General features: G+C 44.4%; 1 protein-coding gene across 1 annotated transcript; it reads left to right on the forward strand.

The window, feature by feature from the left end:
• Positions 1 to 5,285: 5,285 nt before the first annotated feature.
• On the forward strand, positions 5,286 to 113,093 carry LOC146081254 (ATP-dependent translocase ABCB1-like). Its single transcript, XM_083189375.1, has 27 exons — positions 5,286 to 5,654; positions 23,666 to 23,750; positions 26,545 to 26,689; positions 26,944 to 26,992; positions 39,422 to 39,613; positions 49,463 to 49,634; positions 49,728 to 49,852; positions 51,031 to 51,202; positions 56,753 to 56,866; positions 60,789 to 60,899; positions 63,110 to 63,235; positions 63,400 to 63,603; positions 72,997 to 73,167; positions 74,018 to 74,179; positions 74,455 to 74,640; positions 76,560 to 76,706; positions 77,140 to 77,241; positions 79,057 to 79,134; positions 79,395 to 79,478; positions 84,885 to 85,088; positions 85,868 to 85,968; positions 95,645 to 95,785; positions 96,874 to 97,030; positions 97,262 to 97,459; positions 99,000 to 99,206; positions 100,673 to 100,819; positions 112,123 to 113,093. Exons 1-27 carry the CDS (start codon positions 5,566 to 5,568, stop codon positions 112,321 to 112,323), a joined length of 3,870 nt encoding a protein of 1,289 aa, XP_083045501.1. The 5' UTR covers positions 5,286 to 5,565; the 3' UTR covers positions 112,324 to 113,093.
• The last annotated feature ends 31,086 nt before the right edge of the window (positions 113,094 to 144,179 follow it).

Genomic DNA, 144,179 nt, shown 5'->3' on the forward strand with positions numbered 1-144,179 from the left:
ATGTGCCACATGGATCAGCACAGTCTCCTAGCGCACCCTAGTCATGTTGTGTCGAGACTTAGGTGCATTTTCGTTAAAAAACAAAAAAAGATTCATGATGCTAAGGGCGTATCCAGAAGAACATGACAGCGGAGGCACCGTGATAGGGGAGGGATTTTGGCTTTACTGCAAAGGACGTCGACTCACAGCGAAAGAGAGAGGAGGAGAGCGAAGAAAGAATGAGAGTGGAAAACGATAATTAATAGAAGGAGAGCAAGAGAAGGGGCGCAAGAGAGCGTGAGGAGAGAGAGAGAGGTAGAGCAGAGGGAGAAAGCGAGACGGAAAAGGAGAGCAAAGAGAGCGGAGAGAGTGAGCTGAGAGAGAGAAAGAAGGAGAGAGACAAGGAGAGTAGAGAGAGAAGAAGAGTGGAGTGAGAGGAGGAGTGCAGAGAGCAAGAGAAGGAGAACGGAGGAAGAGAGAGAGGAGGGGGAGAGAGAGGAGAGCTGAGGGAGGGACACAGAGGCATGTACTCTCCAGAAAAGGCTAGTTGAGGAAGGATCCATCTGTATGTGGTGAGCCTCTGTGTGCTGCTTGGTACATCCCGCCCCCTGAGAGGAGAGGGTTGGGATAGGCATCACACACATATATGTCTTGATAAAGGGCTCAGCCCGAAACGTTGACACACTCGCTGGTGTTTGACTGTATTTATTCTTGAATCTGCCGCTGTGCAGTGTTATGAAATCTTGGGAGTGCCTTCCAGCCGTGTTTGTTATATTCTTCCCTCCTGGGAAAGGAACGGCAACCCAGGTCGTTGTTTCTACAAGTAAGAGTGCCAGGACCCCCTTCGCCATATATATATATATATATATATATATATATATATATATATATATATATATGAAGAAAAGAAGAGTTTCAGAGGGTGCTTCAAATGGTAAATCAATTTGATGGTTAATTTGATGGTTAATATTTAATAAAATGTACAAAAAAAACTGTAATCAGGTATCATACAAATACATGTGGTGAATATTCTTGACAGTAAATACAGCTCTGATTAGGTGTATAGTTCGATCGATGACAAGGGTCCAACGCGTTTCGTCATGGACATGACTTCATCAGGGGCAAGGGTGCAATCGATAATAACTATGTCCTATACAGTGGATTCACAGACAAATAGTTCAATACAACAGTCAGGGAATAGTTCAATATAACAGTCCGGAAAGATCCCAATCTCTCGGGACAGATAAAATAGTATTTTTCCCAACCTCAGAGGAGTTAATTAGAAGGTTTGCTGGAAGAAATTTCCACAATAGTATGCACAGGAGTAGTAGCATGCAGCTGGAGTTCACCACAGTGATATATATATATATATACAGATGGAGTTGGGCTCTTCTTTGCAGGGGATGGCAATGGCGACGCCATCCGCCATCCCCCGCCACCCGCCATCTGTATTTGCGAGAGGGGACGCGCGCATGAGATGTGCGCGCGTCCCATTTCCACGGCTTCCACCGGGTCCCCGCTGGCTTGTCGGCGGTCACCCGGGGTCCCCACCGCCTCCTCGCACCCCCCCTAACCCTGTCCGTCTCCCTGAAGCGGAGATGGACAGGGTCCCGTCGCCCCGGTGCACGGACACTGAGACGCGCGTCTCAGTCAGATGAGAGCCGGGCTGCTGGCAGATCGCCAGCGGTGACGTTCTGGCGATTCGCCAGCAAGAGGGAGCCCGGCTCCATCTGCATTGGTGATATCTCCTACTTTCTACTTCTAGTCGCTACTGTATCTCTTGAATCAGCTGTCCCTGTAGTTATCTATGAGGATGGCATTTAACAAGATCCACAAAGCAAAGTCTTGCAGAACCTGATGCTTGGGTGAATGCTATCTTCAGATGGCTTTACCCAGTCACATACCTCCCATCCGTCCCGATTTCCACGTCATCCCATTCCCAGACCTTCCCAGCACTGGGCATGCCCCAACAGCGATCGCAAAATGGGAGGGCGTGGCTTGTGAGTGTGGCAATGCCAAGAATCCACTCCCCTTGTCCTGAGGTCATGCCCCTTTTCAGGATCGAGCCCCGATTTCACTATTCAAAAAGTTTGGAGGTATGCAATAGCGCAGCCCTATTGGAGAGGACTCTTCTGCTTCCTGATGACCTGTGCATCCTTTTTTTAAATTGAAAAGCCATGCGTGTGCAGCTATACGCCTGGTGTCTGAAGCCGATAGTCGTGATCATATATTTTCAAAAATGGCAAAAATCAGGGGAAAAATAAACCAAATAGAAAGTTTGTCAGGGGGGACGACAAATCATCTCTTTAAAACCAGAGTTTGGCTAGGAGTTAAGGGGCCTACACACGGGGAGATGTTGCGGAGCAATCTGACCAATGTAGATCGCTCATGTGAGATCTCTAGTGAGATTTCTTAGAAAATGCCATGAAATCGCCCCGTGTGTAGGCCCCATTAGGATCAGTTCGAAAGCAGGAAATGTATAAGCAATGGCAACTTCTTTCAATCACGCAATCCTGAGAAATAACAGAACATACCAGTGACTCTTCAGCACGCTGGTTCTGTTTACAGTATATACTGCGTGTGCAATGTCTGGAGGTTATCCGCTGCTGTCAGAGACATAGGAGTAGTTTTCTTTATAACAGATTGGTAGGAAAAACTCTGTTTATAACAAAACGTATTTGCATCTAGTAATTTCCTCATTCCCAACATGCTGTATTCCTCCTGTCTATAACTTGTGGTAGGGGAAGGCGGGGCTAGTTGTTACAGAGGAATCTTAAACCACGCCCATGTCATGCCACGTGAGACCAGGAACAAGTTTGAACATGTAACTGCCAGTGCTCAGCGAAATGATGTAGGTATGCGGTTGAATGGTCAACAGTGAAAAGGTCGACAGTCATTAAGTCGACAAGCAAAAGGTCAACACAGCAAAAAGGTTGACATGCATTAGATTGACATGTTTAAATGACACAAGCAAGTTGACAAGGAAAAGGTTGACATGGGAAAAGGTTGACATGAGCTTTTAATGTTTTTATTTTTTAAACTGCTTTGATCATAATTGACCAGCCGAGTGGGCATAGAGAGATTATAAGTACCCGAAGCATGGAGAGCGCAGCCACTTATAATGCAGCATGGTCCCCGCTCACCCCTGCCACCATCACCCGCTGGCATCGGCAAGTGTGTATGCACTCGCTGATGCCAGCACCCCGCTGGGTCCCTGTGGCTACCGATGTCGGGGCAGCGGGAATCCTTAGGCGTGTACGTGCCAATAGAGTAACAATACAGTACAGTATACTCCAGTCCTGTACTGTTACTCCATCTTTACTGATGATACTCCAATCCTGTACTGTGACTCCATCTTTACTGATGATACTCAGATCCTGTACTGTTACTCCAATCCTTTACTGTGACTCCATCTTTACTGATCATACTCCAATCCTGTACTGTGACTCCATCTTTACAGATGATACTCCCATCCTGTACTGTTACTCCAATCCTGTACTGTTACTCCATCTTTACTGATGATACTCCCATCATGTACTGTTACTCCAATTGTGTACTGTTACTCCACCTTTACTGATGATACTCCAAATCTTTACTGTTACTCCATCTTTACTGATGATTCTCCATCTTTACTGATGATACCCCAATCCTGTACTGTGACTCCATCTTTACTGATGATACTCCCATCCTGTACTGTTACTCCAATCCTGTACTGTTACTCCATCTTTACTGATGATACTCCAATCCTGTACTGTTACTCCATCTTTACTGATGATACCCTAATCCTGTACTGTTACTCCATATTTACTGATGATACTCCATTCCAGTACTGTGACTCCATCTTTACTGATCATACTCCAATCCTGTACTGTGACTCCATCTTTACTGATGATACTCCAATCCGGTACTGTTACTCCAATCCTCTACTGTGACTCCATCTTTACTGATGATACTCGCATCCTGTACTGTTACTCCATCTTTACTAATGATACTCCAATCCTGTACTGTGACTCCATCTTTACTGATGATACTCCCATCCTGTACTGTTACTCCATCTTTACTGATGATACTCCAATCCTGTACTGTGACTCCATCTTTACTGATCATACTCCAATCCTGTACTGTGACTCCATTATTACTGATGATACTCCATCCCTGTACTGTGACTCCATCTTTACTGATGATACTCCCATCCTGTACTGTTACTCCATCTTTACTGATGGTATTCCAATCCTGTACTGTTACTCCATCTTTACTGATGATACTTCAATCCTGTACTGTGACTCCATCTTTACTGTTGATACTCCAATCCTGTACTGTTATTCCATCTTTACTGATGATACTCCAATGCTGTACTGTTACTCCATCTTTACTGATGATACTTCAATCCAGTACTGTTACTCCAAACCTGTACTGTTACTCCATCTTTACTGATGATACTCCAATCCTGTACTGTTACTCCATCTTTACTGATGACACTCCAATCATGTACTGTTACTCCATCTTTACTGATGATACTCCCATCCTGTACTGTTACTCCATCTTTACTGATGCTACTCCAATCATGTACTGTTACTCCATCTTTACTGATGATACTCCCATCCTGTACTGTTACTCCATCTTTACTGATGCTACTCCAATCCTGTACTGTGACTCCATCTTTACTGATGATACTCCAATCCTGTACTGTTACTCCAATCATGAACTGTTACTCCATCTTTACTGATGATACTCCCATCCTGTACTGTTACTCCATCTTTACCGATGATACTCCCATCCTGTACTGTGACTCCATCTTTACTGATGATACTTCAATCCTGTACAGTTACTCCATCATTACTGATGGTACTCAAATTCTGTACAGTTACTCCATCATTACTGATGGTACTCAAATCCTGTACTGTTACTCCATCTTTACTAATGATACTCCAATCATGTACTGACTCCATCTTTACCGATGATACTCCCATCCTGTACTGTGACTCCATCATTACTGATGATACTCCCATCCTGTACTGTGACTCCATCTTTACTAATGATACTCCAATCCTGTACTGTATCATCTTTACCCGTTAACCTTCAGGAGACCCATCCCTCCCAATGAATGCAATATGCATGATGTCACACCCAGTCAGCAGCATGACAGGAAGCCAGAAGAGCCTGATGTAACTACTTGTACAGTGACTGAGGCGGGGTTACCTCACCCCCACTTACACTGTGCGTGAGAAACACAACATGAACCCTTATCTATATTACACATTAACAGATATATACAGCAGCAGCAGCAGCAGCAGCCTCTGATTCCCGGGACAGTACACCCGCCCATCTGCCAGCAGCAGTGACTATAATAGTATTACAGGGAGGAGGAGCAGGCGCATGTCCTCTCCCCAATCTCTGCCCCCTGCCTCGTCCATCACTCCGGCGCACAGCGGCTCTGCATAAGGCACAACACGCAGTTGCACTCCCGCATAAGTTGCAGCCAGTGCGCTCTATGCGCAACTGCGCTCCCTTCTATCTCCTCCAGCGGCCAAGGCACAGTCCCCATCATCCCAAACTTTCTTCTTGTCCACCCCAGACAGGCTGAACATGGCGAGTGCACAGAATGGAGCAGTGTCCGGCACTGGGAATGGCCCGGGTGATGTGACAGTGACCATCACCGACCCCAAAGGCGACAGGTGACTTTCCCATATACATTACTATTAGCTGCTGCTTTCATTTTATATATTGTATATGTTGGGTGTTATGTTTATTGTAAGAATATGTATAATATGCATTATGTCGGCGGTTATGTCGACATCAAGTTTACATGCACTGTATGTGGACAGAATACATGTTCATCAAGTAGACACATTCAATAGTTGACACACTGGGTGAGATTTAATAGGATGAGATATTCAGAAAGTGAGAGATTTGGTAAGAAATCTCCCAATTTTTTTCTTAAAGCGGCAATCATTTACACTGCAAAACCGGTTTGACTTTGCAGTGTAAATGATTGCCGCTTTAAAAAAACTGGAGATTTCTTGCCAAACATATCACTTTCTGCATCTCTCTTCCTATTAAATCTCACCCATAATGTCCACATTCACAGTAACACTAAATCTATTGGTAATGCTTATGTCAGCATTTTCACTGTCGACATGTCATTTGTAAAGCAGAATGGAGTATGTCGGCACTACAAAGTAAATGCTATGAAATAAATGATAATGTCAATATTTTCCAGATGTTCCCATGTTAGATGTCAGTAATTTAACTCTAAATATCATAAGATCCAACGCGCTTGAAAATGTTGACTTTGTGAATGTGTGTAGCCTAATAGATTATAGCACTGTCTGTGAACTCAGTAAGCTGTTACAGAAAGACTGTAAAGATTTATCACATAAAACCAGAAAGATTCCTTTTATGTTTTAGAAGACAAACACACTCACAGTATGTAAGGAATGTACTGTATAAGAACATAGGCGTGCGCAGCCCATTTTATTAGGGGGTGCACCTTCAAAGGGGTGTGTCTAGCACCACCTATTGGGCGTGTCTAGCATTGCCCATTGGGTGTGTCTAACACTGCCAATCATGCATGTTTACCATCATCTATTGGTACTCGCTAAAATATAAAATGTCTCTCAACCAGAACATAATCTCCGGCCTATTTCAGTTTTAATATTCGTATTACTCTGTATAACAGTACATGCATATAAAGTAAAAAATTATATATGGATGATGCAGGTATGTAGTGATATGACAACGGTCTAGTACAATTAACAATGCAAAACACACAATTGATTGATGGGCACTAATTTTAATGGAATACAGGTCTAAAAAGCAAAATACTTTTTTAAAATGTATTGCTGGTATTGCTAGTGGCAGGGAGTCGTTCATAAGGGTGGGCACAGCAATTGGGGGTGCCTGTGCACCCCTAACACTCAATGTGCGCACACCTATGTATAAGAATAACTCAATATACTGTATAGGCAAGAAGTGCACAGGTACAGTGTAATATCTGCAACAGTCAAGAGTAATGACTGCGTTTCCTTATAATTCACGAGTTTTCCTAATGCATGCTGGAGCTTTGAAAATAGAATGTGAACATTGCGAGCAATAAGATTTCCACTGAAAATAGTTTTTATTGGTAGAACATGGCCCATTACATGATCTAATCGGCTGGTGTGTTTTCAGGGATTTATGGTTGTACGTTGTAAGACACGGAATTGAATGAAAACTTTGGTAAAGGGGGGGGGGGGTTATTCAACTCTTTCCATATTTTTTACATAGTCAAAAAAACTGAACTAATTTGATCTCAGACTATTTAATTGCGTCCATTTTCACCGCCATTTTTCGCCAATGCCTTTTCTTTCTTTTTCAGTGAAAAGGTATAGGCGAATAAAGCCTCAAAAAGCAGCCAAAACAGACACAATTTTACTGCCAAAATGGCAAAAATACATGGATAAATGGTTTATTTGCCGAACCAGGTGTTTTTCACCACTCCTAGGTGAAAAATCGGCCTTCCAATTGAATTGGGCGAAAGTGACAATTTCTTCGCAGTGCCAGTATATTGCATACACACTGAACAATATCGATTAACGATATTGTTCCGTGACGTCACCGGACCCCCGCTATGCTTGAGTCACTGACATATAGTCAGATTGAGGCGCATACAAAGACGATGTGGGCGGGGCTTCCGCAAATGATGCATTGGAGAACGCATTGTTAACGATTTTGAGCACACACTAAAAATAATTTTTCAACGATATTACTCAGATCAGTCCTTTTGAGCAACATCATTTAAAAAAATTGTGTAGTGTGTACGGGGCGGCAGGCATGGAGCAGGCCACCATTAACAAATAACATTGACGTGCTTTCTTAATGGAAAAAAAATATTTTTAGGGTTGTGCCAAAATATTTTGGGTAAATGTTTTCTCTGACCGCATTAACTATTTAATTAGGGATCTTGTACTAAGCCTTGAAAAGAAAGAAAGTAACAGACAGGCAGCTCCTAACTGCCATGTTACAGACTGTGACAAAAATGACAAGATTTGGTTGCTGGTACTTTATCCCTGTCCACTTTATCTCTCTCCAAGCCTAAGTACATCGACCTCTATCATTTAAACTCTGACTGAATTTTGACACTGTTTTCTTAATGGAAATATGATTTTCAGTGTAATGTGAACGCTCAGTTCACTGTTGAACTTCTGACCCTGTTGACCTTTTGACTGTCGACCTTTGGACCCTGTCATCATTTTCATTGTCGACCTTTGGACCCCGTCAAACTTTGACTGTCCACCAATAGTGGTCCACCTTATGACTGTTGACTTAGGTTCAATCTATGATGAGTGCGGATACCGATAGCAGTACTTGTTCTGTACTTTATGTCATGGCAATTTCATTGTATTTATGGTATTCTAATCGTTTTATGAACATGGATTATAAGAATTTGATTTCCATCCATGCTAAATGATATAGCATTAAACTGCTAATTCTGTTGACTGTTTTGTAGATGAAAAAATGATTTTGGAATATTCTGTATTTTATTATTTTCTAGAGCTTATTTGTGGACGTTGTTGAATCTGGACTTTGCCTGTTAGTATAGGTATATTTATCTTGTGTGATTGCTGTGCTTCTGTTATAAATTAAAGCTGATTAGATTTCCATCATGTAGCTGTTTTTGCAGATTTCTATCATTTTAATTGATGTTCACATAATTTGCTGTTTACATGATGTGGGATAGTTCTGTAGAGGTGTAAATGATGTAGGACAGGTAGGTGGAGGTGTAAGTGATGTGGGACAGGTGTGTAGAGGTGTAAATGATGAGGGACAGGTACGTGGAGGTGTAAGTGATGTGGGACAGGTGTGTAGAGGTGTAAATGATGAGGGACAGGTACGTGGAGGTGTAAGTGATATGGGACAGGTGTGTAGAGGTGTAAATGATGTAGGACAGGTATGTGGAGGTAATAAAAAAAGGGTGTGGAGATCCACTCGTGGGCGCTCCCTGTGGTTCAGAAAGTACAAGAGGGGAGAATGGAGAAAATAAAGGGGGAGTAAGGTACTTCCCTTTGTCTTCTTCTCCTGAGTGGCTACTTTCTCCTGTAGATATTCTTGGGTTAGGATGTTCCTGATTCCAAATGTGTCTCGGTGATCATATGGAAAGGGTGAGATAAAAAATCAGAGAAATCCACAATGAGAAGTGTCCCTGGGGTAAAGGGTATGTTATTATGTCACTTCGAGCTACGGTGGCGTACCGAACTCACTTGTGACAACAAGGATACAGGTGTATCAAGGTATCTTTGAGTTGATAAATGAGATGGCGTACCCGTACTCACCAAGTGATGGTTGGGTGAAGTCAAGCCGGATAACATACACCCATTACCATGTTATCCGGCTTGACTTCACCCACCATCACTTGGTAAGGCACCACACCTTCCACTTTACACCTTCTTTCCAATTTTTATTCCATTGATGTTTTAACCTTGTCCAATAAAATTCGTATATTTAAAGAAACCTTGATGCGCTTTGATCTTCGTCCTACCACGTGAGTACGGGTACGCCATCTCATTTATCAACCCAAAGATACCTTGATACACCTGTATCCTTGTTGTCACAAGTGAGTTCGGTACGCCACCGTAGCTCGAAGTGACATAATAACATACCCTTTACCCCAGGGACACTTCTCATTGTGGATTTCTCTGATTTTTTATCTCACCCTTTCCATATGATCACCGAGACACATTTGGAATCAGGAACATCCTAACCCAAGAATATCTACAGGAGAAAGTAGCCACTCAGGAGAAGAAGACAAAGGGAAGTACCTTACTCCCCCTTTATTTTCTCCATTCTCCCCTCTTGTACTTTCCGAACCACAGGGAGCGCCCACGAGTGGATCTCCACACCCTTTTTTTATTGTCTTTACCTTGAGGTGAAATTGGGATACACCTCGAGAGATCCATCAGGCAGATCCCTAGATAGCGCCACGTCACCCCGCTCACTCCCTTCATTACTCAGGTATGTGGAGGTGTAAGTGATGTGGGACAGGTATGTGGAGGTGTAAGTGATGTGGGACAGGTATGTGGAGGTGTAAATGATGTGGGACAGGTATGTGGAGGTGTAAATGATGTGGGACAGGTATGTGGAGGTGTAAATGATGTGGGACAGGTATGTGGAGGTGTAAATGATGTGGGACAGGTATGTGGAGGTGTAAATGATGTGGGACAGTTCTGTAGAGGTGTAAATGATGTGGGATAGGTACAGTATGTGGAGGTGTAAATGATGTGGGACAGGTATGTGGAGGTGTAAATGATGTGGGACAGCTACATGATGATATAAATGATGTGGGACAGGTATGTGGAGGTGTAAATGATGTGGGACAGGTATGTGGAGGTGTAAATGGTGTTGGACAGGTATGTGGAGGTGTAAATGATGTGGGACAGGTGTGTGAAGGTGTAAGTGATGTGGGACAGGTGTGTAGAGGTGTAAATGATGTGGGACAGGTATGTGGAGGTGTAAATGATGTGGGACAGCTACATGATGATATAAATGATGTGGGACAGGTATGTAGAGGTGTAAATGATGTGGGACAGGTATGTGGAAGTGTAAGTGATGTGAGACAGGTGTGTAGAGGTGTAAATGATGTAGGACAGGTAGGTGGAGGTGTAAATGATGTGGGACAGGTGTGTAGAGGTGTAAATGATGAGGGACAGGTACGTGGAGGTGTAAGTGATGTGGGACAGGTGTGTAGAGGTGTAAATGATGTGGGACAGTTACATGATGATATAAATGATGTGGAACAGGTATGTAGAGGTGTAAATGATGTGGGACAGGTATGTGGAGGTGTAAATGATGTTGGACAGGTATGTGGAAGTGTAAGTGATGTGGGACAGGTGTGTAGAGGTGAAATTGATGTGGGAAAGGTATGTGGAGGTGTAAATGATGTGGGACAGCTACATGATGATATAAATGATGTGGGACAGGTATGTGGAGGTGTAAATGATGTGGGACAGGTATGTGGAGGTGTAATTGATGTGGGACAGCTACCTGATGATATAAATGATGTGGGACAGGTATGTGGAGGTGTAAATAATGTGGGACAGGTGTGTGGAGATGTGAATAATGTGGGACCAGTATGTATGTTGTATTGAGAGGGGTTTTAGAACTTGCAGATGGGAACTAAAAATGTTTTTATTCTACAACCTTCTTCGAAATGGTATTAAAACACTAAGATATCACTTTACATACATAACATTTTTACACCATTAATAAAAAGTGCAGAATGATCTATATGACACCTTTTGGCAACATCCAGCAGTTTCCTTATGGCCACTACGAGGCTGCTATACCCCTTTCACACAGAAAATGAAATTCCCGGGTGAAGCAGTGCCGCCTGGGAATTTCAAGAAATACACAGGTACTTTTTCTGTGTGAAAGGGTCAATCCGGATCTAAAACTCCGGTTTCCAACCCTGCAAATGACCAGGGTCAGAGACCCGGAGTCTAGGATCCGGAGTGACCCTTTCACACAGGTGAAAACCCAGTGTAATTGAGCAAATTACCGGGCCTAAAGTTTAGACCCGGAGATTTGCTCTTCTTTGTGAAGGGGGGACTGACAGCACGCGGCCAAATAAGCCGGCGCTTTACATTCCGGGTAATTGCTGGGTTATTCGGCCGCGGCTGTCTGAAATTGTTACTATATGCTCAGTTGCCCCTATGTTGACCGTTGAGGATGGTTTCCTCACTTTCTCATGCACTTCTCCCAGGTCTCTTATACCACCGGGCCGAACTGGAGTGGCAATAATCCGGCTCGCGGCTCTGGTGTAAAAGGGGTATTATTGTAGAAAAGTCACATAACCTTGATGCGACTACCGAGAATTGTCATTTGTAATTGGATCTCGCATTTCTCGAGTGCACATATTCACACAATGGGGGGTATTCACTCCCCGCTGCAATTTCCCTCAGGGGAAATAGTGGCAGGCACCTATTCAATGCTGTAGTTCCTGACAGCATTGAAGAGGCAGCCATCAGAATGAATCTGACTTTAACAGCAGTCGGGCCATTTGACGAAAGCGGACATTGATTGTTAAGATCACGGCCGGATCTCGACAATTCACGTCCGTTTTCGCAGACACGCCCCCTCTTTGCCGATCGGTAGGCAGCACATTGAATCCCGCCTGCCGATAAACTGGCAAGCGGGCCGAAAACGAGCCAGGGTCCCGACTGTCAGGACGTACCAACAGTTGGGACCCGGGATTGAATTACCCCGCCCCCCCATAGTATAAGACTTTCATGATACAAACTCTCTTTCACAAACTCGTTTGTTCCATTCACTCATTGCTTATATAGGTCCACTACTTTATGTTATGTAGATGACCAAATGTAATAACTTATTTATAAAACATACTCATTATTTTAGATCAAATGACCTAAATAGGGATCACTCAGAGTAGGGATCAATAGATCACCAAAGAAAATCCATATCCATACTTGGTGCAGCAACTTTGAATGACAAAGTCTAGAGTCCACTTAGCATGTGCAGTAACACGGGTAGTGACTGTAAGGCCCTGTAGCGATTTATGGTTTTATAGGCCTGTCCATACTGCTATTGGCTGTTGACTACTACAGCTTCTTAAGTATTATATTTCTTGCCCACATAAAACCTGCTTATTGTGTATCTTCACTTCACCCACTATAACCACATCCAGTACATGTTCCTGGTTATATTACACCCAATAACTCACAATTTAGAAAGGTCAAAATTCCAGATCCTTAGATAACAACAAACTATTGACACTTATGCAGGTCTAACATAAAAAGTGATAGTATATATAATAGTATGATAATGTTACATTGGTAATGTTTTATTTCTTTTGTGGTTGTATGTAAAACATTGTAAAGCAACAATCCCATGAATAAAGAATCTGGATACTGAACTTACCATTTCTCCTTGATTTGTTTCTTCAACCTGACATTAATAATTGATCAATATACAGTAGAGTGAAATGGACTACCACGGTAACCACAGTCACATGGCATTTGATGATGTGCAGTGTGACATACTTCTGCTTCCGCATGCAGCAATGTGCGAAAAATGAAAAATCACAGCAACTAATGGGATATTTGTGCATTGTGTATTAGAGGCCCGATTCAGAGCTGCTTGCTAGGAAGCGTATATATGCTATTCCCTCCTGACAGATATTGAAACAAGATCCTGCACTACAGATCAGATGCAAGTGGAAGCCCCTAATGTGCAGTAGTTACAGGTTGCATTGCCCCTGTACACTCTTGTCTTAGGGCCTGATTCATAAATGGACAGAAATACAAAGTCGCCTGCAAGCAGCTTTGCATGTCCATCCGCTTATAAGGTGGGGCATGCCGGAAACATCTCAGTAGAAAGACGCCTCTTGCATGTAGATGCGATCCCAGCGATGCGTCCAACGTCACAAGCTGGGATCCAACATTGGGACCCTCAGCCGTGATGTTCCACACCGTGTGCGGGAGCTTACTCTGCTAACCGAAGGAAGAGGAGGCTGCGAGGCCAGGAAGCCTACTTAGGATCTTAGGGACTTAAAATGTCTTAGGGGCCGATTTATTAACATTATTTTTACTAAAATAATGTGAAAACGGGTGTTTTCGCACTCTTTTCACATTATTTTAGTTTCACTGAAATGTACTAATTATGAATTGTAGAGGTTTTCGCAAATTTCTCTTCATAAACCGATTTATCGCATTTTTTTAGAAAGTAGATCGCATTTCACATAAACATAATGGGAAATGTGATCTACTCATATTTATTAAACTTCAATTGTAAAATAAATTCGGAAGGGTCCTGTGTGATAATATCGCCACTTCTTAGTGGCGTTATCCCTGTGTGTGTGTCTACATTTGTGCTATCAGCCTATTATAGCAGCCCCATCTTCCTCTTCTCTCCCCTATGTGTATGTTTATTACATGGGCCCCTCAGTCTCAGGGCAATAGAGACCTTTTATTATTGTAATCTTGTCTGCCTCCGTGCATGCATGCACTGTATTGGGGTTAGAGATTCCTGCAGCTCCATGTCTACCCTGTCTCCCCTGTATCCCCCCTCCCTCTCTCCCTCCCTCCCTCTGGTCGCTGCTGTCAGGGACAGGAATGTTTAGCAGGACTTGGAGCACACATATATTTAAGAGGAGCACAGAACCTTCCTCTGATTTACGAGCAGCTGCCAGCTCCTGCTCGTTACACGCATATGGGCAGGTGATCTCCGTCTCTCCCCCCTGTCTTCCCCCCCCTCTATCCCCCTCCTCACTGCTGCCGGGGACATCACTGTACAGCAGCACTTCCAGCGCAGGCAGCGGAGCCCACTGGTTCTTCAGGAGTACACAGGGACTCTCCTGCCTGAGCTCCTGGCTGCTGTACATTCCCCCATCTACGGCAGCAGCACTGGGGAGGGACGGGGCTGCAAGGATCTCTCCCCCATACTAATAAAAGCAGGAGCGGACGTGGGATACAGAGCTCACCTCTTTACACAGTTTTATTAAAGAACTTTAGTGAAGCACCTAGCCCTCTCCTCCGATCAGCTTCCCCAGCTCCAGTCCTGGCTGCTTGCTTTTCTAGCAAGGAGCTACACAGGACACGCCGGGGGAAAGTGAAAGTAAAAGCCGGCTGGCTTACTTTCTATTAGCTGCGCATGCGCAGTAGGATCCAGGCATCACACAGTGCGATAATAACGGGGGAGTTCAGGGATCTGGATTCGCAGGGACAGGGCTTTTTCGCAAGCCCTGTCCTGCGAGGTGAATAATGATAAATTCATGCGATTTTAAGCAAAATCGCAATGCGAATTTAGTCGTTATTATCACCATTTGATTACCATTTTTTTTACAATTTTGATAAATCGGCCCCTAAGTCTGAACTGATCATTGTCCCACCCTCCTGCGTAAAACCCGACCATCTCTCATCCTAACCTTCTGTTTATGGTCACTGCTTCCCCTTCTGTGTCACCCCTGTCTGTCTAACCCTCCCCTTTAGAATGTAAGCTCTCACGAGCAGGGCCCTCTCTCCTCATGTGCCTTTCTAAGAATATATACATATCTCTGCCACCCTGATGATTGTTTCAGTGTCCTGTCCCCTGATGGAACTATCCTTATTTACCATGTACTTGTCCTAAATTCTCTTGTACTGTTATTCGTTTATTGTTAGGCGCTGCGGAACCCTTGTGGCACCATATAAATAAACGATAATATTAATAATAATAATGTATCAAGCTTCAAAAAGTGATAAAATGGAGAGTGATAAACAGGGAGCCAATCAGCCCCTACCTGCCATGTTACAGGCTGTGTTTGAAAAATGACAAGTAGGAGCTGATTGGCTGGTAATCACTCTCCATTTGATAATTTTTCAAGTTTAGTACATCTGGCCCTAGTAACATACTGACCCTGGACTACCCCTATCAGAAAATGGGGCAACACCTCCCTGTTTCTACAAACGCAGGCCTCCCGCCACCCCCTGAGTACTGCTGATTGTCAATCATGCAGCGGCAGTGGTAAACTGTTTCCAACATGGCAAGGCCCGTTCTGCTTTCTGCAGTGGACCTGCTGCCATTTGTGAATCAGGCCCACGGTTAGGTCACTGGGTAAAGGTATGAAGCTGTGATAAGAGTGGAGAAGTGGAGAAGTTGCCCATGGCAACCAATAAGCATTGCCATTTCATTGCCATCCTATAAAATGATACAGTGCAGCTGATACATCTGCCCCTACATACCTTATAAGCATGTATCTAATTATTTTTTCACTACCTTTTTGGAAATTGCAAATGATGGTTAGCAGACACACACACACACACACACACACACACACACACACACACACACACACACACACACACACACACACACTAACATCTCTCATCAAGATATGTGAAATCAAAGGGGAGATAAGTAGACGACCATACTACAGTACAGAAGAAGAATTGGAGAGATAATCCAAAGCCATTTTTCTCACTCTGTCATGTGCCTGTGGTTGACATGGTAGTCACATACAACACTGCAGAATAAGAAATCATTAATAGGCCTTATTACTGCATTGATGTAATATACCTTTGTATTTTGACAAAATATTGTGAGATTCACTTCTTGTATTTTGTGCATCGAACTATTTGTATTGAATTTACTCTTAAGGCCAACATACATTAGGCCGACTTGTCGGAAGGACAAGTCGAACCTAATCTACTGACAACTCCCCTGGGGGGGTCACATACGATTTGGCACTTGATGTGCCAGGTTTTGCATGTGATAAATCGCATGCGATTTATCACATGCAGTCCCCCCGGGAGCTGCTGTCAGCGGGAGCCGGGAGCTGAGCAGGGCATGGGGGCTGCAAGCAGGCAGCGGACGCAGCCTGCAGTACCTGCGATGGAGGGAGCCAGATGCCGAGCGGGGGACTGCAAGCAGGGAGCCAGGCAGGGGAGGCAGTGGGCGCACTGGTCCAGGCGGTGAACTCCGCGAGGGGACTAGAGAGCAGAGACTGGGTTGCGTAGGGGAAGCCGGGCAGCAGCGGGCGGACATAGAAATGAATTAACAGTCAGTGATTGGCTGAGAGCTCTCTCCGTCAGAGAGCTCTCAGCCAATTACTGGCTGTCCATTCATTTCTATGTGCCCGGCTTCCCCTACGCTACCCGGTCTCTGTCTCTGATCCCCTTGCGGCGTTCACCGCCTGGAAGTATCTATTTGCGGCATTCCCCCCCCGCCCAGGAAAGTGCACCCACTGCCTCTCTAGCCCGGCTCCCTGCTTACAGTCCCCCGCTCGGCTCCCTCCACTGCACGTACTATACGCTGCGTCCCCTGCCCGCCTTGGGCTGCACATAAGATTTAACAAATCTTATGTGCAGCCCGTCCGACCTCCCGAATCCCGGGTCGGATGGGATGTCTGCACATGCGATTTGGCCCGATTTCACGGCCCGATTCCTCCAAATCGGGTCAAATCGGGCCCAAATCGCATAGTGTATGGCGGCCTTTACGCTTCAATAAAATAAAAAAAAATATAAAAAAAGTAATCATTAATAGAAGATATTAGAAACAAACCAAGGAACAACGGTAATTACCAAGAGCTTCCAATATGATTAATGTTAAGGAAACACATCTACATTTTTCATTGGTTTGCTACATGAACCCCTTTAGTGTTATATATGAGGAGGACTCCTCAGCATATAAAACAAAGGGAATGCAGCCAGGATCCACCCAGAAAAAGTTGTACAGGTTAAGTATCCATTATTCGAAATGCTTGGGACCACGAGCATTTTAGATAAGGTTTTTTTAGGGTTTTTGGAATATTTTTTTTTCCATACTTACCTGGTCCCCTGGTGGCGGCTTGATGGCCCCCGACATCCACGGTGTCCCCCAGCGTCCACGGCGGCCTTCAGGATCCTCTTCAGCGGCATCTCTGGTGCATTGCGCGACCGCGCACTCGCGCAATGCAGCTCTGGGACCGGAGATGCCGCTGGAGAGGTTCCCGGAGGCCGCCGTGGATATCAGGGGACAAGGTAAGGGTGTGTGGGGGAGGGGAACAAAAACAAAAAAAACGAAATATTCTGAAAAACCCCGGTTTTCAGAATATTACAGTTTTTGGAATACACAGATAAGGGAGACTAGACCTGTATGAGTACTGCATACACAAAGTAATGATATTGTTGCAGCCGAAATAGGTTCACCAGGGGTTGGGGTGTGTGTGTGTCTTCTGGTTTTACTTATGCAGCGACAGCTTTAAATAACATCCCGTCGCATCCCTGAATATATTATGCTACATTTAATTTTAACAAAGGTTTTGCAGCTCACAATAAACTATAGACAAAAACAAACCTAGAAATGTCTCTGTCACAAATAGTTTTCCTGCTGAATATTATCAGAAATAAAATCTGTATCCTGGACTACGGGGAGCTCGCTGGCTCCGGTAACATTCTCAAAGCAACTGTAAAATTCAGAGAATCTGAAAAACAAACATGATTTATAATTAGCCCAGGGAATTATGGGCAGCTCTTGTTTTTAGTAATACGCAAGCCAAAAAATGAGTGCAGTTGCCCTAATTTGCTATCTTATTTATGAGATTATTGATACATAGCATTAACCTCTTCAGTGGCAATCCCGAGAATTTTCCGGGCTGTGCCTCTGTGCCCAGTCTGGCAAGCCCGGAAAATTCTCGGGATTGCCACTGTTTGGAGTCGGGCAGCGCTGCTGAGTTCACTCTGATCTCAGGCAGCGTCGCGCTGCCCGGCTCCCTCCCCTCTGCGGCGTCGCCTCCTCCTCCCTCCTCCTCCCCCCTCCCCTCCGGGTTTTCAATAGAAGTCCCCGGCGCCGGCTTATGACAAGCCGGCTGCCGGGGACAGTGATGCGGTGGGGGGGGCGCAGGTCCGGGCAGCCGCTGATTGACAGTTCAGCGGCGCTGCCCGGACCCAGGGGGGTAGTGGTGTTTTTTTTTTAAAGGGAGCGCTCCCCATAAAAAACTCGCCCAGTGGGGAGCGCTCCCAAAAAAAACCCCACCACTGAAGTGGTTAGATGTTCAGGTCTTCTGCATAGCGTTCTTCAGGCTGGCCTGGGCCATAAATGGCAAATATTCTAAAATAAAATGAGGTACTTGTGTATTATCATGGCGCCCATTAAGTAGTTAGCGTAGTGTCCCTATCAGAATCAGCATAGTGTTCGCACGGCCAGCATAGTCAGCGTCCCTTTCACTATGATTTTGTAATGTGTGGGCAGCGCAGCGAGCCACCGAGCCCAAAGCATGGCGAGCGGCCACGGATTACTTGACGTGTAATTCGCGTCCACGCGCGGGGCTCGCTGCGCTTGCCACACTTTATAAAATCAAGTCCATGTGGATAGTGGGGGTATGAACAGGTCAGGATGACGCGTTTCAAATGGAGGCATTTGCCAGTATGTAACATGGAGCACTAGCACATGCGTCCTTTATTGTGCATGAGACGCACTTGCGCACCGCACCTCCCCCCCCTTTGTGCAGGAGACGCACGCAATACCGAACCCCGTCTCCCTGAAGCGGACATGCCGCAAGAATTACTGAAACGCACAAGTATATGAGACGCTCGTGCGTCTTAGGCAGATGGAGTGCCCGCATGATCGCCTCTCTTCCGGCGTCCGCCAGCGCAGGGGATCTGGTGGTTACCGGCGTTGTGTGAGAGGCGCTCACTAGGCTTGCCAGGGACGCTGGGGACAGAGCTGCGGCTCGTGGGGACAGTACAGTGACTACGCTGGTTGGCGGGGACACTACGCTGATTACGCTAGGCAGACATTGGGCTACGCTGACAACGTAGCTTAGCCTATGCTGAAAACGTACCGTGATAATACACAAGTACCTAAAATTATTTTATAAAAACAAATTTTGTTTTTCTTAAATGTTAGAGACGGGTGTGAATAATTTGGTTGAACAAAAGTAGGTTGACCCCATATGGTCGACAGACAGTACAGTATGTCGACTGAAACAAAAGGTTGACAGGGTAAATAGGTTGCTCAGCACAGGTTAATATTCTCAGTCACAGGAGGGTATTTAAACTTTGATTCAGACTGTCAGATCATTCCCGACAGTTGAAATCTCGGACATTCCAACGCCACTTCGACCATCGGAATTCAGTGTTCCGACTGTTTCGATTCTCAAAATCGACATGTATTTGGTCAAGATGGCTGCGGATTCGACAACCCAGTGGCTGTTTTCTTTAGAAAGTCGAATCTGCACGTGCTTCAATGTGGTCGACGGCGACTAGGTTGACAACTAAGAATGGTCTCAAAAGTTCGACATGAGATTTTCCTTTTTTCTTTTTGTTTATATCGAATTGGTTCATACTTTACTATCCAAGTGGGCATAGTTAGATTCTTATAGTGTGAGTTAGATTCTTCTAGTGTGCCCGAAGCATGGCGAGCGCAGCGAGTACACCTATACTGTCGCGGTACACCTATATGGTGTCCAACTCGACATATATATATATATATATATATATATATATATATATATATATATAACTGGTCGTAAATAAATAATAATAAATAGACACTGAAAAAGTGAGAAACGCGTGTCTACCTTTTAAGTATCGATTATGTACATGTCGACCTTAACCCTTTGAATGTCAACATCTCTGTGAGCGATGTTCAAAATATCTGCTAAAAATGCCAGCATCGCTCGCATTTGTTATATAAATTCAAATAAAAAATGTTGCGTAAAAAAAGATTATATTTCCTATATAAAGGTAACATTACAGGTCATTATGATGGATAAAAATGTTTTCACACCTATTTTGACAAATTCACTTGGCACTCAAAGGGTTAAGCTTGTGTCAACCTTCTATCACTGTCGACCTAGGGTAAGTCGACCATTCTTAGGTGTCGACCTAGTCACTGTTGCCCTAGACATTGTTGACTCATTATCCCAGAACCTTCCAGAAGCCACAGCCCTCCGCACTGCACCAGGGCCTCCCAATGTTGCTATTTAGGGCACCATACTACTCTGTCCCAGCAGGAGCAGTATGGGAAGAGCATAACAGCGTTTTATAAACAAAACATAATCCTGTGTTCATTCCTATAAAGGGAATGGTATAAACATCTGTCAAACATTTCCTAACATACTGTACAGCTTGTGTCACATACTTTGCATAACAAATGATGTTTTATGCTGTAACATATACTGTACATGAATAGAATGTTCTACACTTTACTGATACTGTCCACAGGGCCAGGTGTACTAAGAGTTGAAAAGTGATAAAGTGGAGAGAGATAAACTAACAGCCAATCAGCTCCAAACTGTCACGTGATTGGCTGTGTTTGAAAAACGACAGTTAGAATCTAGTTGGATGGTAGTTTATCACTCTCTGCTTTATCACTTTTCAAAGCTTACTGCATTGGGTCCTGTTGTGTTTCTTAAACTTTCAACTACAGCTCCATTATTAGATAAAAGCTGACGATTCAATTAGAGATTTTGAACGGCAACTTTTCTGAGGGGAGAAGTCGCAGCAAATCACATACAATATATCGTTTGTGGTTCTTTAGAGCTTGATATGTCTTTTGCATTCTCATTCTCCGCTGCCGGAGTCGGAGGTCAAACACACAGCATGTCCATTCTCCGACTCCAATCCGATGCACATGTGATTGCACATTGGATAGAATGCCAAACACATGCAATTTGACAACTTTTCACCCGATTTATCAGCCTGATCGATCGGAATTGAGTGAAAAGTGTCCATATCTCACTAGTGTATGGCCAGCATTACATTGTGAGCCGCAGCTGGAACACCTTCTGTCAGACACATGACAGTTAGGAGCTGATTGTCTGGAGCACCATTATCATACATAACAAGTTTTAAATAGCTAAATACAATATGCAAGTTATGCTGTGTTTTTGTACAGTGTATTCTTGCCAACTTCAGCAACATCATCTCCAGGAGGTCTGTGGATAAAGAGACCTGGGTGGATGGGGATGTGGCCTAGAATCACAAATCACATGTTTGCTCCACGACCCCTCCCTTCTGGGACTTTTTGTGGAGATTTCTGAAATGATATCGCTTCATAGCATCTCCTGCCTCTCCCTGTTCATCTGAAGAAAGGTGGAATGTGTGAGAGTTGCCCAATTTCAAGGTAGACTCTCGACCAAATTCAGTAGTCTCCTAGAAAGTGGCGGGCAAGTCTAAAGTTCCATACACACTGGGCAATTATAGACAGTGATGATCGCTATCGTCACCGGTCACGCTCATCGCTGGGCCATACACACTGGGCGGCTTTGACCTGAAAGACACTCAAACCTGCTCAAAGTCACCCAGTGTGTATGGGCCTTAAGATAGTTCTCCAAACACACAGAATAGATAAAAATAACAATAAATAAAAGGAAAATGCTTAGAAACCAAGATATTTTGTGAAACCTAGAGACCAATGGCAGTGGTAACTGTACGTATACCTTAAGGTGGCCATACACATGCAGATTTATCTTCAGATCTGGCTGGTTGGAACAAAAACCTGGTTATGGATGAGAGCAAATGACAGTTGACCATTTGCTTGGAAATGCTGGAAAACTGACAAACTGTCACTCATCTATAACCATGTTTTTGTTCCAACCAACCAGATCTGAAGATAAATCTTACTAGTGTATGGGCACCTTTACAGTGATTACAATGATATGCAGCATGCCTATTTTCTGCATAATATATCATTTTGTATGCAGATACAGCTGCAGTCATACGCATACCCTGCTTGTGCTTTCTGTCCACACATTTTAACTAAAAAAATTGCACAAAGCGATGATCTGTAACACAAAGCACTCACACATGGGCTAGATTCTCTAAGCTTCAAAAGTGATAAAATGGAGAGTTATGCTGGGTACACACCAGGACGACTAGGGCCCGATCCCATCAATCTAGATCCAATTCCGACGGAATGGATGTAGATTGTGTGGTGATTGGGCCCTTTTCTGTCCCGGTGTGGACCGATACCGATATGATGCACGGTCCCTGCGGTCTGCTGCAGGTAGCATCTGAAGGACGATCATGCTCCCGGGTGCGGGTCGCCATTGGATCGGACCCGCTCACGGTGCACATCGTGAGCGGGTCGTGCCCCCCGCGTCATCGTGAGCGGGTCGGAAGAAGACACTGATGACCCGCTCACGATGTGCATCGTGAGCGGGTCGTCCTGATGTGTACCCCACAATAAGCACCCAGCAAATCAGCTCCTACCTGCCATGTCACAGACTGTGCTTGAAAAATGTCAGACAGGAGCTGATTGGCTGGCTGTTTATCACTCTCCATTTTATCACTTTTGAAGCTTAGAGAATCTGGCCCATCATGAACAACGCACACTGAGAATAGATGTATGTGGACACATCTGTATATATAAAAAATAAGCTGGAAAAATTTGCTTTAACACAATGATGACTTAAACGTGTACAGTTGCCTAGATATAGGGGGTGGGCCAATTTACCCCTCACTGGCATCTTACCACACTCTCCCCTACTCTACAGCAGTCTTTCCTAAGTCCAGGCTTAACGTTTTAAGAGAATGCTGCTACAGTATATCCCAAATCTGACGGAACTCATAGCAAAAAGCAGGAATACTGTACAGTATGTTAACTTTCTAGAGCAGTTTAGGGTAAAAAAATACATCTGCGTAGTTCTATGATATGTAATTACCATCGTTATCTGTACATCTACAATCCTAGGTAATGTCACTTGTGCTCTTTTACCCCTTTCTTTCCCAGCTTGTATTCTTAGCGCAGAATCGATTGTGTGTTCAGAATATGAAATGAAATGAGAATAAGCTCTAAAGTACTTTTAAAGAGCTTTTCAAAGCTGCAGCATCTTCGGACGCCGGATTTAAAGGGGAAATATCATTAAATACCAAACCAGGAGGCAGATGTATTAAGCTTTAAAAAGAGATAAACGCGAAGGAGATAAAGAGTGATGTATGCCCAGCCAATCCGCTCCTAACTGTCATGCTATAGGATGTGATTATAAATGACAGTTATGAGCTGATTGGCTGGACGCTCATCACTCTTTACCACCCCCGTGTTTTTTTGTTAAGGCTTAATACATCTGAACCCAAGTGTGTTTTGTATTTATTAAACAGAGGGTTGAAACCACTGATGTGGCAGATTTGAAAAGTGCCACTTAGTAAATGTATGCCCTAAATTGTCACCAGTTACTACTTCATGTGTTGTTTACTAACAGTTGTGATGTTTTTTTTTTCTGTGTGTATGACAGCGAGAAGAAAGGATTTTTCTCCAAGTTTACAAAGAAAGAGAAAAAAGAGAAAGAGAAACCAAAACTAGTCAGTCCCTTCACCATGGTGAGACCTAACACTGTAATGTTTGTAATGACTGTTTTGCTGAAGTAAATACTGTATGTAGGGTGGGATGTACTAAAGTGAAAATGCTGCAAAAACTCAGTTTTCTGGGCACTTTTTCCCCTCTGCCGGAGCACCGCTGCGGAGGGAATCACCAGAAAAAGCTGGTGATACCCTATAGAAGCCTATGGGCTTCTCTCTGTGGATCCACCACGGATCCCTCCCAGCATGCCTACGACTGGCGTCGTCACTGTGCATGCACAGAGGGACTCTCGGGTCTCAGACCTGGAAGTCCAGCCCCGGAGTCACTTCGCAAAGGACAGCTCTTGTCGCAAGATCTTTCCTTTGCGTTACTAATCGCATATTTATTTAACAGTTTGTTATATAGCGCGCACATATTCCGCATCGCTTTACAGAAAATATTTTAACACTCACATCAGTCCCTGTCCCAGTGGAGCTTACAATCTATAATCCCTACCATATGTACACGCACACACTGTATATTTTTGGATTGTGGGAGGAAACCGGAGTACCCGGAGGAAACCCACGCAAGTACAGGAAGAATATACAAACTCTGCACAGTTAGAGCCATGGTGGGAATGGAACCCATGACCTCAGCGCTGTGAGGCAGTAATACTAACCATTACCCATCCGTACTGCCCCATCTTAGTGCATATGCAATTATCATGGATGCGGTAAGCGGTGATGTGTGGAGCAACTATTTATTTAAAAATCAGGTCTGCTTCTTTTTGCCATCACCTGACCTGAGTCTCATTAGAAAACTGTGTTTACGTCTGGCAACTTTTGTTGTTTCCTAACTAGAGATTTAGAAAATGGAAATAAATGATGTGTAGGAGGATAGCTAAATGAATGCTTAAACAGTTCTTAATTAGTTTTTCAATGTAAAATAAAAATTGTAGCTAGGAATGGAGGTTATGATGAGGATCCAGTGAACCCTATATCACTGCTACCATGGAGGAAGGGAGTAATGTAACCAGCAATGCATTTCCTATAAACATATTACCACAAGTCATATGTGTCATGTGGGTAATCTCACTGTCAATCCCGACATTTCGGGAAGTCTGGAGACTAGTACAGAGCATTAGTGTCTCATATATTGAGGGTAATTTCCTTTTCTCCTAATGATTTCAGCAGTTTAGATCTATAATGGAAATATTCTGTTTCTTGGCTCATTTATAGAATCCCTAACAAATGACAGTCGCAGAAATTCCTTATTAGGAGCAGTTTGAACAATTGCTCCGATTGATGAAAATAAGAATAGTGTAGGCTCGGTAACCTATGTGTTTAGAAAATTGCTAAATACATTCATTTTCCCCTTAAGGGCCACCATCCAGGTTTAAGAGTATTACATTCTGAATTGTATATAAGGTAAATTTCTGTTTATATAACTCAAAAGTGAAGCTCAACTGTATGAGGGTGTGGTATTCTGGTATTCTGACGGTCCGTATACTCATTGGCATCGAGGGGGGGGGGGGGCTAGTACTTTTTACCCACCCAGGCCTGGGTCTGTGTGAGGGTCCTAGGTCCTGCTACTCCCTCCCCTATTGCAGGGAGCTGGGCAGTGGGGAGAGAGATGACAGGATGCCACCGCAGCACAGCTTCTCTCCCCAGCCCAGCACACACTGTTCAGTGCCATGTGCTGAGCTGGGGAGAGAGACAGCTGCTGCGGCAACCTGTCCTCTCTCTCTCTCCCTCTCATTTATTTCTTTTACGGGGCTCTGGCGCATCCCAATGGCCACGCACCCTCCATTTTACCAGTTGCAGGCCAACTTGTTGGCGCCCCTGCCTGACTGTCAAGCATTTAACAGTCAGGATTCCAAAGTCGGTATAATGACCACCGAAATCCCAACTGGCACCCCTGTATGAATAGCAGTTCCAACTTACACACCCCGGTTATTTGAACCCGAGAGCCAGCGGTCACTTAATTGTACTCATCTTTTGGGTACAACAAATGCATTTGGAGTCATCCATTGCTCTTCTGTAGAGTCCTATAAATGTTATATACAGTACATGATACAAGCTGATACAGTATAATGTAGATCCTTCATTTCAGCTTGCCGTGTATAACAGTACTGCTCACAATAGTTCACATTTATTTGCTGGTGTTCTCTTTATCAGACTTATCATACATTAGTGATATGACCAAGAAAAGGCCCGACTGCTGTGCAAGACTCTCGTAGAGACACCATGGAGTTTATATACTAAGATGGAGTTCTATTGGAGATGTTGCTATAGGCAACCAATTAGATTCTATCAAAGAATCTTCTAGAAGATGCTAAATAAATAAGAATTACTGTAGATTCTGAATGGTTCTATTGGAAACATCCCATCTTCAATACAACTCCCATAAGCACGCTCTTGGCACGCTGTGCGGCGAATGAGGCACGCGTGCGACACTCGTGCACTCCATTCACGGCAATAAACGTGTGAGCGAATGGTGCGCCGAGACGTGTCGGCCAGGCACGCTGGCGGGAAAGATGGCCGTGGCTCCATCTGTATTTAGTATTTGGGATCACACGCAATCGGATCACACGCAATCAAAGCTCATGCGATTTGCGTGCAATGTGATACGCGGACAGATCGCATCGCGATCCACTCGCATGCGATATGAATGCGTTTTGCGTGCGATGTGATGCGATCCGCGGGCAGTGGTGCTGTGAAACTACACAAGTATAAATTTTATTGTTACAGAAAAAAATTTAAATAAAAAACAACAACTGTTTTTGTTACCCTACCCTTACGATAATTTTATGAATCATTTTTTTTCTTGCTACAGTTCCGATACTCGGGAGCTGTAGACAAACTGCTTATGGTTCTTGGAACAATAGCCGCCATGTTACACGGGGCAGGACTACCGCTCATGATGCTGGTGTTTGGCGAAATGACGGACACCTTTGTCAACGCTGGTCAAAATATGACACGTGAGTTTGATGTCATGAAATTTGTTTAATGGAGTCATCAAATAATGTTTCCCTTTAGACAGCCGGCGGCGCATACTGTGCATAACACCCACAGCGCTGTGTGTTAGAGACTACTGGGCTGTATACTGATCAGAGAACTATCTGTGAGGAGTTTATATGTTCTCCAAATATATACCCCCGGGGATAGCGACCTGAAATGCTGGTGAAATACAATTGAATACCGCTCATAATGTTTTTATCTTTTTCGTTGGCAGAAGAAGAAATGATACAGGCAGCCATCGAATTACAGGACAAAATGACAACGTAAGTAAAATGAACTTTTATGTTTATAGGGCCGCTGCACTTTACACCACAATAAATCTACGCAAGGCATTAATAGACTAATAGGTAAATGGGTCAGGTTTGCAAGTGTACAATTGATACAATATTGATACCTTAGATTAAGTACGGTTTATAGCTAATTGTTCCAGACAGATTGCAATTGGATGAGTTGCTAATTGGGGTAATGATAGTGAGACATCAGTGGCGGTTAGGCCTCAAACAGAAAAAAGTTTGAATAATCCCAAGGCGCAGCCAATCCGTGCAGCCAGAAACCAGACGGAGGACCACAGAATCCAGTGATCCCGACTCTAAAGTGGATGAAGATGTGCATATAAAGGTATCTTTAGCACTTTTGGTACTTATATGTTAGTTTGGCGCCCACTCAGCTATTTGCTTAGTTTTCCGCGTCCCCTCACGGGGTTCGCTACGCTCGCCATGCTTCGGGCTCGGTGGCTCGCTGTGCTCACCACACTATATAAAATCAACTCCACGTCGACATGGATAGTGGGGCCTTTTTCTTGAGTGAGTACGGTACGTAAACAAGCGGATTTTGATCTCCTCCAGTATAGAGTGATTTATCACATATCACATGCTAACAAAGTGCTAAGGATACCTTTATATGCACATCTTCATCCACTTTATAGTGAGTTGGGTACGATTTTTCTTAACCAAACTCAACTGAAAACTCACCTATTCATCAAAGCGTACCCTTCCACTATTCCTGCATACACTAGCTGGTTCTTCGACCCCTTGCCTGTTTACTAGCCACCACCCACTTGCTTGCACCTCTCTTAGGGGGAGATTCTCTAAGCTAAAAATGCGGTAAAAACCCAGTTATCGGGGTTTTTACCGCATTTTGGGATGCTGTAAGCTTCCCCCGCCGGGTTACCGCGGCGGGGGGCATCGCCAGAAAAATCTGGCGATGCCCCATAGAAACCAATGGGCTTCTATCGCAACCCTCCGCCGCCCCGCGCCGACCCCCCGCCGCTCCGCATCGCCCCCTCACCTGTGTCCGGGCAGCACAGCGCAGTGCTGCCCGGACCTGTGACCTCCTCCCTGCACTGATCCTCTTCCGGGTGCAGGGAAGAGGAGAGCCCGGCGCAGCAGCAGCAGCGCCGGGTGTGGGAGGGAGGGGGGAGCCGCTGGGACCTGCTGGGACCCGGTGACTCTCACTGCAAAGGACAGCTCTTAACGCAAGAGCTGTCCTTTGCCTTAATTATCGCATATGTTACAGCATATGCGATAATTAAATATGCGATGGGGGGCGGAGATTCTTAGAGAATCTCCCCCAACATCTGTCTGTTTCCCCTTCCAACTAGAGTTTAAACTCCTCCGAGCAGGGCCCTCTTCCCTCCTGTTGTCAAAGCCCTCTTCTCTTCACATTTCACTCACTGCTCTCCTATACTCAATATATGTATAGTAGGTTTATATTATGAATGTGGCAGTACAGTAGGTGGTTATTATGAATGTGACAGAACAGTAGGTGTTTATTATGAATATGGTAGTATAATAGGTGTATATAATGAATGTGGCAGTATAGTAGGTGTATATAATGAATTTGGCAGTATAGTAGGTGTTTATTATGTGTGTGGCAGTACAGTAGGAGTTTATAAAGAATATGACAGTGGAGTAGAAAATTATAATAATGTAAGGAATGGATGATTGCTGAAAGAGTCTAATAGTCTTTATAGTTTGAATTGTACTTTAGCCTTTTAAAACTAAAAGGATTATACTCCTTTTCCCCTGCTGCAATAACCTGCTTTATTGCCATGTCTACCATGGTAGTTAGGTTACTTGATGTGAAAGAGTCCTTGAAAAATAAGGGTATCGATGCAGTATAAACAGCTCATCTTGGGTTTTCTGACCCAGGTTATGCCTAAAAGCTGCTGATTGGTTGTGTACGCAGAGGCCCGCCTCAAGGGAGTGTCTGTGAGGGACATGCAGAGCGATGTGAATGTGACTGATCCAGGAATAACGTGGGTCCAAGGTGCAGTGTATACATGGCCTGACTCAGTTTGGAACCTTGTCCTCAAACCTGGGTCAAAGAGGCCTAAATAAAGTCATGGTGCAAATGGGCTTAGCCACTAGCCCCAAATAGGGAAATGGCTTTTATTGGTGTAAAGTGGGCTAGATCAAAGCTATAATACGATTGTTTGGCAAATCTGCTGTATATATCGTGCTTAGCATGTGACATTATGTTTCTGGCAATCATCACACAAATATATTCAGCATTGAAGACTAACTATAAAAGGATAGTAAATGTTATTTACAAAAGTGTAAAACATTCACCTCTCGCAGTGCACAGGTCACAGAGTACACGCCTGTTTGCACTATCATTGATAACCTTCAGTGCACTGAGCAATGACTGGGACAGCTAATGACGGGCGGTTCATAACAGTTTCTTGGCTTCCTCAGCAGCCTGAGAGACTTCCTCCAGTTGTTCTTCATTGTTTATGCCTAAGACCCTGAAAAAGCAACATTACAGTGTAATCACTGAGAGGTTTACAGTCAGCACAACCCAGGCAGTCCGATTGTTCTACCACTATAGGAAATTCCTAATGAATAGACACAGTAGCTCAAAATAATGTTTCTGCTGTTATACAGGATACACAATAATGCTTGTACAGGGTGTAGAAAGTGACATTAGTATATGAGCAGGGTGCAGAGCATTACATTGGTATATGTGCAGGGTGTAGAACATTACATTAGTATATGTGCAGGGTGTAGAGCATTACATCAGTATATGTGCAGGGTGCAGAGCATTACATTGGTATATGTGCAGGGTGTAGAGCATTACATTGGTATATGTGCAGGGTGTAGAGCATTACATTAGTATATGTGCAGGGTGTAGAGCATTACATCAGTATATGTGCAGGGTGCAGAGCATTACATTAGTATATGTGCAGGGTGCAGAGCATTACATCAGTATATGTGCAGGGTGAAGAGCATTACATTGGTATATGTGCAGGGTGTAGAACATTACATTAGTATATGTGCAGGGTGTAGAGCATTACATCAGTATATGTGCAGGGTGCAGAGCATTACATTGGTATATGTGCAGGGTGTAGAGCATTACATTAGTATATGTGCAGGGTGTAGAGCATTACATCAGTATATGTGCAGGGTGCAGAGCATTACATTAGTATATGTGCAGGGTGCAGAGCATTACATTAGTATATGTGCAGGGTGCAGAGCATTACATTAGTATATGCGCAGGGTGCAGAGCATTACATTAGTATATGCGCAGGGTGTAGAGCAGTACATTAGTATATGTGCAGGGTGTAGAGCATTACATCAGTATATGCGCAGGGTGTAGAGCATTACATTAGTATATGTGCAGGGTGTAGAGCATTACATTAGTATATGTGCAGGGTGTAGAGCATTACATCAGTATATGCGCAGGGTGTAGAGCATTACATTAGTATATGTGCAGGGTGCAGAGCATTACATTGGTATATGTGCAGGGTGTAGAACATTACATTAGTATATGTGCAGGGTGTAGAGCATTACATCAGTATATGTGCAGGGTGCAGAGCATTACATTGGTATATGTGCAGGGTGTAGAGCAGTACATTAGTATATGTGCAGGGTGTAGAGCAGTACATTAGTATATGTGCAGGGTGCAGAGCATTACATCAGTATATGTGCAGGGTGCAGAGCATTACATTAGTATATGTGCAGGGTGTAGAGCATTACATCAGTATATGCGCAGGGTGTAGAGCATTACATTAGTATATGTGCAGGGTGCAGAGCATTACATTGGTATATGTGCAGGGTGTAGAACATTACATTAGTATATGTGCAGGGTGTAGAGCATTACATCAGTATATGTGCAGGGTGCAGAGCATTACATTGGTATATGTGCAGGGTGCAGAGCATTACATTAGTATATGTGCAGGGTGCAGAGCATTACATTGGTATATGTGCAGGGTGTAGAACATTACATTAGTATATGTGCAGGGTGTAGAGCATTACATCAGTATATGTGCAGGGTGCAGAGCATTACATTGGTATATGTGCAGGGTGTAGAGCATTACATTAGTATATGTGCAGGGTGTAGAGCATTACATCAGTATATGTGCAGGGTGCAGAGCATTACATTGGTATATGTGCAGGGTGTAGAGCATTACATTAGTATATGTGCAGGGTGTAGAGCATCACATCAGTATATGTGCAGGGTGTAGAGCATTACATCAGTATAAGTGCAGGGTGCAGAGCATTACATCAGTATATGTGCAGGGTGCAGAGCATTACATTAGTATATGTGCAGGGTGTAGAGCAGGGGTCCTCAAACTTTTTAAATCGGGGGCCAGTTCACTGTCCCTCAGACCGTTGGAGGGCCGGACTATAGTAAAAAAAAATGTAAAATGTGTGTGTATATATATATACTGTGCAGCATGCACTGTACATCCCCCGCCCCTGTCTGTTGTGGTGGCTGCCGTTACTGTGTACAATTGTACACAGTAACGGCAGCCACCACAACAGACAGGGGCGGGGGATGTACAGTATATGCTGCGCAGTGTACATATATATATATATATATAATTTTAAAAATATTGATATATATATATATATATGATGATGTGGGAGATGTGCAGCCATTGTATAGGAGTCCTTGCCAAAATGTGGGGGGATGGCCACATGGTGCTGGCGTAATTGATGTGTTGCCATGTAATATCTCCACATACCCTCAACCAGTCACAGCCTCCTCTCACCCGAAAGATAATATGCACTCCCGACTTCACTGCTCCCTCCCTCGTCCGGCTCCTCTCTCCGGATTCAGCTACCCTCCTCTCAGCCGCAGCGTGTGACGTGATGACGTCACACGCATAGGATAAGCTTAAGCAGGGAGCCAGGTCGGACCAGCAGACACTGCTGCTTCCCCTGACGTCCCAGGCCACGCCTCCGCCCGTCCATTCGCCAGCCAGCCTGCCCGTCCATCCTCCCGGCTCTCGGCAAGTGAGAAAGTGAGAGTGATTGCCGCGCCAGCGCTTGGGCAGCAGCAAGCAAGACGGGCCGCATAAAAGACCTCAGCGGGCCGCATCTGGCCCGCGGGCCGTAGTTTGAGGACCCCTGGTGTAGAGCATTACATCAGTATATGTGCAGGGTGTAGAGCATTACATCAGTATATGTGCAGGGTGTAGAGCATTACATCAGTATATTTGCAGGGTGTAGAGCATTACATTAGTATATGTGCAGGGTGTAGAGCATTACATCAGTATATGTGCAGGGTGCAGAGCATTACATTAGTATATGTGCAGGGTGTAGAGCATTACATCAGTATATGTGCAGGGTGCAGAGCATTCCATTAGTATATGTGCAGGGTGCAGATCATTACATTAGTATATGTGCAGGGTGCAGAGCATTACATTAGTATATGTGCAGGGTGCAGAGCATTACATTAGTATATGTGCAGGGTGTAGAGCAGTACATTAGTATATGTGCAGGATGTAGAGCATTACATCAGTATATGTGCAGGGTGCAGAGCATTACATCAGTATATGTGCAGGGTGCAGAGCATTACATTAGTATATGTGCAGGGTGTAGAGCATTACATTAGTATATGTGCAGGGTGCAGAGCATTACATTAGTATATGTGCAGGGTGCAGAGCATTACATCAGTATATGTGCAGGGTGTAGAGCATTACATTAGTATATGGGAAGGGTGTAGAGCATTACATTAGTATATGTGCAGGGTGTAGAGCATTACATTAGTATATGTGCAGGGTGTAGAGCATTACATTAGTATATGCGCAGGGTGTAGAGCATTACATCAGTATATGGGAAGGGTGCAGATCATTACATCAGTATATGGGAAGGTTTTAGAGAATTACATTAGTATATGTGCAGGGTGTAGAGCATTACATTAGTATATGGGAAGGGTGTAGAGCATTACATTAGTATATGTGCAGGGTGTAGAGCATTACATTAGTATATGGGAAGGGTGTAGAGCATTACATCAGTATATGGGAAGGGTGTAGAGCATTACATTAGTATATGGGCAGAGTGTAGAGCATTACATTAGTATATGGCAGAGGTTCCCAAACGCGGTCCTCAAGGCACCCCAACGGTCCAGGTTTTAGGTCTATCCATGGCTCAGCGCAGATGGTTAAATCAGACTGACTGAGCTACTAATTAAGTCACCTGTGGCCAAGCATGGATAAACTTAATACCTGGACCATTGGGGTGCCTTGAGGACCGCGTTTGGGAAACTCTGGTATATGGGAAGTGTGCAGATCATTACATCAGTATATGTGCAGGGTGTAGAGCATTACATTAGTATATGTGCAGGATGTAGAGCATTACATCAGTATATGTGCAGGGTGCAGAGCATTACATCAGTATATGTGCAGGGTGCAGATCATTACATTAGTATATGGGAAGGATGTAGAGCATTACATCAGTATATGTGCAGGGTGCAGAGCATTACATCAGTATATGTGCAGGGTGTAGAGCATTACATTAGTATATGTGCAGGATGTAGAGCATTACATCAGTATATGGGAAGGGTGTAGAGCATTACATTAGTATATGTGCAGGATGTAGAGCATTACATCAGTATATGGGAAGGGTGTAGAGCATTACATTAGTATATGTGCAGGATGTAGAGCATTACATCAGTATATGGGAAGGGTGTAGAGCATTACATTAGTATATGTGCAGGATGTAGAGCATTACATCAGTATATGGGAAGGATGTAGAGCATTACATCAGTATATGTGCAGGGTGCAGAGCATTACATCAGTATATGTGCAGGGTGCAGATCATTACATTAGTATATGGGAAGGATGTAGAGCATTACATTAGTATATGGGCAGGGTGCAGAGCATTACATTAGTATATGGGCAGGGTGCAGAGCATTACATCAGTATATGGGAAGGGTGTAGAGCATTACATTAGTATATGGGCAGAGTGTAGAGCATTACATTAGTATATGGCAGAGGTTCCCAAACGCGGTCCTCAAGGCACCCCAACGGTCCAGGTTTTAGGTCTATCCATGGCTCAGCGCAGATGGTTAAATCAGACTGACTGAGCTACTAATTAAGTCACCTGTGGCCAAGCATGGATAAACTTAATACCTGGACCATTGGGGTGCCTTGAGGACCGCGTTTGGGAAACTCTGGTATATGGGAAGTGTGCAGATCATTACATTAGTATATGTGCAGGGTGTAGAGCAGTGTTTTTCAACCACTGTGCCATGCCACACTAGGGTGCCTTGAGCTGTTCTCAAGTGTGCCCTCAGATCTAGAGATGCCCAAACTAGTTTACAGCCACCACCAGTTCAACCGTTACTTACTGGTCTCTTCTTTTCATGTAAAGGGACAATGTATTTTATTTGTGTTACCTGTGGGGACCAGTGTGATTGTTTTTTTATGGGGGCAATAGGTATTTTTTTTTCCTGTAGGGGCCAATGTGTTTTGCCCTGTCGGGATCTCATGGTGTGCCTTGGCAATTTTAAAATCTTATTTAGTGTGCCGCAAGGTAAAAAGGTTAAAAATCACTGGTGTAGAGCATGACATTAGTATACGTGCAGGGTGTAGAGCATTAAATTAGTATATGGGCAGGGTGTATAGCATTACATTAGTATATGTGTAGGGTGTTGAACATGACATTAGTATATGCGCATTGTGTAGAGCATTACATTAGTATATGTGTAGGGTGTTGAACATGACATTAGTATATGTGCAGGGTGCAGAGCATTACATTAGTATATGTGCAGGGTGCAGAGCATTACATTAGTATATGTGCAGGGTGCAGAGCATTACATTAGTATATGTGCAGGGTGCAGAGCATTACATTAGTGTATGTGCAGGGTGTAGAGCATTACATTAGTATATGGGCAGAGTGTGGAGCTGGGGTAGCCAACTCCAGTCCTCGAGAGCTAACAACAGTTAATGTTTTCCAGGTCTCCTCACAGATTCGCAAGTGAAGTAATTAGCTCCACCTGTGGATCTTTTAAAATATGTCAGTGAGTAATGAGTGCACCTTTGCAGCAGCTAGGTTGTCTGGAAAATGTGAACTGTTGGTAGTTCTTGAGGACTGGAGTTGGCTACCACTGGTGTAGAGCATTACATTAGTATATGTACAGGGTGTAGAGCATTACATTAGTATATGTACAGGGTGTAGAGCATTACATTAGTATATGTGCAGGGTGTAGAGCATTACATTAGTATATGTACAGGGTGTAGAGCGTTACAGAAGCCAGATAGCATTGGGATGCCCAGCATTTTTCTGGGCGCACACACTGTTTTTGTGGGCACACCCAGGAAATGGTGGGAGCGGAGCCCTTGTTCTGCCTACTGCCCGCCCTGAATTCTGCGTACACCATGGCGGCTGTGATAGTCGACAAAGGAGTTTGCACAGGGGGATGCCCAAGCGCGCAATCACGCATTCACAGTCAACCTACCATTGAAACGGGGCCGAGGTTGCTTAAATGCGAATGAACGTGAATCGCCCCCCTCAGTTTATGGGTGATTAGTCTGCTCACCTTAACACACAGCCAAAGCATTTTATCAGATACAAATAGATCCTGAAATATGTTATTGTTAATAACTAACTGGAAATTCCAATAGTGGTTGAACTTTGTGTCTTGAGGTAATAAACAGACAGTTTTAATGGTATAAGTTTAGGATGTTCACACTAATGCCCCTTTCAGACCGCACTTTTAAAACGGTAAATTGCCGTTTTTTTACCGTTTTAAAACGGTAATGTGTGCGGTCTGAAAGGTCCAGTCCCACTTAACCGGTTAGAAAATGCCGTTTTTTCTAACCGGTTAAAATGCAGGGTCCTACCCGTTTCTGAACCGGTATTTTAGCGCAAAAATCGGCTCAGAAACGGTATTTAGGACCCAGCCAATGAGCTGGGTCCTAAATTCAGCACAGTGAATACTTAATGAGCGCTCATTAAGTATTCACAGCACTGGAGCCCCCCCCGCGCGTGTCGACACCCCCCGCGCGCGTGTCGACGCCCCCCGCGCGTGTCGACGGCCCCCCGCGTGTCGACCCCCCCCGCGCGTGTCGGCGCCCCCCCCGTGTCGACTTACCCCGTGCCGGTATCTCCGTTGTGGTTCCCGGCACTGCAGCTCAGTATGCTCGGAAAGCACTTATGAAAAAAGTGTCTTTCAGAAAATGGCTGCCCCCCATACGGAAGACAGTTTTTTTAAACAGGGTTTCCTATGGGGCAGCCATTTTCTGGAAGACACTTTTTTCATAAGTGCTTTCCGAGCATACTGAGCTGCAGTCCACAACGGAGGTACCGGCACGGGGTAAGTCGACCCAGGGGGGGGGGGGGGGGGGCGACGACACGCGGGGTGGGGTGGGGGGGGCGTCGACACGCGCGGGGGGCGTCGACATGCGCGGGGGGCGTCGACATGCTCTCGGTCGACACGCGAGGGGGGGGGGGGGGAGCTGCACGGAGGGGAGGGCTGAAGGCTGCACTGGCTTTGACCCTGTATTTGGAAAGTTTCCAAAAACGGGTCTGCCAGTGTCAAAAAATCGGCACTTAAACGGTAATATACCGTTTAAGTGCTGCGGTGTGAAAGGGGTTTTATCTGGCAGACCCGTTTTTGGAAACGTTTCCAAATACAGGGTCAAAGCCAGTTATGCGGTCTGAAAGCAGCATAATACCCCTTTCACATTGCACTTTTAAAACGGTATATTGCCGTTTTTTTCCCATTTTAAAACGTTTAAGGCTGCAATGTGAAAGTGCCAAAGTTGATTTACCGGTTAAAGATAACCGGTATTTCAACACGGTTAAAAAGCAGAGTCCTACACGTTTTAAAGCCATTTTTTAGGCAGTGTGAATGGCTCTATTTCAATGGCTTGAAACGTGTCCCTTGGGGTTTAAACGGGTTGAATTTTGAATGGTATTAAATGATTTTTAAAACGGTTTTCACCTGCAATGTGAAAGGTCACAAGGCTCAGACCCGTTTTAAAGTCCCATTTAAGAATACCATGTCATTACCCATTTCTGCAATGTGAAAGCAGTATAAGAGAATATCCATATTGCCAGAATACTGACAGCTTATTTAAGAGTGAAGCTGTGTACACACGGGGGCGATAGGGGCTGAAATCGCACGCGACCATATTGCCAGTGATGGGAGTGTGCCCCTTCGATAAATCGCCGTGTGCGCGCTCCCGTTTTCAGCCCCGTTCTAATGGTTGGTCGCAAGAGCTTGCTCCTGCGACCAGCTGATTACCTCTGCGGCACCGCCGGCAGAGGCTCCCTTTCATCAGCGACCATCTCTGGTCGCTGATGAAAAGGAGAAACTGAGCAATATATCTCCCCTGTGTGTACGGGGCTTTAGGGTTAGGTCATGGATTAGGCCAGTGGTTCCCTAGAGCAACCGAGGGATAGCCATAAAACCTGGAATGTTGCTGTGGCTTAAGGACTGACGGCTTGAGGACCACTGCATAATACAAAACATGACTATGACACACAAGCAGCTCCTGCTGATTAAAATGAAATGCAAAATGCATATACTGTATTTAGGGGGTTATTTTGGTTGTATTCGCTCGGAGGCGAATTCGCACCCTTGCGAGTTAACCACAACCCGCCCTGCGAATGGTGGTCTGACTGTGGATAAACACCCACATCAATCGATGGTCACCAAGCATAGAATAATTTGGAATGTGGACTCATATCTAAGGGAATCTCAGGTTTCTTAGATCTGTGTGCACCCTCTGGCGGAAGTGGGCTGATATTGATAAATTTTCAAAAACAATTTTTTTTTGTAAGTTGTCTATAGATGTAGCAACGCTCATCGGGGGAAATTTACTAAGATGTGTATTCTACTTCACATATGATGTTGCTATGGGCAACCAATCAGATCCTGTCTACTATCTTCTAGAGCAAGGCTGGGCAACACCGGCCCTCCAGATGTTAATGAACTACACATCCCAGGATGCTTTGCATTAGTTTTGCTATGTGGCCATGCTGAAACTGATGCAAGGCATGCTGGGATGTTTAGTTCATCAACATCTGGAGGGCCGGTGTTGCCCAGCCCTGCTCTAGAGGGTGCTAAATAAATAATATGACTGTGCATGTGTGATTGTGCGCTTGTGCATCCCCCCCCCTGTGCGAACCCCTTTGGCGACTATCACATCCGCCGAGAGTGAGAGATTTTGGGAGAGTTTTCCCATGTTTTTAAAGGATTCAGTATTGAATCCCGGCGGTCGGGATCCCGGCGTTCAGAATCCCGACAGCCGAAATGCCGACAAGGCGTGGACACCCACGGAGGAAGAATGTGTCGGCATTTCGGCGGTCGGGATTCCGGCGTCGGGATTCTGAACGCCGGGATCCCGACTGCCGGGATTGTAACTGCACCCCGTTTTTAAAGCGGCAATCATTTACAATGCAAAACCAGGTTGATTTTGGTATGACAATGATTGCCGCTTTAAAAAAAAAAGGGGAAAACTCTCCCAAAATCTCTCACACCGTATTACATTTGGCCCCTTATCTGACATTGGGGCAGATGCCTTAACAAGAGATAAATGCGAGGGTGATAAAGACATATAAACGTCCAGCCAATCAGCCCCTTACTGACTTTTTTTCAAACACAGCCTGTAACATGGCAGTTAGGATGTGATTGGCTGGGAGTGTATCTCTCTGTATCACCCTTGCATTTATCTCTTGTTAAGGCTTAATACATCTGCCCCATTATTGTGAAACACATTAGCGTTGTCCTGAAAGTGATACCTGATGGACGGATGATGTCACTGTAACAGACCCTAGTTTAAGTACGTCCCCTGAGTACTGACAATTATACCCCTTTCACATTGCAGCTGTAACATGGTATATTGCCGTTTTTTTAGTGCTTTAAAACGGTTCCAGCTGCAATGTGAAAGCTACATTGTCAATTTACCGGTTACAGAAAACCGGTATTTTGACACGTGTTAAAAGCAGGATCCTACACGTTTCTGAGCCGTTTCCCTGCAGTCTGAACAGCTCAGAAACGGTATTTGCTACAAATGATAACCACACTTGATCCCCGCCCACAAGCAGGAAAAAAACATTTAAAATTACATTGTATGGCTTTCTATAGGTGAAACGGGTTGAATCTGAAAGGTACAAAACGGTATTTAAACTGCAATATACCTTTACATCATGCAATATGAAAGGGGTTTAACTGGCTTTTGACCAGTTTTAAGACACGTTTAGAAAAACGGGTTGAAAGCAGGTTTTTGCAATGTGAAAGGGGTATTAGTTTTGGAGAGCCCGAGAGAAGTGTGACAAGTTATTTTAGTTGTCTTGCTTGCAAGCCCTGGCTTAGTGAATACACTGTATCCCTTGGTGCACTTAGCTTATGAGTTTCTGTGTTATTTTGGTAGTTTTAGTATTTCAGCAATGGAATTCTGTGAACCGTAAATAATACTGTATACCTTGTAACCCTGTGCTTATCCTCTGCCTCAGGTATGCCTATTATTACACTGGTATAGGGTTTGGAGTGCTACTTGCTGCTTATATCCAGATCACATTCTGGTCATTGGCAGCTGGTCGACAGATAAAGAAGATAAGAACTAATTTCTTCCATGCGGTGCTGAGGCAGGAAATCGGCTGGTTCGATGTAAATGACGCGGGAGAACTGAACACGAGGCTGACGGAGTGAGTACATGTTCCTATTTGCTAGCTGGGTAGATTCATTCATCAGATTGGATGGATTTGCAGGAAAACAGAAATTTTAACAAATCAGAATGTAGCTATAATTTTATAGAATGTACTTGATAAATGATAGCTGGAATCTTATTGGTTGTTATGGGCAACACCTTATTTTGTCCAAAGTTTAATTCATCTTCCCTTAAGTCAATGCTGTTGTAAGGAAAATCAATGCAATTCAGTGCAGCATATGTAATTGTGCAATGGAGGGACCGGCCTGGATTCTGCCAGGGCAATTATCTCATTTGTTGCTATGGAAACAATTGAACAATGTTATTAAGCTTTCATGTGCCTTAAAATAGACTTTAATTGACATTTACCTAGATAAAGAGGATAGCAGGATAGAGAGGACCTGTCATTTATGTTGTTGTGTGTTTTACTCTGGGATACTGTAACGGTGCATACACACTGTACAATTTTTTTTGACCAATTTTGTTGAAAGACATTTCCCTTGAACCCAGTGTCCTGGACAAAAGATGTTGACGAAAGATATTGACGACAGACGAAAGATCTAGCTACAGTTTATAGGCTCTGTTTGAAAGATATCCAAATTGAGCTGCATGCACAGTTGACAAACAATCTTGATGGTACTTGTTTCCTAGCACGGCCACAATCGCGGGCATCGTGTGCCTTAACTTTAAGGCACACGATTTCCCCATAGGCTTCAATGTTAAAATATTTTAACATTGAAGCCTATGCGCGTCCGACGCGATGCCCCCGATTTCTCCATAGGCTTCAATGTTAAAATATTTTAACATTGAAGCCTATGCGATGGACCCGATTTGTCCATAGGCTTCAATGTTAAAATATTTTAGCATTGAAAATGAGTGCATTTAACATAGGAAAAAATGGGAAATGGCGCAGCGAGCCCGCGAGGGGCGGCGGTGCGCGTCCTCTGACCTTTTCATTCCCCTACTATCCACGTCGGCGTGGAGTTGAGAATATAAAGTGTGGCGAGCGTAGCGAGCCACCGAGCCCGAAGCGTGGCGTGCGCAGCGAGCCCCGCGAGGGGCCGCGGATACCTGTCAAGCCCGCGAGGGACGCCCCTCGTGGGCTTGACAGGTATCCGCGGCCCCTCGCGGGGCTCGCTGCGCTCGCCACGCTTCACGCTCGCCACACTATATATTCTTAACTCCATGCCGACGTGGATAGTAGGGGAATGAAAAGGTCGGAGGACGCGCACCGCCGCCCCTCGCGGGCTCGCTGCGCTCACCACGCTTCGGGTTCGCGTCAATCGTGGGGGTGGTGGCCACAATGGGGGGCCATTATTTTTTACACACATGCCGGGGCCATAGCCAATGAGAAATGGCCCATATTGGGCCATTTACCTTTTTTTTCTATGTTAAATGTACTCAGTTTCTATGTTAAAATAATTTAACATTGAAGCCTATGGAGACCCGATTTCTCCATAGGCTTCAATGTTAAATTATTTTAACATTGAAGCCTATGGAGAAATCGGGTACATCGCGTCGGTCGCGTCGTGTGCGTTTTGGTATGCACCCGACGCGACCGACGCAATTTTTTCCGACACGACCACCACGATATAAATCGTGGTGGCCGTGCAAGGAAACAAGTACCATCTTGATGAACAACTGGCGGGTATGCGCATAATCATTCGTCGTTCATTACAAACGCACTGAAAGATATTTTGACCAATTTCGTTTACAATGGGCGAAATGAATGAAATTGGTCAAAAAAATTGGTCAAAAAAAATTGTGCAGTGTGTATGCACCTTAACATCCAAGCTGTCCCAATAACTGTCCCCTGTGGTCCCTGGTGAAACACCAATCTGGGACAAAGCATTTATCAGTGCACAAAATAAATAAAAATATATTTTTTAATAGCAACATGAACAATATAGGGGCAGCCTTCCCTGTCCTTAGCCGAAATACGAGTGTTAAACAATTAGTGAGTGAGGTGTAATATCAGCTCACAACACATTTGCTGCAGTTTTCCTTTATTTGCATTTACAGTATACTGTAGTTGTGTTTTATTCACACATGTCCAGTTCGGCACAGCCTTGAGTTGGTCGCCATCACCATCGGCTCACAACTTTCTCCATTTTATTCTCCGTTCCTTCCAAATTGCCCACATTATACTCACGCTGTGTGGACATGACCCCTTGCCAAGTCTACGTTTCCATTCTGAAACACCTTAGATAAGGTCAGTACAAGCTGTGGCTCTCCAGGTGCCAACCTTTCCACGTGTTGACCATTGACATTTTGCTTGTGTCGACTTTTTCTCTGTGTTGGCCTACTCCAACACAGATAAAACAGGTTATTCTGATTCACTCCTGGCAAATTTCTTCTGAAATGGACAAAACCATGTGCACTGCAGGTGGGGTAGATGTTACTTGTAGATTTAGGTGGGGTTTTACTTCAAACTGATATCTGTATTGCAGTGTAAAAATAAAGCAGTCAGTATTTTCCCTGCACAGAAACAAAATAACTCACCCAAATCTAATTATCTCTCTGCACATGTTACATCTGCCCCCCTGCAGTGCACATGGTTTTGTCCATTTCAGGAGGAATTTGCCAGAAGGAGTGAACCAGAATAAGCCCCAAAATGGCTAATCCAGGAGCTCTGATTCTAATTGTCCTACTAGATTGCTGCCAAGGGCCTGATTCAGACCCATAGGCATGCGCAGCACATTTTATTAGGGGGTGCACCGTCAAAGGGGTGTGTCCAGAAGCACCTATTGGGTGTGTCTACTCGCTACAATATAAAGCGTCTCTCTGCCACACCATAATCTTCTGCCTATCTCAGTTTTAATCTTCTAATTACTCTGTGTAACAGTACTTGCAAATAAAGTAAAAAAAAATATTTCGATGACACAGGTATGTAGTGATACGGGTGACGGGGTCTAGTACAATTATTAGTGCAAAACACACATAATTGATTGATAGATGCTTCTTTTGATGGAATACAGGGGCAGATTTCTTAAACTCGGTGAAGTGATAAAGTGTCTGGTTTTTTATCACTGGCCAATCAGCTCCTAACTGTGAAGTTACAGGCTTGGTTTGAAAAATGACAGGTAGGAGCTGATTGGCCGGTGATAAAAACCAGACACTTTGGGGGAAATTTACCAATATGGATTCGTAAAAAATAGGTGTATTCGTAGGCAGAAATACACCTATTTTTTACAATCCCGAAAATACAACAATTCGTATTCCTAATGATGGGACATTCATATTTGTATTTACAAATCCGAATGTCTACACCATCGATAGAATACGACAGGAATCACCATTCAAAAGAATGGTGGTTCCTGATGTACTAAGCAGCCGTATTGATAATACGGCTGCTAATTGGTGTAAAACAGGCACGCAAATACGACAGGAAAATACACCTTGCTTTCCCTGTCGTATTTGCTTTAAGCCTGCACGGATCAGTCAGATCCGTGCAGGCTTTAGTGTAAAAAAATAGAAAAAATAGCCGCAGAGATGTTTCCTCCTCGGCGTCTGCACTAAGAATGAATTCTGGCCAATCAGGAGCCGACTTTCCTGGCTCCTGATTGGCCGCTAGGCGGCTCCTGATTGGCCAGAATTCATTCTTAGTACAGACGCCGAGGAGGAAGGATCTCTACGGCTCTGACAGTCGGGGAGCTTTGCTGGAGTCGCCGGCAGCTTCAAAAAGAAGCCAGAAGATGGAAGAAGAAGGAAGAACGCCTGGACTACGTCGGACCAAGCCAGAAGAACTTCCATGGAGGACCTGGGTGAGTTGGATTTCCTTCCACAGGTCCACCATGGATTTCTTCGGACCCGGACCTGCAGCCGACATGAAGATCGATGTGGTGAAGAATGACGACATGATCCGGAACCAGGACAAGGCACCGGATCAAGACTCTGGGACCTACCTACGGGATCAAGATAGGTAAGTATCAGTGTGTGTGTAATGTATGTATTAAACTTTTATTTTTCAGGTGTCAGTGTGTATTTATTTAACTATTTTTTTACTGTGGAACTACAAGATCCAGCGGGCCCTTTAATGCCCCGCAGGCTGGGACTTGTGGTTCACCAAGTCCCAGCTTGCAGGGGAGGCTTGCTGGGACTCATAGTTCCACAGTTTAAAACAATAGTTTATTGTTCTATTTTTTACACCAAGATCAGCCCGGTGGCCACCGCACAGGGCCACCGGGGACAGCACCAGGCTTCAGCCTGGTCAGGTAAGTCCTGGAGGGGGGGGACCCCTTTATTGGGGGGGTCCCCACTCCCCCAGGGCCCCTGGCCATGCTGACTGGTCGGTAGGGTTAATGTTTTGGCCGCGGGACCTTATATAATAAGTATCCCCCGGCTGTGGCATTACCCTGCTGGATGGTTGTGCCTGGGGCTGGTTCTAAAAATACGGGGGACCCCTAGTCATTTTGTCCCTTATATTTTGGGACCCAGCCCCGGACCTGGAGCCTGGGGCTGGTTGTTAAAAATCGGGGAACCCCTATTTGTCGGGTTCTCTGATTTTTAATTACCGGCCCAGGCTCTTTCAGCCTGGTGCTGGTTACAGCTGTGGGGGGGACCCCACGCCGTTTTTTTTTTAATATTTATTTTTTTTTCTATTTTTTTTTTACACCTTGCAGCCTGCACGGATCTGACTGATCCGTGCAGACTGCCTGAAAAAATTCGTATTAGCGGCCGTATATATGGCCAGCTAATACGAATGAATACACCATCGGAGGGTTACAAAGCAGTCGTATATGACTGCTTTGTAATTTCCCCTTCGGAACACGACTGTGCATACGACTGAAACAGTCATATGCAGTCTTAGGGAAAATACTAATACGAAAAACTAGGTTTTTCATATTAGTTAATTTCCCCCTTTATCTCATCACCGAGCTTAATAAATCTACCCCACGGTTCTAAAATGCAAAAGTCTTTGGTTAAAGGTATTGCTGGTATTGCTAGCGGCAGGGAGGTGTTCATAAGGATGGGCACAGCATTAGGGGGTGTCTTTGCACCCTTAACCGTCAATGTGTGCCCGCCTATGTTCAGACCTAATCGCTGGGATGCGAATCTTCGGATGCCAGCGATTAGGTAATTGCCGCCACGCCAGAGTCTCCCCCCACCCATGTCAATACGGACCGTTCCTCCGATAATTGCTCGCGCTGTGAATTCACAACCCAGAGAATGAGGCTGAATTAGCCCCTAACTCTCTCTCCTCCCACAGTCATTTTAAGCAGGTGTTGGAGGCTGCAAAAAGAGGGGAACAGAAATTTGACATATCGGAGTAAATGTAATAATGTCCGAGTTCCTGGAGATGCGGGGCTTCTGGCAAGAATGCCGTTATTTTAAAGCTGCAGTCATTTACAAGACGAAACTTACAAAAAACATGGACCCTAGAAACTTTCTCCCTATATTTTATTCAATAGAAATGTCAAATTGTCCAAATTATGGATTCAGAAAAAATAAATCCATTTTTATTGGTTGGAAGATCGACACAAGCATTAGGTCGACAATGGCAAGTTAGACAGTCAAAGGGTCGACCTGAGTTTATCATTGTTTTTTTGAGCCAACATGTCCCGACAGGTGGGATTTCCACTAGGGTGTAGCGGGAGAATAAAATAGTGTGCCGAGTGCAGCGAGTACACACTGACGGTGTCCATGTCGATTAAGTCGACATTCGGGCAAGAAAACCTGTGAAAAACTCATGTCAACCTTTTTTGACTCATGTCAACCTTGCCATTGTCGACCTAATGCTTGTGTCAATCTTCCAACCCTACCGACCTTATCCATGTTGACTTATTTCATGAGTCGACATAAGCTATGTCGACATTCAGTGGTTGACCCAATGCATGTCAGTGTCAACCTTTTTTAGGTGTCGACCTACTAGCTATCGACGATTAGTAGACCATTTATCCCAGAACCCTCCCACATCACTTTCTACTAACCACAGCCATGTTCAGAGTTTGGAAACAAAGATTTCAAGCAGCGCTTGTGCAGAATAAATTGTATATTTATTTTAAAATTTCATAAAAATTGTGTTGTGGCCAGCAACATGGACAAGACATACATACATAAATGACAAACAGTTCCCCTTGGATACTAGTATTTAGCAGGTTAGTTTTATGCATGCACTCATCCAGATGGTTAGTCTTAAGGCTTAATAAGTTGTTATTAGCGTTTGTTAGTATGAGTACAGTCCCCACTTTAAGTGCACATAGTGGTTAGATGCTGCTTTGCAAAACAGAGTTTACTTGCTGTTTGGAATGAGGGGACAGGCTCCTGATCCACAGAGGTGAGCTCCCACCGCTGGTGCAGTCCAAATTTGGTCGCGGTATTTCTGGGGCTTCCCTACTGGTACAGGTCCAATTGCTGCCAAGTCCTTTCCCCGTGGTCCTCTCTACGCGTTTCTCCGCCTTTCAAGATCAGCGGCTTCCTCAGGAGTATTGGATGGTGTCTGTGGCGCTTTTCCGCCTATTTATAGCGGTTGGATTCAGTCTGCGCATGCGCCCGTCGTTATCTGACGTTATGGCGTCTGGTGTATCACTTCCTTATGCGTGTGCGTGTCACGCCTCAGTTGTAATAACGTTTTTGCGTTCCAGCTTTACTACTGGTTTTCTACGTATCAAGATGTTGTTTATGTGCTGTGTGTCAAGCCTCAGTTACGTAGCTGTTTGCGTTCCATTAGCCCGGAACTTTCTGGTCGGGCTATTTTACAGTTCATCCATTTATAGATGCGGGGATACATATAGCATTTAACATTTAACACAATACATATAATATTACATGTTAATAAATTTCATTTTTTATTATTTATTTATTAATTTTTTGTATAGATCGGGATATGAACGACTAAAAAAGTAATAATAACCACAATTATAAATAAACTTTAAAAACTCGAATTTTCAAAAAAACCAGTCATATATAAATATATACAAATGATATGAACCCTTATACATTTCATATGGTTAAGTACACTAGTACATCTCAAACTTATCTGAAATGACATATTATATAGTTATAATTTACTTTTTTATCTATGAATATAGGAAACTGTACAAACGGTGGGAAATTTGTGAATACTTAGAAAATGTCCAGAGGACAGAGCAACAAATTTCTTGGACATATTATTAATGTATAATTAGGACAATGTTTATAGAGCAAAACTTATGATATATCAGTTAGATAATACTTTCTCACAATTACAAATAATGTAGTATATTCATATATAGTGAATTTCAAGTTTATATCAAAGACAAGGGCGGTGTCTAGTTCTTATTTTCATAATTATGTACATAGTTATAACTAGTGAGCCTCCCCCTCCCCCCTCCTCATTACCCTCCCAAAAACCATCCTCCCCCACCTCCCCTCTTCCCCCCCACCAAATGATGATATAATGCATTGATGATTCCCCTTATTCATCTAAACCCACCACTATCCCTGGGCCTACCTAACTTATGACAGCAGATATGTGGACTATACATTGTTCAATTCAATAGTGTCGTTGAGACCGTTAGGTACTAGAGTGCAGAGGCGGAATATCCAGTAGGCTTCCCTACTACAAAGTCTCTTATATCGGTCTCCACCTCTAGCTGTTTCTTTTACCCGTTCGATTGCTTTGACTGTTACATCATTTAATCGAGAGCCCTGGCAAGTTGAAATGTGTTTTGATAATGGGTGATTTTTTACCCCCCCCAGTATATTGCGCCTGTGCTCTAAATATCGTACATTCAGACAGCGAATGGTGCGGCCCACATATTGTAGACCACACCCACACTGTATGACATATATAATGAAAGAAGATTTACAATTAATGAAATCCTTAATTTGAAACATTTCACCTGTAATGTTGGACTTGAATTCTGTAGTTTTTCTTGCCTGTCCCTTACATGTATGGCACTTATCATTTCCACATTTGTGGAAACCCCAAGGTTTCTTCGGGAGCCAATTACCTAAGTGGTTTGTTTCTAATTGTAGGTTGTCTTTATTTGCCACGAAGTGGCTTTTTACTAATTTATTTCTCAATTTTTCCCCTTTCCTAAAGACCACCTTTCCTGTAGGTTCAACTATATCCCTCAAATAGTCATCCTGTAGTAGAAGGGCTGTATTTCTTTTTATTATATGTTTTATTTCATACGCACATTCGTTATACTGAGTAACGAATTGTGTGGATCTGTTCTTTTCTCCTGATTCCCTTTTATTCCTCTTTAGATCCAGTAGATTACTTCTTTCTATTAATTCTACTTCATTAACAGCTTTTTGTATTACCCTTTCTGGATATTTTTGTTCTCTAAATGATACAACTAGTCCTTCTGACTGCCGTTTGTAGGCTTCATCTGTGGAGCAATTTCGTTTGATCCTTATAAGTTGTCCCTTTGGGATATTATCCCTCCATACTTTATCGTGGGCGCTTTTATAATTTAGATACATATTTTTATCCACCTTTTTTACAAAAGTTTCAGTTTCTAATTTCCCATTTTTTACAGAGAGCGCCACATCGAGGAAATTTAAACTCAAATCACTAAACGTGCTTGTGAATTTTAAACCATAATTGTTGATATTTAAACTGTGAGTGAAATCATTAAGACTATTAACATCTCCATTCCAAATAATAAATAAATCATCAATAAATCTGCCATAGAGGACTAGGTTCCCCCCGAACTCACTCCCCCACACATGTTCATCCTCAAAGGCTCCCATGTATAGATTTGCAAAGCTCGGGGCGAACCTGGTCCCCATGGCAGTCCCCCGTGTCTGTAAATAAAATTGTGAATTAAAAAGAAAATAATTGTGATTAAGAATAAATTTAATGGCTTTAGTGATTAGGCCACGCAGGGAATCAGACAGGTTGGCATCTCTTTTTAAATATGTTTCCATTACTTGTACCCCTTGCTCTTGGGGTATATTGGAATATAGTGCCTCCACGTCACAGGTTAGTAATATATATCCTTCCTTCCATTCTACCTCATTGATCAGGTTTAGGAAGTGTTTTGTGTCCTGAATATAGGACCTAAGTTTCCCTACGTGGCCTTGCAGATAGTGATCAACAAAAAATGAAAGATTATTTGTGAGGGACCCAACACCTGATATTATGGGACGACCGGGTGGTTTGTGCAGTGATTTGTGTATTTTTGGCAAAAAATAAAAAGTGGGAGTGATGGGATGTGTACTATATAGAAAATTAAACGTCTCCCTCGATATGGCGCTCTCCTCTACTGCCTGCTCCAACAAAGCCCTCAACTTACTTTGATATTTTGCGGTAGGGTTGCTGCCAAGGACACTGTAGAATTCCGTGTTGTTAAGTTGTCTGTAGGATTCTTCTAAGTAATCCACAGTGTCCATGACAACAACCCCCCCGCCCTTATCTGCTGATTTAATAGTTATTTTCTTATCACTGTAAAGACATTTGAGGGCATTTCTCTCTCTTCTTCTGAGATTATCTTTCCATATTTTGTTTTTATCCTTCTCATTTTTATCACACATGGATCTGAATTGCTCTAGAGTTGATTTGTAAAAGCATTCCACGTATGGACCTTTAAATTGAAGTGGGTAGAACTCTGAGCTATTTTTGAATTTTTTTGCTCTTTTCATATCAAATATTTTTAGAGGTTGTGTATTAAGGGATTCTTCCTCAAGGGATTCCAAGATATTTACCATAATAGTATCATCCTCATCTAATATAATGGGATCTCCATCTTGATCTTTGTTTTTTAATGCCTTGATTGCAAAGAACCTTTTACGGCTCAATGTCCTAACGTAGCGATTAAGATCTACGAATAGTTTAAATAAATTGGGTTTGGATTTTGGGGCAAAATGTTCAGAGTTTCTCTATACTTCATCCTATTCTGTTTGTTTTTTATTTCAGTGATGTCCAAAAAATCAATGAGGGCATTGGTGACAAAATCGCTATGCTGATCCAGTCATTAACTACTTTCCTGACCGGGTTTATTCTTGGGTTCGTTAGAGGCTGGAAGTTGACCTTAGTTATATTGGCGGTTAGCCCTGTCATGGGCCTCTCGGCTGCTATCTGGGCAAAGGTGGGAGAGTTCTGCCTGTTTTCATTTCGTTTCATCAAACCAACAAGTGTCATTGTGTTTTTATGTGTATTGTGTGTCATTGTTTATCTTCAGATATTGTCATCATTCACCAACAAGGAGCTGACCGCTTACGCCAAAGCTGGAGCGGTGGCTGAGGAGGTCCTTGCTGCTATTCGGACTGTCATAGCCTTTGGTGGAGAAAAGAAAGAAATTACCAGGTGAGGTGTATTTGTCTTGTTGCTCTGCTTCCCGCTAAGGAAGAGACACATTTAGGAAGAAAATAAAATAGAATCCATCTGAGAGCTTAAGTCACATCCATAGCTTTACAATATTGAGAATCTAATGTAGGACAAAAAGGTGAAATAACAGAGCATCGCATGTCAGTTTTGCCTGATCCTATCCTTGTATAACTCTACCATAACATAATTGATCCGAGTACCATAACCGAAAAACTACTATGGGGTAAATTTACGAAGATGAGAGTTCTATTGAAGATTTGGCCTCAATTCCCCCAATTTCGATGCAATCGCGACTGATTGTATGTAATTTTTAAACTCAAGACCTTGTGGTTAGCATAAGGCGGCACCTGGTCAGAAAATAAATTGGGGAAAAACTATGTCCTAATAGTAGGCTCCTGTTGCATTTGTGAATTTTTTTGTTTGTTTACATTGTTCAGGTTGATTGTTCAGGTATTAAACTGTGGTGATTTTTACTTATGGGCTGTAGGGATGCAGCCCCCCCAGGTAACATCCGACACTGTGTTCAGCCCTAGTGAAGCCAGATGCAGTCCGTAATTGCCAGTTACTTCCTATTGGAAGTCCGACCTGCCAGTCACCTGCAGAAAAGGTGGTCCCATTGGGAGGTGTTCCCTACTACCGGGACTGCCAGTCCAGTCTGCGATAGGCAGAGAGCTGGCTTCCTGTAGGAAGCTGCTTTCTCCCTCACTGTGAAGCCATAGCCGGCTTCTGTGGGCTGCAGCCGATGCAGACCATAAAAGCCTGGGATATGTGCAGTACCATGGGCGATACTGTGAATGAGCCAGACATGGTGCCTGTCACTGCTTTCTACAGGTGCCAGGTCCCTGGACAGTGGCAGCAGTGGCGGCAGCGGAGAGCGGGAGCCGGCGGTGCGGAGCGGGACCCACCGACACAGCCAGCAGCAGTCCCCCTCCTACAGGAAAGTGGGAGCTGCCTCTAGTATTAACTATTGCAGATTTTTCTTTTATAGCTGCTGTAAGGTTGATCTTATATAATGCATCATACTTGTATTGTCTGCCTGTAGAAACACAAAATATGACTTTTATTTATTTACAGAGAAAGCGTCATGTCCTGAATATAGTACCTTTCCTATAACATGGTGATCATGCTCATATGGCTTCTGCAAATGTATGTTACAGGTATGAAAAGAACTTAGAAGAGGCCAAAAGGATAGGGATCAAAAAGGCCATCACTGCCAACGTGTCCATGGGATTTGCTTTCTTAATGATATACGCATCCTACGCATTGGCCTTCTGGTATGGTACCAGTCTGATTGTAGCTAAGGAGTACACTATCGGAAATGTGCTCACGGTAAGTGAAGGCTACCTATTTTTTAATTAATGGAAAGCGATCTTTGCATTGCCCTTATTCACCTGCCATAGAAAGTGCCTTAAAAGATATTGGGGTACAGTAGATGTATGAAGCAGTGATAAGGGAGGAGAAGGCCCATGGCAACCAATCAGCACTGAAGTAACATCTATAATTTGCATTATATAACATACAGAGCAGCTGATTGGTTGCCATGTGCCACTTCTCCTCTGGCTCACTTCTCCTCCCTTACCACTGCTTCATACACCTATCCCTAAGTGCCTGTTAAATGAATAGTCTGCATTTGTCTGTCTTATTAAATATCTAGTTATCAACAACATGACAATTATTAAATGTACAAGGTTCCACCACCCTCCTTTCTTATTGGACAAGATTCATAGAAGGAGTGGGCAGGAGACTTTCCGATCCCTAGAGCTCCAGTACCTCACACCTCTATCTCACTCCCATCCATGGGTTGTACTTTATCATTGACTTTGGTAGTGACTGGGGCCCCAGTGCTGTAATTTCCCCCAGGCTTAGCAGCAGCGTCCATGCACCAGGTAGACGGGAATGATAAGGGTAACAACTAGATCCACTTACCGGAACGATCTTGTCATGTCACTAGCAGGGCAACATCACCATCTAAAGTGTGGCGATGGAAGCGAGCCTAGGGGTACGTGCACTGTTAGAGGCCAAATAGCAGCAAAGGACATAGACTTGGGACAAAATATAGTAGGTGCTAGGTACCACTGAGCTCCAGTGCTCCATTCTATAGGTCATGGATACTGTGATGCTGGTCTCTAAGTAGGAGTTACACATTCTGGACAGCTTGGCACCTCCTTCCTGACACTTTCCTGCTTTGTACATGTTCCCAGCTGCAGGAAGTATGGGATGTAGCTAATATTGTGGACCTCAGGCTCTCGACGGTCAGAATGCCTGCAATGGCACTCCGATGGTCAGAATACTGGAGGTACTAGGGTTAATGTTTCTATTAGGGTTGGGGCACCAATTGCGAAGGTGGTGAATTGCGAGATGGTGAGGGTAATTGGCCTTCATACATCAGCAATCACAATTAATGGATTTCCAGATCCAGGGATTTTTTGGCCAGATAAATGGTTTCTACAATCTATCTGACTTTGCCCACACATTACAGATTTATTTCAGTGATCGGCAGATTTTTCCATCTAAAGATTGCATCTTCATATCTGGAAATTGCCCAATCGATTGTCATTTCAGCTGATCATAATGTGAATAGATGAAGACGATGCCCACACATATAAAAAAGATCTGCAGTTGTAACTAAATCTATGACAGAGGCTGTTATAACGGTAATACTCAAAAAAGGGAAAGATCCACTAAGGGCAGAATCATACAGGCCAATATCTTTGTTAACAGTGGATGCAAAGATATTTGCAATGGTTCTAGCAAATAGGCTAAATAATGTAATAGACGAAATTATACATCCAGATCAGACTGGATTTAGGAGGGGTAAGTCCACTGCTATAAACTTGCGCAGGGTATTTACCTACCTACAAACTGGGAAGATCACTAGAACTGAGATAGCCGTGGCCTCATTCGATGCAAATAAGGCCTTTGATTCACTGGAATGGCCATATTTGAAAAATACACTAGAAGCATTCGGCTTCGTCCCTCGATACATAAATAGGGTTTTTTCCATGTATCAGAGTCCTGTTGCCAGAGTATCTATCAATGGGTTTGTCTCAGAAGCGTTTCCCTTATATCGGGGCACGAGACAGGGTTGCCCACTCTCCCCTACCCTATTCGCAGTGGCCATTGAGCCACTTGCATGTAACCTCAGGAAAAAACTTTTAGACGCACAAGGGGGGATTGGGGGAGCGATGGGCAACCTTGTCTCTTTGTACGCCGATGACCTTCTGGTGGGCATGTCCAACTATAAGGAAGATCTTCCCCAGGTAATGGCAACCCTTAGAGAATTCGGAGCTTATTCGGGTCTGATAAAAAACCGGGACAAATCCCATTTGATGGTGGATGAAGTGATGGGTAGATTGGAGGATATACCCAACGGAGATGGGAATATCCCTAGGGTAGATAAGTTTAACTATCTGGGTGTTGTGATCTCTAAGGACCCAAAAGAATATGTTACAAGTAACATCGTCCCACTGATTGATGAGATCAAAATAAAATGTAAAAATTGGCTGAAATTGCCTTTGACAGTTATGGGAAGGGTTAACTTAATAAAGATGATAATTTTACCGAAACTTCTCTATGTATTACAACATTCCCCCACATATATTAGTAATACCATATTTAGGAGACTTAATGGGGTGTTAATATCATTTATTTGGAGAAATAAAACCCCTAGGATTAAGCTTGCCACACTTATGTTGCCGAGAGACCAGGGAGGACTCGCTTTTCCAGATTTCAAATCGTATTATATTGCGGCTCAGTTAGCACATTTGCAAGAATGGCTTAAAGAGTCAGGCCAATCAACTGAATTAAAGATAATGATCAATGTGACCATCCCTGGTCTCACGCCATTACAAGCCATCCTTGCAAATAGATGTAGTAAATTCTATCCCCAGATCCTAAATCAGGCCATAAAAATATGGAGATGGCTTAGTAAGGAACAAGATTATAAAGGACTAGATCCAGAAACGACCATTTTCTCACTAACCCCGTTTAAAAAACTAGAAAAACAGCAGGGTAGTTTAACATGGGATGGGGCCGGTATTAAAACAATTGGCCAAATTATGGATCAAAACAAAATGAAATCATTCACTCAACTCCAGGAAGAATACGGGTTGTCAAAATCCATATTCTTCCGGTATCTTCAGATAAGGAGCGCCTTTGAGGATTACGCTAAAAACTCCCCTATTGAAGCGAAGGACAATCCTACAAAAAGCCTTATAAAAAAAATAGGTATAAGTAAAACCACTTCGAAACTGTATAAATATATAATATCCATAACAATGATAGATCAGTTAGAAGGCCTCGCGACAAAATGGGTTGGAGATATCCCGGAACTATCGAAGGGGGATTGGGAGAAGGCGCTCTCCAATATTAAACTATCAACAAACTCTCTAAGAGTCCAACAAATTCAGTACAACATTATTCACCGAATTTATTTAACCCCGGTTAAAATAAGTAGGTTCTCGGGTAAAGCGGCAGATGGATGCCCAAAGTGTGGAGAGGGAGGATGTAATTTTTGGCATGTGTTGATGTTATAAAAAAGAAAATGTCAAATAAAGAGAAATGATATTAAAAAAGATCTGCAGATAATACCAGATTATTAAACATGTTTAAAAATCTGATTAAGCAATCAAGTGGCGATCCCTATTAATTTTTGATTGGGATTGCCAAAAGGGGGAGCCCACACATCTAAAATTAATTGTGGCAATCATCTCCATATCTGAGGATTGTCACAATTAATTGCTGATGTATGGGGCCCATAAGGCTGCGCGAGGGGATGGTTAGACTGGTCACTACTTTTTTATACCTTTTTTATACTGTATATAGCCTCAGCTTATGATCCACTGGGACTTTGAATTTAAGCTTCATCTGCCTCATAATTAGAAAAGATATCATCTGCTTATTCTTCTATGCTGTAGGTCATGCAATGTATATTGTGTTTTATCTGTGATTGGAGTGCACTCATGAACATATTATATACTATACAGTATACATATTTTTTTTATTAAACCATTATGTATTTTTTTTTTTTTATTGTTGTATTTCTTGTATCGGGTACAGCTGCGTCTCTTAAAGGTGGTAAACTTTGGATTGCCACTGTCCCCCTTTTTATATAGTTATGTATGGAGGCTCCCAATTCCTCGGAATAAGAGGCTGCAGTTGCAATCAGGATAGTAAAAAGTCTTGCAACCAATCCTAGGGCCAGCGCAATTAGGGGGTTATCCTGGTTGATTGGAATTTGCAGCCTTGCGAGTCCACCAGGAGCCGAATGCCGGTCCACCCCCCCCCCCTCACACGACGAGTACGGCCCCATGACCTGCGAATGGTGGTTCAACATAAACATCCATTCGCAGGCTATGTGGAAACACCCACATCATTCGATGGTCGCTGACCATCGAATGATGTGGTGAGTGCACGCATATCTAAAGTGACTCTCAGGCCACCTTAGATATGCATGCACATTCGAGAGGAAGTGGGCGGGCAGTTGACATCTGGTAATGTCAGCAACCCACTCCCGGCACCCACGTCACGGGGCCGTTTCCATGGGAACGCCAAGCGCTTGAATGGGAATGCCCTTGAAACGCTGGGCATTCCCGTGGGCGCAACTACCGCCACCGCCCCATGAACCCTGCCCACAGTGTTGGGTGTGAGTGCCTGGCAAACACCCCACACCCTGTGTCTGCACATGCGAAAAAGATCTAGGACAGGAATGCGGAAATGCTGTTTTCCCCTTCTCTGCCCTAGGAATACATGATCCAGGGCAAGGTCTTACAATGCTTGTGATTATTTACTTTTTAGATTGCAAGAAATTCATTTTAATTTAATAAGTAGCCAATTGTGTTAATTTAGTATTCTTTAGTTGGTACTTGTGTATTTTGGCGGCGCCCCCGATGTCCGTCGTACGACGATCAGATCGCATCGCATCGCATGCCATGCACCCGATGGCATACGATGCGATGCGACGCGATTTTGACCCCCATACGACCAAAAATCGTATAAGCACCCTAAAGGGTGCTTTTGAGCACCCAAATGGGTGCTTACAATGTTAAATGCACCCCCACGCCACCCCCCCACTATAAATGTGAACCCGAAGCGTGGCGAGCGCAGCGAGCCCGCGAGGGGCGGCGGTACGCGTCCTGCGACCTTTTCATACCCCCACTATCCACGTCGGCGTGGAGTTGAGAATAGAATAGTGTGGCGAGCGCAGCGAGCCGCCAAGCCCGAAGCGTGGCGAGCGCAGCGAGCCTCGCGAGGGGACGCGGATACCTTCACAGGTAAACGCGTCCCTTCGCGGGCTTCACAGGTATCCGCGTCCCCTCGCGGGGCTCGCTGCGCTCGCCACGCTTCGGGCTCGGTGGCTCGCTGCGCTCGCCACACTATTCTATTCTCAACTCCACGCCGACGTGGATAGTGGGGGTATGAAAAGGTCGTAGGACGCGTACCGCCGCCCCTCGCGGGCTCGCTGCGCTCGCCACGCTTCGGGTTCACGTTTATAGTGGGGGGGGTGGCGTGGGGGTGCATTTAACATTGTAAGCACCCATTTGGGTGCTTAACATTGTATAAGCACCCATTAGGGTGCTTATACAATGTTTAATCGCATCGCATCGCATCGTATGGCATTGTATGCCATGTACAATGGCATACAATTTCAAAATTGTATGCCATCGTGCACTATCGTACGATATCGCGTCGCATCGCATACCATCGTATGCGTTATGGTATGCGATGCGATGGGCGCCGCCAAAATACACAAGTACCCTTTAGTTTATAGACCTTACATGTTACTCAGCGTGTGGTGTGTATCACATACAAGATGTGTGCTTTTATATTAGATATTTTGCAAGCTATTGTACAATTCGTTTTGTTGTAATCTTCTTTTAGGTATTCTTTTCTGTCATCATCGGATCCTTCAGCATAGGACAGACATCGCCCAGTATTGAAGCCTTTTCCAATGCCCGTGGTGCAGCGTATGCCGTATTTAATATTATTGATAATGTAGGTCATATTTTCTTCTTTAAACCTACAGTGCTTTGTGTTTACTTCATACTTGCCTACTTTAGAAAACTAGTTTCAGGGAGATTATAGTTGGTAGTAGAATTTTGCACAGCGCCCCATTGAGGGGGTGTACCATGCTCCTCCCAAAGGGCGTGTCTAGTTCCATATATGGAGAGATTGTGAAAAGAGATTGTGAACGTGGCACCTAGAAGCGTGGGTGTGCACTGCTATATCTGAGAGGAAAATTTTAAAATGACTTATATCAAAATGTAGATCAGCCCCAAAGAGCTACTAAACTTGTTAAAGTGCTGGAAAATGGCGCTAATGATTCAATGTAAATGTATCTATCTCTCATTCATTTCCCCCCCCCAAAAAAAATATGTAACAGTGTAATGTGGGCTAGGTGAAATGAGGGAGATTGCTAGACTAATAAGGGAGAGAGGGAGATTGCTGTTATTTCAGGGAGTCTCCTGCAGAATGCAGGAGGGGAGGTAACTATGGTGTAACAGTGTAATGTGGGCTAGGTGAGATGAAGGAGATTGCTTGACTAATGAGGGAGAGAGGGATATTGCTGCTATGTCAGGGAGTCTCCTGCAGAATGCAGGAGGGGAGGTAACTATGATGTAACAATGTAATGTGGGCTAGGTGACATGAAGGAGATTGCTCAACTAATGAGGGAGAGCGGGAGATTGCTGCTATGTCAGGGAGTCTCCTGCAGAATGCAGGAGGGGAGGTAACTATGGTGTAACAGTGTAATGTGGGCTAGGTGACATGAGGGAGATTTCTAGACTAATGAGGGAGAGAGGGAGATTGCTGCTATGTCAGGGAGTCTCCTGCAGAATGCAGGAGGGGAGGTAACTGATGTAACAGTGTAATGTGGGCTAGGTGACATGAATTAGATTGCTAGACTAATGAGGGAGAGAGGGAGATTGCTTCTATTTCAGGGAGTCTCCTGCAGAATGCAGGAGGGGAGGTAACTGATGTAACAGTGTAATGTGGGCTAGGTGACATGAAGGAGATTGCTCAACTAATGAGGGAGAGCGGGAGATTGCTGCTATGTCAGGGAGTCTCCTGCAGAATGCAGGAGGGGAGGTAACTATGGTGTACAGAGGCGTAACTACTTTTTTTGCGCCCCCCCGCCGGACATTTTGGGGCGCCCCCCCCCCCCGAAATATTAACCCCCTCCTTACCCGTCCCCATTGCCACCGGCGCTTCTGCCTCTAACCCGACACGCAGATCTGTGTCGGGTGACGGGCGGTCCCCGGCTCCGGCTGCAGTGCTAATATAATAACAGACACTCGGAAAATGGCTGCCCCCATACAGCATTATGGGGGCAGCCATTTTCCGAGTGTCTCTTATTATATTAGCACTGCAGCCGGAGCCGGGGACCGCCCGTCACCCGACACAGATCTGCGTGTCGGGTTAGAGGCATCGGCAATGGGGTAAGGAGGGGGAGGGCAGGAGTCGGGAGCCGGGACCAGGTGGTAACTATAGTCCCGCAGACCCCCTAGGCGCCCACACCTGCCTAGCGCCTCCCCGCCACCGCGGGGGCTGCGGGACTATAGTTACGCCACTGATGGTGTAACAGTGTAATGTGGGCTAGGTGACATGAGGGAGATTGCTAGACTAATGAGGGAGAGCAGGAGATTGCTGCTATGTCAGGGAGTCTCCTGCAGAATGCAGGAGGGGAGGTAACTATGGTGTAACAGTGTAATGTTGGCTAGGTGACATGAGGGAGATTGCTAGACTAATGAGGGAGAGAGGGAGATTGCTGCTATGTCAGGGAGTCTCCTGCAGAATGCAGGAGGGGAGGTAACTGATGTAACAGTGTAATGTGGGCTAGGTGACATGAATTAGATTGCTAGACTAATGAGGGAGAGAGGGAGATTGCTTCTATTTCAGGGAGACAGCTATGGTTTACTTCTATGTACTTTACTCATTCAGGACCACTTACTAAGCAGCCATCATTTGCTGTTTAGCAAGTGACTAAACACCGATCCAACGAATGCCGCCCCCCCCCCCAAATACGCGCATGCACTTGCGCAGACCCCTCACCATCAGAACGGAACCAGATTCGGCCCCTTCCGATCCAAGCTGAATCACCCCCTAAATATTTACACAATATTATCAACTTAAGATAAAATAAAAACAAATGATAAGAAAGAGATATCAGTAACATTATACATTGCATTTTTCTGTAGTATTAGATTATTATTTTCAAGGTTAAAAATGAGATATGGCCAAAGAAAATATTTGCACTTGTGATTACAGTTTATCTACATAATTGTTTCCGATTTGAAATAGAATGACGGACAGAACATATATGTATTCTAGTGTAAAGCGTTACCTAGAAGACTGCAATTCAATCACCTTGGATTCAGAGGGGCATCTTTATTAAGCTTGTTGAAGTGATAAAGTGCCTGGTCTTTATCACCGGCCAATCAGCTCCTACCTGTCATTTTTCAAACCAAGCCTGTAACATCACAGTTAGGAGCTGATTGGCCGGTGATAAAGTACCAGCCACATTATCACTTCACCAAGCTTTATAAACCTGCCCCAGAATGTATATGTATTATTGGTACTTGTTTCCTAGCACGGCGCCACTGATTTCAATTGTATGCCATCGGGTCTGAAAAATCGGTCGCATCACATGCGACCAAATCGCATACGATGTGATGCGACGCGACCGACCTGATTACATTGGAACCAATGTTAAATGGTCCCTGAGACCCGATTTTACATTGGACCCAATGTTAAATGCCCCCCAGACCCCATTTTTTATTGTATACCCACCCTGATGGGTAATTACTATGTGAAATGCCCCCCCCCATTGTTAACACCACGCCACGATCAACGTCAACCCGAAGTGTGCGCTCGCCATGCTTCGGACTCGGAGTCTCGCTGCGCTCGCCACACTATATAAAATCAACTCCAAGCCGACGCGGATAGTGGGGGTATGAAAAGGTCGGAGGACACGTACCGCCGCCCCACACTGTACGCGCACTGGTGACACAAAATGAGTAACCGCGCTTGTGCCAAATCCTATATATGGACATGGACAGAGATTGCAAGTGGGGAGAAATGTATAGGACCGGCCTTTGGGGGAGATCAAAGCTGGGAGACATAAAAAGGAGGGCGTTAATGGGGGACCCCTGTTTATGAACGATTCGGATGATAGTTCGACCAGTATTAGGTCGACAGAAGTCAACACCGTGTAGTAGATATCCATTAGGTCAACTGGTAGAAAAGGTCGACAGTGCTTAAGGTCTATAGGTATAAAAGGTCGATAGGTTCAAATAGTTGACATTACACTGGTCAACAAACATATGATCGGCAAGTTTTTCCACCATTTTTTTTAAAAACGTTTTCATCCCTTACCTATCCAGCTTGGACTACGATTGGGAATAGGAACCTTGCCAGAAGCTCAGAACACTGATTGCTGTTCCATGTGGTTTATCATTGTAAATTACACTCAAAAACATAAACGTGTTCACTTGTTTGGTGTCAACCATTTCCATACTGACCTTTTCACTGTATGGTATTGTACATATTGACCTATTGACCCTGATGACCGTTTGTCCCTGTGACCACTTGCATGTCAACTGAAGTCGACCTATTGGCTATCAACCTAGTACTGGATGACCCAATGATCCGCAATCAATCTTTTGCACCTCGGTGCGTAGCTGGTACATATTCCGGTGCCAGCTCCGATGTCTGCGGCTGCAGGTGGAAGAACAGTGGGCAGGACGGCATTCCACATACAAACACATGACAATACAAGGGCAGATGGTCCGAATAGGTAGTCAGTAGACTATAGGTGCGTCCGACGCTGAATCAGACCCATTCTGTTATCCAGCATATTTGCATATTTGCATATTCTGCATATTTTATATAAATGCTAATCTGCTTTGTTTCTTAACAGGAACCCAAGATAGACAGCTTCTCCTCTGCAGGAGTTAAGCCTGACAAGGTGAAGGGTGATATCGTCTTCACTAATGTGAAGTTTACATATCCGTCCAGGACTGACATTCAGGTTAGTAAATGTTTATGGAAAACGGTTTGGTTTTTCTAGACAGACTGAAAAGCCCCAATAAAAGTAAAATTACTATTAGTTAAACTGCCCTCCCCAGTATCAAACTGGTTCCCAGCTTCATATGAGTGAGTGGGCCAAAATCCCAACAGTTGGGATCACACAATCCAACAGACTCCACCGGTAAGTACGGGGGGGTTGGGCAATAGGGAAAGGGTTAGACATTCTGCAGCATGGCCCTTGTCTGTACATACACAGAGGACGGAGGGGGCATTAATGAGCAGCTGGAGCATGCATTATACATGGGGCAGAGCTTACACACTTGGTGATACTGTATAATGAACAAATCGCTCAGGAGGGCCAAAATTAGCGATTACATTCATTGTATGGCCCAGTGTAGGGATGGCAATCCCGGGATTGGCCTCCCTAATAAAAAAACGCTGCCGCTCACAACTAATCCCCCCCACCAATCCTACCCATCCACCCTGCCCTTCACTGTCACTTACACAACATTAAGGCAGCAGCAGTACCATCTCCTGTCTTCACAGCGGTGGGTGTCTGTCAGCGGCACAGAGGGCGAGTGGCCGGGCGACTGGGTACGGCAGAGTAGGTTTACAGTTAGCAGCATGCCGGCGGCTGGGCTGCGCAGCATGACCCCTGACATCACTTCACGCTGCGCTGTGCACAGCCGCACCGCCGGAGGTCAGTACTAGCCATATAAGTGAATTTTGCTTGGCCACAGTAATCCCGGGATTCAAATCCCGCCTATTTTAGGCCAAAATCCTGGGATTCCGCCGATCCCGATCCCGGGATTGGCCTTCCTAGCCCAATGTGTACGCACCTTTACAGAACACTACTTCTACAGTCTTGTTGCCTATCCTTTCTGGACTTCATATCAGTGGATTTTATGGCTATTTAAGAATGTGTTCTATGCCTGATCATAGACCGCAGATTATCTGGTCCGTCATCTGTACATGTCATTTAGACTCCTTATCACTCTTACTGCTCAAATAAAGGATCATCATCCCTATTCCAAAGGTCCTGGCCTAATGCACAACTTCCCCTTTGCAAACACAGCACTGTGTCATTATCTGTCTTCTATATGTAACAGATGCAGGAGACCATAATGATGTGGTTGGTTCACAGTTTACAGGTGACCAGTGTGGCCAATGTTATACTGACCTGTTTAAATCTATCATTAAGGATCACTTTTCTGTTGGGTGAGATCTATGTTCTAGGGGCTGTTGACAAGTTGAACGCAGATCGGATGTAATTGCTTCCATATTGCGTTCACAGGACTAATCATGTAGTTCTCATTCACCCAGTGTGTGTGTCTGGAGGCCATCTGTTGGCAGCGAGTGAAACTACATCTCTTTCTCTCTATCTCTCTCTCTCTCTCTCTCTCACACGCACAAACACAGAGGCAACCACAAGGTAGCAGACTAACTTTTAAAGCATTTGCTTTGAGCGGGTTTACTAGTATGTATATATGTGCTTAGCAATCCCCCCCTTGCACTACATGGTCGGCGCTGCAGCCATGGCTCGTTCCGATATCTCCATCACCCATACACACTGGAGCGATATTATCGAAGGCCGCAACAATCACTTTTCCATCCTTCATGAACATGCATGATGCCGCCAGCGATGTCGCTAGGTTTGTTGTGCACCACATCAAGCGCCCGCAGAAGCACGCATCCCGCACATACACACTCAGAGATATGCCGGCCCGATCAGTCCGGCCAGGCGGCATATTAGCGTGTACCCAGCTTTTAAGCGTTTGGAATTAAATCGCTTGTTCTCATATTTAACCAGATTTTCATTGCAACCAGTCACATCCGGCAGATGATTGAGAAACTTGTAACATAGAGAACTTTGGGGCAGATTTATTAAGCTCAGTGAAGTGATAAAGTGGAAATTGATAACGCAGCAGCCAGACAGCTCCCTACTGTCATTTTTCAAATCTGGCCTGTAGCTTGACCGTTAGGAGCTGATGGCTACTGCGTTATCACTGGCCATTTGATCACCTTACCAGGCTTAAGAAATCTGCCCCTCTATGGCTTTAGCATTACTGGTTCCCAGTAAATTGGTATGATTCATTTTCATGACTACAGGTGTTGCACAAAACATGTCTGAATCCATTGTGTGTAAGCATAATGCATATAATCCTTAAATGCAGCCAGAAGGTCATGTCCGTGCTGTGTTTCTCATTGAAGGTTTTGAAAGGCATAAACCTTACAGTCCCTTCCGGTAAGACGGTAGCCCTAGTAGGGAGCAGCGGTTGCGGCAAGAGTACAACAGTCCAACTCATCCAACGGTTCTATGACCCTGAGGAAGGCGCGGTAAGTGCACACGATGATGGTATACAAAATGTTCTCTTTGTCATTGACAGACTTGAAAGTAAAGAGTAGTTGCCGCTTTCATTTGGCCAATGGAAACACGCTGTTGCAAATCTTCTTGGCCACGTTTTAGTTATGTCACTTAGAACGTTTGTCTTTTCTTGTAGATCACTATTGATGGGCAGGACATCCGGCATCTCAATACCAGGTACTTAAGAGAGATGATTGGGGTGGTGAGCCAAGAGCCCGTTCTGTTTGACACCACGATTGCTGAGAATATCCGATATGGCCGGGAAGATGTCACCATGGAGGAAATTGAACGAGCCACCAAGGAAGCGAATGCCTACCAATTTATCATGAAGCTGCCTGATGTATGTAATGTTTTAGTTTCCGTAATTACCTTGTCATTTGTCAGTCATTACGACGCAGGGCTCATTCTGCTGGGGCTGCAGGATAGGGATACATATGTAGTCGCCAGGTTTTCTGCATACACAGGTGGATTCTGGCATCGGCATAATCTAGATCACTGGTTGGTGCAGCCATACAGAAATGCAGCTGTAGATGCATCCGACCCAGAATCAGCCACACTGAGCCGGATTCATAGAGGGGGCTTGTGCACAGCTGCTGTGTCATTGTATGTAGCTGCTGTGCGATAATATGCTAATGATGCAGCAGGCATCACCTCCTTCCAGCTTCATTTATCTGAGGACATCGGTCATCTGAGGTATCCTAAGGTTACTCGTGATGATTAGGAAACTTAAGCTGCCCATAGACGGTCCGTTCCCGGACTGTCCGTTCTGTACTATGAGATGCGCGCTTCCGCGCATCTCATCGTACGGTACAAAAAGTATGTGATGCACATACTTTTTGTACTAGCTGTTCATAACATCGCATCACATTGCATGCACACTGCATGCACAAGGCATGCGATGCGATGTGTACTATTTAAGTTCCGAACGGATCCATTAAACGGACCATGTATGGGCAGCTTTACACTGCTGAAACCACAAAGATGCACCCATGCACACAGCCTGTCGTTGTCTTCGCTCTACCAAAAACATCTGCAGCCTATAAATCAGGGTGCATCCCCCATGGCACTGCAAGCAATCTCACAGAATGAGCTCTGCCTGTGGCGGCTCCAGAGGTGGGGCTGCAGCACAGTGAAAAATTTGAATAGGGGAGCCACGCCCACTGCCAGCAACTTCTATTCCAAACTGACTCACTGGCAGTGGGTGTGGCACCCCTATTTGAATTTTAAACTGTGCTGCAGCCCCTCCCCGGGAGCCTGCGCAGATCCCACACTATCAGAGATGAGATACACTACTGTACTGTATGTACCTTTGTGTCTTAATCAAGCCATAGACTGACTGGCTCTGACCACTGAGGGGTGAATGTATGAAGTCAGGTGAAGTGATAAATTGAAAGGTGATAAAGTACCAGCCAATCAGCTCATAACTCTCATGTTACTGGCTGGGTTTGGAAAATGACAGGTACAGTAGGAGCTGATTGGCTGCTGCATTATCACCTTCCACTGGGTGTGGTATAGGGGTCCGACAGTCAGAATCCCGACCGTCATTATCCCGACGTCGGGATCCCGACTGGCCGGACCCAGACGGGCATGGTGAGCGCAACTAAGCCCCTTGTGGGCTCGCTGTGCTCGCCACGCTCCGGGCACGGTGGCTAGCTACGCGAGCCACCTATTCTATTCTCCCTCTATGGGGGTCGGGGACCACCCACTGTAGAGTTTTATTTTAGGGGTCATATATCTCTCTTTATCCCAATAATGGTTATTGAGATTGAAATATTATATAAAATATATTTATTATATCTTGGATTGATATAATAACATATATATTTGACATCTGCAATTATATTCTAATAGACCTTACAATACAATATGCAGAGTACTTGTCATAATTTGATTCCCCAAATATGAGAGTTCGAGACTTGTAATTTTAGCTCCAATTGGAGGATTTTATTTATAGGCAAAACAAACCATACAGAATACATTAACACAATAATTGATGTATATGCTATTATATATATATTTATATATACGCCTCCTTGCTTATATTATATTAAACAATTGACAAACTTAGATTGCTACAAAACTAACATAAAATGACATACTTACAAGTTACATGGGTATAGCTACCTATGATTCACCTCACCTCCTGCCCATTGCTTATTTATTCCATTCTTTCTCCTGCTTCTCTCTCACATCTCTCCTCCTGACTCTCTGAATGGGTTTCTTGCTGACTGTCCGTGTGTCTGTGAGTCTGTGAGAGTATGTCTACTCTATCTCTCTCCTTATATCCCAAATACGCAGAATGAAGTTCCCTGTTCTCATGACGTTATTGAATTTATGGATGCTAATGGTGACAGGGTCTCCTGCTTGTCTGGACGCTAGTGGTAATCTCCATTGCGAGATCTCCTGTTTCTGGTCTCTCCCTGTGCATCAATCTATTTTACACTCCTGTTGTCAAAATACAATAGTGTCCTGTCTGTCCTGCAATGTAACTAGCAGTCTACATTCTCCAGAAAGGAAACCAGATGGCTGGAGTCTGGCCCATAGTGTATACATTGCTTAATTAATAAATATAGATATATCTGGGGAGGGTAACAACACTCTACTGTATCTGCTTAATAGTATGCCTTAGACATTTTGTCTCCTAAATGAATTCAGTTGCATTTGATATGTTACAAAGTGGTCATTCATATTATTTAGTAAACCCAAAAGCTATACTACGATGTCTAAACATTAATCTCTGATGTCCTAATTATTAAGCTATTCCTATTTTTATATACACATACATAATATATACTATGGTTAAAATCACATTACATTAATGATGGTATAAAACAATATCTATATGCCTATATGGTAACAGTCCCCCGCTTGTGACCATGAGAAATTATTTTGATTGGTCACACAGTAAATTACCATAAATGCTTCATACCGTCTTTCCCCGATAATTAGCCCTACCCCGATAATAAGCCCTACCCCAGATTTTGGACGCTGGTCCAAAATAAGCCCTCCCCCGAAAATAAGACCTACCATTTTCCCCATGTAAATGTGTGTACACCTAATGTGGGATGCGGTCATTTGGTCTACTGCATTATGGTCGACAGTCATTAGGTCGAATCCATTAGGTCGACATGCTAAAAGGTCGACATGACTCTAGGTCGACATGAGAAAAGGTCGACATGATTCTAGTTCGAAAGGTCATTAGTTCGACAGGTCATTAGTTCGACAAGGTCATTAGTTCGACATTGTCTATGTCGACATTCACAAGGTCGACATGGAGTTTTTCACTGTTTTTTGAGCCAACATGTGCCGACAGGCGGTATTTCATGCCCTACCATCCACTAGGGCGTGGTGGGAGAATAAAATAGTGTGCCGAGCGTAGCGAGGCACCGTGCCCGACGCATAGCGAGCGCAGCGAGCGATGCGAGGGGATACAGTGCACTTTAAACTGTGTCCATGTCGACTGTGTTGACATTCAGGTAAAAAAACAGTGAAAAACCCCATGTCGACCTTGTGAATGTCGACATAGACAATGTCGAACTAATGACCTTGTCGAACTAATGACCTGTCGAACTAATGACCTTTCGACCTAGAATCATGTCGACCTTTTCCCATGTCGACCTAGAGTCATGTCGACCTTTTAGCATGTCGACCTAATGGATTCGACCTAATGACTTTCGACCATAATGCAATAGACCAAATGATCCCAACCCCCTAATGTGTAGCCTCCGCTCGGCCCCCGCTGCCCTCCGCTCATTTACCAGCAGCACCGCAGCTCCCGTTCCCAGGGATGCATTGCGGTAGGCGCGGCGTGACGTCACGCCGCGCACATCACTCGGCTGACTGACTGGCTGGCTGCTGCTCACCACACAGCGCCATCAACGAAAATTTAAACTTCAAACAAACAGGTGGGGGCATGAAAATACCGGCACAAATGGTGGGGCATTTCAAAAAGGCAGTGTGTAATGTTTTAAAGGAGCATGTGGGGAATTTCTTAAAGGCGCAGGGGGGCACATTAAATTGTGGGGCATTTCATAAAGGCAGTGTGTATTAAAATAAGCCCTCCCCCGAAAATAAGACCTATGGTCTTTTTTGGAGGAAAAAAAAAAATAAGACAGTGTCTTATTATCGGGGAAAGACGGTATATATTTCCAAACTTTCTTTTCCCAACTCTCCTAACCATACATTAACCATTGGTATGAAATATCCTTCATTTAATTAACCTATTTTACCCTATAATAACTAAATTTGACCAGGGACAGAGGTTATTTATATTCAGTATTCATGAGGAAAATATTTTCATTGCTACAGACAGTTATATGCCACGCCACGGCTTGCCTTGTAGATGTTGTTTGGTCGATGTGTGAGGACACTTTCCTTGTACTGTTGCTCACAGTGATTTCCTGGCTGAGGGCTGTCACCTGTGTGGGTTGTAGTTCTTGGAGACACTTTACATTTGCAGTATGGTGGACGTAGAAGTAGAATTCTTCTTCGAGGCTGTTGACTTGCTTGACATGTTGCTTTACATGTATAGAGGGAATGTGTGTGGCCCTTGGAGTGCTGTGGTCTTGATAAATTTCTTCACCACAGTTTTGCAAAACACGGGCCTTTGATAAGCCTCATTAATGCAGTCCTTAGCGAGTTTGCTTTGTATGTCCTTTACGATTATCGCTGTGATCGTGACAAGTGTCCTTGTGCGTCCTTTAAGATTATCGCTGTGATCGTGACAAGTGTCCTTGTGCGTCCTTTAAGATTATCGCGCTGCAATCATGATAAGTGTCCATGTCTCTCTTTAACCCCAACCTCGTTGTGTTGAACAAAACAGTTTGTGACGTTGAATACAGCAGTTGAAACTTTAACCAAGTATTTTTGCTTTACTTGTTGATAAGAACATTTATCTTCAGGCATTGGCAGGTAAATGTCTGGGGTAGATTCTAAAGGATCCACTCCATTTATACTAAATTTCCTCACTGAATAATAATTTACCATTCAGTCTCTGATCTCTTACCTATCCTGTCCTATATACTATCTTATCTTAAACTAAAATAACCATACACCAGCTAAATCCTATAACTAACAATGATATTTTGATTTGACATATCTATGACAACATCCTATCAATACATATTTTGATTTAACGTATCTATGACAACATCCTATCAATACAACAAATGACTATGATTTTGCTTCAAACAAATATTAGATATCTGTTAAGAATGGGTTTGACTATATCGAATTCTATCCAGTGTGTGTGATATGCAGCCATGTGCATATACAATAACTACAATATTCCATCTATGCTATTATTCATTCTCTTAGACTTGGTTATGTCTGTATTAAGAGATTGGTCCATCTCAACAACTAACAAAACGTTTCTCTTTTGCAATTTGATGTAAGGCATACCATTCTTTGTCTGATATTTAAATTAGTTTGAAGCTTTTTAAGAAGGAAGCGTATATATAATCAGCATATACTCATAAGAAAAATAAGAAGAAAAAGAAAACAAATATTTACAAGGTATATACAATTACATAAGAATGAAGATCATATGTGTGAATTGATCGGCAATTAAAAATGTATGTACAAAAGGATTCTGCATGCTTGGTGGTTAGAATAAAGCACACTGTAAATGGAATGTCCATGTGTCACAGTGTCCTGACAAACAAACAAACAATGATTGCTGTAGTGAGGGGGTTAATGAACTTCTCCTGAAGAAGAGAAAAGGGGATTTTGTCCATGTGTCCAGAAAACAAATAGTAGTTGCTGTATTTAAACCTTTTCCTTCTCTGAAGGACTGAAGAAAGAAAAATAAACTAAAAAAAAGTCCTTTGATTTTTGTCCATGTGACAGTTTTTGGATTCTCTTTAGATGACAAACACAAGCTGTGCAAGGTACTGGCTCTTTGCATAATTGCAGCAATAAAAGGTTTAGTAGAGGTTGTTATTGCGACTTGGGGCTTTCTTTAAAACTTTGCGTCCATCAGTAATAAGGCTGCTGTGTAGAACTTGTAACCTAAAATTGAAACAAAAATAAATACAATTACTATTATTGCTATTTCCATACTTTAGTGGTATTGCTGCTATATCTTTTGTGCTATCTGCTGGTCCAACATTGCTGGCCATGTTTTCTGGTTTGTACCATTTCTCTCCTCTATGTAATAGTATATGTCACTGACAACATAAACTTTGCTGCAGGTATGATGCAGGTTACATTTAATCTGGATCTTGTATCCATTTAAACATGTGGCAGTTCCTTACACCACCCAATAACTAGATTTAATCTATAAAGTAAATGAACAATACTCCCTGTTGTCATTGCCAGGATGCATCTTTTCTCGATTTGCTTTTGGTGGTCCTGCGAGTTTCTTCAGTCTGGAAACTTGGAGCTTCTGAAAAATATACTTTTGGGGCGAAAAACTTGTTAGGCTGTGCCAAATATGCTTAGTATGACTCGGAGCTTCATGTTTGACCAAACCTAAAATAAAATGGTTAGGACTCCAGGACATATAAACATTCTCATCCTGGTGATGCTTTTTAGCATTCCTGTACTTCTGTGTGGTGTTCACAGATTGACACTCTGCATGTGGTCTCTCTAAAAGACTGTGGACATTTGCTCCACCACTAGATGTCTCTAACTGCTGTGTGGGGGTTACAGAGATGGTGGAACCTTTTGTGTGATCATGCATGCTCAAATTCATGCCATTGCTCAGCTCAGACATATTTGTGGCTGAATACATTTGCTCATTTAATTCTGTGACAACTTTACCTACAATTGGAGTGTGTGTGTACAAGGTTATTGCCAGTTCCCTTTTCCCTGAGGGCAACACAAATCCTTTTGTCACAATAGGGACTATGAGTGTGGATTTTGCAGAATCACTCTCCTTATTGTACTGATCTCCCCCCTTAATCAAAACAGTGCAGGGGACATCTCTCATTGCTCCTGCCTTATTTGCAGTAATGTGCGCTTTGAGTATAAGTACATCGTACACAGTATTACGTTCTCTCTCTATTACAGAGCCCTGATTAGCATCTGTGACCATTTCAAACTTTGGGCCTTATTTTGGTTCATTCTTTCTGACAAAATCCTTCTTAGATGGGCAAAACCATGTGCACTGCAGGTGGGGCAGGTGTTACTTGTGCAGAGAGAATTAGATTTGGGTGGGGTTTTACTTCAAAGTGAGATCTATATTGCAGTGTAAAAATAAAGCAGTCAGTATTTTCCCTGCACAGAAACAAAATTACTCACCCAAATCTAATTCTCTCTGCACATGTTACATCTGCCCCCCCTGCAGTGCACATGGTTTTGTCCATCTAAGAAGGATTTTGTCAGAAAGAATGAACCAAAATAAGGCCCTTTGTAGTCTGTTTGTGAATGAGCCCCTCTGTGGTCTCATCCCTGCTCCTAACACCTTTGCTGGGTGCTTCTGTGATCCCTTCATGAGAGATCTGGGCAATTTGTTCACAATCTGCCAGAAAATTTACTTTTGTCTCAGAATTCTTCTGAGTACACTTCTTAACCTTTAGGGATTTTAAGAAAGAATGCACCTTTGCATTCATTTTCAGGCATGCCCTCTTGAGACGTGAACCTGATTTCTCTTTACATTCCTGCTTAACTTCTAAAGTCGCTGCTCTGTGCATTTTCCTAAATGTTACAGCAACTCTTTGCATTTTCAACATTGCACTTATTTTACAATGCTGTATTTATACTTTTGTACACAAGATATCCTCCCAATGAGAGTGTCCGGATTCTCAAAGTTAACTCTAATATCTGGTACTAATTATCATTTATTTGGAAATGCTCATTTCCACTGTTTATTTATTCTAGGCCTTTACAATTATGAAGTGCCTATTTAGTAACATACCCCACTGTGATCTTGCAATGTGTCAGCAGGCTAAACAGCCCTTGTGCTGAGCCTAGTAAATGTAGTATTAGTTAAAAATGTTTCTGAATAATGCCATATTATCAATATCTAAGCGTGCACTCCCAGATAATGGTAACAATGGAATATCAGTTCTGTTTCACCAATACATTATTCTAGGTCTACAAACAATGCAAGATAAAAATACACAATAGTATTACGTTTTCCTAGATACATCCTCACTGTGATTCTGTAGGTTAGGTAGCCAGCTTCACGCATCTGCTACTCCTTATAAATATTATAATCATACAATCAGATACCAAAATTCACAAGTCCTGCTGCGGTCGCCATTGTAGAGTTTTGTTTTAGGGGTCATATATCTCTCTTTATCCCAATAATGGTTATTGAGATTGAAATATTATATAAAATATATTTATTATATCTTGGATTGATATAATAACATATATATTTGACATCTGCAATTATATTCTAATAGACCTTACAATACAATATGCAGAGTACTTGTCATAATTTGATTCCCCAAATATGAGAGTTCGAGACTTGTAATTTTAGCTCCAATTGGAGGATTTTATTTATAGGCAAAACAAACCATACAGAATACATTAACACAATAATTGATGTATATGCTATTATATATATATTTATATATACGCCTCCTTGCTTATATTATATTAAACAATTGACAAACTTAGATTGCTACAAAACTAACATAAAATGACATACTTACAAGTTACATGGGTATAGCTACCTATGATTCACCTCACCTCCTGCCCATTGCTTATTTATTCCATTCTTTCTCCTGCTTCTCTCTCACATCTCTCCTCCTGACTCTCTGAATGGGTTTCTTGCTGACTGTCCGTGTGTCTGTGAGTCTGTGAGAGTATGTCTACTCTATCTCTCTCCTTATATCCCAAATACGCAGAATGAAGTTCCCTGTTCTCATGACGTTATTGAATTTATGGATGCTAATGGTGACAGGGTCTCCTGCTTGTCTGGACGCTAGTGGTAATCTCCATTGCGAGATCTCCTGTTTCTGGTCTCTCCCTGTGCATCAATCTATTTTACACTCCTGTTGTCAAAATACAATAGTGTCCTGTCTGTCCTGCAATGTAACTAGCAGTCTACATTCTCCAGAAAGGAAACCAGATGGCTGGAGTCTGGCCCATAGTGTATACATTGCTTAATTAATAAATATAGATATATCTGGGGAGGGTAACAACACTCTACTGTATCTGCTTAATAGTATGCCTTAGACATTTTGTCTCCTAAATGAATTCAGTTGCATTTGATATGTTACAAAGTGGTCATTCATATTATTTAGTAAACCCAAAAGCTATACTACGATGTCTAAACATTAATCTCTGATGTCCTAATTATTAAGCTATTCCTATTTTTATATACACATACATAATATATACTATGGTTAAAATCACATTACATTAATGATGGTATAAAACAATATCTATATGCCTATATGGTAACACCACGAGGGAATATAGTGGGTGGCCGTCTGGAACCCGGCTGTCGGTGTTGTGACAGTCGGGATCCCGACGTCGGGTCAATGCCTGTGGGTACCCCGTCCGACACCCCTTCCACTTTATCACTTCACCAGGCTTATTACATATGCCCCTTAGTGTACACTGTCCAGTTTTGTCACACATGGATACCCATATTAGAGAGAGCCGGTAACATGATGCTTATTGCTGCCATCTGTTTACAACAGTTATACACATGAAGGCGAGCAGTTTTACATTCAGGTATAAGTTATTTAACAGGAAATGAGACGCGCTGCGTGTGTTCTGCCTAATGTGTGACTGACCTGATTATGTATTTAGTGATGTAAGTATATATTTCCAGAAATACGACACCTTGGTAGGAGAAAGAGGAGCACAGCTGAGCGGGGGTCAGAAGCAGAGGATCGCTATCGCACGGGCGCTTGTTCGCAACCCCAAAATTCTTCTCCTTGACGAGGCGACTTCGGCCCTGGACTCTGAGAGTGAATCTGTTGTGCAGGCGGCTCTGGATAAGGTATTAAGTCATGGAACTAAATGACTTTATTACCTATAAGTCTCACTGAGTGGTATATTGTGCCTGGAACTGGTCACATATGGTGGTGACTTTCACGTGAGTACAGGTCATCCTAATAAATATATTTAGGAACCCTTTCTCCCCCAGTCCTCATCAATGGGTCTCATACAGTAATGACGTTTTTATAAATGTCACGCATTTGAATTATTCCAACTTTACTAATTTGAATTCTGGCTCATAGGGAAATCCTTACAACCTGCCCTGCAGCAGGGGACATTCCAGGTGATGAATGAAGCAGTTTGCATTGTACAATAAGCTGACAACTTCAGGACCGATTCAGGCCTGATCGCTCAGGTCCAAATTCGGATCCATCTCCGATGCTGGGGGCCTGCACACGCGCGAATATGTGAATATGCAAACTCCCCCTGAGCGAACGCCTTCAACGAATTTCACTGATTGGCGGGAAGGGGGCGGACACAGAGGGCCGCACAATGTTTTATGGGTGTTCCCACAAAAGGGTGGCTGGTCAAACAGGCGCTGGGCATACACCTGCATACACCGCCATGTCCATGCCTGCTGTGTCACATGATCAGTTCCCGCCCTGAATTCGGCCATCTCTGAATAAAAGTAAGTTTTCCGTGTGGCCGAATACGAGCAGGTGTGTAAGTGAACGCATCTGCTCACATGTTAGTAAGGAGATTCCGGCGGCGGGTGTTCGGCGGGCCGGTGTTTACCTGCCCACTAGGAAGCAAATATATGCAGCCTAACAAGCAGGTCTGAATGACCCCTTTCATTAGTTGGAAACCTCAAACCAAGTTCAGCTAACCAGAAGTCTTCCTTTTCCCTACAGGCTAGGGAAGGCCGGACCACCATCGTCATCGCCCACCGCTTGTCAACCATCCGGAACGCAGACACTATCGCTGGATTTCATGAGGGAGTCATTGTGGAGCAGGGAAGCCACAGTGAGCTGATGCAGAGAGAAGGGATTTACTATAAGCTGGTCACCATGCAGGTGGGTGGAACATTAATCAGAGAGTACAACTGCAATAAGAGAACCTTTAGAAACTTGTCACGTGTAAATAACGCTGCTTGTTACAGGTGGGAATAGGATGTGTCAGACACAGGGACTGATAGAACTAAATGTTAGTCATGTCATTGTATTTAGATTTTTTTTTTTACATTATAACACAAAAACTGTTTTGGAACCCTGTGAAAGCTGATGTCCGGCCCCCTACGTATCACATCCTGCTTATGTGCTCGCAACTCTGTTCTTGCGTTTCGCTTTAGACATTAGAAAAAGAGAAAGATCAGGATGATGACGACACAGAATATAAAACGAAAGATATCCCATCTTCCCCCAAACACTCTGACTCCAAACTATTGAGGAGGAAATCAAGTCGCCACAGCAGTTTCAAGAAAGCATCTCAGAAGGAAGGCGCAACCGATGAGGACTTTGTTGACGATAAGGAAGTGGTGAGTTCCCGAGGCGTTGTGTCTGCCGCAGAGACAGTTAGCTTCCTGACATATTCCGATGCCTCTGTTCCGTATGTCTTACATCAAGCAAACATTCAGCATTAGAAGAGGAGGGGCATTCGTCACATTGGGGGTTATTCTAGTTCACTCTTTCTGACAAATTCCTTCTTAGATGGACAAAACCATGTGCACTGCAGGGGGGGCAGATGTAACATGTGCAGAGAGAATTCGATTTGGGTGAGTTATTTTGTTTCTGTGCAGGGAAAATACTGACTGCATGATTTTACACTTCAATATACATCTCACTTTGAAGAAAAACCCCACCCAAATCTAATTCTCTCTGCACAAGTTACATCTGCCCCACCCGCAGTGCACATGGTTTTGTCCATCTAAGAAGGATTTTGTCAGAAAGAATGGACTAGAATAACCCCCAATTGATATGATTGAAACCAGCACTCATTCTATGGTTTCAACTAGATTTTGTTTTAGCCAAATTATTTTATATTGGCTACAGTATCTTAGTGAAAATTCTGCAAAAACAAAGATTTTAGTTCAGGACATAGGGGGAGAATTATGAAAGCTTGGAGAGATAAAGGGAAGAGAGATAATGTATCGACCAATCAGCTCCTTGCAGTCATGTTACAGAATGTATTTTAAGAAATGGCAGGAGCTGATTGGGTATAACTTTATCTTTCTTCCAGTGGTGATAAATCTCCCCCATAGTTAGAGTTAGGGGGGTTTCATAGCAGAGGCGTCTGCTCTAGTGACACATGGTGCACAGTCTGTATACCCCTCATGTGCCCTAAGCACATGTCTGAAATGGGGACATGACCTAAGTTAAAGGGGGCATGTCCTTCATGGGCTTTCTAATGACACCACTCTGGGGGTAGCCCAGCTGCCCCAAGGTTGGCTCCTCCCCTATGACAGAAGCTGGGTGCTGCAGGAGAATGTCACACAGCAGCATCCAGCTCCTGTCACTGTGGAGAAGCCAGCATTTTGGTGTCATCCCCTTTGAGAGGAGCACCTGGGTGCGACCTGCACCCCCTCTTCTGGCGCCACTGGTCAAGGTCAAGGTAGCTACCACTTTGCTTCTATCCATTTGCAGGGACAGCACCGAGAGAATGGTAAATGTATGTAGTAATCTAAATATATGGTTGGTGATAAATATGCCCTCAAAATATAGCAGGAGGCTGAATCTCCACAACGTGTGAGCTGTTACAGGATGTTACAGTAGGAATGCCATTGAAAATGGGATTTATCTGCCTCTATACTGTATCTCATTACAGTAATAGTGTTCTATACCATGCCTTGTAAATGATTTACCCTATGAAAAAACATCTGAGTTCAGCCGGCATCCCACACAGCTGCCGGACTTGGCAATATATCTTGTTTCTGTACAAGTCCAATAGATGATCCAATGCTGCATTTTGGCCCTTATTCAGATCTGATTGCAGTACAAATTTGTTCTCAAAATGGGCAAAACCATGTGCACTGCAGGTGGGGCCGATGTAACAGGTGCAGAGAGAGTTAGATTTGGGTGGGGTGTGTTTAAACTGAAATCTAAATTGCAGTGCTAAAAATAATGCAGCCAGTATTTACCCTGCACAGAAACAAAATAACTCACACAAATCTAACTCTCTCTGCACATGTTACATCTACCCCACCTGCAGCGCACATGCTTTTGCCCATTTTGAGAACAAAATTTGTACTGCGATCAGATCTGAATAAGAGTTTTTGTGCTTTGGAAATCCCCTTCACCATTTAGAGTTCTATACAGTATATGGAGAGATCAGTCTTCTATAGAGTCTTCTATAGAAATGATTGAAACAGTAGCATTTGAATAGAACATATTAGATAAAATGTACTTAACAATTATGCTGTTCTTGCATGCTAATGCAGTCATTACACATATTTTGCAGGTGGAAAAGGTCCCTCCCGTCTCATTTGTCAAAGTTATGAGGCTGAACAAGCCGGAGTGGCCGTACTTTGTGGTTGGAGTCTTTTGTTCAATAATCAACGGAGCCACACAGCCAGCGTTTGCCATTATATTCTCCAGGATTATCGGGGTATGTACAGCGCTGCAAATCAATCTGAATCTGAAAACGCTGCATCGCTGCCTCTCCCATTGTTGAGATGCAGTGCATCTATGCAGTCGCGCGCAGTACAACTTACGTTGACATGGTCAAAAGGTAAACACAAGCAAAAGGTCGACATGATCTTTTCACGTTTTAAAAAAAACAAAAAACTTGAGGTATGCGCTGGAACGCAGTACGCTTGTACAGTGTCCTTGTTGCCATAGACACCAAAACACCATGAAACCCATGTTGACCTTTTAATGTCGACCTTTTGCCGGTGTAGACCTACATGTTGTCTGTTTTCAAGTGTCGATCTTTTGTCTGTCGACCAATAACGGTTGACCTTTAGACTGTGATCTTAATTGTGTCGACCCTACAGTATGACCCATTCCTTGCCCTAAGTACGTGCATCTTTTCTTTGCAGGTATTTACAGGTCCGGAGGATAAGATGAGAGCTGAAAGCAACATGTTTTCCCTGTTATTCCTGGCACTTGGTGGCGTCTCTTTTGTGACATTTTTCCTTCAGGTTAGTATCTCATATATGTTTGTGTCTGCCTATTACTGGCTATGAGAATGAGGAGCAGAACTGGAGTTATATCTCATATATGTCTGTGTCTGCCTATTACTGGCTATGAGAATGAGGAGCAGAACTGGAGTTATATCTCATATATGTCTGTGTCTGCCTATTACTGGCTATGAGAATGAGGAGCAGAACTGGAGTTATATCTCATATATGTCTGTGTCTGCCTATTACTGGCTATGAGAATGAGGAGCAGAACTGGAGTTATATCTCATATATGTTTGTGTCTGCCTATTACTGGCTATGAGAATGAGGAGCAGAACTGGAGTTATATCTCATATATGTCTGTGTCTGCCTATTACTGGCTATGAGAATGAGGAGCAGAACTGGAGTTAATCACTGGCAAAATAATAACATTAAAACTCCACATTATTATTATTATTGTTTATTTATATGGTGCCACAAGGGTTCCGCAGCGCCTGACAATACATACTGTAGATGAGCGAAAGAACAAAACAAGATAATTAGAGGCATCACCGTGTGCATTTTGTTATGTTTTGCCAGTGACATCTACAGACTATGGGATGGGATGCATCAAACAGTATTTGCTGATAGAACTCTAAAAATGCGGTTTAAAGAGGTGTGGTTGCTTTTTACATATGCATCAAGCTCCAGTAGCTGATAAATTGGATCCACTGGGTATGTTGCTCAATAGAAGCCTATGGGTTTCTCTTTGCGACCCCCGCTGCGCTGACCTGCGCTGACCTGCTCTGACCGCGCCACTCCCCCCCTCACCTGTGTGACCTCGTCCTCCATAGCACCGTACTTCCTCTTCTGGGTGCTGGGAGGAAGAGGAGGGGAGCCCTGCAAACTGCTTCGCAAAGGGCAGCTCTTTATGCAAGAGCTGCCCTTTGTGATAATAATCGCATATCTTAGTGCATAGGCAATTATTATCGATGCGGTAGCCTGCGATGTGCAGCTAATTGTGGCGGCGGTTGTTAACGCATCCCCCCAGAAGGGGATTCAAAGGGGATGGGAGGGCAGAGATATAGAGCACAGGGGTGCCTCTCCTAATAGGGAATTAATGGCAGTGCTGATGTGGTGGCTATACAGTAATTGTACTAATAACAGGTTCCTGTTACCTGCTGGTCACTGGTTCTGTACATATCTTGGTAAATGGGACTGTGTGATGTGTTGGTACTGACGTATGGATTTGGATAATTGGGGCTGTATACTGTAGATTCTAGTAACATTGATTTTAAAGTCTATACAGTAGTTACTGAGGTCATACAGCGTTGATGCTAATCGTTGGGGTCGTACTGTATGGACTCTGGTCCTGGGCTGTACTGTATGGATGCTGGTCACTGAGGCTTGTATGCTGGTCACTGAGGCTTTATTGTATTTTTTCTGGTCACTGTGGCTATACCTGTACGGATGTTGGTCACTGACGTTGTATAAATGCTGGTCTCTGGGGTTTTATAGTAAAATGCTAGTTATTGGGGCTGTACTCTATGGATTCTCAAAAAACTGGGGCTATACTGTGCGAATGCTGGTCTCTGGGGCTGTACTGTATGTATGCTATTTTCTGGGGTTGTGCTGTATGGATGCTGATTTCTGGAGCTGTACTGTGTGGATGCTGGTCTCTCGGGCTGTACTGTATGCGTGCTGGTTCCTGGAGCTGTACTGTGTGTATGCTGGTCTCTGGGGCTGTGCGGAATGGATTCTTGTTTCTAGGGCTGTACTGGATGGATGCTCCTCTATACGGCTGTACTGTATGGATGCTAGTCACTTATGCAATAATGTTCATTCATCTTGTCACAGGGATTCACATTTGGGAAAGCAGGAGAGATTCTCACAATGAGGCTCAGACTGATGACCTTCAAGGCAATGTTAAGACAGGTACTGTATGGAAATGTACCCGTCCACCTATGTATGTATGTATGTATGATAAGACAGGTACTTATGGAAATGTACCCGTCCACCCATGTATGCGAAAAGATTGACTTTAAGAAACGGTTACACTCTTAAGGATGATAATATGAAATCTACATTCTATAGGGCAGAAATACTGCATTATTGGAATATGAATTGATGTACCAGGCTATGAATCACTTCTCATACGCTGTGTTTATGGTAGTTATGAGTTATTTACATTGCAGGAGATTGGCTGGTTTGATGACAAGCGAAACAGCACAGGAGCTTTAACCACGCGGCTGGCTACTGACGCATCACAGGTCCAGGGGGTAGGTACTTTCTATCTACAGTAGCTTTATTATCTGTGCCTGTAGTTCCCAATTTAATGAGTGAGAGTCTATTAGAAAGTATGGTGCAAAGATTGGCTGTACGCTTTTTCATCAGATAAAAAACTTTGCAGTTGTATCATTTAAAATACATTTTACCTGCATATACAGTTGCTGTTTTTATTTTACTACACCCACACCGGATAAATATATGGTGAAATATTTTATATTGTGAACTTTTTTGGGGGGGCGTTTTTTTTTTTGCCATTGCTCTATATTATTCTGTTGTTAATATTATCCTTTCTTTATATGGTGGCACAGTGGATAACCAGCGCCTTCAATATTACATAAACAGAAACTAAAATACAACATTTACTAAAGGTTGGCTTTAACTTCTAAACATTGCTTGTCGCCAATCCCTCGCGGGTTCTAAACACTTGGCGATTGACGGGAACCTGTTTGGTTAGCATACTTATCTAGCAGGTGTCAAGATTGTGTGCATCAGAATGCCAATGTTAATCTTCTGACCGATGGCATCCGGAATCCTGTACCAAACCCACTGCATGACCCCTGAATAGTTTGTTAGAAATGATCGTTGCCATCTGTAAAGGCCCCCATACATCAGAAAGCCGTGTCCCCGATTCCCCATCTGCCGGAACCATCAATCTGCTGACCTGATCCCCGTCAGTACGCAAATGAAACATGTTCAAATTCCTAGATCTGCCAATCTCGACCGTCTTCAGTATGGTTTGGGAAATCAGGTGATCTGAAAAACTGTTAGGGATCCTGAGGACAGAGTTTAAAAAACACTGAAGTGATAAAGTGGAAGGTGATAACGCACCAGCCATTCGCTTTATAACAACTTTATCACTTCACCAGGCTTAATACATCTGCCCCGCTGTTCTGTTTCATTGTAAAGTGTGGTTCCTCAGCAGGTTTGCTCTGGGTAGAACCATTTGCTTTGTAGATCCCCCCCCCCCCCCTCCTCCTCAAACCTCTTCCCCACCGCTTGAGTCTATTTCTCACTACTCAATTACTAGCATTCTCCTTTACCTCTGGCCCGAGATCAAGTTCCATTTCTCTGTCACAGGTTGATTGCTGCCACGGGAACACAAGCCATATAAAGGCTGCCTGCAGTTGAGGTGTCAGTCGGTACAGACGTGACCTTTAGAATAAGTGCTGAGTGCAGCCGGTGTTATATAACCATGCTGCATCATCCAGTTTACCCTGTGGTTATGTACTGATGCAGTACCAATCGGTGTCTGGCAGTCCCAGAGCGCTTATTGATGAATGATAATCTTCTCACTTTCTTTGGTGTGTGTACCCAAAAGAAAAAAGAAGCTAATAGTGTGATACTGTTTACATTCAGCAGATTACGTATATAGTACAAAGGAGGTCTACTCGTACCAGAAGGTTTTGTCTACTAAGTTTGTAGACAATAACGCTTATTTGAGGGGAATCTGAGTTCCACAGAAGGATCCAATTCTACTCAAGAATCCAGAGTTGCAGATAAGTGCTCCAAAGGATGAGAAAAAATAAGGGATTTGGTGCAATACAGTTTTAATCACAACAAATATAAAAACAAGATGTCACAGGTGGGACTAAATCAGAGGACTCTCACCATAACAAATTGTCTACTAACAAATAAGCAGACAAAAAGCGCATTTGGATGTTACCCCAGGCGTCCCCGGAATGCCGCTCCTGTTAGGTAAGGTCCAATGGTGTCCACCTTGCGTCACAAGCCGACCGGTTTCGATTCCCAAAGAATCTTTCTCAAGGCGTGTGATTCATGAATGCTATGGTGCCGGTATAAATACCCCCTTTCAGGTGAACATAAACATGGCCTATTTCCAGACACGGATCAACTAACTTCTAAAAACCCCACCCGTTCCGTTAAAAACATATGGTAAATAAGGGTAGTCCATATCGGAGTTTCAGATGTACTTGCGCTCCAGCTGGATGAAATTATAGCGTCTTTTTTCAATTCTGAATACTTCCGGTATTTGCGTCCGATACCGGAAGTGGATATGACGTTTGCGTTCCATTGACCTAACTTCCGTTTAGGTTTCCGGAAGTATATGCGTTCCACTCGGAGCGTTCAATCTCTCCCTGTTTAAAGGATGGTGGGAGGGCTGTTGTCATGGGGACGCATTCTTTTCAGTCAATGGGATGTTGTACGATATGGTGCACATAAATGTCCTCAAAAATAAGGGATAAATACAATAATTAATAAGCGGAATAAAAACAGAATTAAAAACCATTTGATGCACTGATAAAAAGGAGACAATGATAAAAAATGGGTAAAAAATCATAAAAACCATTTTGTTTCAAAGTCCTTATTAAGACCACTCGGTATCAATGTCTTATAGTTAAAAATTAAGGACATCTCACTCTTTGCCAATTTTTTTGTGAAGTCTCCCCCTCTTACACTTGGTATGATTTTTTGTAGTACATAAAAGTTTTTAATATATTTGGGATCACATTGATGGCAAACTTTAAAATGAGCTGATAAGGCATGAACCTCTAGGCCCTTACGTATATTTCTTAGATGTTCTCCAAGCCTGATTTTGAAGAATCATCTAAGAAAATCAGGCTTGGAGAACATCTAAGAAATATACGTAAGGGCCTAGAGGTTCATGCCTTATCAGCTCATTTTAAAGTTTGCCATCAATGTGATCCCAAATATATTAAAAACTTTTATGTACTACAAAAAATCATACCAAGTGTAAGAGGGGGAGACTTCACAAAAAAATTGGCAAAGAGTGAGATGTCCTTAATTTTTAACTATAAGACATTGATACCGAGTGGTCTTAATAAGGACTTTGAAACAAAATGGTTTTTATGATTTTTTACCCATTTTTTATCATTGTCTCCTTTTTATCAGTGCATCAAATGGTTTTTAATTCTGTTTTTATTCCGCTTATTAATTATTGTATTTATCCCTTATTTTTGAGGACATTTATGTGCACCATATCGTACAACATCCCATTGACTGAAAAGAATGCGTCCCCATGACAACAGCCCTCCCACCATCCTTTAAACAGGGAGAGATTGAACGCTCCGAGTGGAACGCATATACTTCCGGAAACCTAAACGGAAGTTAGGTCAATGGAACGCAAACGTCATATCCACTTCCGGTATCGGACGCAAATACCGGAAGTATTCAGAATTGAAAAAAGACGCTATAATTTCATCCAGCTGGAGCGCAAGTACATCTGAAACTCCGATATGGACTACCCTTATTTACCATATGTTTTTAACGGAACGGGTGGGGTTTTTAGAAGTTAGTTGATCCGTGTCTGGAAATAGGCCATGTTTATGTTCACCTGAAAGGGGGTATTTATACCGGCACCATAGCATTCATGAATCACACGCCTTGAGAAAGATTCTTTGGGAATCGAAACCGGTCGGCTTGTGACGCAAGGTGGACACCATTGGACCTTACCTAACAGGAGCGGCATTCCGGGGACGCCTGGGGTAACATCCAAATGCGCTTTTTGTCTGCTTATTTGTTAGTAGACAATTTGTTATGGTGAGAGTCCTCTGATTTAGTCCCACCTGTGACATCTTGTTTTTATATTTGTTGTGATTAAAACTGTATTGCACCAAATCCCTTATTTTTTCTCATCCTTTGGAGCACTTATCTGCAACTCTGGATTCTTGAGTAGAATTGGATCCTTCTGTGGAACTCAGATTCCCCTCAAATAAGCGTTATTGTCTACAAACTTAGTAGACAAAACCTTCTGGTACGAGTAGACCTCCTTTGTACTATATACGTAATCTGCTGAATGTAAACAGTATCACACTATTAGCTTCTTTTTTCTTTTGGGTACACACACCAAAGAAAGTGAGAAGATTATCATTCATCAATAAGCGCTCTGGGACTGCCAGACACCGATTGGTATTGTATGTAGATGTGAAGTGGTTCTTCATTGTCTGTCAACCCTAAGCTGCTAATTGTTGGCGCACGATCATATTGGTCTAAATTCTCTTTTCTGTAATGTACTGATGCAGGTGGGGTCTCAGGTCCTAATCATTGCAAGCCAAGCTGCTGCCATCAAAGCAGACAGATGCCCAACGTATCCATCACAAAGTCATTCACACATATACAGCCTATATGCAGTATTGAGGACGCTCGAACGCCCAGTTCTGGCTGAGCCCACCGACGCCTCCTGTCACTTCCCCGCAGCTCCCCTGTCGGTGCCCGCAGCCCCCTGCACCCCTCTGTCTCCCTGAAGCGGAGATGGGCAGGGGTTCCGCTACCCACCGGCGAATGACGGAACACGCGTGCGCGTTGGACGCTTGGGCATCCCCGTCAGATGGAGCGCCGCTCCGGTGGCTCTCGCCAGCGCAGGGGATCTGGCAGGATCTGGCGCTGAATGAGAGGCTATACATCTGTATTATTTTCTAAAAGGTCAACCCAAGAACTTACTGGGTCTATGAAGTAGTGTGAAAGGAGGTCTCAAACAAATCCCTGGCATTTTGCAGAAGATGAAATCCCGGGTCTGAGCAGGGAAATCCCCGCGTTGTATGTCTGAAAGGGGTATACGTGACCTGGGAAATGTGTGGAGAGTTCTCATATTTGCACTCTTTCAGTATATCCCTGAGACCCCTGGATTTTGGGAACCTTGCCTGGATCACTGGAAAGCAACCGACCTCCTGTATCCATATAGGAACCAAAGGACACCATTGCACTATGGTCTTTTGTTTTCTGAGTTTCTCGAGATAAAAAATCTCCATCAATAGGAAATACCAGTTATTTATTTTACTCTGTAAGTTGTTATACCAGTGTAAACTTTCACCAGTGGGTGCACAATTTTGTATTTCAAGTCACTTTGGTGAAGGTTTTTTTGTGTCACCCCGGGCAGAGATTTACTAAATGCACTGTAGATTTCAGTATCTCACTCATTGCACTCAACGCTGTGGTGGCCATAGTGTTCCCCAGTTCTTCGTCTTTGGCTCCTACATATAATTACAATTAGGCTGGCCAATCCTGGTATCGTCAGGATACTGGGATATTGACCTAAAATTGCCCGGATATGAGTCCTGGGATAAAAGCCAGGCCAGGCAGCAATAAGCACCTGCAATAGATGACTCAGACGCTGCCTGGCTTCCCCTGCCTGCAGCTGTGTACAAGGTGACATCACAGAGATTACGCTGACAACCCTGGTGCCACCACGCCCACCCACAGCACGCACAAGCGAAGGCCGGTATCCGCTACAGCCGCGTGTGGATAGAGAAGCTCACAAGTGGATGCCGGGACTCTGGAGGTTTGGGAAGGGGGTGCTGATAAGTTGGTAGTTTATCACTCTCCATTTTATCACTTTTGAATGCTTAGTACATCTCGCTCTTCAGTCATATGCCTATAGGTCTTGAATTAAACTACTTCTATCTGCTTATCTCCTATAGGCCACCGGATCCAGGCTGGCCTTGCTTTCTCAGAACGTTGCAAACTTGGGCACGGCAACTATAATATCGTTTGTGTATGGGTGGCAGCTGACGCTGCTCATCTTGGCGATTGTGCCAATACTTGCTGTCTCCGCTCTGCTTCAGATGAAGGCTATTGCTGGGCATGCAAAGAAAGACAAGGAAGAACTGGAAGTGGCTGGAAAAGTGAGTTACAGTATGTTTGCTTGTCACTGGCGCTGCCCCCCCCCCCAACTGGGCTTCCAGCAGTCAGAAGCCCGCCAGCATCACCCTGATGGTCATGATCCCCATACCTTATAGGTAAATGTGTGCTAACCCTTCCTAACACTCCTTCCCCCCCTTCGACGCCTAACCCTAACACTGTCCTGGGACTAACCCTAACTGGTCCCCCTGCAGCCTAAAGGTGCCCATACACTATTAAGATTTATCTTCAGGTCTGGCTGGTTGGAACAAAAACATGGATATGGATGAGTGACAGTTTGTCAGTTTTCCAGCATTTCCAAGCAAATGGTCAACTGTCGTTTGCTCTCATCCATAACCCTGTCTTTGTTCCAACCAGCCAGATCTGAAGATAAATCTGTGTGTGTATGGCCACCTTAACCCTCCCTCCTAACTGCCTAACCCTTTCTCTACTGCCTAAACAGAACCCTTACCAGCCGCAGCCTAAACCTAACCCTCCCCAACATGCTTAAGGTCAGGGGACGGACAGTCAGAAACCCTACAGTCCTAGCACTGGCCTGTGTTCCACCAAATGAGGAGGTTAGGTGGCTGAGGAGATGACTTCTACCACCTCTTCTGGGACACTTTAATCCCCGCTTATACCTTAGAATTTAGAGTGCTGGGTACACACCTGCCAATGTACATCTTGTCTACATGTCTGTGAATGGAGTCGCTCCCAGATACATCGCCCCGGCCGGTGGCTCATGTGTAAATGTGTTACTGATAATTGCGTTGTTCCTTCACAGATCGCCATCGATGCCGTGGAAAATGTCCGCACTGTCGTCTCTCTAACACGAGAGAGGAAGTTCGAGGCCATGTATGATGAAAAATTAGTAATGCCCTACAAGTAAGCAAGCCTAGAACGTGTGTCTCTGTGTGTCTGATCTGCGTTCTGAGGAAGCTTCTATCCTGCTGAGAAACGCAAACGCAATAACAATTATACAGTGTCGAGACTTTATAGAATGCAACCAATAAGATTCTAAAGTTGGGTACACACTTAGCCATTCCTGTGGCCACCGATATATCTTACAGTTAACTCTTGGCCCAATTCATATCTGACCCTGCTCAGTTGAAATCCCACCTTGTGAACCTGTACACCTGTGCAGTGTATAGATAATAGCCAGTTAGGCGTGTGATCAGGTGTGAGTCGCACACTATATCAGCAGTGTGGCGGGAGAACGAAACAGAGTATACATGTAATACCCTCACCAGTGATGAGGGGTTAAAATGCAAGACATATTGAGCCCCAATGGAGTCATGGGATCTTGGTTGGCTGGCGACAGAGACACTGTCAACTAAGCAATAAAGTTGCCCCTCTCGTGCACCGGGGATACAGGGTGCCCGCGGGGAAGGGAATATAAAAAGGTCTGCAGCCGTTGCTGGGGGTAAAACAGCCTCCGGGGAGAGAGAGAAACTGCAGAGCGACGCAGCAAAGCAGCGGTGGACAGCGTTGCTGGGAACTGACTTACGGTGTGTGATTCCGGGCGGGGAGAACCGGGTCCCAGGCGCGCCCTGTTCTACGGAGACCGGAGGGAGTAATAGCTGCCGCTGCTGTACTGAAAAGTGCCGGAACTCAGCAGCCTGCTCTCCCGGTGACCGAGTGTCCGGGCTGCGACATTTCGGTCCGCCTGGAGGCGTGACCCCGCTTGCCGGGTGATCCCGGGAGTGGCCTGGAGAAAATCCTATAGAGGCGGCGCCGAGTGACGGAGGTGCGGCCGGTAGAAACACCCACCGAGGCGGCGCCAAGCAGCGGAGGTGCGGCCTGCAAGACAAGTGACCTGCGGTAGGCAAGCCCTGTTGGGAGGCGTGGTGGTGACGCAGTTAGGTCCTCCCCATCTGCTGGTGACTGGGGGATACGATTCAGCCCGGCAGTACAGTGATCTCTCACCCCTCTCTTAAGAGGGTTAAAACAGCTATCCCAAAATGTAGTTCACGGCAGTGAGGATGAACACTTAGTGAAGCACCCAGCAAAGATAGGAGCCACCTATATAGCCACCCATTTCAGTTACAGCGCCAGGGACAGATATAGAAAACACGTTCGCAGAGTGTGAGTCTGCAGTAATTCCCTATCTAATGTAAAGGAGTGCAAGAAAGACTGTTTCAGTCCCAGCAGCATAAGGAATACAGATAAAGGCTAATTCCTTAGGGATCCCTTCCCGTACAGCACAACCGATAGTTGTAAACCCACGGGATACGTGACCGGCCGGGGTTTTACCCCTTATGGAACAGTGGTCTTTTCCGCTTCCGCAATTACCAACCAGGCAGGATAAAACAAAGCTTGTCATGAAGTAATAGGATACAAATGGACAGGGAAAAGATACATTGTGTTTACGCTGTGTTCATTAAGGGCTAACCAGGCATCCCACTCCAGATTACCAAATTTATATACTGTAGCGAGGGTACTACCCTTCAGAGAGAATATTTATATATTTATTTGCTTTGCATCTAATGGACTATCCCACAGGACTTATTGAGTGGCTAACTGAGATGCAATATATACCATTAGAGTAACATAGGCAATGTGCGTGCTTAACTGTTAAACTGTAATATTCTTTGAAAACCTTAGTTTACTGCAGATGTGCTAATATAAGTATAGAGGTGAAACTGTAATATTCACCGACATTTGTTTATTCGGTCTATGAAAGATATACTGTGTTGTTTTAACAGTGTAGGCGCTAGTTTAAGCGACTAAATGTTATAAAGTGTTTTTGCATGACCTGCAAAGTTGAAAGTAGACAGATACCTCACCAATCTGCATGGTTATTTAAGAATGAGCGTATGGCGACAGGAAATGTTACTACCACCATTTAATAAGATAATATGTATGTTATAGTATGCTGTCACCTAACCTAAAAAGCTTGAACAGTTATTGTTGTTTGGATTACTCTGTTCTTCTTAACACTATAATAAATTGCTATTTATAAAACCAACCGTCTGTACTTACCTATACCGAAGAGGAGCATCGAAGAAGAAGAACCGGAACCTGAAAGAGAAAGGTAATCAAGTGTAAGGGAAAAGTCACAGTACATTACAGAGACAAAAATTTGGCGTCCACGAACAGGATCACGAAAGGAAAATGACGAGTCCACAAACCCCTGCACCAACATCAGGAAGAAGGTTTTTACCGGCAATAGACCCCTCACCCAATAAAAGAGTCAGCCCCACAATGGAAGCGTCACCCATTACAATGCCCTATTATTTTGGTGCCCCGTGGATACCAACGTATTCGGGAGATACTCGTACACCGGGAACCACTACATTTAAGGACTTCAAAGACCAGATGCTGTCCATGTTCAAAGTATACAAACTCGGAGACACACAGCAAGTAGAGATACTGATGGGACAGTTGAAGGGGTCTGCTCGTCGGGAAGTCAAGTCATGGGCGGAAAAAGAAAGGCAAACAGCAGAAAACATCTTTAAAAAACTTGCCAGCATATTCGATCGGAGAACAGTGGCCGAGATCAAAAGTCGCCTATATGCAAGGAAACAACGCCCCAACGAAACCCTCAGAGACTTTGCATTAGGGTTACAAGAGGCGTTGAAAACCATTCAAACGCTGGAGCCACAAGGGGAACCACATGGGGATGAGACCCTTATTAACCTATTTATCGAAGGGGCTTCTGGAGAAGCGACGCGCGCCCAACTAAGAATGTGGAGGCGACAAAATCCAACGTATTCTTTTCCCGAATTCAAAGAAACAATACTGCAAATTCTGGGCTTAGACGCGAGCATCGACACCGAGAGTGAGGAGACCTTTGAGATGACGGAAGAGACGGGAATGGCGGAGGCCAGCCGAAACTGGAAAGGCCCAGCCACTCAGCAGGCCCAAGCGGAAAGAGACCCTCTCCTCCTAGAATTAAGTAAGAACATGATGGAGTTGGGGCGAGAACTAAAAGAGATCCGTCAGGAACAGGCCGAGGCCAGACGCAGAGGGTGGCGGCAGAACGCGGGGGGTAGAACCCGTCCCCGCTGGGATGTACCCCGTGAGTATGGCCGAAGAGCCACGGACCAGTTCGATGACCAGGGTCGGCCAATCTGTCGACGGTGCCGGCAGAGTGGGCACATTGAACGTAACTGCCCGCAAGATAGTTTAAACGACCAAACCCCGGGGAGGCGGACCGACCCTCGGGAGGACACACCCATGTAGGTCCAATACCAGAAGGGTGGAGGTCGCACTATGTTGGCGAGTGCCCTCACCTGAACATTAAAATCAACGACACCATCTTGCCAGCTTTGGTCGACACTGGGTCGCAAGTGACGACGATTCAAGTTGAAGAGTTTGCCAAATACTGGAATCAGGAAGAACTCCAAGAAGTACCCACTAATTGGCTACAGCTGATAGCCAGCAATGGCCAACAGATCCACATTAAAGGGTACTGGGAGGCGGATCTGTGCCTTGGAGCGACCAAACTGGAAAAACAAGGGTTCTTGGTCACCACTGTGCAAAATGAACACATGCCGCCCGTTATATTGGGCATGAATACACTAAGAAATTGTCCAGAAGAATTGGTGGACCTCCTGAAGAAAGAAATGCGCCTCGCGAACCCGAAAGAGAGGAAAGCCTTACAACGAGCTGTTCGAGTACTGGTAGGACAGCAGAAGTTTGTAAACAGTGAAGGTGAAGCGGGCAAGGCAAGAATTGTTGATCGACGCCCCGTGGTTCTCAGACCAAACTCTGAACACATCGTATGGTGTAAGGCGAAGATTGGACCTGGGGGTCAGGACTACGAAGCTGTCCTAGAATCCTGTGACCTCGAGGGGCGGAACCCTTTTGCTGTGGCCAGAACGTTAGCCAAGGTCGACCGGGGAAGGGTCCCTATTCGAGTGCTAAACCCTCATAACTACCCCATTAGACTCTTCCGGAACTGCCCAATAGCCAGCATTGTCCCAATCAACTTCCAAGATGTAGTGGAAGGGAAGAATCCAGGAGACTCCCAGGAGCATATCGCTGGACAGATAGTATCACCTGACGGCGGGCCTATGTGGTGGTCTGATATTCAGATTGGGGATACCAATACCCCGACGGAAAAAAAAGAGGAAGTCCTCCGCATTGTACAGAAGAATGCTGCCACCTTTAGTCAATCTCCTGCTGACTTCGGGACAGCGGAAGGTATCCATCATCGCATCCCAACGGGTACTCACCCGCCCATCAAAGAACGACATCGCCCTTTGCCCCCAACGCTATACCAACCGGTAAGGAAGATGCTAGCCGAGATGGAAGAGACCGGTGTAATCCACGAAAGTTGTAGCCCTTGGGCAGCCCCAATTGTCCTGGTAAAAAAGAAAGATGGAAGCCTTCGGTTCTGTATCGATTACAGGAAATTAAATGCCATTACCCATAAAGATGCTTATCCCTTGCCCCGGATAGAGGAGTCATTAACTGCCCTCAAGACCGCCAAGTACTTCTCAACTCTTGATTTAACCAGTGGGTATTGGCAGATCCCGATGGCCCCTGAGGATAAAGAAAAAACAGCGTTTACTACACCAATGGGCCTCTTTGAGTTCAACCGCATGCCTTTCGGCTTGTGTAATGCCCCTGCCACCTTTCAAAGGGTAATGGAGCACTGCCTCGGTCATTGCAACTTCGAGCTAGTCTTGCTATACCTCGACGACATTATAATCTTTTCCAAAAGTTTTGAAGAGCACCTGAAACATCTGGATTATGTGTTTGGCCGTCTGGCTCAGAGTGGACTGAAGCTCAAACCCTCAAAATGTCACTTGTTAAAGCCAAAAGTTCACTATCTGGGACATGTAGTTAGCGAAGAAGGAGTGCAACCAGACCCTGATAAGATCGGGGTAGTGCAAGATTGGCCCATCCCCACTACAGTGAAAGAAGTCCGCAGTTTTCTAGGCTTCGCAGGGTACTATAGGCGGTTCATAGAACACTTTGCTAAAATTGCCGCCCCGCTTCATGAACTGTTGCGAGGCAAAACGGGCCGAGAGAGAAGAAATACATCCCCAGTAGTATGGGCTGAAGAACACCAAAACTCGTTCCAACAACTAAAATCATCCCTGATAAAGGCGCCACTACTAGCCTATCCGGATTATTCCAAACCCTTCCGTGTCTATACGGATGCGAGTCATCAGGGACTTGGGGCCGTATTAGCCCAAGTGCAGGAAGGGAAGGAACGGGTTATAGCCTACGCCAGTAGAGGTCTGCGTAAAACCGAAAGAAACGCCGAGAACTATAGCACTTTCAAATTGGAGCTTCTGGCCCTAGTATGGGCTATCTCGGAAAAATTCAAGAATTACCTGTCAGCCACCTCGTTTGTCATAGTAACAGATAATAATCCGTTAGCCCACTTACACACCGCTCATCTGGGGGCATTAGAACAACGATGGCTGTCCAGATTGGCCAACTTCCGGTACACCGTTGAATACAGAAGCGGCAAGCTGAATGGTAACGCCGACGCACTGTCCCGACTCCCAACTCAAGATGTAACTGAATTGGCAAAAGACCTGGAGGAAGAGGTGGAGACCCCCTACTCGTACCCCGCTACAAATAACTCGCTACCCGTCATCTCTGGACCATTAACTGCCAGTGAGAGCCCGGACTCCGATGACCTGGAGGACGCATCCATCGACTTTGACTGCGAGGCCATACAGAAACAAAGCCCCGTACTCCAAGAGCTAATCGGCATCATGAAAAACAAGATCAGGTTGACAAAATCACAAAGGGATAACGCAGACCCCGAACTCATTAAGTTGCTAAGACAGCAGGACCGATTCAGATTGCGATGTGGTCTGTTAGTACGGATCAGCATCGACCCCAGTACTCATCGGTCCATCGTACAGAAGGTTATCCCACAACAAGAGTCCCGACCCCTACTGAAGGCCTACCATGACCACTCCGGACATTTCGGATTACAAAAAACCGAAGCCGTGTTGCGGAAGAGATATTTTTGGGTCAACCTGCGAGCGGATGTCGAACAGTGGTGTCGAAAGTGTGTGGCTTGCAATCTAAAAAGACACCCCAAACAGGATCAGAAGGACCCCCTTTGCCCGATTAAGAGTCGCCAACCGCTAGAATTGATTGTTCTGGACCACGTAAAATTGGAGATGGCGTCCAACGGGGTCCAATATGCATTGACAATAGTTGACCATTACAGCAAGTTTCTAATAGCCGTCCCAGTTAGAGATTTAACCGCAAAAACCACAGCAGAAATCCTGTTGAGACACTTAGTGAGACCTTATGGATACCCAGAACGCATTCTGACGGATCAGGGACCCGCCTTCGAAGCCCAAGTGTTTAAGGAACTCTGCAGTCTATATGCGTGTAAGAAAGTACGAACGACGGCCTATCACCCGCAGTGCAACGGATTGTGTGAAAGGGCGAACCAAACCATCATTGGCATGTTAAGGAGCCTCGCCGCTGAACAACGATCCCACTGGCCTGCCGTCTTGGCTGAGCTAGTGTACTTATACAATAATACGGAGCACTGTTCCACGGGCTTCACCCCGTTTTACCTTATGTTTGGGCGATATGGAAAGTTACCCAAGGATGTGGAGATGAACTCAGGAGTGACCGAAACTCGAGACTTTCACACAGAATGGGTCGATGAGCACCAACGGCGCATAGAGGTTGCCCGAAAAATTCTACAAAAGCGAATGGAAACAGTGCATCTTCGACAGGAACGAAACTACAATTCCAACGCCAAAGCGGTCCCTTTAAAGGTCGGTGATAGAGTCTGGAGGAGAAAAATGCGCCGCGCCAGTAAACTTGACGTTCTGTGGGAAGAGGAACCGTACCTCGTCATAAAGATGCCAGATAATGACTTACAGGCCTATCAAATTCAAAGAGAGAAAGACGGTCCCATCATTACGGTGCCGAGAGACCAGTTGAGATTATGCCCAGCGGAGATCCCTGTTTTCATCTCTAAACAGCCGCCTGATATAGACACATCAAAATCTGTTGGAAATGTACCTTTCCGTGATCCAATGGATTTACTATTGTTCATGTGCGGGCCAAGTTTATCGAATACCACCAAGAGAATGATTGATCAGCCGCAAGTGGAGCAGACAGCGGAGAGTGAATCAGACGCTCCCTCTACAGTGAGTCAAATTGAAGACACTGGTGGTGCTGTAGTACTTAGAAAGTCGGAGCGTAGTACCCGGGGGATACCCCCTTTGAGATATCGAGTTTAGAATATATGCTTACTGTAAATATTGTAACCGAGAATTGGGGTATGCCCCTTACTGAAAATGTATATATGTATATAGAAATATGTGAAAAGACTTTTGAGAAGTATGAACTAACTCTACAGATGCCAGAGGACTGTCATCATTCTACCGGGGAGGCATGTAATACCCTCACCAGTGATGAGGGGTTAAAATGCAAGACATATTGAGCCCCAATGGAGTCATGGGATCTTGGTTGGCTGGCGACAGAGACACTGTCAACTAAGCAATAAAGTTGCCCCTCTCGTGCACCGGGGATACAGGGTGCCCGCGGGGAAGGGAATATAAAAAGGTCTGCAGCCGTTGCTGGGGGTAAAACAGCCTCCGGGGAGAGAGAGAAACTGCAGAGCGACGCAGCAAAGCAGCGGTGGACAGCGTTGCTGGGAACTGACTTACGGTGTGTGATTCCGGGCGGGGAGAACCGGGTCCCAGGCGCGCCCTGTTCTACGGAGACCGGAGGGAGTAATAGCTGCCGCTGCTGTACTGAAAAGTGCCGGAACTCAGCAGCCTGCTCTCCCGGTGACCGAGTGTCCGGGCTGCGACATTTCGGTCCGCCTGGAGGCGTGACCCCGCTTGCCGGGTGATCCCGGGAGTGGCCTGGAGAAAATCCTATAGAGGCGGCGCCGAGTGACGGAGGTGCGGCCGGTAGAAACACCCACCGAGGCGGCGCCAAGCAGCGGAGGTGCGGCCTGCAAGACAAGTGACCTGCGGTAGGCAAGCCCTGTTGGGAGGCGTGGTGGTGACGCAGTTAGGTCCTCCCCATCTGCTGGTGACTGGGGGATACGATTCAGCCCGGCAGTACAGTGATCTCTCACCCCTCTCTTAAGAGGGTTAAAACAGCTATCCCAAAATGTAGTTCACGGCAGTGAGGATGAACACTTAGTGAAGCACCCAGCAAAGATAGGAGCCACCTATATAGCCACCCATTTCAGTTACAGCGCCAGGGACAGATATAGAAAACACGTTCGCAGAGTGTGAGTCTGCAGTAATTCCCTATCTAATGTAAAGGAGTGCAAGAAAGACTGTTTCAGTCCCAGCAGCATAAGGAATACAGATAAAGGCTAATTCCTTAGGGATCCCTTCCCGTACAGCACAACCGATAGTTGTAAACCCACGGGATACGTGACCGGCCGGGGTTTTACCCCTTATGGAACAGTGGTCTTTTCCGCTTCCGCAATTACCAACCAGGCAGGATAAAACAAAGCTTGTCATGAAGTAATAGGATACAAATGGACAGGGAAAAGATACATTGTGTTTACGCTGTGTTCATTAAGGGCTAACCAGGCATCCCACTCCAGATTACCAAATTTATATACTGTAGCGAGGGTACTACCCTTCAGAGAGAATATTTATATATTTATTTGCTTTGCATCTAATGGACTATCCCACAGGACTTATTGAGTGGCTAACTGAGATGCAATATATACCATTAGAGTAACATAGGCAATGTGCGTGCTTAACTGTTAAACTGTAATATTCTTTGAAAACCTTAGTTTACTGCAGATGTGCTAATATAAGTATAGAGGTGAAACTGTAATATTCACCGACATTTGTTTATTCGGTCTATGAAAGATATACTGTGTTGTTTTAACAGTGTAGGCGCTAGTTTAAGCGACTAAATGTTATAAAGTGTTTTTGCATGACCTGCAAAGTTGAAAGTAGACAGATACCTCACCAATCTGCATGGTTATTTAAGAATGAGCGTATGGCGACAGGAAATGTTACTACCACCATTTAATAAGATAATATGTATGTTATAGTATGCTGTCACCTAACCTAAAAAGCTTGAACAGTTATTGTTGTTTGGATTACTCTGTTCTTCTTAACACTATAATAAATTGCTATTTATAAAACCAACCGTCTGTACTTACCTATACCGAAGAGGAGCATCGAAGAAGAAGAACCGGAACCTGAAAGAGAAAGGTAATCAAGTGTAAGGGAAAAGTCACAGTACATTACATACACACTGACCAATATCGTTCACAATATTGTAAAGTGCCGTCACCTGCCTCCTGCTCTATACATGCACTCGCTGATGATATTGTCATATTGAGCTGTATGAAGGGATAACGGGTCGTTAGCCACCTGTGGCTACGTGCATCTCTAACAATATTGAACGTACACACTGGACAATATGCGCACGATGTTAGTTAGCGATATTGATATTATCCATATGGTTAAGGATATATGTACCCAGCCTATCTTTCATTTTCTAGAATGTACTAGATAAATGAGAGCAAGATTTTCATAGGTTGCTACGGGCAACACCTCCACTTTTCACATATATAAATCGTATATATAAATCTTATAGATTGCAAGTAAAAAAAAAATTATTTTATCCATAGGAACAACATTAAAAAAGCGCACATTCACGGATTAACCTTCGGGCTGTCCCAAGCCATCATGTTCTTCGCCTATGCTGGCTGCTTCCGGTTCGGTGCATGGTTGGTAGCGAATGGGTACATGAATATGCAGGATGTGTTCCTGTAAGTATCTGCTTCCTGTGATTATTAAGCTTTCTTGTGCTTGTGCCCATTTAAACATGAATGCTGTTATAGATTTCTTTACCGAATGCAATGGCCTGGGAGTGCAGGGGTATAGTGTGCCAACAGTGGGGATTCCGGAAGTCATTAGTCCGACATCGGAATCTCAACTGACGAGACTCAGACTGCATGGCGAGCGCACCGAAGCCCCTTGAGCGATTGGTGGCTCACCACCGATTCTATTCTCCCTCTATGGGGGCCCCTGTCAGTCAGGATTCCGACTGTCGGGGATTTTAAGAGTCGGGTTTCTGAACTTCGGTGTAATAACTTTTAGAAACCCGAATGTCGGGAGGTCATTCGGCACCTGAATGAAGTACCCCATCTGTAGTACGGTGATGCCTGATGTAAGCAATATGCGGGAGTGTGCATCATAAACGATATTAAGCATACACACTAGACTTTTTTTTTACAGAAGATATCGTCTAGTGTCTACGAGACAGGTTGGGTATTGATCTATTCCAGATCATTATTTGATTGCAAAATAATTGTTAAAGCATACCTACAGATATGTCCTCATACAGCCTCAATACACCACGCATTGGGAGATGCCTGGCGTAAGTGAGTGGACAAGTCCCACCTTTTTTGTCTAAAAACAAGTCTTATTCAAATTGCTATCTGAATAATATGAACAAGCAGACTCTGCTGATTAAAATGATATGTGATTGCTGGTGTATCTGTATAGGAAAAACCCTGTAGTGTAGTATTTTGTATGCAGATACACCCACAGTTACACTCAGAATGTATGCATGCTGCATGTAGTTTTAATCAGCATAAGCTGCTTGTGTGTTCCATTCACATCAATAAAGTGCAAATAAAGTGCATTTTAATAGAAAGAGTTTCACAGAAAGACAGTCTGTGCAACCGACTCACGACACAGCATGGTGGAACTAACAGGGCTATTTACCGTGCAGTGAGGCTAGGTGTAAGTGGATCCATCTGTTCTTTGCGTTTCACTTGGTAATGTGCTAAGGTTTAACTTACGCGACACCTGATATTTCGACTCTCCTGAAGAAAATCCATTATCTCCTCAGGGTGTTCTCCGCCATTGTATTTGGGGCAATGGCCTTGGGTCAGACCAGTTCCTTTGCTCCAGACTACGCTAAAGCCATGATGTCAGCAGCGCACATATTCCATCTGCTGGAGAAGGAGCCTCTTATAGACAATTACAGCACCGCTGGCCACAAGCCTGTAAGTAAATATTTAATAGTATACAATAGTTTGTTGAAAGTAAATACTTTAATTCGCAGCTGTGCAAACAAGTCCGTATCGGGCCATGGGTGTAGAAGTGAGCAACGTTGCGATGATATGTTGCATGAATGGAGTGTCACTAAATAAGTTCCTAGTGGAAGAACCGTACTGTATGTAACTCATGCTGCGCCAGCTGCAGGAATGCACTAATTCGGTTTGTATTGCCCGCAGTCAAATTGTGAAGGCAACGTTGCGTTCCGGGGGGTCCAGTTCAATTATCCGACAAGACCGGATGTTCAGGTGCTTCAGGGACTGGACATCAGTGTGAAGAAAGGGGAGACACTGGCGCTAGTGGGCAGCAGCGGCTGCGGGAAAAGTACCACCGTCCAACTGCTGGAGAGATTCTACGACCCACAGGGCGGAGAAGTGGTAAATATATATCTTATCATTTATAATCAATACTACCCCAGGTACTACTAACTGCAGCTACTAACTAGCACTACTAACTGCAGTACCCGGTATTGCAAGGGTTTAAATCTTTAAGTTATTGAGTTCTCCGTGCGTTGGATGTAACTGTCAGCTTTTTAAAAATAATTAGCAGCTTAGCCAGGGTCGTGCAGGGTTAATCGGCAACCTAGGCAAATCTTCAGCTTACTGCCCCCACCATCAAATCCACCCGGTAATATTGGCTTTCCAGAACCTCAGGTGTAAAGTGTGGAGGTGGCATCTTAGGTAACACCTTCTGTTTGCATTAAGGGCCTGATTCAGGATCACTCGCTAAGCAGTGGTTGTTCCCTGCTTAGCAAGTGGAATACCGCTGCCCAGCATCATTTTACAATTTATTAAAGCTTTAATCCAAATCTATCTAGTGGAAGGCCCAGAGCAGGTGACCCGGTTCACAGTTCTGCCCAGTGTACACCAATGAGAGGTCCAACTGGGACCCTAACATGCCTAAGCCCTCCTCGCGGTCGTTTCATCCCAATCTATCCGAATGCAGGGTGTCCAAATCCGTAACCAGATAGACTAAAAGACCAATACGTTTTTTTATATAAGATGTAGACACTGGTTGAATCTACAGTGTTAGCCCTGGCATGACTGTCCTTTGGGATTCTTTGAGGCCTATTTATCCTATGTACAGCAGGTTCAATCTGGATCTGATGCGCACGGGGCGACACATCGGATTGGATCCGATGTCAAACACATACAATGTAACCGCTTTTTACCCAATTTCTCGGGCCGATCCGTCGGAATCAGGTGAAACCGCTAAAATCGAAATTACATGACTACCGTAACTTTCCTGGTGCATTATGGGGAACTGCAGCACTTGGTCAAGGGGACTCACTACTAAAATAAGAGCATGGTGGAGAATGCGTTCTTGACCCAACGGTTAAGGGTCGGCCACAAGCTGTCAATGATTCATTCATATTCTATAGTCAGCAATATTTTAGGTAGATTACAATTGTGATTTCTATAAGTAACACATGACGGAATCAGAACTGTAAGGAATATAAATCTTAGGGGTCATTTTGCTAAAGGATCATTTCAAATCACCAATTTACTTACTCTTAAACCGGTGTTGCCTACTTTTAAAGTCTCCGGGAGAGCGGGGCAGGGCCTGATGTAGACGTCATCAAGTCCCGCCCCCAGCAGGCAAATCTTGCAAATCGAGCGTCTTCGAGGAAGGGGCAGGGCTAAACAATGTGATTTGCAATTTTAGCCCCCCAAAAGCCACGAATCGTGGGAAATTAATGCTCCCGTGGGGGAGATGCTGGAGGCTGCTGCCGCTGGTATCGGGGAGTTTGCCCACCTTTCTGTTGGGCTGGGAGGGGGACACGATTTTTCTGGAGCCTTCCGCCCATTCCGGGAGGGTTGGAAACCCTTTCTTAAACTCTACTGTATATAAAAATGGCTGATTAGTAAATGTGATGTTGTGCTTAGTAAATTTACCTCCAGTGTGTCTCTCTCCTAGAAAATAGATGGCTGTGATGTGAAGAGTGTGAACATCCAGTGGCTCCGAGCCCAGATGGGCATAGTGTCCCAGGAGCCCATGTTGTTTGACTGCAGCATAGCGGATAACATTGCCTATGGGGATAACAGCAGGACGGTGCCACAGGAAGAGATTGAAAGAGCAGCCAAAGGAGCCAATATCCAGAGCTTCATTGAAACACTCCCGGATGTGAGTCTCTGCTCTGTCCCTGTAATGTCTCATTGTGCCGGGGCAATTAATTCCCACTGTAATGATTGGATGCTACATGCTAGTAATGCATGATGTCACTATTTGAAAATCTAACCCCTACAGCCGGAGAAGGCAACTTGTGTGTCTCTAGTGTCTGGCCTGCAAGTTCCAGCATGCCCTGCCAGCCTGAGCAAGCTAGAGAGACAAAGGTTGCCATCTGTCTACCCTACAGGAACACAACTCATATAAAACATATGTTCTACTACTGTACTTAGATTCCAGAAGAATCATTGTAGCTATATGGGCCACAATGTAATGGGAGCAGCAGATGCAGATAAAGCCGCAGTACAGTACAGTATGTCCATATTCTGTGTGTAATTACGGTTGTATCTGCTTACCAAATTATGTTACAGTGTTTGGCAGGAAAACACTGTGGCATAACATTTTGTATGCAGATACAGTTGCAAGCGCACACAGAATTTAGGCATACAGCGTATCATTTCAATCAGCAGGAACGGCCTGTTTGTCCTATACACAAAGCATTGTGAATAAGGGCCCTCATTCTGGTTCACTCGCAAAGGCAAATTCCTTCTCAAATGGACAAAACCATGTGTACTACAGGAGGTGGGGGGGGGGGGATATAACATGTGCAGAGAGAATTAGATCTGGGTGAGTTATTTTGTTTCTGTGCAGGGTAAATACTGACTGCTTCATTTTTACACTGCAATATAGCTCTCACTTTGAATTAAAACCCCACCCAAATCTAATTCTCTCTGCACAAGTAACATCTGCCCCACCTGCAGTGCACATGGTTTTGTCCATTTGAGAAGGAATTTGGCTTTGCAAGAGAACCAGAATAAGGGCCCTTGATCTTTAAACATGCGCTGGGTGCGCTTAGCCCATAGGTGTCTGTGAGCACTGCTCCCGCAGGGATAGCTAGTGACTTGTAGGATTTTATGTCTATAGTGATCTCATGCACCAGTACTGTGTTACAGTATAGCTATATAATTATATGGGTGTGGATTTGGTGAAGGTCGACAGGTGTCTAGGTCGACATGGGACAAGGTCAACATGGGTTTAGGTAGACAAATGGGTTAGGTCGACAGGTTGATATGTTTTTTTTCAGTTTTTTGACCCGAATGTCGGCACAGTCGACATGGACACAGTTGGAAGTCAACCGCAGCCGCTCGCTTCGCTCGCCATGCTTCGGGCCTCAGCCATGTCGACCTAACGCATTTGACGACCTAAAACCATGTCGACCTTGTCCCATGTCGACCTAGACACCTGTCGACCTTCATCCATGTCGACCTAGAACCCTGTCGACCTTGTTGCCTGTTGACTCAACGGTGTCGACCTAATGACTGTCGACCTAAGTCCAGTCGACAATACGACTGTATCCCTTTTATATCTACAGATGTACAGTCTATGTGTCCCTACTTACTATGCCTTTTTTCTCTCTCTGATAGAAATATAACACTCGTGTTGGAGATAAGGGCACCCAGTTGTCCGGGGGCCAAAAGCAGCGAGTCGCTATAGCCCGCGCTCTTGTGCGACATCCCAAAATCCTACTTCTAGATGAAGCCACATCTGCTCTGGATACAGAGAGTGAGAAGGTGAGATAGAGAGGTCCCGTTATTCCATATGTGCAGAAAAGTGATCAACATGATTTCTCCTTTCTCCATCTGCCGGACACTTCTAGACCAGGTGTAGTGAGGGCTGAGGGGGCTAGCCCTTACAGGGTGACTTCTCAAAGCTTGGACCGAGATAAAGTGGAGAGAGACAAAGCCCCAACCGACCAGCTCCTAGCTATCAAACACAGACAGCGTTTGATAAATGAGGTCCCCACCAGCCCCGTGGAAGACAGCTTGGGCTAGGTCTTAGCTCTTTCCATAGCTTCTGTTACACAAGAGGAACTGTCTAATGTTGTAACTATCTGGAGTTATAGTGAGCTAGTTTCTTCTAAGGTGGACCAAGGAGGTAAGCATAAAGGGAGGGTTGAGTTTTGGGGGGAGCTATGATCGTCCCTTGGAGTTTTTACCTAGCTTCCTTGGGTTCCCAGGTAGATAATAAGAGGAATTGGAATTCTGACTTGGTAACAAGTGAAATAAGGGATCAGGTTTGTTCTCTCTGTTTGGCGTGGTAAGAATGCTAAGAATTTATCAGTAGAGGACAACGAGTATAAGGAAAATTGGTAGTTTACTTACTGTGGGCCAGATGTATCAAGCTTCAAAAGTGATAAAATGGAGAGTGATCAATAGCCAGCCAATCAGCTCCTATCTGTCATTTTTCAAACTCAGCCTGTGAGATGGCAGGTAGAAGATGATTGGTTGGTTGTTTATCCTTCTCCATTTTATCACTTTTGAAGCTTGATACATCTGGCCCTAAGTCCTTTAAGACCCTGAAAAAAGTGGTTGGCCATCGCCCAAGCAGACCATAGCCAGTTGGATTAGGCTGGGTACACGCTTAGCAATGTGTACCCAGCCCAGACATCGCTGTCAACCGGAGCCTGCATGTGGCCAGTGCATACACCAGGCATGTCCAAACTGTGGCCCTCCAGCTGTTGTAAAACTACTCATCCCAGCATGCCTTGCCATAGTTTTATCATTCCCTAAAAGCAAAACTGTGGCAAGGCATGATGGGACTTTTAGTTTCACAATAGCTTGGACATGCCTGGCATACACACTTGCCAATTCCGTGTCCGACAGGGATCCATGAGACATGCTGCAAGATGCTAGCGACCTGCTCCATCGGACCACCCAAATTTGGTCATGCATGAGGAGGATGTGATCCTGTACTCATTTTTCATCAACCTATCTGTATCAGCATTAAACTATGGGAGGGGCAGGAGGGGCGGAGCTTATATAATACATAAAGTTATTTTATTAAGTGCTGGATCCTCACTCATGGTCCAGTGTCTCCCAGATGGACTTGGAGAAAGAGAATTAATGATAAGACAAAAATTGTATCGTTATACACAAGGTGATGCTGAGCTGACTGCAAATACTGTAGGCCCTAATTGCTCCCACATTGTTTGCAGTGCACCCATCCCTATATCTGTACATGCTCATATGATCAGCAGGCATTTGTGTCAGCTTTGCATACAGTATGTGAGTATTCTCCGTCACAGCTCACCCACACCGAGTGTAGCACGCAGTGTGAACACACCCTGTAGGCCTAATTCTGAGTCACACACATCATTGTTCCATCATTGGCCATTCACCAGCTCTGTGGCAGGCGTGGTTTTCTCATCTGTGTGAGCCGCTGTACGTGATTGGCCCCTTTATAAAAAACGTCAGAGTTTGGTCCGGCATACCACACAGCTGGCGAACTCAGGCGGCATTACATCCCGCCCAGTGTACGACTGCGAATCAGGCACTATATGCATGTGACCCTGCACCAGCGATACATATGCTCCGTTCTGTACCACGCACAGTGGGAAAACACCTATGAAACCCTACAATTGCAATTTGTATCTACAGTTGGGGCCACAATGCAGGCAAGGGGCCCAGGAATGCTTGGTATATCTAATGTGGGTGTGGTTTTAAATATCCATGAAAAATTATTTTGTTAACTCTTTGATTGCCAAGATTTGTCAAAAATTGGTGTGAAATAGCAGTTCTGAAGTCCATTACCAAATGTAGCAGTCACAACTGACTATTATTAATGCAGAGTTCTCTAGTACCTATATACTCATACAATACAGACAGCATTCTAGTGACCAATATACAATAAAAAGAGCATTCAAGTGACATGAGACAGCCAACAATGATTATCTCTAGTACGCAGTTCTAAGTCTTTTACTCCCATTTACAGGTTGTACAAGAAAAGTTTTATTGTTCCTCAGTGAGAAAAACAAAATAGCAATCTAGCAAATATGATACCTTTTAATGGCTAACAAAAATAAATGTTGTTAAAATGCAAGCTTTCGAGACTTCTTAGGTCTCTTCCTCAGGCATGGTATAACAAGGTGTGTGAAGAACCACATATATATACACAGCAGAGTAGGAACAAGATGTGATAGATGGACATTCTTAAGATCAAAACAAAACAAAATAACAGAATGAGCTTGTAAATTGAGTCCTTAATTGGTTTGTAGATAAGTAGTGTGAAAGTTTTATTGTCTCTAAGTTGATGACAGACCAGAGTTAGAGCTCCGATGCCCTCACTCTCTCTGGGCCAGTCTCCTCAGATGTTGTAGTGGGCCATAAATCCCTCGGATAGATTCAGTCCTGTGTTAAGGGTGTCAAACGTTGTCATTAATTTGTATTCCCAGACCCTCCTGTCTCTTTGTGATTTGAAATTTCCTTTTAGTATAATCACTTTCATATGATCCTGATTGTGTCCTGGGCTGCAGAAATGTTTGGCCACAGGAAAGTGTGTCTTTTTTTCTTTTATTGTGTGGCGATGGGACCTCATCCTTGCCTTAAGTTTTTGTCCTGTTTCTCCAACATACAGACCGCCAATAGGACATTTGGTGCACAGAATCAGGTACACTACATTGGTAGTAGAACATGTGAATGTCCCTGGGATCTTATAGTCCTGTTGTGTGTTGGGGATCCGTACACTGTCTGTAGTGAGGATATGGGCACAGGTTTTGCAGCTCCTTACATTGCAGGGATAGGTTCCTCTTTGTGTAATGGATGGCAGTGAACTTCGGATTATAATATTTTTCAGGTTTGCAGGTTGTCGGTAACATAGTAGTGGAGGGTCTGGGAATATTGTTTTCAGGCGGTCATCTTTGTGTATGATGTGATGTAGTTTTTTTGCAGTTTTTCTTAGCACCTCAAGCTGTGGGTTGTAGGTGACTACCAGGGGTACACGGTTGTTTCTTTCTCTTTCTTTATATTGGAGAAGTTGATTTCTGGGAATCCTGATGGCTCTGATAATCTGATCGTTGATTGATGTGGGATGATATCCCTGATTTAAAAAGGTCCCTTTAAGTTGTTTTAAGTGGACATCTCTATCTGCTGGGCTGGAGCAGATGCGATGATATCTGATGGCCTGGCTGTAGACAATGGATTTTTTGATGTGTTTCGGGTGGAAGCTGTCCCATCTGAGGTATGAAGGCCGATCCACGGGTTTTCGGTATAGGGTTGTCTGTATTGCGTTGTTTTGAATTGTTATAGTGGTGTCAAGGAAGTTTATCTCGGTATATGAGTAATTCATTGTCAGGTTTATTGTTGGATGAAATCTGTTAAATTTTTCATGGAAATGTATGAGTTCTTGTTCAGAATCAGTCCAGATGATCAGGATATCATCGATGTAACGGAAGTAAGCCAAGGGTTTGATTGAGCAGGATGCCAAGAAGTCACTCTCGAGTTTTGCCATGAACAGATTGGCGTATTGCGGTGCCATTTTACTGCCCATGGCGGTCCCGGTGCGCTGTAGAAATATTTCTTTGCCAAAGGAAAAATAATTGTGTGTAAGGATGAATTTTGTAAGCTGTGTTGCAGGACCAGAAGCAATCCCATTGGACTCAAGATATATCTGGCATGCTGTCAGTCCATCTTCATGGGGGATATTGGAATATAGGGATTCCACATCCATGGTGGCAAGGATGGCTCCATTAGGGAGGGGACCTAGGGTTGATAATTTATTCAGTAGGTCCGTGGTATCTTGGAGAAAGCTGGTTGTATGTCTCACCAGTGGTTTCAGGACACCCTCTACCCATCCTGAGATTTTTTCAGTGAGGGTTCCCACGCATGAGATGATTGGCCTCCCAGGGTTGCCGGGCTTATGTATTTTGGGAAGCATGTAGAATATTCCAATTCTGGGACTGTCGGGTATCAAGTCCAAAAGTTCAACTACATCACATCATACACAAAGATGACCGCCTGAAAACAATATTCCCAGACCCTCCACTACTATGTTACCGACAACCTGCAAACCTGAAAAATATTATAATCCGAAGTTCACTGCCATCCATTACACAAAGAGGAACCTATCCCTGCAATGTAAGGAGCTGCAAAACCTGTGCCCATATCCTCACTACAGACAGTGTACGGATCCCCAACACACAACAGGACTATAAGATCCCAGGGACATTCACATGTTCTACTACCAATGTAGTGTACCTGATTCTGTGCACCAAATGTCCTATTGGCGGTCTGTATATTGGAGAAACAGGACAAAAACTTAAGGCAAGGATGAGGTCCCATCGCCACACAATAAAAGAAAAAAAGACACACTTTCCTGTGGCCAAACATTTCTGCAGCCCAGGACACAATCAGGATCATATGAAAGTGATTATACTAAAAGGAAATTTCAAATCACAAAGAGACAGGAGGGTCTGGGAATACAAATTAATGACAACGTTTGACACCCTTAACACAGGACTGAATCTATCCGAGGGATTTATGGCCCACTACAACATCTGAGGAGACTGGCCCAGAGAGAGTGAGGGCATCGGAGCTCTAACTCTGGTCTGTCATCAACTTAGAGACAATAAAACTTTCACACTACTTATCTACAAACCAATTAAGGACTCAATTTACAAGCTCATTCTGTTATTTTGTTTTGTTTTGATCTTAAGAATGTCCATCTATCACATCTTGTTCCTACTCTGCTGTGTATATATATGTGGTTCTTCACACACCTTGTTATACCATGCCTGAGGAAGAGACCTAAGAAGTCTCGAAAGCTTGCATTTTAACAACATTTATTTTTGTTAGCCATTAAAAGGTATCATATTTGCTAGATTGCTATTTTGTTTTTCTCACTGAGGAACAATAAAACTTTTCTTATCAACTGGCTAACACGGTACCAAACTTTTTTCTTTTGACTAAATGGAGGATACCAGAATGTACCGCACACACATGGAACTAAAAGGTTTATTGAAGAAACTGGCTCAACTGGACAGCAACTTATTTTTTCTAACCAGATGCAAGAAGGAACACTTAATCCCCAAAGGACTTTGCCTTAAGAACCCCATTCTGCACACCTACAAAACTCAATATGCACATCATCTCTGCTACAGGACTTCTGAGAGACTGCGAAACCACCTTATTCATGTCTTCTACAGCACCAAGAGAAATGTCCAAATGGAAATACAAATTTTAAAGCGCTCCCTCACAAAGGACTCAATACAGATACTACAACAATATTATAAAACACTACAGCTGTGTCTAATCAATAACAAGAAAAAGAAACTTCACAGACTTCGCATAAAAGCAGGACTTTATTCAAGCACACAGAAAGTCCACCCCAAGTCTGGAGGGATAGAACAGAACTCCCAGCAAGACACAGGTAAATTTAACTGTGTGATTAATTTGTCATCTCACAAACCCACTAAAGTAGAAGTCAGTGTGCTATCTAGAGGACTTACATTCTGTCCGACCAAGCCTCTCGACAAAACAGAACTATGTAGTGACATGGAAGAATATTTTAGGAAACTAAGACTGAAGGAGTTCTTCCATGACAGAGAGGAGACAGAACCTACAAATAGCCAAACACAAATTAGACCAGTCCACAAGAAGAGCTCTGTCTGGACACCACCACCTGGCCGCAGTACCATTTTGGACCTATATATTGACTCTTTTAGAAATGTGGTCCAGTCAACAATATTGGAAAAACATAAAAAGGAATACTTTAACATCAGTGTGCAAGAAAGAAGAGCTATTCACACCTTAAGAAACAACAAGAAAATCACCATCAAGCCTGCAGACAAAGGTGGGGCCATAGTCATCATGGACACATCGGACTATACTAAGGAAGCAAATAGACAGCTGATGGATATCCAATACTATACCAAACTAGACAAAGATCCAACTCAAAAATATTTAAGGGAGTTGAGAAGGCTTGTCAGGGGGCTGTCAGCAGAGTCTACAGAACTTTTGGACTTGATACCCGACAGTCCCAGAATTGGAATATTCTACATGCTTCCCAAAATACATAAGCCCGGCAACCCTGGGAGGCCAATCATCTCATGCGTGGGAACCCTCACTGAAAAAATCTCAGGATGGGTAGAGGGTGTCCTGAAACCACTGGTGAGACATACAACCAGCTTTCTCCAAGATACCACGGACCTACTGAATAAATTATCAACCCTAGGTCCCCTCCCTAATGGAGCCATCCTTGCCACCATGGATGTGGAATCCCTATATTCCAATATCCCCCATGAAGATGGACTGACAGCATGCCAGATATATCTTGAGTCCAATGGGATTGCTTCTGGTCCTGCAACACAGCTTACAAAATTCATCCTTACACACAATTATTTTTCCTTTGGCAAAGAAATATTTCTACAGCGCACCGGGACCGCCATGGGCAGTAAAATGGCACCGCAATACGCCAATCTGTTCATGGCAAAACTCGAGAGTGACTTCTTGGCATCCTGCTCAATCAAACCCTTGGCTTACTTCCGTTACATCGATGATATCCTGATCATCTGGACTGATTCTGAACAAGAACTCATACATTTCCATGAAAAATTTAACAGATTTCATCCAACAATAAACCTGACAATGAATTACTCATATACCGAGATAAACTTCCTTGACACCACTATAACAATTCAAAACAACGCAATACAGACAACCCTATACCGAAAACCCGTGGATCGGCCTTCATACCTCAGATGGGACAGCTTCCACCCGAAACACATCAAAAAATCCATTGTCTACAGCCAGGCCATCAGATATCATCGCATCTGCTCCAGCCCAGCAGATAGAGATGTCCACTTAAAACAACTTAAAGGGACCTTTTTAAATCAGGGATATCATCCCACATCAATCAACGATCAGATTATCAGAGCCATCAGGATTCCCAGAAATCAACTTCTCCAATATAAAGAAAGAGAAAGAAACAACCGTGTACCCCTGGTAGTCACCTACAACCCACAGCTTGAGGTGCTAAGAAAAACTGCAAAAAAACTACATCACATCATACACAAAGATGACCGCCTGAAAACAATATTCCCAGACCCTCCACTACTATGTTACCGACAACCTGCAAACCTGAAAAATATTATAATCCGAAGTTCACTGCCATCCATTACACAAAGAGGAACCTATCCCTGCAATGTAAGGAGCTGCAAAACCTGTGCCCATATCCTCACTACAGACAGTGTACGGATCCCCAACACACAACAGGACTATAAGATCCCAGGGACATTCACATGTTCTACTACCAATGTAGTGTACCTGATTCTGTGCACCAAATGTCCTATTGGCGGTCTGTATGTTGGAGAAACAGGACAAAAACTTAAGGCAAGGATGAGGTCCCATCGCCACACAATAAAAGAAAAAAAGACACACTTTCCTGTGGCCAAACATTTCTGCAGCCCAGGACACAATCAGGATCATATGAAAGTGATTATACTAAAAGGAAATTTCAAATCACAAAGAGACAGGAGGGTCTGGGAATACAAATTAATGACAACGTTTGACACCCTTAACACAGGACTGAATCTATCCGAGGGATTTATGGCCCACTACAACATCTGAGGAGACTGGCCCAGAGAGAGTGAGGGCATCGGAGCTCTAACTCTGGTCTGTCATCAACTTAGAGACAATAAAACTTTCACACTACTTATCTACAAACCAATTAAGGACTCAATTTACAAGCTCATTCTGTTATTTTGTTTTGTTTTGATCTTAAGAATGTCCATCTATCACATCTTGTTCCTACTCTGCTGTGTATATATATGTGGTTCTTCACACACCTTGTTATACCATGCCTGAGGAAGAGACCTAAGAAGTCTCGAAAGCTTGCATTTTAACAACATTTATTTTTGTTAGCCATTAAAAGGTATCATATTTGCTAGATTGCTATTTTGTTTTTCTCACTGAGGAACAATAAAACTTTTCCTATCAACTGGCTAACACGGTACCAAACTTTTTTCTTTTGACTAAATGGAGGATACCAGAATGTACCGCACACACATGGAACTAAAAGGTTTATTGAAGAAACTGGCTCAACTGGACAGCAACTTATTTTTTCTAACCAGATGCAAGAAGGAACACTTAATCCCCAAAGGACTTTGCCTTAAGAACCCCATTCTGCACACCTACAAAACTCAATATGCACATCATCTCTGCTACAGGACTTCTGAGAGACTGCGAAACCACCTTATTCATGTCTTCTACAGCACCAAGAGAAATGTCCAAATGGAAATACAAATTTTAAAGCGCTCCCTCACAAAGGACTCAATACAGATACTACAACAATATTATAAAACACTACAGCTGTGTCTAATCAATAACAAGAAAAAGAAACTTCACAGACTTCGCATAAAAGCAGGACTTTATTCAAGCACACAGAAAGTCCACCCCAAGTCTGGAGGGATAGAACAGAACTCCCAGCAAGACACAGGTAAATTTAACTGTGTGATTAATTTGTCATCTCACAAACCCACTAAAGTAGAAGTCAGTGTGCTATCTAGAGGACTTACATTCTGTCCGACCAAGCCTCTCGACAAAACAGAACTATGTAGTGACATGGAAGAATATTTTAGGAAACTAAGACTGAAGGAGTTCTTCCATGACAGAGAGGAGACAGAACCTACAAATAGCCAAACACAAATTAGACCAGTCCACAAGAAGAGCTCTGTCTGGACACCACCACCTGGCCGCAGTACCATTTTGGACCTATATATTGACTCTTTTAGAAATGTGGTCCAGTCAACAATATTGGAAAAACATAAAAAGGAATACTTTAACATCAGTGTGCAAGAAAGAAGAGCTATTCACACCTTAAGAAACAACAAGAAAATCACCATCAAGCCTGCAGACAAAGGTGGGGCCATAGTCATCATGGACACATCGGACTATACTAAGGAAGCAAATAGACAGCTGATGGATATCCAATACTATACCAAACTAGACAAAGATCCAACTCAAAAATATTTAAGGGAGTTGAGAAGGCTTGTCAGGGGGCTGTCAGCAGAGTCTACAGAACTTTTGGACTTGATACCCGACAGTCCCAGAATTGGAATATTCTACATGCTTCCCAAAATACATAAGCCCGGCAACCCTGGGAGGCCAATCATCTCATGCGTGGGAACCCTCACTGAAAAAATCTCAGGATGGGTAGAGGGTGTCCTGAAACCACTGGTGAGACATACAACCAGCTTTCTCCAAGATACCACGGACCTACTGAATAAATTATCAACCCTAGGTCCCCTCCCTAATGGAGCCATCCTTGCCACCATGGATGTGGAATCCCTATATTCCAATATCCCCCATGAAGATGGACTGACAGCATGCCAGATATATCTTGAGTCCAATGGGATTGCTTCTGGTCCTGCAACACAGCTTACAAAATTCATCCTTACACACAATTATTTTTCCTTTGGCAAAGAAATATTTCTACAGCGCACCGGGACCGCCATGGGCAGTAAAATGGCACCGCAATACGCCAATCTGTTCATGGCAAAACTCGAGAGTGACTTCTTGGCATCCTGCTCAATCAAACCCTTGGCTTACTTCCGTTACATCGATGATATCCTGATCATCTGGACTGATTCTGAACAAGAACTCATACATTTCCATGAAAAATTTAACAGATTTCATCCAACAATAAACCTGACAATGAATTACTCATATACCGAGATAAACTTCCTTGACACCACTATAACAATTCAAAACAACGCAATACAGACAACCCTATACCGAAAACCCGTGGATCGGCCTTCATACCTCAGATGGGACAGCTTCCACCCGAAACACATCAAAAAATCCATTGTCTACAGCCAGGCCATCAGATATCATCGCATCTGCTCCAGCCCAGCAGATAGAGATGTCCACTTAAAACAACTTAAAGGGACCTTTTTAAATCAGGGATATCATCCCACATCAATCAACGATCAGATTATCAGAGCCATCAGGATTCCCAGAAATCAACTTCTCCAATATAAAGAAAGAGAAAGAAACAACCGTGTACCCCTGGTAGTCACCTACAACCCACAGCTTGAGGTGCTAAGAAAAACTGCAAAAAAACTACATCACATCATACACAAAGATGACCGCCTGAAAACAATATTCCCAGACCCTCCACTACTATGTTACCGACAACCTGCAAACCTGAAAAATATTATAATCCGAAGTTCACTGCCATCCATTACACAAAGAGGAACCTATCCCTGCAATGTAAGGAGCTGCAAAACCTGTGCCCATATCCTCACTACAGACAGTGTACGGATCCCCAACACACAACAGGACTATAAGATCCCAGGGACATTCACATGTTCTACTACCAATGTAGTGTACCTGATTCTGTGCACCAAATGTCCTATTGGCGGTCTGTATGTTGGAGAAACAGGACAAAAACTTAAGGCAAGGATGAGGTCCCATCGCCACACAATAAAAGAAAAAAAGACACACTTTCCTGTGGCCAAACATTTCTGCAGCCCAGGACACAATCAGGATCATATGAAAGTGATTATACTAAAAGGAAATTTCAAATCACAAAGAGACAGGAGGGTCTGGGAATACAAATTAATGACAACGTTTGACACCCTTAACACAGGACTGAATCTATCCGAGGGATTTATGGCCCACTACAACATCTGAGGAGACTGGCCCAGAGAGAGTGAGGGCATCGGAGCTCTAACTCTGGTCTGTCATCAACTTAGAGACAATAAAACTTTCACACTACTTATCTACAAACCAATTAAGGACTCAATTTACAAGCTCATTCTGTTATTTTGTTTTGTTTTGATCTTAAGAATGTCCATCTATCACATCTTGTTCCTACTCTGCTGTGTATATATATGTGGTTCTTCACACACCTTGTTATACCATGCCTGAGGAAGAGACCTAAGAAGTCTCGAAAGCTTGCATTTTAACAACATTTATTTTTGTTAGCCATTAAAAGGTATCATATTTGCTAGATTGCTATTTTGTTTTTCTCACTGAGGAACAATAAAACTTTTCTTATCAACTGGCTAACACGGTACCAAACTTTTTTCTTTTGACAGGTTGTACAAGAAGCCCTGGACAAAGCTCGGGAAGGCCGTACGTGTATTGTGATCGCCCACCGGCTCTCTACCATCCAGAACGCAGATAAAATTGCGGTGATACAGAATGGGAGAGTCATAGAACAAGGGACGCATCAACAGCTGCTGCAGCAGAAAGGGGTCTATCACTCGCTGGTCACAATACAGCTGGGACCCACATGATGTAGGCACATAGGACCCTCATTATGTGCACATATCAGAACATGGATTACCTCTACTGATGTGGATTATGTAATATAAGGATGATAAGGGGCCAGTTCTTCGGTCACTATCCTTCTGGCAAACAGGACCAACCAAAGTACAGATCTCTTCTTCTATTCCTCCAAACCGGAACTGTACAATGTGACAAGGGGATGATCTACAGTGTAGAACATACCATCAGATTAAGTTGATTATGTGAGGTGTAATTCTTTGGCATGTATACTGTATGATGACAGTAAGCAAGTTTGGCTGTATATGGTATTTATGGAGGAGGATAATGAGAGTGCTGTACTGCACAATGTTGGACCTTTCCTACAGAATGGTTAAAAATCCAATATACCAAAAAAAGGAATGTCGAATTTCAGGGGTAAATTACAAAAATGGGAGTTCTATTGAAGATGGGGTGTTTCCCATAGCAACCATACAGATCATATATGTCTCCTAGAAGGTGCTAAATGAAGTACAGTAGAAGCTGATTGGTTTCTATAGGCAATATCCCATTTCCAATAGAATTGACCCCTCCGTGTTGCCGTTTTGTTGCTACAAATGATTGTAATCCATAAGTGTTTTGTATTTTATTAACACAGGGTTAATTTATAATCACAAAATAATTTAATATGCAAACGTTCCAGGATTATTTTTACACCTACATCTCTGACTAGAGTTTTTTTTACCATTCGACCGCTAGAAGAGTTGTGTTACCAAAGAAAAATTAAACTTATCTTTCCTAACATTTGAAACAGTTTGCGTTTTTGATGTGGATGACATGGTTATAGGCCCTTATTCTGGTTCAATTGCAGCGGCCGCGAATTCGCACAGGGGACAATGTTTTGCGTATGCGCAGCAGCATTTCTGGGCATGTGCATACGATGGGAGCGTGCGAACTCGGCGAAAAGTCTCGGCACCCAGCCTTGCGAGCGGGGGATGGAGAGGGGCGTGGCGTGCCGGGCTGGGCCATTAGCATATGTAAAGGCCCAGTTGGTCTGGACCACCCTTACATATGTGTGCGCCTTCATCTTCATTTGATGACCGGCGACCATCGAAAGATGGGGGAGATTCCCACTGGCATGTGATTGGATGTAAAACATCCATTCGTAAGCCTTGCGAACACGTCCCGTGTGCGAATGGGTGGCGCAGCAAGGCGGGGTTAGGATGATTTGCAAGGATGCGAGTTCGCATCCGAGCGAGTCAACCAGAATAAGGGCCATATTGTTTGCATTTTATTTTATTACAGGTACACTGCACGTACAATCTGTATCTATATTAAGTGCCCACCTGACTTATTTATCAGCTCTGTCCTAGCCTGTGTGTTCGGACTTTTCACCTTTCTATTTGCGCTATCCTTGTTTTCTTCTGTTGCCTATTTCCTGCTATATGGTGGTGGGTTCTTCAGCCAGGCATAGGGCCAGATTCTCTAAGCTTCAAAAGTGATACAATGGAGAGTGATAAACAGCCAGCCAATCAGCTCATGTCTGATATTTTTCAAAAACAGCCTGTGACATGTCAGGTAGGAGCTGATTGGTTGGCTGTTTATCACTCTCCATTTTATCACTTTTGAAGCTTAGAGAATCTGGCCCATAATGGGGTAAATGTATTAAAAATGGGGAGTTCTATTGAAGATGGGATGGGATATTTCCCATAGCAACCAGATTTACCTATTACAGCAGGGGTGGCCAAACCTGTCCTCAAGATCTACCAGCAGTTCATGTGTCTAAAGCTGTGTACACACGGTGCAATATATTGCTCAGGGTCCTGTTTTCATCAGCGGCCAAATATGGTCGCTGATGAAAAGGAGACTCTGCCGGGGGAGCCGCAGGGGGAAGTAGCTGGTCACAGGAGCATGCTCGAGCGACTATTAGGGGCTGAACACGGGAGCGCGCACCCGGCAATTTATCGCCCACAGCACATACAAATAAATCACTGGCAATATGGTCGCTCAGCAAAGGGTAAAGAAAGAGCGCAAAGAGTAACGCGAGTAAGATGTAAGAGGGGTGAAGATAGAGACAGAACCTAGAGAGACAGGGAAAGATGGGATACAGTGTCAGAGGGAGAAAGAAATCAATGAGGAAAGACAGTGAGATGGGGAAGAGTAACAGAGTAAGAGGGGCAAAGAGAGGAGGAGCAAAAGAAGTGTGGGGTACTGAAGCGGAAAGAGACACAGGAGGCAGCACCTGGGACAACATCAAGTTATATGGTCTCTAAAAAAATTAATTTAAAGAACCCCAATTATCCTACGCCTTCAGTGCTATAGGAAAATTATTTCCCATAGAGGAACATGTGTCCGGTGTTTCCGTGACCCTGTTGCTTTAGAAAGGCATTTTAATAAAGGGGTAAGGGGTTTCACAGTTCCTCACACCAAATCCAGATGTGGAACTGAGGTCGTTACATGTTTTTGCAAACTACTTCCCATTTACTTGCCGTCGGTCAGTCAGTGCTATGGAAATGGGGCATTAAGGATTCGGAGTTAGACACAGGAATAATGATGGTGCTTTTGAAGTTGCTATTGTGCTACTAGATGAGGGGGATAATGATGGATAATGATGGACAACAATGATAACGTACAATGATTATGAAAGGAAAAATGAGGATGACAATGATATTGATGAGGATGACAATCAATGATTGTCTTAGGCAGCTACCAATGGTACCACCTGATGCCCTCTATAAATGAATAGTGAATCGTTGACAAACTCATTACAGAGCTAAACAGAAGCCACTGGAGATCCATGGTCTCCTAGGACTACAAGAGTGGTCTGCGTCATCGGGAGACTTCTGATGGGTGGCCAATCCCAGGATCGGGAGGATCCCGAGATTTGGCCTCTCAATACCAGGAGTTCAATCCCAGGGTTGGAGTTTCCAATCCCAGGATTTCAGGATTAGACTGCTCAGACACTACCCAGCTGTCGACCTTCACCCACCGTGTTGTTCTGCAATCAATTAACATTCTTTAGTTTTCTTCTGACACATAATGAAATAACCAATATGCTGTAAACATCAAAATATCAGGAGTTTCGGGGATTGAAGTGCATTACTCTTCGCAGTCTTCTAGTTTATATGAATTGCTTTAGAATTTGGATTGGGCTGTAAATCTGAGCAGATGATATACAGTAGTTGCAGTACTTCACTTCTGCCACATGGTGTCAGTGTAGGCTCAGTGCTAAGTTAAGGTTGGAAAAGCAGTTTTGCAAAACTTCTTACAGTATCTATACAAAATACATGTTTTTAGAGCAGCACAAAGTGGTAACTCCAGCATAAAAATGTGTGATCAGCAGCTACAAAAGGTGGGGCAAGCAGCCATTTGAAGATATATCGGAGGAACTTGCTCCACTGTAGCGGGCTGCAAGGGCAATGTGACAGAATTAGGACAAGGCTCAGTTACTGAGGATACAGACAGCCTCACTAGCTGCTATTGCATCTGCTGGTGTGCATGGTGCAAATTGGATCCACTGGTCAGAATGACACTGGAGCTCTGCCATCTATGGCCCTTGGTCCTCAGTGTCACAGTGCAAAAGCCCTTGGAGACTGGGGATCCCTGATGGAAGCAGTAAAGTAAAACATTTCCTGGAGGCGTGAAGTAATGCGTCCACTCGCTATGGGTGGCCATCTATAGTGGATACAGCGCCTTTGTTCCAGATACAAGGTTCCTTGCTGTCTTTGCTCTGCGTCCAACTCAGAACTGGTCCCAGAACATCTACACAACTTTTTGAAATTTCCCCTTCAATGTGACCCTGCCACTAATAATATGAAAGTGTAAAACAACGAAAATGCTTAGAAAAAGTAGGTGAAATCTAAAACATGCAATCCCCAATTTGCATAAGTACTGTTAACAATGTATTTTTATTGTATTCAGTATTGGAGTGGGTCGTGAAGGGTACACCAGGGAATGCAGTGGTAAAGGGACAAGCGTAAGGTGTGGTCAGCCATAAGAGGCCAGAAACCAAAAAATTATTTTTACCAACCACTAGAGGTAGGGCCATTTCTTCGGTCGTTCATGTCCACCGTCTTAGAGGAGACAGTTCTCAAAGGAAATAAAGGAATTTTTTTTTTTTTTGGGGGGGGGGGGAGGCATTTCAGAGAGGGAGCAAGCCAGATGTGAACAAGAAGTACCCAGGACCACTGACTTAAGGAGGGGCTCGTTCAGAAACAACAAGATCAAAATGTTGCAGCAGCATGAAACAGTCTCACCCCTGACATCTAGCGAGTGCAGTAGTAGGACATGGGCATTAGGATTAATATGGTTCAGGGTTATAACTGGGGGTTTAATATGATGCAAGGGGTATTACTGCATGATATGTAATGTATAAGGGGCATTATGGTGTGGTGCATAATGTATAAGGGGCATTAACGTGCGGTGCATAATGTGTAAAGGGCAATATGCTGTTGTGCATAATGTGTAAGGGACAATAACTGGGGTCTGAGATAGTCTTTCCCTTCAAACACTGCAGTGATGGCATGCCCATATTTTGGCATGCACACATTTTTTAAATGATGATGGGAAGAGAGAGGGGTGCATTTTTAATTTTTTTGCATTGGGAGACAAATTTTCTAGAAACAGCCCTGATTAGAGAGGAATTACAAAGAACAAGGCCCTTTTAAAATGGAGGGGACAGGGTGTGTCAGTACCACCCACTTTGATAGGCAGGAGGGCTAATGTTGATATAGTCTCCATAGAAGTAGACCAAGAACCAAGTTCATCAATGAGAAAACAGGTAGTGGAGCCCGCCAGGAATTATCCTGTCAGGCCTGTGAGGCAGTCCGACTCTAGCTGTACTATAAAATATTGTGTGCGATATTTAAAAAAAAAAAAATTCATTCACTATTAGAGGCATCTTTTATGTAGATGTTGAGGGATACTGCTACTAGAAACAGACTAGAGGCAGGGGCAGAACTTGTTTCAAGTTGTTCAAGTAAGGGGACAATCCTTGTGTTTTTATTTTCAGTGTGTAAATTCATTGAATGTATTTGGCCTTTAGACATTGGCCCTTATTCAGATCTGATCGCAGTACAAATTTGTTCTCAAAATGGGCCAAACCATGTGCACTTCAGGTGGGGCAGATGTAACACGTGCAGAGAGAGTAAGATTTGTGTGGAGTGCCTTGAACTGAAATCTAAATTGCAGTGTAAGAATAAAGCAGCCAGTATTTACCCTGCACAGAAACAAAATAACACAAATCTAACTCTCTCTCTACCCTCAATTCTTTTTTACTATATAAAAAAAAGACCAGCCCAGAGAAAAAAGTAAGAAAACATCTTCAAAATAAGAGGTGCCTCTACTGTGTACTGCTGGGTACACGTCCCCCCCCCCACACAAAAAAAGAGCACCAAATATACTTTCATAAAGTATGCCAAACTGAGCTCACCAGACTAATTTTACAAAGTCCTGCATTTCCACTAGTGTCCATTAGGTGGTGCTCTAGCAACATGAAATGTTCAGAGGTGTCAAATCCAAGATTAAATGCAGCAACATCATTATCTTTGTGACTTGTAAACTGTTATCAGTTAAAAGCTTTTATATTGATCATGCTGTGCTGATAAAAAAAATCTGATCATTTCTGAAGTACAAAGCCTACAGTACTGTATACCACTTTTCCCTTTGTGGACTGGTAGGATGTAAATGAGTGATAGGAGGAAGTGTAATAGTCTGTGTGGTACTGTATACAGGTATTGCGGTGATTCTGCTGAGTCGGCCTGTTTTTAAAGTGACAGTATCCAAAATTTGCAAATCATGTTCTACAGGTTTCCTGGGACTTGCAGTTATACATAAATAATACAATTGTATTGCTTTCAGCAGTTCCCTGGTCCTCGGGATTACTATCAAACATAAAATTAATAGTTTGCTGCTGGTCAAGATTGACAGAGATCTGATTACTTTTTTCCCTTCCTGTCCGGATAGGGCATATAAAGCAAACCTCCCAACATGACCCTCTCCAGGAGGGACACAATGCTCTGCTTCTGGTCTTCTCTCTTCATTTATGATTACCATCACCTGTGTGAAAGCACCTTTCTTATCAATTAACCTGTTCAAAACAGGTGATGGCATTTATACATTAAGAGGAAAGTCCAGGAGCAGAGCAATGTGTCCCTCCTGGAGAGGGTCATGTTGGGAGATATGATACTGTAAAAAGAATATAATGATTAGGCCTAAAAATACTGCGTATACTGTACTGTATATAAAACTATATGAGGTGAATCAAAAAAAGTCCAAATAAAAAATAGCGAGTTCAAAGAAATGCACCATGATTAGCTTCCACTTTGATAGTGATAAACATATTGTACACAGTCCCAAATAATGATCTAGTGCAGCTGGGATCAATTAATAATGTCTGCTGTATGCAGAATCTATGACCCACTCTGAAGGAGAAATGATTTGTGGTGGTTACCTCTCCTTATGGTGGAGAAAGACAGTACTGGACAGTACTAGGCTCATCTTCCTCTCCCGCCGCTCTACCTCCGCCTCCCCCCTCTGTCTATCTCTTCACTGGCTCCCCATTCCTTTCCGAGTTCTCTTTAAACTCCTCACCACCACCTACAAGGCTCTCTCCTCCTCCACCGCTCCTTACCTCTCTTCACTGATCTCTATCCACACTCCCTCCCGTCCTCTTCGCTCCATCGCTGACCGCCGATTGACCTCTCACCTCCTCCCACTCCCGTGTCCAAGACTTCTCTCGCGCTGCCCCCCTGCACTGGAACAACCTCCCGCCACCCATCAGGCTTTCTGATTCCCTTACCTCCTTCAAGCGCTCCCTCAAAACCCACTTTTTTCGACTAGCCTATCCCTCCTCCTAACCTCTTTTGATCCTCCTATCCTGCCTCCGTTCCCCTCCGTTCCTACTTATCCTATTGTTTTTCATTTGTCCACCCACCTATTTTTAGTATGTTAACTCTTATGAGTAGGGTTCTCCTTCCTCACGTACTCACCCTACCTCTTTACCTCACCTGTGCTCCTGTCCTGTTCTTCCCTTCCTCTACTTCATCTTCAGTCTCCTCGACAATTTTGACACCTACTTCTGAACTGATGCTGATTTTAGTTCTACCAGCTATACCCCTATTTATACTGTATCTTTCAACACACCCTGTACGTTACCTTGTAATTTGTATTTTGTTTGCTATGTACGGCGCTGCGGACACTTTGTGGCGCCTTATAAATAAACATACTACTACTACTACTACTACTGCTACTACTGGAGATGGGAAACCAAGCACTGGGTACTGAACTGCAATGGTCTAGGTCAGTGGTAGCCAACTCCAGTCCTCGAGAGCGACCAACAGTTCATATTTTCCAGCTCACCTCGCAGGTGCACAGGTGCACTCATTACTGACTAACACATTTTAAAAGATCCACAGGTGGAGCTAATTACTTCACTTGGGATTCTGTGAGGAGACATGGAAAACGTTAAATGTTGGTAGCTCTCGAGGACTGGAGATGGCTTCCCCTGGTCTAGGTGTATGCGGTACAGTAAAAAGAGTGTATCTTTTTGCCTTGTGGCTAAAACAAAAAACGGGCACCTACTGGGGTGGTGTGTCAAGCTGCTACTACTGGGGGATATCAAAACCCCTAAGAGTGTACAAGTAAAACAAAAAGGTGGAGTACTAGAAATGGATCAATTGGGTGGTAATATTACACAGTATCTACTAATTAGTATAAAACATACTTAATGCATGATTATAAAATTGTAGACAGTTTTTAAATTATTATAACATAAACATTTATTATAATCAATGTAAAAAGAACATAAAAATATGGCAATGAAAGGTTGTATACTTATGGGTTGGAATTGCGTTTGTGTCCCTTTGGAAAGCTCAGTTGGTGGTTAGAAATGTTCAGTTTCCCCAGGATGGGTCCATTGTGTGATTGGAGCACATGTGGGCGTCCATTAACCTTGCAGGATTTTGTAAACAGCGCTGGAGGATGTTTAGCAGTCCTCAAGTGGAGAGGCGTCCTAAACGATATTGCGATGTTTGTAATCCACAATCGGCAGATGGTGGTGTCCCAAAAATGGTAGTTTTCAGCTGTGGACCCAGGGGTGGGAAAGTCTTTGAGCCAATTCCAGTAAAGGAATCCAAAAAAGCAACCAGATATTGTCCCAAGCACTCCAGCTTTTTGTTTTAAGCAGTACAGTCCCTGGTAGTGTCTCTAAATACAATGCAGGCTTACAGAAAACAGGACCAGATTGCACACTATACAGCAGTGGTCTCCAACCTTTTTTGGGGCGGGAGCTACTCGAGACAAAATAAACCGCCTGAAGAGCTACAAATTTTTTTTAAAAACAAGAAATCTGCATAATAATCAAAAAAATGCCCTTTACACATTATGCCACACACTGTAATGGCCCTGACACATTATGCCGCATACCACAATGCCCCAGACACAATATGCCACACACTGCAATGTCCAATGTGTCACAAACATACCTCCCAACACTGGAGAGGAAAAGGGTATACACATATACCCCACAGTGCCATGAACAAGTATGCCCCCACAGTGCCAGGAACAAGTATGCCCCCACAGTGCCAGGAACAAGTATGCCCCCACAGTGCCAGGAACATGTATGCCCCCACAGTGCCATGAAAAAGTATGCCCCCAAAGTGCCATGAACAAGTATGCCCCCACAGTGCCATGAAAAAGTATTGTACTTGTGGAGTATCACGGCTCCCATCGTATGGCATCGTATGCCATACGTAGTGGCATACGATGGCATACGATGCGATGCGATGTTTTACCGATTTTTGAGCATTTTTGCTCAAAAATCGTATGCCATCGCATGGCATCGTATGCCATATGTAGTGGCATACGATGTCATACGATGCGATACGATGTTTTACCGATTTTTGAGCAAAAATGGTCAAAAATCGGTAAAACATCGCATAACATCGTATGCCATATGTAGTGGCATACGATGTCATACGATGCGATACGATGTTTTACCGATTTTTGAGCAAAAATGGTGAAAAATCGGTAAAACATCGCATGGCATCGTATGCCATCGATGCGATACGATGTTTTACCGATTTTTGAGCATTTTAGCTCAAAAATCGTATGCGATCGCATCGGATGCCATACGATGGCATCCGATGCGATGGCACCCGATTTTGCACTGAAATGCATCAGAATGCATTGAAATGTGTATTAAAGTAGTGAAATGCCCCCAAAGTAGTGTAAAGCTCGCGAGGAGACGCGTATAGCTGTGAAGGTATCCGCGTCCCCTCGCGGGGCTCGCTGCGCTCGCCACGCTTCGGGCTCGGTGGCTCGCTGCGCTCGCCACACTATTCTATTCTCAACTCCACGCCGACGTCGATAGTGGGGTTATGAAAAGGTCGTAGGACGCGTACCGCCGCCCCTCGCGGGCTCGCTGCGCTCGCCACGCTTCGGGTTGACGTTGATAGTGGGGGTGGTGCACTATGAAAAATGGCATTTGGGGGCATTTCACTACTTTAATACACATTTCAATGCATTCTGATGCATTTCAGTCCAAAATCGGGTGCCATCGCATCGCATGCCATCGTATGGCATGCGATGTGATCGCATACGATTTTTGAGCTAAAATGCTAAAAAATCGGTAAAACATCGTATCGCATCGTATGACATCGTATGCCACTACATATGGCATACGATGCCATTCAATGTTTTACCGATTTTTGACCATTTTTGCTCAAAAATCGGTAAAACATCGTATCGCATCGTATGACATCGTATGCCACTACATATGGCATACGATGTTATGCGATGGCATACGATTTTTGAGCAAAAATCGGTAAAACATCGCATCGCATCGTATGCCATCGTATGCCACATGCGATGCGATGCGATTTTTAGCATACGATACTCCACAAGTACCAAAAGTATGCCCCCACAGTGCCAGGAACATGTATGCCCCCACAGTGCCATGAACAAGTATGCCCCCACAGTGCCATGAACAAGTATGCCCCCACAGTGCCAGGAACAAGTATGCCCCCACAGTGCCAGGAACAAGTATGCCCCCACAGTGCCAGTTTCCCAGCACCAGCAGACTCACCAGTGCTGCTGTCCCCCTGTGCCGCTGCTGTCTGTGTCCGCTGTCATCGCTGTCATCGTTGTTGTCGTCTGCTGATTCCTCTCTGAGGAGAGGAGAGCACCGAGCGTCTCTCCTTCCCCTCACTTCCTTGTGACTGGGCGTCCGTCAATCAAAACTCGCGGGCCGGCTCCTGATTGGCTGCTGGCCCGCGAGTTCTGATTCGCAGACGGCACAGTCAAAGGAATCCACAGTGAGGGGTAGGAGAGACGAGGCATGCGCTCTCCTCCCCTTTAGAGCAGACAGGGAGAAGGGAGGCCGGGCTTCGGCGAGCGAGCGGGCGGGCGGCTGGGCGGGATAATGGAGTGTCGGGCGGCTGGCAGGGGCAGAGTGGTCGAGCCACCCGGATCGCTGCCGCGAGCTACCGGTAGCTCGCGAGCGATGGGTTGGCGACCACTGCTATACAGCATACCTCCCAACTGTCCGGCTTTTCGCGGGAATGTTTTGGCGGGGTCGGGCAGTTGGGAGTCACCTCCAGTCACCCGTGAAGAATAGACGTTGTGCGCATGCAAGCAGAGGGGCTGGGGACATAGCCAGCAGCTCAGGGAGCCGCTAGCCATGCCCCTACAGTGAAAAAATGGGACGTGGCCTCATGCAATAGGCCACGCCCCCAGAATTTTGGGCGCAAGGTGTCCCTCTTCATGCTTGCCCAATGTTACGAGGTATGATGCAGGTACTCACAAATTAGACTTGCTGGACTGGAACAGCGCCGATCCGGGCAGACAGAAATACAGGACTGGACCACGGAGTGCCTCGGGTTAAGGACAGGATCTGCAAGTGGATTAGTTGCTAATAGTGACACCAGAATATACTACACAGATATACACTGAAGCCCAGCAAGAGCGGGTACATACAGGACATAGGTTCACGCACACAGAGGAAAGGGTAACACAGGAGCAGAGCATTTTCTCCCTCATGGAGAGGGTCAGGTAGGCAAGTATGTAACAGGTACATGCACAGAAACATAATACAGAGAATACAGGAGTAATCAGGTATTAGCAGCAATAGCACTAGAAACCAGCAGTATAACCAGCACAGAGCTGAGGCAGGCTGGTCAATATAAGGGGCATCTCTTAATGAAAACAACCAGAAAGGACAAACCCCCCTAATCACCACAGCTGGACAGCAAAACACACAGGCAGGGGGATATTTACTAAGTGAAATATGCCTAACATAGGCGTATTCATATAAGCTAAATACACCTATTCTAGGCGTATTCGTATTTTCAGCATTTACTATCCCAAAAATACTCACACACCGGCGCCCACTCATACTGCTGTCCCGGCCGGGCTCCCAGCCACCCGCCCAGCTAACCACTGCAACCACCACACATGCCCGGCACATGCGGTTCCTGGATGCACACCCTTCTGGTTTCCGGCTGCACACCAGCCCGGCAAGGTAAATGTGGGGCAGTCTGGGCATTTATTTTAATAGGGAAGCCAATTCCGGGATCCCAGGAATCCCGGGATTGAGCCAGCATAGTTGGACAAAAGCAAGTAAGACCAATTTGCATGTTGTACCCATATTTATTAGCGTTTCTTTCACTCTTTCGTTCTTTAAAACAATGTTGACTTTAATACACTACTGTAGCTATAGGGATGTGAATACGTTTCTTACTGTACTATTTCTGGAGCAGGGTTCTTGGATTTCTTCTGTTTCAGTTAATTACATTGAATTGTAACGGCAGCAACATTTTCAGCTTCGGTTGTGACCAAATACTATTAATGTTCCCCCGAAGTCTTATTACAGAACCGCTACAGGAATAAATTATCTCCGTAGTCTTGATTGATAGCCCTACATTGCTATATTATAACTGGTCTCTGGTTGCACTTTTCTCAAAGTCCAGGTGTAACTGCTAATATTTATATTTATCATAATCTGCTGGCTACATTGTATTGCAGAACATACATATAACGCTGAATAAATCAGCCTGGCGAACAGTCTCTTTACAACATGTGGAAAGAAATTATAATGTAGAGGAGGAAATGTTAATGACGGTTCATTTTCCCTTCACTGATAGAAACATTTACATTTATGCTCGTAAATGAACAAACCTGGATCTCTTTGTATTCATAAGGCACAAAGAATATGAAACGCGGCCTGTTTTATGTCTGCTTCAGATGGCTGGAAAAAACATTTGTTTAGATAAAGATAAACCTCGTAAATTTCACCTATCACTTCTTCACACACGTTACATATTCAGAGAGGCTGATTTCATAAACAAATATTTCATTTTTAAGTTTATTAGAAAACAGGAGCAGGAAAAACAGCTGAAGGAACACCTAGAGGGCTATTTTATATTAAATGGAAATCTTGAGCCACAGGGCCTCATTCAGACCTGATTGCAAAGCAGCTTTTTTCCCAAATGGACAAAACCACTGCAGGTGGGGCAGATGTAACATGTGCAGAGAGATTTAGAGTTTGGTGAGTTATGTTCAAACTGAAATCTAACTTGCAGGGGGCGACGGGGGAAGCTGTGCTGAGCGATCCTCGTGGACCAGTGTTCTCTGAACACTGACAATGACTAGATTTTGATCTAGCCGGGCATTAGCGCCACGTGGGATCACGCATCACCATTGCCGGGGGGCATACACATGGACCGATATATATCATACTTGCCGACTTTTCGAGAAGCCTCTCCGGGAGAAGCCTGGAGAGGACAGCCGGATCTTCAGGTCAGGGGGCAGGGATGGGGCTGATGACTGAAAGCCCCGCCCCCAATCCAGGCGATTTGCGTCATTTTAGCCCAGCCCTTTGCCGCGGACCCGTGAAAAAACAGTAATTAGTGCGGTAAGAAAGGGGGTTGTGGGGGTTGCCAGGCAAAAGCGGGAGGATTGCCGACCTTCCCGGGGGGCTGGGAGGGGTACCTGATTTCAGTGAGCCTCCCGGCAATTCCGGTAGGGTAGGCAAGCCTGATATATATATAAAGTTTACACCGACTGGGGTAAATAAAGTATCTATTCCCGTATTCATTATTATCAAGTTGTACACCTCTCTGCAGTGTCCCTGCTGCCTATACATATGCATACTTTGACACCCCATCAAAATCAGGGGTACACATCATCCAATTGTACGGTCATAAGGTTTACACACCTAAGGTCGACATGCATTGGGTTGACCACTGATGGGGCGTATGTCGACACCTGAAATGGTTGACATGGGATTAGATCGACAGGGTCATTAGGTTGACACAATCATTAGGTCAGCACGGGGAAGGTCAACAGTCAAAAGGTCTACATGGGTTTTTCACGTTTTTTTTAGCCATGCGCCGACAGACGGTATTTCATGCCCTATTATCCACTACGGCGTGGAGGGAGAATAGAATAGTGTGCCGAGCACAGCGAGCGTAGTGATTGTGTCCAGCTAATGACCCTTTATGAGAAGAGGGCGGCCAGCTGACATCCGGTAATGTCAACTGCCCACCCCCGGCACCCGCATCACGGCCAAATTTCCATGGGAATGCCAAGCGTTTTTATGGGAATGCCCATGAAACACTGGGTTTTCACATGGGCGCCACCACTGCCCCACGCCCGCACTGCTATGTGTGAACGGGCCAGCGAATAATCAATTTGCCGTGGCTACTCGCACAAAGTGGCTACACGTGGTGTATGTCCAACTCAGCACCAGGCCTGATACATACTTACCTTACAGCCCAGAGAGGAGATGGAGCAGGAGACTTCGCTGGATGGGGCCAGACAGTCTTGTCATTCCCGTCTTTTAGCCATGCCCCTTTTCACTCTCCCTGGGTTTGGCCTTTTTTTCTGGCTGACTACCCTAAAAAATTGTGAGCCTCCCGCAGCTTCCTGGAGAATAGGAAAGTGTGGCCTGATATACTGTATAATCCTCATGCTATGTTCAGGCATTATAGCATACAGTAGGTCATGGTTGCCTACCCTCCTGCATTCTGCAGGAGACTCCCTGAAATAGCAGCAATCTCCCTCTCTCCCTCATTAGTCTAGCAATCTCCCTCATTTCACCTAGTCCTAGCCCACATTACACTGTTACATTTTTTGGGGGAAAAAGGAATGTGAGATAGATACATTTACATTGAATCATCAGCACCATTTCCCAGCACTTTACCAAGTATAGTAGCTCTTACTAACTGCTTTGGGGCTCATCTACATTTGGATATAATTAATTTTAAAAAAAATATCTCTTTTCACAATCTCTCCATATATGGAACTAGACACGACCTTGGGGAGGAGCATGACAAGCCCCCTCAATGGGGCGCATTGCAAAATTTTACTACCAACTATAATCTCCCTGAAACTAGTTTTCAAAAGTAGGCAAGTATGCAGTAGGTACTATTACTAACATTACTAATACATGCATTCTGTGTTATGTTAGTATAATCTGTTTGTGGTACTGTTCTCCAAGCTCAGCCTCCATCAAAGCCATCTACAAGTAATAAATTGGCCAGTTAGGAAAACAAATCTGGAAGGTGAAGCTGCTGATTGTTTCAAATGTAGAGCTATGCAGCCAATTAGCAGCAAGCGCTGGCTTAGACGCCTGCCGCCTGGGATGGCAATGCTTTGTGGAATAAACCTGACAGTCTGTATGAGCAGAATGTAGCTGTGCAGCACTGGATATCCTTCAATCTGCTGTCAGATTCATCACGGCTAGTTACAGCAAGTGAGCCCTGACTGTAATTCCAGCTCAGAGGAAGATCGATAATTCTGGGAGTACAGCTCTGAGACACAGAAGCACCTGCTGCATCCAAAACTAATCTTACACATTTACTGTAGAACTCGACCCAATAGTTTAACAGTCTATGGGCCCATTACAACACTAGCGCCGGACAGGAGGGGAAAACAGGAAGCATAGATGTAATGGGAGAATACTATAAGTCTATACTTTGACACCTTCCAATTGTCTGGGTTTTATAGAGAAATAAGTCCCTTATTCTGGTTCATTCGCAAAGGCAAATGCAAATGCACAAAACCATGTGCACTGCAGGTGGGGCAGATGTAACATGTACAGAGAAAATTAGATTTGGGTGGGGTTTTACTTCAAAGTGAGATCTATATTGCAATGTAAAAACAAAGCAGTCAGTATTTACCCGGCACAGAAACAAAATAACTCGCCCAAATCTAATTCTCTCTGCACATTACATCTGCCCCACCTGCAGTGCACATGGTTTTGTCCATTTGAGAAGGAATTTGCCTTTTGCCAGTAAACCAGAATAAGGGCTAAACAACGGGATGTACTAAGGATAAAATGCGGTTATTTGTGCATTTTCAAATGTACTAAGATGTGGCTGCCGCGATTTCGCAGCCCAGGGTATCCCCACCTTTGGATGGAGATATCATCTAGAAGCCTATGGACTTCTTATCGTCTCCCGCCACAACATGCCGCCTCTGCTGACCCCCACCGTAGATACCTACCCCCCTCCCCCTGGCATACCTTCCTCCGGGAAGCCTGGACCCAGAAGGTAATCTACTAGTACCTCTATCAATGCAGCCAGCGGTCCTTCCGGCTGCAGGGGGGAGGAGGAGGCATAAGGGACAGCCTGCTTAGGCTTCCCGGCATGGGGGGAGTGAGGAGAGCCCAGGGTGGTGACGGAGACCCTTCGTCACTGCATTGCGATGTTGATCGCATACTGTATATTAGTACATATGCGAGCCACATCGGTGCGATGGGCAGTGATGTATTTTAATACATCCCGCCCTAAATAACTCAGGCTTGCCAAGAACTATGGTACATCTCGGATCTGGAAGGAAAAGAAATCTGAGTTTGAAACTTTGTGTCAGAAACGGGTTGCTTTGGGCAACTTCCACTTTATCTCTTTCAAATGGGGAGATATATCAAGCTACTTATCTCCCTGCTAGGAGAAGCTACCTGCAGGAAACTTCTGGGGGTGGGGCTGGACTTCTGACATCATCAAGCTCTACCACCACGATTCGTGGTTCCTCATCATTTTAGCCCCTCCCATGGACCTGCAAATGCCTTATCTCTCAATCCTGCCCCCTTCACTAGGGTTGGTTGCAACTCGGTTTCTCTTAACTTAATCTCTCTCCAATGCATGATACATCTTATCCTATGACTTGGAACATCTCCCTTGAAATGAGACATCTCCCTAAGCAGGCTGGGAGGACCTGCGAACACCTTTCATGTGATCGCATGAGCCAATGACCAGCTTTGCCTCCATTTAAGGCTGGTGCTCAGTACCAGTTCTTCAGTCAACCCTCTAAATGCCTAATGCAGTGGTTCCCAAACTTTTTTGAATCACGGCACCCTTGAGTATCAGAATTTTTTTTACGGCACCCCTAGGCCAAAAGTTAGATACCAAGAGCTTCAGAAAAAAATATTAAATTAAATAAGTCGCGCTTATATGTCATCCTTAGGTCCAGTTATGTGGTGAGGAACATGATTCACTTCTGTTTACCCACATATTTTATAATTGAAAGTCACAAGCACTGATTTTCCTTATTACATTAACCATATATAATTTGAATTTGTCCTGAACCACCAACCCAGGGCACCCCTGCAACTACTCCATGGCACCCCTGGGAGCCACGGCACACAGTTTGGAAACCACTGGCCTAATGTCTGTCCTGCTGCAATGGCCACAAACATGTGCAATGCAGGATCTCGTGAAGGCCGGGGTTTGTGCGGGACAATGGGTGGTCACAGCAGACTCTTCTTGGGTATTGGGCCTGATTCAGATGACTGCGAGTAGATAGCCGCTGCCCAGACAGAGAGAAAACCCGCCCAGTGCAAATCTGAGAGTGAATTGCGAATGCATTGCTAATTGTTATCCACTTGCAAATCCACGCGCAATTCACTCATTATCTAATGACTTTTCCAGTCTGTGCAAACGTGAGTAAAGGTGGCAATACACACGTAGATTTATCTGCAGATCTGGCTGGTTGGAACAAAAACATGGTTATGGATGAGTGACAGTTTGTCAGTTTCCCAGCATTTCCAAGCAAATGGTCAACTGTCATTTGCTCTCACCCATAACCAGGTTTTTGTTCCAACCAGTCAGATCTGCAGATAAATCTGCGTGTGTATGGCCACCTTTAGTCCAACTCTGTGACTGAGACAGGCAGATCAAGGCCTAAGCTAACATGACAGCATAGGCCGGAGATGGCCACCACGGAACATTTTCAGGCTGCATCACTTCTATATTCCCTGGGGACTGCCAGTGCTGATTGCATGCGCCCAGGAATCGGCACACTGTAAATCTAATAGCCAAGGGGTGGAACTAACTGTTTAATGGTCTATGCTGGCGATTTCCCCCCCCCCCCCATGCCCTTTCTGGGACACTCCCAGAAAATGTCCGGTTACCACCCCAATTATCCTGTCAGTCAAGCTCCGGCCACATTGCGTTTATGATCCATTTTCTGTCGCTATTTCCCCTCACACATGCGCAGTATGTATGGTAAACATGTGCAGTCATTTAATAATCGCTATTTGCTCAACACTGAATCAGGCCCATTGTGTGCAGCTGGAAACACTAAAAATAAGTTTATGCTAATGAGTTCTGCCCCTTCTCTGCCTCTCCAGGCTTTACTTTACTAGGGATTTGTGGCTTCCTCCATTACCACCTCCAAGACTCTGCATGTGCTGCTGCCGCACACTTGAACTCTCTTCTTGCCGTAATTGGACTCGCCGCTCCCCAAAGCTTCAGTCAAGCTCTCAAAACTTACTACTTTATTAAAGCCTTTAGCTCTCATCCTAACTCATCTTCTGTGTCACCTCTCTCTGGGCCAGATGTATCAAGCTTCACAAAGTGATAAAATGGAGAGTGATAAACAGCCAGCCTATCAACTCCTGCCTGCAATGATACAGGCTGGGTTTGAAAAATTACAGGTAAGAGCTGATTGGCTGGTTGTTTATCACTCATGCACAATGATAGCACATGCTGTAGGTGGGGTGATAACACTCCCCCCTCTACTAGTTTAGAGGGTTTTCACTTTTCCCCTCACTAAGGAGGCGTGGCTACACCTCCCGTGATTAGGCCATGCCCGCCAAATTTTACTGAGGCACGGCATACCTCTTGGCGGCCCTAGGCTGGATGTTTATCACTCTCCAATTTATCACTTTTTATTTACAGTTTCTTATAAAGCGCAGCAGATTCCGTTACAGTGTCTTATATATCGCAGCAGATTCCGTTACAGTGTCTTATATAGCGCAGCAGATTCCATTACAGTGTCTTATATAGCGCAGCAGATTCCGTTACAGCGTCTTATATAGCGCAGCAGATTCCGTTACAGTTTCTTATATAGCGCAGCAGATTCCGTTACAGTGTCTTATATAGCGCAGCAGATTCCGTTACAGTTTCTTATATAGCGCAGCAGATTCCGTTACAGTGTCTTATATAGCGCAGCAGATTCCGTTACAGTGTCTTATATAGCGCAGCAGATTCCGTTACAGTGTCTTATATAGCGCAGCAGATTCCGTTACAGTGTCTTATATAGCGCAGCAGATTACGTTACAGTGTCTTATATAACGCAACAGGTTCCGTTACAGTGTCTTATATAGCGCAGCAGATTCCATTACAGTTTCTTATGTAGCGCAGCATATTCCATTACAGTTTCTTATATAGCGCAGCAGATTCCGTTACAGTGTCTTATATAGCGCAGCAGGTTCCATTACAGTGTCTTATATACAGTAGCGCAGCAGATTCCATTACAGTGGCTTATATAGTGCAGCAGGTTCCGTTACAGTGTCTTATATACAGTAGTAGTAGTAGTAGTAGTATATCAATCTGTGACTGTGTGTATAACGCCGCCCAGCGTTATACACACACTCACAGATTGACAGTTCTGCACTTTTATATAAGAGATGGGTGACCACTATTCTTTTTGTCCCCCGTATTTTTGTAACCAGGATTGCTCCAAGAGCCCAGTGCTGGTTGCTGCAATACAGGGGGACCCTAATCAATTTGTTCCCCTGTAATGTGGAATCAGCAGAGTCTTAAAGAGCTCAGGCTGGTTATACTTGGGGGGGGGGACGGGACTGTGTGCGTGTCCCCACACAGTTTTTTTTTATTATTTCTTTATTTTTTCAAAAAGAAGCATCTCATGGATCTTACTGATCTGTGTGATGCTTCAGGCTTGTCCATATTCGAAACTCAGCAGCCAAATAGAAATGCCTTTGACAGCGGAAAACACTAATCGTGAGAACTGTGCAGCTTAGTAAATTTGCAGTGTTCTCAGGCTATATTTTTGGCCCAATCACGGACGATCGTGGCCAATCCCATTTGCACACATTGTTACAGATCGGCCTTGATCGGCCACCATATTAAGTTCCCCCCTTTGACCCTGCCGACAATTACCATGTTGACCTTTTGACCCTTCTGACTTATTGCATGTTGACCTTTTGGGGTCAACCTTTTGTCCATCTAGACCAGTGGTTCCCAACCCTGGTCCTCAAGTACCCCCAACAGTGCATGTTTTGCAGGTCTTTACACAGAATCACAAGTTCTATAATTAGCTCCACCTGGGGATCTTTTCATATGTGCCTGAATAACGAGTGCACCTGCCGGGTGACCTGGAAAACGTGCACTGTTGGGGGTACTTGAGGACCAGGGTTGGGAACCACTGATCTAGACACTGTCTATCTAATAATCCACAACCTTTTTATTAGAGAAGAGGTGGCCCGATAGTCATGAAATGCAGGTGGAACATTAATTAGTCAACTGAAAAATGTAAGTAAATTCTTAACCTTATCTCTTGGTATTCATATCAGTATGATATATTTCATTTGTTGTGGCATATACTGTATAGACTGCTGGAAATACTGTAATATCTGTATGGGATCTGGAATTTGTTTCTCCAACCAGTGGCTTAACTATAGAGGGTGCAGGGGCTGCACCTGCTATGGGGGCCAGGAAGGTTGGGGGGGAAACCCCCTTACCTAGGGGTAACACCGCCGCGGGTCTGGGGACACTTCTTGTGCGCAGGTCCGGGGTCATTTCCTCTATGCAGATCTGGTGTAATTTCCTGTATTAACACTGCCGTGGGCCCAGGGGGGAGTGTGCTGCAAATAGTCAGTAGCCGCCCCCTAACAGATGCAGGGCGGGGCCTACCAGTGGCACCATAGCACATGCGGCAGTAAGACAGGGACCATGACCAGGAGCTGCTCTGAACTGGAGCAGTGACAGGAGGAAGGGCCCCAACCGGGAGCAGCGCTGAGCCGATGGCAGTGAAAGGAGGGAGGGACATGTGAACCTAAATCCCCACCCTCCCTCCGCCAGCCACTGCCTAGAACCTGCAGAGTTTTAAAAAAGATAATTGTTAAAAAAAAGTATTCAGGAAGGTGTGGGTCGTTTGCTGGGTCAATGTTAAAATGATAGGCAACACCACACCTCCTGCGCGGCTCTAGACATGATAACACCTGAGATGGGGGGGCCCTTAAAATAATTTGCTATGGGGCCCACAAAGCTCTACTTACGCCCCTGTCCCCAACATTCACATAACTAAAACTGAGATTTGGTGACGTTCTGTTTTACATTATCAGTGTGGTTACCAGACTGAGGAGCAATGTCAAAGTGTTCCTAAATGATAGCAGGAATTGGATGAGTCTGTAATGTGTTGTCACTCTGTTCTCTCCCCTCGCTCCCCCTACAAAGAATATATAATTTCTCCTTGGACCATGCAGATACGTGAAAAGAAGTTTTCAGCCAGGGCTGATGATGGCAAAATATTATCAGTTTTGGCAAAGTACCACAAGACAAAACCCCAACTACATTTCAAACTGTGCCAGTATCCAAACACTTATTCTATTATAAGGAAAGAATTTTAAACATGTAACTCACATAACTCTTATATTTTATTCCTGTGTGGAAAGCCCGTTATTATCTAAGAATGCTGTTTGTTCAACTTCTATTAATATTTTCATGTACGATAGCATAATACTAATCCTACTGCATGGGTTTACACAGCTTCTGTAATAGTGTAGCTGATACTAAAACACTAGAAATCACACATTGTCACTCATGTAGCTAGATTCGGGGTCAAGCAACTACAGGTAGATTGAGGGTCCAGGCAGTGATATAACTAGACATTTTTCATCCCCCCCTGCCCAAAAAAATTCCCGGCATTGGACCTGGAGGGACCGGCTTATGGGGGGACACAGGCCTGGAGGGCCCAGTTAGTGTAGCCACAGGCTGAGAGGGCCCAACTATGTGCACACAGGCTGAGAGGACCTGACTGTGCCTATGGGCCTAATGCCTGATCACCTGGTGGTCTAAGGAAAGGCAGGGTAGGTGGCCCATGGCTGTCTATAGTACCTGGAGTTGGGAGAGGTCGCGGGGTGGAACGTTGTCAGTTCTTTTGCAGACGTATTGGCAACAAGTTTGAAATGCTGGCCCATCCGGTGCAACCGTCACTGGTAGCCACCACATACTCACCACTCCCTGCCGCTGTACTGCCATTGACAAAGGATTTGCAGGAAAAGGTAATTGAACTGTATAAAACAGGAAAGGGATATAAAAAGATATCCAAGCAATTGAGAATGCCAATCAGCAGTGTTCAAACTTTAATTAAGAAGTGGAAAATTAGTGATTCTGTGGAAACCAAATCACGTCCAGGTGGACCAAGAAACATTTCATCTACAACTGCCAGGAAAATTGTTCAGCATGCAAAGAAAAAAAACACAAATAACTTCAGCTGAAATACTCTCTGAAAAAAAGGCGGTGTGGTTGTTTCGGCATTTAAAGAAAAATGGGCTGCATGGTTGAGTCGCCAGAAGAAAGCCATTACTACGCAAATGCCACAAAGCATCCTGCTTACAATACTCCAAACAGCACAGAGACAAGCCTCAAAACTTCTGGAACAAAGTCATTTGGAGTGATGAGACCAAAATTTTAATTTTTGGCCACAACCATTAACATTACATTTGGGGAGGAGTCAACAAGGCCTATGATGAAAGGTACACCATTCCTACAGTAAAACACAGAGGTGGATCACTGATGTTTTGGCAATGTGTGAGCTACAAAGGCACTGGGAACTTGGTCAAAATTGATGGCAAGGTGAATGTAGCATGTTATCAGATAATACTGGAGGAAAAGTTGCACTCATCAGCCCGGAAGCTGCGCATGGGATGTACTTGGATGTTCCAACATGACAATGATCCAAAACACAAGGCCAAGTCGACCTGTCATTGGCTACAGCAGAATAATGTGAAGGTTTTGGAGTGGCCATCTCAGTCTCCTGACCTCAATATCATGCAAGACAGCCCAAGAATTTACAGGAACTGGAGGCTTTTTGCCAAGAAGAATGGGCAGCTTTACCACCTGAGAAAATAAAAAGCCTCATCCACAACTTCCACAAAAGACTTATAACGGTCATTGATGTTAAAAGGAGCAATACACGGTATTAAGAACTGGGGTGTGTAAACGTTTGATCAGGGTCATTTGGGTAGCTTCTGTTGTCATTATGATTTAAAAAGAATAAACACAGTTGTTTGACAATAAATGGCTTCACCCAACCAATAACCATGAGTGAAAGAAAAAGTTTGTGAGTTATCATTCATTATCACTGACAAATGGCCAGAATATCACTTTCATATTGTCCACCACCCGATTTCTAGCAGGCTCTCAGCAGGTCGACATCACCCCCACAACCCCCATCCCCATCCCCCCCCCCCCCCGTCGCCTCATCAATGATTATTACATTATTAAACCCCAATGTTTATCATTTGTATTGTGTGCCAGGCTGGGAGCAATACAGTATACTGTGTGTACCTTTTTTTTTCTTCAGGCAGCAGTGCAGAACTAACGTGGCTCCTCTCCTCGTACATACTCCTCCAAGCATGTGATGCAATACGTACACACTGGGGAGTACATGCAGCCTGGACGGAGTGTGTTGTCCTGAGTCCTGCGCCACTCTGCCTTGGCTCACCGCCTATATTGTGAGCCACGGCCAGGTGGTGCGAGAGTCAGGACACAGAAGACAGCGGGCGGGCGGCAGAGAGAGCAGGGATGACGTTTGCAGTGCAAGGCTTTGGCATCCTGTGAACTTTTGGTGCCCGGAGCTGGTGCTCTGCCAGCTCTGCCCTCGCTATGCCCCTGCTCCCAACACTCCCATACCACCCAACTGCAGTGGGACAGTTTCCCGCTAATTGGAAACTGTCCCACTGTCCCTCCCATGGTTCACAGTGTCCTGCAGGCGGGGGCGCATTTGGGGGGAGCTGGAGATCACCGCTGCTCAGCTTTGCATCTATCAGAGCAGAGAGCCAGGGGTGGACACGCCCCCCCCCCCATAATGACTAAAAATGTGGGTTTCGTCACTGGGCCTGCCCCTTTTGTGTGAAGCCACTCCCCTTTTTAGGAGCAGTCATGCAACAGGTCCCACTTCTTCTGCATTACAAGATGAGGGGTATGGGGGCGGACTCAGAAAGAGTGTGATGCCTTGTGCCGAGTCCCAGGTGCTGCATAGCACCTGATACACACAGCGCTGCCGATCCACAGGAGAACCAGGCAGTCAGTGCCAGATTAAGGTCTAAATGGGCCTGGAGCTGGAATTTTTCAAGGGCCTGTTATGCGCAATAATAGGTGTTGTGGCAAGCACCTAATAATGTGGGGGGCTTGACCAGTGTTCTGGTTGGGTGGTCTGCTCATGGGTGTGTCTCTATTTGTGTATATACTTTCAACTAATTTAAACCATAAAATTCAGGTAAGAAAGTCCACAATTTTCAGTGAAGTAAGCAAAGACGTTGTTCATCCAAAGAGTGTATTTATTTGTTTCTTCGGATGTTTGTACATCCTCCAAAGGTGCACCCGCAGTACGCCGATGCCCTTAGATACTTGCGTCGTGAGGCGGCATTCCATTCTTAAAAAAAATACTGAAGGCCAAAACTTGGTACAGTAGACAACATTTCAGCACCTTTTATGTGCTCACCTAAGTTTACCACACCATATACTCCTTATACAAATCATGCAACACAATAGTAACCTAATACTGTACTTGCCTCTAACACATTATGCCACATGGAATGAGCCAAAATTCACACCGATTGAGCCAAAATTCACACTATGGCACACGGATTGAGTCAAAATTAATGTTATGCAACACAGATTAAGGCAAAATTAACGTTTTGCCACATGGATTGAGCCAAAATACACACTATACCAAACGGAGTCGAAATTCACAATATGCTACACAAACAGGAACATTGCGCACCAAAGGCACGCATTAAAAATTTATACCATAATGCCCATTACATGTTAAGCCACACACCATAATTTCCATTATGTCATATGCCAAACACCATAATGCCTATTAAAAATTATGCTACATAAGTGCTGCTTAGCTACGTGCTAATTGCCAGGGGCTCCATGCTCGTTGCCATGTGGCATTACATGCTCATTGCCGCCGGGCAGAATTGACAGTCATTGACAGCCAGGCAGAGAGCGGGGGGGCTGCCCGGCTGTATTGAGAGCACTGCAGGTCCTGGTTATTCTAAATAATACCCCTTTCACACCAGAAAATGCAGGGATTTACCCAGGAATATGGTTCCAGGATTATGCAGGGACATTCCTGGGCTGGCCCATTTTACACCAGCCTAGTCCCTGCATTTTCTGAAGGGGAGAGAACCCATAACCCCCCCCTTTAACCGGCTGTATCATTTAACCGTCTATATCTTCGGAACCAACTGACTCATTTACATGAGACCAGTATCATATTGAAGAACTTTTGAGTGGGCTTCAAATGAGTTTGGTCGCATTAAACTGGGCCATTTGGTTCCAGAGAAATCTGCCCTCAAAGAACATGAACAGCCATGAAATTATCGGTTTATCCACAATATCGCTGGAACCAATTAACCCATATAAACCAGCCTGGTATCAGATTGAAGGCCTAGCTATTTGGGTTCAAATGAGATCAAACGAGCTTCTGTGATGCCAGGGGACAGCCGTTGGAACTGGGTGGGGGTCGGAATTAGCGGGTCCCATGTTATTCTATGGGGAAAACGTTCCAGCTTTGCCCGGCGGTATCTCCGGTTCCCGGGAGGCTAGCGACGCGGGGCTGGGCTTGTTGGAAAGCCCCAGTCCTCATCTACAAAATGGGCCTATTTGGAGAATGGGCCCGGAGCTGTAGCTCCATCAGGCCCATTGTTAATCTGGCCCTGCAGGCAGTGCATACAGTACATTACATACAGCAGGACATGTATGTGTATATGTGCTAAGCAGACTATATTGTGGCGCTGCAGCTGTCATTGCGTGTCATCACTGTATTCAATGTGCTAGAAGCCTATCTGGATGTGGCCACAATCTTCCACATGAACAAATTGTTCCCTTTAAAAAAAAAAAAAAAAAGAAGCTCGGTTATTTCCCTTTAGCAATGAAGACATTGAATATGTGGCCTTTGCAGAACTCTTCTGACTTGAACACAACCAGTAATGTACATCCTCTCCCAGGTAACTAGCTGTGAACTATCACTAGTGTTACATGTTGTTCTCCTAATAATGTAACGTCTCTGCTAAACATCTGCAGAACAGTCAGAATTTACTGGTAACTGCTGCACGAGCTTCCAAATCCTGTCCATGACCTAATAGAGCTCTGTAAATACTCTGGTTCCTTACTCTTATTACAGACCGGATTTCTGTCCAGGACATACTTGCCTACTTTTGAAAGCAAGTTTCAGGGAGATTATAGTTGGTAGTAGAATTTTGCACAGCGTTCCATTGAGGGGGCGAGTCATGCTCCACCCAAAGGGCGTGTCTAGTTCCATGTATGGAGAGGTTGTGAAAAGAGACTGTGAACGTGGCACCTAGAAGCGTGGGTGTGCACTGCTACATCTGAGAGGAATCTTTTAAAATGACTTATATACAAATGTAGATGAGCCCCAAAGCAGTTAGTAAGAGCTACTATACTTGGTAAAGTGCTGAGAAATGGTGCTGATGATTCAATGTAAATGTATCTGTCTCTCATTCCTTTTTTCCCCCAAAATGTAACAGTGTAATGTAGGCTAGGACTAGGTGAAATGAGGGAGATTGCTAGACTAATAAGAGAGAGAGGGAGATAGCTGTTATTTCAGGGAGTCTCCTGCAGAATGCAGGAGGGTAGGCAAACACCAAAATAATAAAGTTACATTGGTACTTGTTTCCTAGCACGGCCACAACGATCTTAATCGCGGTCATCGGGGGTAAAATCGGGGCCATCGCGGGCATCGCGGCCGCTAAAAAATCGGGTGCGATGGGCCAGACGCGATGCCCGCGATTTCCCCATAGAGAACAATGTTAAATGCCTCAATTTACCCGCGATGACCACGATTTCCCATAGGAAACAATGTGAAATGGCTCAATTTAGCCAAATTAGCATAGGAACAATAGTAAATGGGCCAAAAACACCCCTGAACATTGAAATGTCCCCCCAAAAGTAGTTGACGCCACGGCGGTACGCGTCCTCCGACCTTTTCATGCCCTACTATCCACTAGGGCGTGGAGTGAGAATAGAATAGTGTGGCGAGCGCAGCGAGCCACCGAGCCCGAAGCGTGGCGAGCGCAGCGAGCCCCGCGAGGGGACGCGGATACCTTCACAGTTATACGCGTCCCCTCGTGGGCTTCCTAGGTGTCTATGGCGACGCGGACACCTGGGAAGCCCGCGAAGGGACGCGTTTACCTGTGAAGGTATCCGCGTCCCCTCGCGGGGCTCGCTGCGCTCGCCACGCTTCGGGCTCGGTGGCTCGCTGCGCTCGCCACACTATTCTATTCTCACTCCACGCCCTAGTGGATAGTAGGGCATGAAAAGGTCGGAGGACGCGTACCGCCGCCCCTCGCGGGCTCGCTGCGCTCGCCACGCTTCGGGTTCACGTTGATGGCGGGGTGGCGTCAACTACTTTTGGGGGGACATTTCAATGTTCAGGGGTGTTTTTGGCCCATTTACTATTGTTCCTATGCTGATTTGGGTAAATTGATCCATTTAACATTGTTTCCTATGGGAAATCGTGGTCATCGCGGGTAAATTGAAGCATTTAACATTGTTCCCTATGGGGAAATCGGGGGCATCGCGTCTGGACCATTTAAGCATTTTTAGGTGCACACGATGCGACCGACCCGATTTTTCACTGTTTTCAATGCATTTCAATGGAAAAATCGGGGGCATCGCGTCGGTCGCGTCGCAGGCCACTCAAATTACCCCCGATGGCCAAGATTTGTGGCCGTGCTAGGAAACAAGTACCGTTACATTTACAGTAGATTTATTAGAATTCAATGTTTAATCATTATTCTGCTCAGGAGGAAACGAGTTAACAACTGGCCACAGTTACTGACTGTAAACAATCCCTTAATATCTCTGCAAGTGCAATAAGTTCTAGCAAATAACGGCTTAAACCAGTGGTTGCCAAACTTTTTTGAATCACAGTGCCCTAGAGCATTGGATTTTTTTACAGCGCCCCTACGCCGGTCCCCCTCGCCGCCTGACACCCCCCCGAACTGGGCAGCGCCTCCCTGAAGCGGAGACGGGCAGGGAGATGCTGCTCATCCGCCGTGATACTGGGATGCGTGTGCGCATGAGACTAACGCGCGTCCCAGTCCCTATCACAGGCCGCGCGTCCCAGTCCCTATCACCGGCACGCGGGCGCCCGGCAAGGATGGAGAGGGCTACATCTGTATGTCATCCTAATGTTCAATTATGTGTTGTGAAACAAGATTTGTTTAGGTTTGTCCACATATTTTTTGATTGGAAGCTGCAAGCACTTGTTTGCCTATTGCATTGACCATGAATAATTTTAATTGGTCCTGGATCACCAACACATTTTGGGAAACAATGGATTAACCAATTCATCTTCACTGGCCGGTTCTTTCGTTGGTGCACATGAAATGGGCAAATGAGGCACTTGTGACCGATGTAGCTCAGTGCTGACTGTCTCTTATAACTTATTATAAAAGGATGTCCTGTAACTCCGGTTTGGTTGACACGGTCTCATAAGCAATGGCAATACCAATTGTTTGTACCGTTGACGTGATTCTCAGACCCAGGGACGTTAGATTAATGAGGATAACAGTGCTGTGAATATGTTGAGGACTGAATTGTACCTTGAATACCAAGCAGGTTATCTGGGGGTTGTAAACTTAGTGCTCACTTGCGAATCACTGGTGAGTGGTGTCAATTTTATTCCATTAAGTCTTGATTGGTTTCTGAGGGCAACTTCTCCACCTGTCCTGTTTGGAAGGTTTGATACATTTCTCCTATAAGCATACTGTAAGTGCCAATTGGCCAGTGGCTAATGTGAAAGATTGCAGAGACCAGCAACTACTGTAAGCACTCTGAACCCTACTGGGAACGAGGTGCTCTCTAAATAATAATTATTATTATTATTATGCACTTGCACCATTGTCTTACATTGTGTAATATTTCATAATAATATCCCACTCTTCCCCATAGGGAGTATTGTAATTTACACTAATTGGATGTTCTGTTTCTCAGTTTTAAAATAAATGAACAATATACACTTTCATTAATTGAACCGTTCAACAATAAGGTAAAATTATGCCAAGGAACCAACAATCCTCTATTATTATTTCCATTGTACTATTTAAATGTCTGTATAAAGAAGGTGGCATACTGAACCCATGAATAACATTTGCAGCAGGTTATTAGTGAGCCTGGAACAATGCTCGGAACTGCTAATGGAACAAATTACACGTGTATAGGTGAAATAAATACATGAAAATGTCTCAAATACATGTAAATATCTATACGGCACAATGCACAGCATTAACCTTTATTATAGAAGCAACATACTGTATGCCTAACACAGCGTCATATGTGTATCATTGGGTAAGAGTATAATATAGAAAACAGAGAAAATGCAGGTGTACACTATGGCCTTTATTAAGATCTGATCCCAGGACACATTTGTTTGGAAAATGGGCAAAACCATGTGCACTGCAGCTGGGGCAGATGTAACATGTGCAGAGAGAGTTAGATTTGTGTGAGTTATTTTGTTTCTGTGCAGGGTAAATACTGGCTGCATTATTTTTACACTGCAATTTAGATTTCAGTTTCAACACACCCCACCCAAATCTAATAAACTCACCATCGGGTATCCCCCTGGTCCACCCCGACGGTTGATACACCTAAATACAAACTTAACTGTAAACCTTATATAACTTAACTTAAAATAAAGACACGACACAAAGTGCTGGCGTTTCAAAAAGAATGTCAAATTTATTTTGACAATTAACTAAGACTATTAATGGTGGCGGCACTAAAGAATGGTCACTATAGGAAAGGTGGGGTTAAAGATCACTAAGCATACATACAACGCTGGGTGACCACTCTCCCTGGTCAGCCACCAGGCCTGGGGGTGACGGCCATCCCCCGGACAGAAGCATGGCCCATGACAACCGATGTCGAGGGAGAGTGCACCCCACTACCTACACACACGCAGAGTTCTTAAAGAATGACCGTTCTTTACTGCTGCCGAAGAGGAAGAGAAATAGGGAAGGGTGGGCGGGGCTTCTTGGACAGAGGGCGATCACTCTAAACTCGTGATCATTCCTACCCTCACTCTAAACTCGTGATCATTCCTACCCTGTCTAAACCCTCCCCCTGCTCTGATAGGCCTTGTGCCCATCCTCATTACCATAGCATGTGACCAACAGCAGAGTGTACCCTGGGAGAACCCTCAGTGGTTTATGTCACCTCAGGCTTATTCAGCCTTCTGTGTTTCTCTCTCTCTGCACATGTTACACCTGCCCCACCTGCAGTGCACATGGTTTTGCCCATTTTCCAAACAAATTTGTACTGCAATCGGAGCCCATGGGTGAGATTTAATAGTGTGAGAGATTCAGAAAGTGAGAGATTTGGTAAGAAATCTCCAGTTTTTTAAATCGGCAATCATCTACACTGCAAAACCAGTTTGATTTTGCAAAGTAGATGATTGGCGCTTTAAAAAAACTGGAGATTTCTTACCAAATCTCTCACTTTCTGAATCTCTCATCCTATTAAATCTCACCCTCTATATGCTTACCACTGCTAATCAGAATAATTATAATAAACTCTACAATATACCATTTACGGTGCTTCACATAATATTGGCCAAAAATATAGGCCAACCAACGTCAACTAGGTGACCTCATCTCACAGGTACCTAATACTAAGGTCAGTGTCATAATGGGACGTTCGGTTCCCACCGGGGGAATGTAGTGGTAGTGCGGGCGGATCCAGTGCGTGATGTCATAATGCAACATGTTGTCATGACGGGACATGACGTCCGCCCACCCACATAGGAACAGATCCAAAATCCGCCTCCCAGCCTGCAGCTGCCACTAGGTTAGCCAATAGCTGATGAGTGCCTGCCAGCTATAAAAAAGTAAGTTGCAGTCGCTGAGTCAGTCAGTAGCAGATGACTGCCAGACGGCATTAACTATTAAAAGTTTCCTCCAGGCCCTGCCCCCCTAAAAAGTGGGCGAGTCATAAATCACCGGTGCCCACCAGTGAATCCCCCAGTTCCTGACCTGATTAAGGTTTAAGTACAGGACATGGGACCCCCAAGGCCAGCACAAGCCAACCGTCTCAAGAGGCCACAGGTATCTTTTAAGAGAGTTACATGGGCAAGAGGTAATAATTAGAGTGTTAAAAGTGTTAATTAGTATAATTGGTATAATGTTTTCAGGAACATACAGATGGAGCCACAATCTTTCATCCTGAGAGCGCGCCTAGACATGGGTTTTGTTATGCCACAGTTGGAGCCGGCACAGACACATTGAGGTGCGTTGAGTCACAACAGCTTGCAATACACACCTCCACCACTGGGTGGCTCATGCTCCACTAATCCAGCGGTGGATGGATATACAGAACAGTACAATACAAGCGCTGGCAAATGGACCGTGAAGACTGTAATGTATACACAGACCAGTGACCAGGTGGAGAGAGTAAAAAAAAAAAGAAAGCAATACTCTAAATCATTACATAAAATGAGTGTATTCAGACACAAGTAAACGTTTTAAAGCAACAGTCTATTGACGTTACAGATGGGGCAGGTCCCATCTTTGCAGGGGATGGCAATAGCGATGCCAGCCGCCATCCCCCGCCAGCGCCATAGCTATAGCGAGAAGGGGACGCGCGCGCACGAGAGGCGCGCGCATCCCCTTTCGACGGCGCTTCCAGCGCTTCCCCCGGGTCACCGCCGGCTTGTCGGAGGTGACCCGGGGTCCCGCCGCCTGCCCACACCCCCGCTAACCCTGTCCGTCTCCCTGAAGCGGAGACGGACAGGGTTCCCGTCGCCCCGCCGACGGAGATTGAGACGCGCGTGCGCAAACACGGGGAGAATATACAAACTCTGCACAGTTAGGGCCATGGTGGGAATCGAACCCATGACGTCAGCACTGTGAGGCAGTAATGCTAACCATTACACCGTCCGTGATGCCCCTTAATGTTCCACTCCGTCCTCACCTAAGGCTGTATACAATGATTTAATAAACTTGGTATAATATACTTTTCTTAAAATACAGATTGTTTGGTTTTGTTCCTTTCCCCCGTTGCAGATGCAGTCTGACAGTTTGCCTGCTGCTGTATGCTACTTGTTTGTTGAGCAACATAAGGGAATTATATGTATTTAAGAAACATGTCAGATGGAAACCTGATGTCTCATTAGCAAGTAAAAGTTATGTTTTCTCAAATTTGTTTCCATTCTGCATTAAATACGCGGTTTGTGCTGAAACATCTTCATGGCTTCTTGGTGGGACCTAACACTGAGAGCAAGTTTATTTTAAAATGAAAATACAAACTTTTGTTAGAGTATCTTTGCTGAATAAGGTTAAGATTTATAAATGCTTATACTAGCCACCAGATCAGAGGCTTGCACTTAATGC

This window comes from Crinia signifera, chromosome 5 (assembly GCF_055691185.1).
Source record: "Crinia signifera chromosome 5, ASM5569118v1, whole genome shotgun sequence".
Classification (NCBI taxonomy): Eukaryota; Metazoa; Chordata; class Amphibia; order Anura; family Myobatrachidae; genus Crinia; species Crinia signifera.

Bases quoted from the DNA above. Each gene is read 5' to 3' on its own strand.
- LOC146081254 (XM_083189375.1), top strand. From the start codon at position 5,566: ATGGCGAGTGCACAGAATGGAGCAGTGTCCGGCACTGGGAATGGCCCG. The intron at 5,655-23,665 runs GTGACTTTCCCA...TGTGTATGACAG, and splicing joins ACCGACCCCAAAGGCGACAG to CGAGAAGAAAGGATTTTTCT. The intron at 79,479-84,884 runs GTAGGTACTTTC...TATCTCCTATAG, and splicing joins ACGCATCACAGGTCCAGGGG to GCCACCGGATCCAGGCTGGC.